Source organism: Lytechinus variegatus, chromosome 4 (assembly GCF_018143015.1).
Source record: "Lytechinus variegatus isolate NC3 chromosome 4, Lvar_3.0, whole genome shotgun sequence".
In the NCBI taxonomy this organism is placed as follows: Eukaryota; Metazoa; Echinodermata; class Echinoidea; order Temnopleuroida; family Toxopneustidae; genus Lytechinus; species Lytechinus variegatus.
In genome coordinates this window covers 50,105,378-50,234,403 of record NC_054743.1, presented here as the reverse complement: position 1 = coordinate 50,234,403, position 129,026 = coordinate 50,105,378, and the positions used below count along the sequence as shown (strand labels likewise).

At 37.1% G+C, this 129,026-nt stretch overlaps 3 protein-coding genes across 3 annotated transcripts; all 3 read left to right on the top strand.

Moving 5' to 3' along the window:
- The first annotated feature begins 8,926 nt into the window (after positions 1–8,926).
- On the top strand, positions 8,927–22,821 carry LOC121413050 (plasminogen-like). Its single transcript, XM_041605811.1, has 5 exons — positions 8,927–9,005; positions 19,700–19,984; positions 20,668–20,982; positions 21,708–22,028; positions 22,514–22,821. Exons 1-5 carry the CDS (start codon positions 8,927–8,929, stop codon positions 22,819–22,821), a joined length of 1,308 nt encoding a protein of 435 aa, XP_041461745.1.
- Positions 22,822–24,298: 1,477 nt separating this feature from the next.
- LOC121414243 (CUB and sushi domain-containing protein 1-like) lies at positions 24,299–73,207 on the top strand. Its single transcript, XM_041607356.1, has 28 exons — positions 24,299–24,990; positions 26,680–27,030; positions 27,297–27,395; positions 28,595–28,945; positions 29,212–29,313; positions 32,337–32,687; positions 32,919–33,008; positions 33,261–33,611; positions 34,927–35,022; positions 35,919–35,969; positions 36,649–37,002; positions 38,204–38,242; positions 40,358–40,459; positions 41,950–42,000; positions 42,693–43,046; positions 44,263–44,301; positions 46,424–46,516; positions 47,414–47,464; positions 48,161–48,514; positions 51,342–51,380; positions 60,527–60,610; positions 61,736–61,786; positions 62,480–62,833; positions 63,956–63,994; positions 66,844–66,894; positions 69,945–70,292; positions 71,678–72,010; positions 72,797–73,207. The coding sequence occupies exons 1-28, from the start codon at positions 24,882–24,884 to the stop codon at positions 73,132–73,134; spliced, it is 5,025 nt and encodes a 1,674-aa protein (XP_041463290.1). The 5' UTR covers positions 24,299–24,881; the 3' UTR covers positions 73,135–73,207.
- Positions 52,206–54,235, top strand: LOC121414244 (putative nuclease HARBI1). The gene is made up of 2 exons (XM_041607357.1): positions 52,206–52,956; positions 53,062–54,235. Exons 1-2 carry the CDS (start codon positions 52,544–52,546, stop codon positions 54,050–54,052), a joined length of 1,404 nt encoding a protein of 467 aa, XP_041463291.1. The 5' UTR covers positions 52,206–52,543; the 3' UTR covers positions 54,053–54,235.
- Positions 73,208–129,026: the final 55,819 nt, after the last annotated feature.

Genomic DNA, 129,026 nt, shown 5'->3' with positions numbered 1-129,026 from the left:
GTAAATAATGCGTGAGATGCACTGAGATACAATTATTTTAGGATTATCTGCCACATTTAACACGATAAAGTTCATTTTCTTGCGATATACATGCCGGCCTTATATTATCAATCAGCGATTTGGCTGTTAAAAGACAAAAACCTATAAAATTTTTCAATCTTTTGAGGCGTGTGAAAGTGTAGCAATATAAAAAGTATTCCCAAAAAGCGCGATTGGGAGTGGTTGAAATTTAGGTTACTTAGTGTTTGGTCGTAACTCTCTCTGTAAATAGCCCTTTTAAGGAAAAAACCCATTATCTTTAATTTCAACATAAGATATTTTCAGTTTTCCGATTTTTTACGGGAGAAAGAGGGAGAAAAGGAGAAAGAAAAAGAAATGTAGTTGGTGAAGAAGAAAAGAAAAATTGTATGTTATATTACATCACGTTATATTATCATGTTATGTCATATTACATAAGAAATATTTTTTCCATAACTTTATAGAACATAATTTGCTAAGGGCATATGTATTCATTACTCCTTGTTCTCGCATTTTTTGTTTAATGAGATAAATATTCTTGATCAAGGAGATTAACTGGTATTAAAACATTCCCTTTTTAATTCAGTATACACCAATATATTTCCTTGCACTTCGAGCTTTTATGTAGTGACATGACTCTTTTTCATGACTATACTTAAAGGACAAGTCCACCCCAACAAAAAGTTGATTTGAATAAAAAGAGAAAAATCCAACAAGCAAAACACTGAAATTTTTTTCAAAATCGGATGCAAAATAAGAAAGTTATGACAATTTAAAGTTTCGCTTATTAATTTCAAAAAACAGTTATCTGCACATCCTGGTTGGTATATGAGGAGACTGATGACATCATCCACTCACTATTTCTTTTGTATTTCATTATATGAAATATTCTAATTTTCTCCTCATTGTCAAGTGAAATTATAATTAATTCCTCCCTGAACATGTGGAATTAGCATTGTTTGATACTATATGGTTCAGTCAAGTTGGTGCATATTGTCAAATCTGTAAAAAATGAAATATTGTATAATTCAAACTGTTAATCAAACAATAAAAAAAAAGAAATAGTGAGTGATGGACATCATCGTCTGTCTCATTTGCATGTCACTCAGTTGTGCATATCACTGTTTTGTGAAAAATAAGTGAAACTTTACAATGCATAACTTTCTTATATTACATCCGATTTTGATGAAATTTTCAGCGTTACGTTAGTTTGATTTTTCTCTGTTTATTCAAAGCAATGTTTTTTTCTGGGGTGGACTTGACCTTTAAAGTGCTTGCCCCCTGTTAAGGTCTGAATATAAACATTTCCAGTCCGTGCTTATGATCACATTCGTGGATTCAATTCAATTCAATTCAAATAAAACATTTATTTTCTTCCATTTCAGTACATTTTTCATAACATAAATTCATACATAAATCAATTTGTTAAAAAAAATCTATATATAAATATGTACATATTAGGTTTAAGGAAAAAGGCGTATACCCTAAAAGCTGAGGCTTGTGGCGGGATACGCCTGTAGACAAAAATACAATACAATACACAATACAAAGAAAAAGGGCAGAGAAAAGAAAAAGAAAAAAAAGAAAAGGAAAGTGAACAAAAGAGGGAGACGTGAGCGGGGAGGCGGGCATGAATTACCTTTTTTTTTATCATGGGACAACTTATTTACATCTTTATTAAGCAAAGTATTATATATATCAATTTTATTATTTGCTCAGAATTTAAAAAAGTCTTTATGTTTTTTTGTTTTTTTAAGTATACAATACCACATTATTATACAGAAAATACATGTGAAAATAATGGATTTCTTTGCATTATGGGTTGTGATAATCTTTGTTTAAAAAATGATCATCATAATGTATATTTCATTTCTTATATTGCGACATGTATTTCACTTTACTTTGTATATTTTATTTATTACTTTTGTATGCATAAATGTGATGTTATCTGAATAAAGGCTAAAAAGCATTAAAAAAAAATTACGAAATTAAATCGAATGCTCAAAAATATCAGTGGGGGCAAAGTATAAATGCCGCAACAACAATTTGTCCATGGTTCATGTTATCATGTTTGAAGTCAAAGGAAACGTAAGAAGGGAAATATTTATATATATATAACGACAGAAGCAATTTTTTCATTTATTATTTAAAGCTGATTGTCGACAAAGATTTTTTTTATGTAATCCGGAATTTCATTCCATATTTTGGGGCCAGTATAACGAATGTTGTTTTGGAAGATTATTTTTCTATGTTTGGGAATGAATATTTGATTATTTGAACGGGTATCAAAATGATGTATGTTGGAAACGTGTGTAAATGAATCACGAATTTTTTTTGGTAAGATACGTCTTTTTGGATTGGTAAGATACGTCTGCTTTTCATGTATTCCTAAAAATGTCACATTTTCTCGGTCGAAATATAAAAAATTTTCAGCTCGCGCTTCACGCTCGCACCAATTGGTTAGTGAAATAGGTATGGTCCTAAGGACTTCCTACAAACAAGCCTTAGTATGCGATTCTTCACGTCTGAAAATAACAAAAGTTAATGTTCAGTTCGCACTTTGCGCTCACAATATTTGATTATTGAGATAAACCTACGTATAACGCTCATGATTATAATGACTACCAGTGGCATACCTAGGATTTTCCACAGGGGGGGGGGGGAGGGGGCAAAACCGTCCGCCCAAAAATTTTGACAAGCATAAAAAAGGTCTTCAATCACAAATAAAGGATATTGTACACTGTTAGAAAATTTATCCTCAAAATAAAAGAAGTTCCTGCAGCAGAGTCTCGAGAACACCTGCAATCTTACCGATTTGCGTAATCTTACAAGAAATTGGTATTTGGAGTATGGAATCTTACAAATTTCCTTGAATAAAACATCCTTTTCCCCTTTTTAAACAGACCTGTTCTGTTAAATTACAGAAAAATTCTTGTTTTATGAATTTACAGAATGATTCTGTTATTGCTTTCTGCAAAATCTTCTGTTTATTTTCTGTAAAATCACGTTTTTTTAACAGTGTACCAGAAAAAAAGTGACAAGCAAAAAAAAAAAAGGTCTTCAATGACAAATAAAAGATATTGTACCAGAAAAAAAAGTGACAAGCCAAAAAAAAAAGGTCTTCAAGCTCGTCAGGGGGGGGGGGGGCAATAAAGGTATTCAAGTTTGTCAGGGGGGCAGGGATACGTCCTTTTTTCCATTTACTTAAATGATATTATTGATTCATTTGGGGATGATTGTCATCCAGTAACACTGAATTCAGGTCAAAAGATATCGTGTCTTCTCTATGCCGATGATCTTGTTATCACTTCCGAAAATGAACTTGGGCTTCAAACAGCATTAAACCATTTAAAGACATATTGTATAAAGTGGAACCTAGAAATAAATACAAAGAAAACCAAAATAATAATTTTTAATAAAGCAGGTAGAACACTTAATAAGAATAAATTTTTCTTTGATAATACCGAGATAGAAATTGCTAACGAATATAAATATTTAGGAATAATCTTTAAACCATCGTGCACATTTACTCATGCTATAAAACACTTGTTCAACAAAGCAAAAAAAGCCCTCTTCAGTTTACGAAACATTTTACCAAAAGACAGAATCTCCCTTATAGCTCACCTTAAGCTTTTTGACTCTTGTATAAAACCAATTGCCCTCTATAATTCAGAAGTTTGGGCTGTTGAATATTTAATAAAAGAAAAAAAGTTAATTGAGACTTGCTATAAAACATTCCCCCTGAAGCCCTACAATCAAAATTTCTAAAAGTGATTTTGGGTACGAACAAGGCGGCAATGAATAGCGCCATGCTAGCAGAAACCGGACGATTCCCTCTTGCCCTCACTTCATTGAAAGATACTATCGGATTCTGGCACCACATGACTAACTCCGCATGTAAAAGCCTAGTAAATAAATCGTACGTTGAGGACAAAAATACAAACATAAATTACTGCAAATATATTGAATCTTTTCTAAGCTCATTGAGCTTCTCCCATGTATGGAAAAACCAAAATACGTTTTCGATTAACAGATTAAAAAAAGCTATACACAGCAAACTACAAGACAGATACATTAAATCATGGAAAGACGCTCTCTGCAATGAACAAAGTACCGAATACTCCACCAAACTGCAAACATATAAAACCTTTAAACTAGAATACAAAATGGAAAATTACCTATCACTAGACATAGAAAAGTCACATGTAACTAAATTCACTAAACTCAGAATAAGTAATAGCAATCTTATGATTGAAGAAGGAAGATATAAGAAACTAAAACCAGAAGAAAGAATATGTCCTCTATGCAAGGCCGGTATAGAGGATGAACCTCACTTCCTTGTCACCTGCTCATGTTTAAAAGAGCCCAGGTTAGAACTATACTCTAAATTGAATGAAATATTACCGGATTTCCAAAGCTTAAACAATAATGATAAATTTAAACTAATGATGTCGAATTCCGAAATAGACTTAAACGCAATAATAGTTAAGGGAATAAGTGCAATGTTTGATAAACGTCTGGAGCTCTTGCAACATAATAAGTAATGTATTCATAATAAAAATAATGACAATAATAATAGTGATAACAATAATAATAGTGATAATAATAATAACAATAATAATAAATAATAATAATAATATAACTTTTTATAGCGCCTAATACTCAAGGTTTTTAAGTGCTTTACATTGTAATTATTTACCCTTACCTATACCCTTTTATTTATTTTTTTCACCTGAATATGGCTAATAGATAAAAGTAGAAAAATTTTGTTATTTTTGATCTGCTTATGTTTTAATATTGTTGTTGTCATTATTATTGTTGTTATTATTGTTACCGTTCTCCTCAAGCTCCCCTAATTCTTCTTTTAAATATCACAATGTACTTATTATAATTTGTATTAATTCATTATGATGTAAATATGTAGTACGTCATGTGACCTAAGACTCCACATACTGTATTATGTTTTTTTATGTATATTATTATGTAAAAAATTGTGCTATATCATATTATGTATCATATTAGGTATATGCCTATTATGTATTTTTATGTATGTTTTATTATAATATTATGTATATCATTTAAATTATTTTGTTTCTGTTTGTGTTTCATTGTATAATTTTGAGAACAATCCAACATGTTTGTGACTATAATCAATAAATTTTGAATTTGAATTGAATTTGAATTTGGGGTGTGACTTGTCAGGGGGGGGGGGGACAGACTGCCCCCCGTAGGTACGCTAGTGATGACTACAAAATGTGCTTTATGTGTTTAAGTGTAATTCTAAAAAAAAAGGAAAATCAGCACGCGCTTGGTACTCGCATTACAAGACTATGGTGAGATGCGCATGCTCTTCACGAACATGATGAATTCCTAGTTCTTAAAATGTGCAAGTTTGGTGTTAATATATACAACAATTTCGACTCGCGCTTCGCGCTCGCATTGTTTGTTTAGTGAGACAGTTCCGTATTATGATTACACAATTTTTTTTATAATTTCTCTTTTTTAGGTCTGAATATCAAGAATGTTTAGCTTGAGCTTCGCACTAGCATTATTGATCAGTGAGATGCATATCATTTTAATGGCAGTCCTTAAAATATCTATGTTATGTCAGTACACTTGGCTATTGAGCGCTCTTTGCGCGCCCACTAAGTGACTCAAAATGTTTGCTGGAAGTGCCCCCCCATGCCGTGGCCCACATTACGCCACTGACAGATGGGGTAGGGGCTTGGGAGCCATGGGTTCCCAAAATTTTCAAAAGACAAGGATAAAAGAGAGGATAATGAAGCGATAATTTAAAACACACAGAGCTTGTAAAGTGACTGTATTTTGGATTGCTGATTTTTCTCGTTCAAATGTGCAAATATAAAAAAGCTCTCCAAATTGCAGTCATTATATACAAGCTCCTTAAGTGCAAATTAGCATTTCCATTTATTAGATTGTATATCTATCATAATATAATTTTCTGAATATTTTGTCAAAATCTATCACAAAAATTAAATCAGTATTAAATGTAAAAAAATGTGTTCTCTCGCTTGACTCTTCCATCGTTTTCTATAATTACCCTTTTTTTGTAATGGATTAAAAAAAATGTTTTTATATTTTATTATTTTTTTTTTGTAATTTTGAAATTTGGTTACAGCGGCCGTGTCTCACCCATCAAAATCTCATTACGCCACTAGCATCAACATCAATCAACTTAAAATGACCCTAACTAAATTGTAATAAGACCAAAGCTATATCAGCAGGTAGTATGAGAAGATATAAATGATCGATATGGTAGCCCTGTGGGTTGACCATAAACTGGGACAACAATGCAGTAACATGATAATTATGTTTTTTAGATTAAAATTGGAATACAAAAACAAGGTCACGATCAAGGGTAAAGTGACCAGGAAGTGGCTCAAGATAACTGTAACATGATTATTTTATTTTCTAAAGGCCTACATAATGAAAGATTTAAAAAGAAATAAAGATCTGTTTTCTTGTCAAGTCGATGAAACTTAAAGGCTCTGTAATTTTTCTATAAACAGCGTTCGAACCATATGATGTTGGTTAAGACTCCAGACCGCGGCTAGCTACATATCAACATCTACACGTGTGCATGCACGCTATGTGGATAAGAAATAAAGTCTCGCCAATTACTTTTCATCTCACCATGTTGGCATACAAATTTTCATAAGTCGGCTTGACGAGTAAACATACCTCGCCATCTCGACAAGTCGATGGTACTTCAGAACTTTTTTTAATTATTATTTTGCCTCATCACTCTTTCACGAGAAATGTCTATTTTGCTTTGTTATGTTTAGCAACATACGTTATATTTTCATTCTTATTTTGGCTTTTCAAATCAACCCACATTTATTTCCCCAAATTGAAAAAAAAATGTATTTCCATCCTGGCAAATCGATCGGGAATTTTTTAGAGAAGGAAATGAATAACTTAAACTCGTTGAAATTACCTTGCACTTCGAAGTTACTTCAAACGACCCCTCCCGCAAAAAAAGGGAAAAAAATGTGTTCTACACCGGAAACGAATTGATAGTTCGCCTTGCATCAGGATGTGGTTAACATTACAAACTTTCACTCAACAAGAGTATTGGTATTTGACTGTTAATAAACACATGCACCATCTGATATGGTATTCAGTGTTACATCCTTGCTGCATTAAGTTACATTATCAGTCTAAAAAGTTCAGGATGACAACGAGTTTTGTTACATGAAATTCAAGGACTAATAAGTTCAAAAGGACAACGGGTTTTTTTTGTTATTACAGTACCTGTAACAAATACAAGATTGGATTAGGCAAAATAACTGCATGTCATCATGGTTTCATTTAATTGTCACGAAACTCATGATTTTGCATTATAGCGAAGCAGTGGTCTAATGCATGTGGAGCGTTGTGGCCCAGTGGATTAGTCTTCGGACTTTGAAACAGAGGGTCGTGGGTTCGAATCCCAGCCATGGCGTAATTTCTTTCAGCAAGAAACTGATCCACAGTGTGCTGCACTCAACCAAGGTGAGGTAAATGGGTACCGATAGGAAGTAATTCCTTAAAAAGCTGTATGCGCTATGAACGCCTAGCTTAGCCGGGTAATATAGAGCGCCTTGAGCATCTAACAAGGTGGATATGTGTCGCAATATAAATATCCTATATTATGTAATGAGCAAGACATTTTCAGGAGGCCAGACATGGCACATTCAGCATTAATCTTTCGAACTTATATTGGGATAGATTTTAACATACCATTAAATAGATACGATAGGCCATTTTATTTCATCCTTTCCCTAACCCCTTTTCTCCTTTTATCTTTTTTTTTTTTTTGGGGGGGGGGGGTGATATAGCTCCCAGGCCACCCCCATCTGTACGTAAAGTTTTCACAACAGGAAACTGGATAAGGGCGTCGAGTTGGGCGCGTAAGTTGCAATTTTGTGATTGTAAACTACTCACAAAACAAGCGTCAAAATTGAGACGTGGACATGAAACCCAATGTTCTTTTAGATGACTCACAAATGTAAAACAAAAATTGAAAAATAAGAATAACAACTGCATTATCGGATAGAAAGTTTAATCTCCCACACCCTGGGTACACTTTAAATTCCAAGGATTTAAAATAAATCCAAAACGGCTGTGTATAGTGACCAGCCGACTATTAGATTTAGTTTTAAACCTTGTAGATTTAAATATAAATCTAAATGAATTTAAATCTTTTGAGATTTGATAGTGAATCCCAAAGATTAAAAATAAATCCAACATTCGGCTGGTCACTATATCCACAGCCGATCTGGATTTATTTCAAATCCTTCGAATTTAGAGTCTATGAAAGGAGAATCAGGAAGAATGGGGAGGGGGGAGGCATAGGTGGCGGAGGCGGGGAGGGGGACGTCCCCCCCAAAAAAATGAGGTGGGGACGAACCCCCCTAAAATTTTTGTTGATAATTTTTTTTTGCTTGTCAATTTTGTTTCCTGCGTCCCTCCCTAAATTCAGGTGGACCCCTCTAAAATTTTGGTTGATAACCTTTTATATAATTTTTTTTTACCTGTGTGTGTCTATCCCAAAATTTTAGGTGGACCCTCCTAAATTTTTTGACTTCCGACGCCAATGGGGGGGGGGCGTGTTTAAGCATTTCCCTTGATAACTGACAACGGATTTTGTTGTTTCCTATCTAATAGATCACCTTAATAAGAGGAAATACTCATATTCGGATGATCTTAGAATACCCCCCCCCGGTTTAAACTCTACTCTCGACAAAAAGTTTACAGTGCTGACCTAATCTACCAGGTCTGTCATTGTCATCTATCTCATATAATAACTCAGAACTTGCAACAATCTGTCATTGTTTGGTTGATGACGAGGAGAGACCAGTCTCTAGCTCGAGCTAAAACTAGACTGACTGTCCTGGCTGCGAGTATGTCTTGTCAGGGATGCGATCTGAAGGCCTTTGTTGCCGCCTTAGCTTTTTGCGTCTTGACGACTGGCCAGACGACTGGTAAGAAAGACTATTTTGAGCCTACCTCCTCGGATTCACTTTTTCTGTTATAGGACCACAGTTATTGAATCAACTAGTCCTATCTATTCAATTATGCTACCTTTCAGTTCATCAACATTAAAGTGCTGACTGAAATCTTATTATTTGTTTTTTTTTCATCTCATTTACGATATAATAGAGTATTATCATTATGAAATTTTCAGTGTTGCGCTTGTTTAATTTTCCTCTTTAAATTCATTTCATTTTTTTGTTCGAGTAGACTTTCCCTTTAATATTTACTTGAAGCACTAGGAGCAGATGAGAATCAAAATGGAGGCCTTTCTGCTATATAAGTTGCCAATTTTAATGTTGGAATTAATTAGTGAATTTACCCATATCAAAGATTTGGCACAGCGAGCATTGGAAAATATGAATTTGAGGGAGAGGAGCGAACTGAAATACGCTGTATTTTTGTCTCTTTTTCATTATTATTATAGACTGTGTGTTGTAAATTGCTAGTCGTAAAATATGTCTTTTGAGATAACTATTAGTAACTTAGAGGATGAATTAGCAGATGATTTTATTTGAACAGAATCTGTTTTTTTAATGGTTACACCGTTTTTCTACTTTGTAACATATTCATTGCGGATATGAATGTATTGAATAGTGAATTAGTGTGTTATTCTTCAAGTGGGGCTATATTACAAGACTACACAGCTGCAAATATTGCATTATGGGTAATGAATCAGGCCCAGTCGCCAGATATAAGTATATAGTTCAGAACTTGAGGGTGGGTCTCCCCTCAAAAAAAAAAAAAAATCAAGACCAAGAAAAATAAAAAAGAGAGAAATATGATATTATTTTCTGAATATTGCACTGTTTGTCTGTTTTTCCAGCTTTTCTTTCGAGGCCTTTAGCAATTTCAAGCTCTGAGCTTTAGACTGAGGTCTCCCACATTTCAAAACGTATTCTGTCGATATGTTTATTTTTTCTGCTATTTGTTTTGATAATAAAAAATATTAATCAGGTATAAATATATTTCCATTACATTGTTAAAATGTATATGTATGCATATTTAATTCATTATGTCATTTGCTTATTGTTATGTTATGCTGACAAAAAAGGATTACACTTGTATATACAAGCCGGGGTAATAATAATAGCAGGGCCCACTGGGAGAACAGTTTAAGGAACTGAATCCCTTGGTAAAAATGCCATCCTTATTATTATTATCATTATTATACTTTTGTTATTGGAATGTGGAAATAAATTAATCAAATATTGTGTCAAAATCTATCAAAAATTTGATTTTTGGAATAAGAATGTCGAAATTTTTGCTCGCTCGCAACGTTTTATAAGTTTTTACGCGATACGCCATATCTACACTCTAAAAAATGAAGTACTAATTCAGCTCTTATAGAGCGTGTATAGTGACTGCACTTCGGAGTGCTGATTTTTCTCGTTCAAATTTGAACTAGACAAATCAGCACTCCGAAGTGCAGTCACTATACACGCTCTTTAAGAGCTGAATTGGCACTTCATTTTTTAGAGTGTAGCCCCCTAAAAACTATTGGCTCATTACGCCACTGTATTGAACATGCATATAAGTGTAGAGTAGCTAAACCTAAGAGTATTTTGCATCTGGGGCCCGTTGCAGAAAGAGTTGCAATCAATCGCAACTCTAAATATCATGCGCAACTTGATTTTCAACCAATCAACAACGCGCATTTGGGACTTGCGATTCATTTTTTGGCTTGTGTTTAAACGCAACTCTTTCAACCTATCAACCACTGATAGTGAACATGGTGAATATCGCCGGGGGGGGGGGGGGGGGACTGTTACACCCACAAATGTAATAATCGCCCACAAATGTAATAACGCCCACAAATGTAATAACACTTTACCCACAAATGTAATAACGCCCACAAATGTAATAACACTTTACCCACAAATGTAATAATTTCACCCACAAATGTAATAATGCACTTTACCCACAAATGTAATAATTTTTGATCGCCCACAAATGTAATAATGACTTTACCCACAAATGTAATAAATTTGAAGGGATTTTTGGCAAATCCGTTCTAAGCTAAAATCGTATAGTAATGCGTTCATTTAGCACAAACGTGCAAAGTCTCATTTCCCGACCCGGTTAATCAACAAATTATAATAAAAATCCAAAGTCTTTATTCCAGACCCGGTTGTTTCAAAAATAATAATATGAGCCCAAAGTCTTTATTCCAGACCCGGTTGTTTCAAAAATTATAATATAAATCCAAAGTCTTTATTCCAGACCCGGTTGTTTCGAAAATAATAATATGAGCCCAAAGTCTTTATTCCAGACCCGGTTGTTTCAAAAATAATAATATAAATCCAAAGTCTTTATTCCAGACCCGGTTGTTTAAAAAATAATAATATAAGTCCAAAGTCTTTATTCCAGACCCGGTTGTTTAAAAAAATAATCATATGAGCCAAAAGTCTTTATTCCAGACCCGATTGTTTAAAAAATGATTATATAAGTCCAAAGTCTTTATTCCAGACCCGGTTGTTTAAAAAATAATAATGCAAGCCCAAAGTCTTTTTCCAGACCCTGTTGTTTCAAAAATCATGATATGAATCCAAAATCTTTTTTCCAGACCCGGGTGTTTAAAAAAAATCATGATATAAATCCAAAGTCTTTTTTCCAGACCCGGTTATTTCAAAAATTATAATTTTAGTCCCAAATGAGATACATTAATGATATTCCAGTGGAATAAAAATGAGAATCGAGCTTAGTTTTTGCTCCAGACCCGGTAACTAAAAGCTGAAACTTTATAGTAATGTGTTTATATGGCACATAAATGTGAAATCTTTTGTCCTGACCCGGTTAATTAAAAAAAAATAATATAAGTCCAAAGTCTTTTTTCCAGACCCATTTATTTCAAAAATTATAATAATTAAAAAAAAAAAAGGCCCACGATCCTATTTATGTTGAATAACATGGAAATGTAGCGTAGTCTTTCTGTCAGACCCAGTTATAAAAGTCATTAAAAACACAACAACAACAACAAAACAAAGACCCTGCAACCATTAAAGGTCAAGTCCACCTCAGAAAAATGTTGATTTGAATCAATAGAGGAAAATCAGACAAGCACAATGCTGAAAATTTCATCAAAATCGGATGTAAAATAAGAAAGTTATGACATTTCAAAGTTTTGTTTATTTTTAACAAAATAGTTATATGAACGAGCCAGCTACATCCAAATGAGAGAGTCGATGATGTCACTCACTCACTCTTTCTTTTGGTTTTCATTGTTTGAATTATACATTATTTCAATTTTTACGAATTTGACGATTAGGACCTCCTTGCCTAAAGCACAAAATGTTAAAATAATAAATTTCCACGTGTTGCAGGGAGGAATGAAACTTCATTTCACATGACAATGACGAGAAAATAAAAATATTTCATATTTCATTTAAGAAAATACAAAAGAAATAGTGAGTGATGTCATCAGTTCCTCATTTGCATACCGACCGAGATGTGCATATAACTGTTTTGCGAAATGAAGCGAAACATTAAAATGCCATAACTTTCTTATTTTACATCCGATTTTGATGAAATTTTCAGTGTTATGCTTGTTGAATTTTTCTCTTTTTATTCATATCAAGTTTTTGTTGGGGTGGACTTGTCCTTTAAAAAAAATAATTTCTTGTATATTCCTTCCTTTTTTCTTTGAAAAAACCTAAATAACAAAACATTAAAATACATATGAAAAAAACTGAGAAATAAGATATCAGTAAACAATAGGGGATTACTTCCCGAAAACGATAAAGTTGTTGATTGACGATCTATGATATATTATATAAAAGAAAAACATTCTAACAAGAGGGGATAACCATTCCATTCCATGTTTTTATTTGGCAATAAGTCATGATTGACTATTTTTGCCACCCACTGTATGAGAAGTAGGGTAACAATTTTATTTAGTATTATTTTTATTACTTCTTTTTGTCTCACCTGCATAGCAGAGTGAGACTATAGGCGCTGCTTTTCCGACGGCGGCGGCGGCGTCAACATCAAATCTTAACCTAAGGTTAAGTTTTTGAAATGACATCATAACTTAGAAAGTATATAGTCCTAGTTCATGAAACTTGGCCATAAGGTTAATCAAGTATTACTTAACATCCTATAAGAGTTTCACGTCACATGACCAAGGTCAAAGGTCATTTAGGGTCAATGAACTTAGACCATGTTGGGGGAATCAACATCAAAATCTTAACCTGAGGTTAAGATTTTGAAATATCATCATAACTTAAGAAATATATAGACCTAGTTCATTAAACTTGGACATAAGGTTAATCATGTATTACCAAACATCCTGCATGAGTTTTACGTGACATGACCAAGGTCAAAGGTCATTTAGGGTCAATGAACTTTGGCCGATTTGGGGGTATCTGATGAATTACAATCAAAACTTAAAAAGGTTTTGGATCTGATTCATGAAACTTGGACATAATAGTAATCAAGTATCACTGAACATCCTGGGCAAGTTTCAGGTGACATGGTCAAGGTCAAAGGTCATTTAGGGTCAATGAACTTTGGCCGATTTTTTTTTGTTGAATTACCATCATAACTTTGAAAGTATGTTGGTCTAGTTCATAAAACTTGGACATAAGAGTAATCAAGTATCACTGAACATCCTGTGTGCATTTTAGGTCACATGACCAAGGTCAAAGGTCAATGAACTTTGGCCATAATGGGGGTATCTGTTGAATTGCCATCATAACTTTGCAAGTTTATTGATCTGACTTTTGAAACTTGGACATAAGAGTAATAAAGTATCACTGAATATCCTGTGCAAGTTTCAGGTCACATGATCAAGGTCAAAGGTCATGTGAGGTCAATGAATTTTGGCCACATTGGGGGTATTTGTTGAATTACCATCCTATCTCTGTAAGTGTATTGGTCTAGTTCATAAAACGTGGAAATAAGAGTAACCAAGTATCACTTAACATCTTGTGCGAGTTATAGTAGTTTTCAAAGTCAGCACTGCTGCTATGTTGAATCGCGTGATGCAGGTGAGACGGTCAGAGGCATTCCACTTGTTTATTATTATTATTTCTTGTATATTCATTCCTTTTTTATGAAAAAAAACCCACAAACCTTTAAATACATATAAAACAAAAAACTGAGGAATAAGATATCAGCACACAATATGGGGATTACTTCTCGTAAACGATAAGGTTGTTGATCGACGATCTATGAGATATTAAAAAGAAAATCATTCGAGCAAGAGGGGATAAAGTTTTAACAAGTTCTTCGGTACTTTAAATTTTCAGTGTACCAAGCACCATTTGTAATATATTCAGCATTTTTTTTTATTAGTTACAATTCCAATAATCTCAGTGGCCTAAGATATATTTTCTGGGGTTATATTGACCCGTTAAGTAAAGAGAGAGAGAGAGAGAGGATTTATGTGATCAAGAAGTGATAAGATAGGAAAAAAACTGATTTGAAATGACTGAAAGAGAGACAGGCAAAGAAAGAAGAGCCCCCTCCCACACCCGTACCAGAGTTACGGAGTTAGGCTGTCCCGTCGGTGGATTCAGGTCCATCAACATCTTGAGGTTTAATCTTTCCAGGGGGCAAACGTGTGTGGGTGTGTGTGTGTGTGTTTGAGTTTTGTCAGACGTGTCTCAATCAGATATGATTATTAACGTCTGGGACCGACCTTTAACGTCACCATCCGAAAGACGTGACAAGGGCTCGAACCTCTGCATCAATTTGTAACTTCCCCACATAGCTTTGATTACAGGCGCACGCCACAACGCCCAGTCTTTAAATATGGTGTAGTCTTTGCTCTAGACCCATGCAGTTATTTCAAAATAGGAAATTATTAGAAACGATAAAAACAGACAAACAATATTAACAAAGACGCCACAATATCATTGATGTATAAACGTTGTTGATGTTGTTATTTTGGGTTTTTAAGGCGCGTACCATTCAGATCTGAATATTTACACCTTTTATTAATTTGACGTTTTTGTGGTATTCAATTCAATTTTATTCATTTCACTTCCATCAAACAAAAACAAGTTGTATACCAACTTACGGTATGCCTTATCAAAGGGTTTTATAGTTTGGGAGATGCTGGTGTCTAAGTTTTTAGATTAATCTTTTGCTTAATTTGTATTTTAAGAGAACTGGATGTGGGGTAAAGACAACTCTCTAAACCCAAGCATTTTAACTGGGTTTAATTTTAAAGATTGGTCTTAGCTTTGATTTTTTCAATATTTGTTTATCTTATAAATAGCTGGGTCTAGACGAAGGTCTAAGCATAATAATAATGTTATTCAACAGGAATAAGAATATGACAAAGTCTTATGTTTTTAAGATTGTTTGAATTAATTTGTAAATGACTGGGTCTGGAATAGAGACAACGCTCTAAACATGTGCTTTTGTACTTGGTCTTAATTTGGAGGATTGTTGGTTCTTAGATTCGTTGTTGGGGTTGGGTTTTATTGTTTTTTTATTCTTGAAATAATTGTGTCTGGAGGAAAGTCTACAATCGATCTCCATGTTATTCCACAGTAGTTAGATTATTGGGTATTTGTTTTAGACAATTTTATTTTTGAATAATAACCAAGTCTGGAAAATGGACGTTTTCTTTGCAAATGCATAACTACAATGTTTTGTAGGGGTCTTAGTATTATTATACAAAAGAATCTGGGTGTGGGGTACAGACATATTTTTTACTGGGTATAAATTTTAAAAATTGGTTTTAGATTTGATTTTGTTTTTTAATTCATTTCTTAGATAACCTGGTCTGGAGGAAAGAGTACGTTTTACAACTCATGTTATTCCAAGAGAATATGATAGGGTCTTATGTTAGAAGATTTTTTTTCGTAATTTTTGTAATGATTAGGTCTGGAATAAAGACAACATTCTAAACCTCTTTTTAAGAACATGTTCTTAGGTTCAAGGATTGCTTGGTATTAGATTTGGAGTTATTTATATTTTTACTCTTAGCCTTATTTTGAAAAACAAATGACTGGGTCTGGCTGAAAGACTACGCTATATGACCATGTTATCCAGCATTAATAAGATTATGGGGTCTTTATACGGTTTTTGTTGTTGTTGTATTGTTATTCACAATTTTTTTAATAATAAGGTGTGGAGAAAAGGCTAAGCTCGATTTTCTTTGTTTTCCACTGGAATATCATTATGGTATCTTAGTTTGGACTTATATTATAATTTTTGAAATAACTGGGTCTGGAAAAAAGACTTTGGACTTACATTATAATTTTTGAAACTACTGCGTCTGGAAAAAGACTGGACTTTTGTGCTATATGAAGGCATTACTATATAGGGTTTTAGTTTTTAGTTTTAAATAACCGGGTCTGGAGAAAAGACTATGCTTGATTCTCAATTTACTCATAGCGCGTATATTCACAATACGTTCAGTATAATTCAAAACAACAACAAAGACTTTGATTCCACCAGTTTTAATTAACTGGGTCTGGAGAGAAGACAAGGCTCGATTCTCATTTTTATTCCACCGGAACATCATTATCGTATCTTAGTTTGGACTTATATCATAATATTTGAAACAATCGGGTCTGGAATAAAGACTTTGGATTTATATTATAATTTTTGAAACAACAGGGTCTGGAAAAAGACTTTGGATTTATATTATAATTTTTGAAACAACCGGGTCTGGTGAAAAGACTTTGGACTTATATTATCATTTTTGAAACAATCGGGTATTGAATAAAGACTTTAGGCTCATATGATTATTTTTTAAACAACCGGGTCTGGAATAAAGACTTTGTACTTATATTATAATTTTTTAAACAACCAGGTCTGGAATAAAGACTTTGGGCTCATAATATTTTTGAAACAACCGGGTCTGGAATAAAGACTTTGGATTTATATTATATTTTTGAAACAACCGGGTCTGGAGAAAAGACTTTGGACTTATATTATCATTTTTGAAACAATCGGGTCTGGAGTAAAGACTTTAGGCTCATATGATTATTTTTTAAACAACCGGGTCTGGAATAAAGACTTTGTACTTATATTATAATTTTTGAAACAACCGGGTCTGGAATAAAGACTTTGGGCTCATATTATTATTTTTTAAACAACCGGGTCTGGAATAAAGACTTTGGATTTATATTATAATTTTTGAAACAACCGGGTCTGGAATAAAGACTTTGGATTTATATTATAATTTTTGAAACAACAGGGTCTGGAAAAAGACTTTGGATTTATATTATAATTTTTTAAACAACCGGGTCTGGAGAAAAGACTTTGGACTTATATTATCATTTTTTAAACAATCGGGTCTGGAATAAAGACTTTAGGCTTTTATGATTATTTTTTAAACAATCGGGTCTGGAATAAAGACTTTGTACTTATATGATTATTTTTTAAACAACCGGGTCTGGAATAAAGACTTTGGATTTATATTATAATTTTTTAAACAACCGGGTCTGGAATAAAGACTTTGGATTTATATTATAATTTGTTAATTAACCGGGTCAGGAAAAGAGACTTTGCACTTTAGTGCTATATGAACGCATTACTATACGATTTTAGTTCAGAACGGATTTGCCAAAAATCCCTTCAAATTTATTACATTTGTGGGTAAAGTCATTATTACATTTGTGGGCGATCAAAAATTATTACATTTGTGGGTAAAGTGCATTATTACATTTGTGGGTGAAATTATTACATTTGTGGGTAAAGTGTTATTACATTTGTGGGCGTTATTACATTTGTGGGTAAAGTGTTATTACATTTGTGGGCGTTATTACATTTGTGGGCGTTATTACATTTGTGGGTGCAACAGGGACTTCCATTGACGAGTGGATACCATGCGCGACCATGGGGTCTCGAAATCACCCTTAACACGTATTTTCCATATTCTGAAAATGCACCCCTTAACAAGTATGGGCGTGTGAAATCCTACCCTGAACAAGTATTCGAAGCAAAACGATACTACATGTATAGGCAAGTATTCCCTGAATCGAACCCCTAAACAAGTACAGCGATATTTCAATTTGTTTGTCACGGACGTCGGTCGTCGGATTTACCTTTACCTAATGGGGTTAAGTGTTGACTCTTGGGGAAAAAAGTACATCCTTTATAAAACATTTTAGTCTTAGTTTTTATACCCTCGCAAATTTGACCCTAAACACGTAGCTTTCCTAGCGAAAATAGATACCCTTTTTTCATTATTTTAGTGTTTTTGACACCCTTATTACGTTACGTACGCAACGCGCCCTATCTTGAAAAAGACATCCCTTTTACGTGTTTTTTTTTTGGTCGCGCATGGTATCTACTCGTCAATGTAAGTGCCCCCCCCGGGGGAATGTCATTCAAATATTGACACGATTGATGCAATACAATTGTACTTGATTGCAATCTCGAGGCAGGTCACACGATCATAGAACTACTAAGTATTCTAAAGGCCCTTTCACATATTGATCCACGATCAGTTTACGACCTCATGCAATAGTTTTTACTTGGTGTAGCATGGTCGATCGCTTGATCGATATTTTTGCGAGCACTCGCAGTCGTTGTAGGCGATCGCACGACCCCGAGACGGCCGTGACTTGTCACATCTGAACTTTGAACACGTTTAAAATGCAAACACGATCGATTCAATCGCATGAGATCGTACGACCAGTATTACCTGTCGCAGCGGTTCATTAAATTATACGAGCGATCGCATTTACTTTTCCTTTTATCCACCTTTATATTTTTAAATGGGGTAACTGATTGCAGGGCCCGGGGGCCACTTACATTGACGAGTGGATACCATGTGCGCGACCCCCAAAACACGTAAAAGGATGTCTTTTTCAAGATAGGGCACGTTACGTACGTAACGTAATAAGGGTGTCAAAACACTAAAATAATGAAAAAAGGGGATATATCTATTTCGCTAGGAAATCTACGTGTTTAGGGTCAAATTTGCAAGGGTATAAAAAATCAAGACCCAAATGTTTTATAAAGGATATACTTTTGCCCCAGGAGTCAACACTACGTGTTTAAAGTACGATTTGCGCAAGTTGGGCTGTACTAAAACCCAATGATGAAGGTAAAGGTAAAACCGACGACAGCCGTCCGTGACATATTCTTTGAAATATCGCTGTACTTGTTTAGGGGTTCAATTCAGGGTATTCTTGCCAAATAGTATCATTTTGTTTCCAATACTTGTTAAGGGAAGGGTTTCACATGCCAATACTTGTTAAGGGGTGCATTATCAGAATATGGAAAATACGTTTTTAGGGTGCTTTTTGAGTTATTATGGTCGCGCATGGTATCCACCCGTGAATGGAAGTGGCCCCCGGGTGCAGGAGCGTTTTGCAATGTCCTATTCTCCTTTTTCTTCACCTTCTCTCAAATACTTGTTAGATGTCCCCATATCTCACCTTTTCCATTCTGTCTACCATGGCGGTATGAATTAGAAAGTTCCCCCTTCCAAATTCTCTTAACAGTGAAGTGAAAGATTTTATTTAGATTTATTCACTTTCTATGCAGCTGGTTAATGAAATATATGATTTTCACTAACAGTTCATAAATGTCCCTTCTTCTTATGTCTATTTTTCATCTTGGTTGATGTCTAGCTTTTGGTCTTTCCAGATCACCAGTTTGTCACTTTAATTCCTGAGTGACAATTCATACATTGGCCCATGCGTTTTTTACTTATTCTGACATTAATCAACAGGAACGCCCTCCTGCAAGCTTGACCCGACTGGAATCAACTACAGGGGGAATGTATCTCAGACCATATCCGGTCACACCTGTCAGCAATGGACTTCACAGTACCCCCATCAACATGGGAGGACTCCTTCTGAGTACCCCAACAGAGGACTTGGAGAGCATAACTACTGCAGGAACCCCGACCATTCCTTCACTGCTTGGTGCTATACTACTGATCCAGAAGTTCGCTGGGGATACTGTCCTTTAGGTGACCTTGATCCCGAGTGTGCCATCATTCCTTTAACTGGAGGTATTCCTAATGTTCATAATCGTTTTATCCCCCATTTGATTAATCAGCAAGCGTTTGCATTTAACCAATACGAGCCCCTTTCAAATGGCAGTTATCATCAATATTATGAAGGTATAGACTTCGTCACTGCTATTGTTCAAAAGAGTAAAGAAGTCTTCTCCTAATATTTGCTCCATTCAGTGTCATATTATCTCACTTGGTTTATGTATTCAATAATGCACATGTGAATATTACCATGCGAGAAGCAAACTAAATTGACCTGAAAATAGTGTTTAAACCGTCAACCATGTATTGGTCGACTATTGGTATTGGGCAATGGTATTGCCTTTCAATGTGGCGTCAGCACAGGTCTAAGAATTATAATTTTAAGACCTGTGCTGACACCACATTGACAGGCAATGTTTTGACTATATTCAATAGACTCATCAGGTACCAAGACCACTCCATTTACCTGTTTGCTAGCCTCTTGTGTTCTTGATAATGGAATTAGGAAAATGTTGGAATGGCTTTTACAATCTTACCCTTGCCCTCGCATTAGCTAGATAACAACCACAGCCTTTAATTCAAAGACAAATGAATGAATTAATTCCCCCTCTTTCTACGGTTTAATCAAACCAGGGGATGTTTGACAAAGAGTTAAGCATGAGTCTAAGTTACACTTAACCCTTTATGAAACACCCTAGGCATCCAAGAGTGTTACACCCTGTCAAACGCATCAGACTACAGAGGAAATGTATCTGTAACAAGGAACGGAAGACCTTGCCAGAGATGGACCAGCCAAACACCCCATGAGCACCGTTACATCCCTTCTGACTATCCCGACGATGGCCTTGGTGACCACAACTACTGTCGCAATCCAGATGGAAGCGGAGACTTTGCATGGTGTTATACCAACACTTCGACACGCTGGGAATACTGCAACATTGGGGTTCAGCAAGAAAGTTGTGTTCCCGAAACATCAGCTGAAGCAACGACATCTACTGCAACTACTGCTGGAGGTAGGCAATGATAACAGATGACCTGAACATGGAACATACATTACCATTTCAGAATTTATCTTATAAAATTTGTAAACAACTCCTCATCATTATTTTTAATAACAATCAAAGGGACCACCTGAGGCTTGTTAATGGGAACTCGCCGAATCAAGGCAGTGTAGAAATTTGCATTTGTAGTAAAGGTGGGGGAACAATCATATATGAACTCGTAAGTAACAAACCCACATGAACGGAACAACAGTGATTTGCATGATGATTAGATTTGATAGGGCTGTGAGATATCAATCATTGGCCCTGGCCCTGGAGACATTTGTCTTGATAATGTAATCTGTGACGGGCCAGAGGGGAGTTTTCTTAGACTGTATAATCATGGTTTCATTGGTGGCCATAATTGTTTTCACAGTGAGGACTTAGGCGTTTTCTTAGGCGTTTTCTGCCAATAAAGCAATGAGCCAACAAGAAGTAGCCGTGCAATGCTCCTTGTATCACAATCCGAAAAAAGAGAGCTTAGAAAACTGTATTTCAGATAAGGAAAATGCCTGCAGCAACCTCATATATTATTGTCTCAAGACAGGCTCATTATGTCCTGTAGAAAATTCCTTATATTAAATCAAGAATGTTGTCACTAATGTCATAGTTAAAAAAATTGCTCTTCTCCAAATCTTAAAACTTTGAGTCAGAAGGTTTTAAAAACTCACTGATGATGATGTTTCTATCTATTCTAGTTGCAAAAGCTACCACACAAACACCAACTACCACCGTTCTTCCACTGTGTATGCAAGACCCCTCTGCGGCCACATACAGAGGAAATGTATCCTACACCGTATCTGGACGCACCTGTCAGCAGTGGACCCTCCAAGCGCCCCACGAGCACAGCAGGACTCCAGAGGAATATCCTTCCAGCGGACTAGGAGACCACAACTACTGCAGAAATGTGGCCGGTTCCGCCTTCACAGCATGGTGCTACACCACTGATCCCGACAAGAGATGGGAATACTGCCCCATTGGCTCCTTGGATTCCAAATGCCTGGCTGATATAGCATTGAGTGAGTGTCACAATTCCTTCCTATTCAAGACCATGTAAGAACCATCATCCAAGTCTCATATATCAAAGACTATAGTCTTAATCAAAATATGTTTGTTCAGGATTCTATGATGAATGGTGGGGAAGGGGAAAGGTTGTTGATAGCACTCTCTGAAACATATTGACCTCGTATTAAGATTTCAGTGATATCGATGCTGTTAAGTTCCGTCACTCATTGCGTCGGGATTTTGACCTGCTATCAAATTGTCCTGTCAAACCCTCACGTGGACATTCGTACATGTACAGCGAGCTGCTGTTATACTTCACAAACGACACATTTATAACAAAAGCAATCAAAGGTTCAATCTTGTCACATACCAAACAAACAAAACATGCGTAAATCCCAATTAGGTGTGTCTAATTGGTAAAATGTACGTTTGATTTATAGAGTTGCGTTTGATATCATCCCTGTCCACTTATCTCCTTTTATCATACCCTCAATATCAGGTCCAAGTGACTGTTACACCAACCCATATGCGACCGACTACCGAGGGACTATCAATACGACGCGGAGCGGTTATACATGCCAGGCTTGGACCTCCCAGTACCCCCATGAGCACCGTAGGACACCTTCAGACTACCCGAACACTGGTATTGGGGAACATAACTACTGTCGCAACCCTGACACCTCAGACATGGCTTGGTGCTATACCACAGATCCGGATATGCGATGGGAGTATTGCAATCTTGGAATCCCACAAGAGGTAAAACCCCACCCCTTCTCTACACATCTAACAGATGTCCTCAGATCTTGACTATGAATTGTATATTTAGAGAGCTTGTGGGTCTTGGGGTCTAGTATAAGCTAAAGAATTTAAAAACACACGGGGCTGGGGGCGGCTCTGTCAACGACGAGTGGATACCAAGCGCGACCATGGGGTCTCAAAAAGCACCCCTTAACAAGGACTGGCGTGTGAAACCCTACCCTTAACAAGTATTGGAAACAAAACGATACCCTTGGCAAGTATTCCCTTAATTAAACCCATAAACAAGTACAGCGATATGTCATAGATACATCATTGGGTTTAGTACAACCTACCTCCCACACCTCGCGCAGATCGGACTCTAATGTTGACTGTTGGGGCAAAAAGTACACCCTTTATAGAACATTTTGGTCTTTTGTATACCCTCGCAAATTAAACACGTAGCTTTCCTAGCGAAATAGATTTTTTCTATTAATTCAGTGTTTTTGACACCCTTATTATCTTGAACAAGACATCCTTTTTACGTGATTTTTTTTTGGTCGAGCATGGTGTCCACTCGTCCTCCAGAGGCAATAACAGGAGTTTTCTTTATATTCGATCTAGACTTGTCTCTATTAGCTAATATCAAACAGATTGCGGTTTAAATTATGCATATTCCAAAGTATGCAAATGGGTTTTATCCGTGAGAATTACTTAATGGCTACTCTTCTAAAACCCCAATCTTATCTATATGGTCTATGAGGGCAAAACTTTATTAGTGAAGGCTATACTGCTAGCAGTCTGGATTTGGTGGCTTACCGTAGTGTAGCGTTTCCCGTTTTCCAGGATAGGGAAGAAAAAACAATTATGTAAGAACACGAGATGTACCAAATTTCACCAAACATTCGATTTACAAAAAAATAAATATATAGGAATTCATGAAAATCACTCAATCCCTTTTTTGCTCTCGAAATATCCAGTATTAAAAAAGTGTGCAAAATTCTGGGGAACGTTTTCTGAAAAGGTTATCCGACAGTCTTTTTTTTATCTGACATCATGAATATTTTTGGAGTGAGATCAGACATGTTGTCAAATGAAAATGTCAATAAAACGCTCAACTGTTTTTGTCAATAGGAATGTGACGGGGTTCAAACACCAAGTCCCACACCCACCGACATGGAAGGTAGTGTTCGCCTGAGAGACGGTCCAAACCCTTGGACGGGTCGCGTTGAGATCTACATTGCAGGTGAATGGGGGACTATCTGCGACGATCTGTGGGGTCTTGCTGAAGCCAGCACTGTGTGCAGAATGCTGGGGTTCGAAGAGGGCGCTGTTCGAGCCAGCCTGAGAGCAGAGTTTGGGCCTGGTCTGCCTTCGGTACCGATCTGGCTGGATAATGTTCAGTGTTACCTGAGTGAAGATAACATCCTTGATTGTGATCACAATGAAATCGGAGTTCACAATTGTCGGCACTATGAGGATGCTGGGGTTGAGTGCAAGCCAAATCAAGGTCTGTGGGTATAGACTACCAGTACAAACTTGAGCTAATTATCATATACATAAGGCTGATGATTGACATTTCTTATTCAAAATTCAGTACATTAGTATCTCCTGAAGATCAAAATGGCCCATTTATTGATGAATTCATTATAGTTGATCAATAGGGATCAGTGGACGAGTATCCTGAATTTAAACCACAAGGTTTGAGATTCAAATACTGAAGCACTTGTGTTGTTTGGCAAGGTTGTTATGTAGGTTTCATCATTTAAATTCTCTCGCATTCATATACTCTATTTTTTATTGCCTTATGTTTCACCACTTGCTTTATAAGTTAACTTTAATTGATTTATGATTTAATTTCAAACAAGCACCACAAACATCCGATTTGAGCAGAAACCACTTCTGCTATAAAGTAGAAAGTGCCTCTTCTGCTTCCGTCATTTCAACTGTTCAATGTTTGCCTGTGTCATTTTTTGTTACCTCTCTCTTTGTCTAAAAACTGACTATGTTTAAAAGGTTCAGTGTAAGTTACCTATATCTAATATATTTGCTTAATAGCTATGTTTGAATACAAATATGGAAGACGGGACTTATGAATCACTTGATTTGCTTAATTTTTATTGTTGCTCTGTATGTATTCTGATACACCAGAAGCTGTGACTCAAACACCAGAACTACCAACAACAACAACAAGCACTACAACTTCAAGCACTGAACAAACTCATCCCGTCAATATCGAGGGTGAAATTTCATCATGCTCCTTTGTTTATTGTTATTTTACTTTCTTTTATTTCTTATTTTCATGCAATTTACACAACACCAACTTCTCTGTTCATGACTTGGTATTTCCATGATTTTCTGCTTCGCCAACTACTACATTGTTTTGAAATATTGTTTTGTACAGTGCGTCCAATCAGAAAAAAAACGAAACCGTAATAAAAGTAATTCAGTGTATTTTTTTGCTTTTTTAATCTCAATATTGCTTTATGAGGTGTGCATTAACGAAAATATGTGCTTCTCTTGTTTTACATTTTGAAGCCCATCTCGCCGTTTAAGTAATGCAAAAATGACTATGTTAGAACGAAGACAAGTTATGCTCCCAAATTTTCATTTGTAATGAGCAAATTATGATTTTGAGATTTTTTGCTGGCTTTTACTGCTATCTATTTGGAAAATAAAGTTCAATACTTAAATGTTTATTCTTGCTTCTTTCATATGAGACCTTATGCGTGAATATGACTAACGTGTGGTCGAGAAGATAACTTGCCTAATTTCTACCCATTCGACGGATCGTAGAAGATTTCGCTTTAACCAACAAAGCAGTAGACAATGGGCTAACGGTGAATGCTGCACGGGCCAGGGAATTGAAGACCCGTATTGTTGCCAATTTGCTATTTTATTATTTTTCATTATTGCTATTAGTTTTGAGTCACCTGTGCCTGGAATTATTTATTACTAATTCATTTGGAATGAGTTATGTCACTTGGTTAATTATGTTGATGCGAGTTGTCTTGATCTGGACCATGACGGAAATTTAATGTTACATGTACAATGGTGATATTCTTAAAATTTATATCTCAACTTATCTCAGTCGTTCCAATCGTCGATACTTTTCTCAGGGACGGCAGAACATGTTTGAAGGGGGTGATGCGAAGCAGAAAAGGGGTGCATAAGAGAAAGTAATGTTTTTTTGCTCAGAAGGTTGTTTTTATAAAGTGGATACCCTCCCCCTCCCATTCGTCGAACATTCAAGTTAGAATGAATCCAAACTTATAATTTAAAGCAACCGCAAGATCACACGCACCGCGCATTCACCGTTAGCAAATTGTTGGGAAAACGAAATAGTTGTTGATCAAGGATCCGTCATAAAGGCAGATATGAAGCATGTTTTCATTCAATATTTTCGAGACCATACGTAATTCATAATTTTAGTATGCCTCATATGAAACTCTGCTTTCCGAATCGATAGCAGTGAAATCCAGTAAACCTCACTCGAATGTGTATTTGTCAAGAAAAATGTAATCCTTTTAAACGCGGATGGTATACCATGGACCTAATTTGCAATAGGTCCATGTGTATACTCACCATTGAAGTATGATTCTAAAGGAGTTGAATGAATTCATTAATATGAAACTTAGAACAAGCTCGTAAAAGTATTGCTATTTTGCCATAGAAATAGAAAGAAATGTTTGGAAACTTGAAAATATATTGAAAAATACAGAAAAAATACCAAAGAGCGTTGGGAAAAATATGCATAAATACTTTTAAGTCAGATATATGACCCTAATACTGCCACATTCAGACCTGGGCGTTAGATCTTTGTTATCGAGCAATTTGCCTATATCCCGTTTTCTTATTTGGTAAAAATGAAAATCCTTTAAATTCCCTTCTTTTAATATTGATCTCATATTAAACTACCTTTGACTCAAGGAGGTACTTTCACTCTTCAAGACGGAGACCATATGCACATCTCTTCGCCAAACTATCCTGCCTCCTATCCATCTCGCACCGACGTAGAATGGGTCGTCAGCATACCTGAGAACTGCTCTTTGATTCTTAACGTCACCAACTTTTCCACCGAGAGCAATTATGACACGCTTAAAATAGGCTGTGCATCGGAAGCGGACAACCCGGGTACTACCCTTGCAACATTCTCAGGTTTCCTGGAGCCATTTATTCGAACTTATGCACCATGTAGATTCATGAAGATCCGCTTCAGTAGTGATAGTTCTGTGCAGTACAGTGGATTCGAGGCAGAACTAAGAGCTTCTTGTCTGACAGGTACTGGTTCTGATGTTAAATTATTTGAGTAAACATATTCAAACATATATTCAGACACATATTGAATACAACGATGCAAATTTCACTGATTTTTTTGTGTCTTACAATATCTTTTACAGACTCTTGATAAGTTATTTGATTTCACAGTTTTTAAGTAATGAAATAAAGATAGATTACGAAAGACAGATATGTTTGTTTGGTTACTTCATTGATTTAAAAGACAAAGTTTTATTCAATATTTATTATCCTCGTGCATTTTGATATAGACGAAGCTGTTACTCGAATCCACGAAATTCCAACATCAACAACATCGGCAACCAACACCTCAGCAATTTCAAACACAGAACATCCAGTCAACAGTCAAGGTATTTTTTATTGAGTTTCCTAGATATCTTTCACTTCATTTCATACTTTTTATTCAGTGCACACTGCTCCAAGGCTTTAAAATGTCTTTGTTGTATAATTTTTGGTTGTATTCTGATAAAAATATCAATATTAGATGGACACTGCTGTTTCATCCATTTACTTTTATTAATTAAAAGAGAAATGAGATTAAATTCTTAAGCAAAAATCTTACGAAAACAAAAGCAAAAGCATTAATATGAATAATCAGAGGCCTATGGAATATTTCACTAAGCGTTTCACAAGACGGAAAGGTAACATGCTAAACATCCACCATGTCCACGGTGATATCAAACAACGAGCATCCACTCAACAGTCAGGGTATTTATCATCCATGTTCTGTTCCCTCGATATCTTTTTCCTCATTTCATACTTTTTATGTAGTGCACACTGCACCATATCCTAATATGCAAACTGCATAATGATCTTACCCCATTTTATTTTGCTTTTTGTGTTAGGTCTATGCCTTATAGCTATTTCTTTAGAACGAAGTTATTTGCCAATAGCTCTTAAAGGACAAGTCCACCAGAACAAAAACTTGATTTGAATAAAAAGAGAAAAATTCAACAAGCATAACACTGAAAATTTCATCAAAATCGGATGTAAAATAAGAAAGTTATGGCATTTTAAAGTTTCGCTTCTTTTCACAAAACAGTTATATGCACATCTCGGTCGGTATGCAAATGAGGAACTGATGACATCACTCACTCACTATATCTTTTGTATTTTATTATATGAAATATGAAATATTTTATTTTCTCGTCATTGTCATGTGAAATGAAGTTTCATTCCTCACTGAACACGTGGAATTCCATTATTTTAACATTTTGTGCTTCGTGCAAGGAGGTCCTAGTCGTCAAATTCGTAAAAATTGAAATATTGTATAATTCAAACAATAAAAAAAAACAAAAGAAATAGTGAGTGGGTGACATCATTGACTCTCTCATTTGGATGTAACTGGCTCTTTCATATAACAATTTTGTTAAAAATAAGCGAAGCTTTGAAATGTCATAACTTTCTTATTTTACATCCGATTTTGATAAAATTTTCAGCATTGTGCTTGTCTGATCTTTCTCTATTGATTTAAATCAACACTTCTCTGAGGTGGACTCGACCTTTAAAGAAAAATCTTTCAATACCTCAATCGCTTTTGATCGCACAGGAGGTAACTTTACTCTTGGAGATGGAGACCATATGCACATCTCTTCGCCAAACTATCCTGCCTTCTATCCATCTCGCTCTGAAGTAGAATGGATCGTCAGCATACCTGAGAACTGCTCTTTGATTCTTAACGTCACCAGCTTCTTCATCGAAAGCAATTTTGACAAGCTTAGAATAGGCTGTGCTTCCGAAGCAGACCGCCCGGCTACTACCCTTGCAACATTTTCAGGTTCCCTGCAGCCATTCATTCGAACTTATGCACCATGTAGATTCATGAAGATCCGATTCAGTAGTGATAGTTCTGTGCAGTACAGTGGATTTGAGGCAGAATTAAGAGCTTCTTGTGGGACAGGTACTGGTTCTGATGTTGTATTATTTTGAATTACTAGTATATTATAAATATATTCGAACACATATTGAATACAACGATGCGTATCTCACTGATTTTTTTTCTTAAATTATGTTTAGCAGAAAATCTAGATAAGTTATTTAATTTCACAGTTCTTAAGTAACGTGAATATATATTTTACGAAAGAAAAATTTATTTATTTGGTCACTTCATTAATTAAAAAAAAGTTTTATTTAATATTTATTGTATTTTCATGCATTTTGATATAGAAGAAGCTGTTACTCAAATCCACGAAGTTCCAACAACATCAACGATATCGGCAACCACCACCACATCAATTTCAAACACAGAACATCCAGTCAACAGTCAAGGTATTTTTCATTTGGTTTCCTAGATATCTTTCACTTTATTTCATACTTTTTTTCAGTGAACACTGCACCAAGTCTTTACACTTTCTTTGTGATATCATTTTTGTTGCATTTTAATGGAAAAAAAATCAATATTAGATGGATACTACTTTTTCACCCTTTTATTTGATTACTTCATAGAGATTAAATTGTTAAAGTAGAAATATATTGAAAATCGTAAAACTGGAGAATCATATATCACAATAAAGGAGAAAATAAGGAGAACACGATGGTGTACATCATTTATCATGGAGACGGATGAAACTCAGTTAATTGATAGTTTAAAGTTCTCTCTCTGAATGCTTCAAACACGCAGAATTACGTCCGCGAAATTGGGGATTTTTTATGACGTCACTGTCTGTACGAGAGGCGTGATTGGCTCTCCCACGTGAAGCTCCACTTGCATGCAAAACCTGTTGCAAGGGTACATTTTCTCCACATTGTCACTGAATACTTCGATCCCGAAATGATCGAAAGAAAACCCAGAATTTTATCTAGATTTGGATTTTCAAATTGATGATTTTGAGATGAAGAGAATGATGATGAAGTGAAACAACACAGTGACGTAGTTGGAGGTAAATTGGGGGAATTACGCCGATGATGATGATGATGAAAATTCAACTTGCAACACAATCACAAGTAAAGTCATGTACATACCGATTCGCTACCAATTCATGCTGCTGGAAGTGCTAGCTACACCGCGCGGGCCAAATTGAATTCATGCTGAACATGAATAACCACATCCAGACAGTCTATCATAAGAAGGAAAATGATATAACTGTACTTACAAACAAGTGAATAATCCGAACCTGAAGGCAAATCAACTCAACGAATAGTACCAGACGATATGGCATATGCACTGACGATAAACTTCATCCGGCTGGATAGATTGTCACTCGTTCTGTTAGATGTAACTTTTATCTCATTAATTTGACAAAATTACGAAACTCGGGGAATTATTATTCTATATAAAAATATAGTAACATCTCATCATTTTTTGAATTACGATAAAACCTGTTTTGAAGGAAAACGTTGAGGTAAATTAGATGTAAAAGATCATCCCATCATGCGTAGCATTATGTGATCGTAAACAAACCATCACAACAACACATGCCGTATTGTTTGCTCGCCTTGGCTGAGACTGAGAGAATAGATCTATGCACGTTTTGCACAGCTCTCAATCAGCAAGGAAGGAATACGTGCATGTTTGCGATGGTTTGTTTGCAATGACATACAAGCTACGCATGTTGGGGGGATTTAAAAGTAATTTTAGTTTATCTCAACGTTTTCCTTCAAAAGAGGTTTTATCGTAATACAACTGAAAAAATAATAAGAGATGTTACTATATTTTTATATATATAAATAATTCCCCGAGTTTCGTAATTTTGTCAAATTAATGAGTTACAAATTACATCTAACAGAACGAGTGACAATCTATCCCAGCCACATGAAGTTTATCGTCGGTGCATATCGTCTGCTGCTATTCGTTGAGTTGATTTGCTTTCAGGTTAATTCGGATTATTCACTTGTATGTAAGTACAGTTATATCATTATTTTCCTTCTTATGATAGACTCTCTGGATGTGGTTATTCATTTTCATGGATTTAATTTGGCCCGCGCGGTGTACGTATATAGCTAACACTTGTAGCAGCAGCTGCATGAGTTGGTAGCGAATCGGCATGTACATGACTTTACTTGTGATCGTCAGGCAAGTTGAATTTTCATCATAATCATCGGCATTGTTCCCCCATTATTTACCTCCAACTACCTCACTGTGTTGTTCACTTCATCATCATTCTCTTCATCTTTAACATCATCAATTTTAAAAATCCAAATCTAGATAAAATTCTGGGTTTTCTTTCATTTCGTGATAGAAGTATTCAGTGACAGTGTGGAGAAAACGTACCCACGCAACAGGTTTTGCATGCAAGTGGAGCTTCACGTGGGAGAGCCAATCACGCCTCTCGTACAGACAGTGACGTCATCAAATTCCAGTCAATTCAAAGACCGATGCGAGGCATATTTCGGAGGGGCATTTTAGCGTTTTTTAATCGGCGATTTTCACCTTTTTGTATTATTTTCGGTATTTTTGAATGACCCACTGATGATCCCCACATCATTACCTTTCCATTGATATATAATAAGACCACATTCATAATCAATATATTTCTCCTTTAAGCAAAATTCTTACGAAAACAAAAACGGTAGCATTCATATGAAAAAAGTAGAGGCCTATGGAATATTACATAAGGCATATCACAAGACAGAAACATGGGAAAGGTTACGGGCTAATTTTCCGGTTACACTTCGTAATTCCGAAGGTTCTTTATTCCGAAACACGTAAATTGCCTATACCTCGATGTTCTTTAATCCGAAAACGAAAAAGGGTTCGTTAATCCGAACATTTGGGGCGTCATTCCGAAAACGAAATAAGGTTCGTTGTTCCGAAGGTTCGATAATCCGAAAACTATATAAGGTTCGTTGTTCCGAAAGTTCGTTAATCCGAAAACGAAATAAGGTTCGTAATTCCGAAGGTTAGTAAGTCCGAAACGAAATAAGGTTCGTTAATCCGAAGGTTCGTATTTCCGAAAATTAAATTAATTCACTTTGGTAACAAGAACGGTGTTGTCCTTGCAAGATAACAGGATATTATGCAACGATGAAATAACGAACGATGATACATGTGTGCGTTGTGGCCAACGCATGTATTGATTTAAGAATAGGATCAAGCATACGGTTAATTTCGATTTTATCTGAGCAATTGCTGCCCAAGCAAATGGTTTAAAGATGCAGGGGATTAAGTGTGTTGGTCGGTTGCAAGAGACTGCAAATGAAAAGTGCGCTTTGTCTTTTAGTAAATATGCCTTATAGTTATTACTAGAACGAGGTTATTTGCCAATAGCCGTTTTTTCTGGTTAGGTGAAAGTGAAATCTCTTACAATTTCCACATGTAATAGTTGATCACTTCAATAATTCAATCATCACAGGAGGTAATTTCACTCTTCAAGACGGAGACCATATGCACATCTCTTCGCCAAACTACCCTGCCTCCTATCCATCTCGCGCTGAAGTAGAATGGATCGTCAGCATACCTGAGAACTGCTCTTTGATTCTTAACGTCACCAACTTTTCCACCGAGAGCAGTTACGACAAGCTTAAAATAGGCTGTGCTTACGAAGCGGACAGCCCGGCTACTACACTTGCAACATTTTCAGGTTCTTTACAGCCATTCATCCGAACTTACGCACCATGTAGATTCATGAAGATGCGATTCAGTAGTGATTGGTCTGTACAGTACCGTGGTTTTGAGGCGGAGTTAAGTGCTTCTTGTGAAACAGGTACCGGTTCTGATGTTGTATTGTTGTAATGTATAGTGAACAAACACAAATCGAATACAAAGATGCAAATATCACTGATTTATTTGTCTAAAACGGAACTTTGATAAGTTATTTAATTTCATCTCCTTTTTAGTAACGTGAAATGTGAAGAGAGACTTGTTTATTGATCACTTCCTTTATTTATAAAGTTTTAATGAATATTTATTGTATATTTATGCATTTTAAAAATAGCAGAAGTCGTGACGCAATTCTCCGAAACACCAACAACATCAACAACCACCACAGCAATTTCAAGCATTGAGCATCTACTCAACAGTCAGGGTAATTATCATTTATTATGGTTACCTCTATACCTTTTTCCTCATTTCATAATTTTTATGTATAGTACACACTGCACCAAATCCTAATATACAAATTAAATAATGATCTTACCCCATTTTGTTTTGCTTTTTGTAAATAGGTCTATGCCTTATACAGTAGTTATTTATTTATAAGAAGTTGTATTTCATGGTAAGGTTGAGGTATTTTTTTTTAGCTGATTACTTCAATAATTCAGTCGTTTTAATCTCACAGGAGGTAATTTCACTCTTGAAGATGGAGACCATATGCACATCTCTTCGCCGAACTACCCTGCTTCCTATCCATCTGGTACTGAAGTAGAATGGATTGCCAGAATACCTGAGAACTGCTCTTTGATTCTTAACGTCACCAATTTTTCCACCGAGGGCAATTATGACAAGCTTGAAATAGGCTGTGCTTCCGAAGCAGACCTCCCGGCTACTACACTTGCAACATTTTCAGGTTCCCTACAGCCATTCATCCGAACTTATGCACCATGTAGATTCATGAAGATCCGATTCAGTAGTGATAGGACTGTGCAGTACCGTGGATTTGAGGCAGTGTTAAGTGCTTCCTGTGGGACAGGTACCGGTTCTGATTTTGTACCTTTGTGATCTACAGTAAACAATACAAATTAATTACAAATATCACTGATTTATTTGTCTCAAAAAGACCTTTGACAGGTGCGGATCCAGCTTTCGCCAATAGGGGGGGGGGGGGGGCCGAAAAATATTTTCATCAAATTTTTTTCTTGATTGGCCGCTATAATCTGATTTTTTGGTGGGTTTTTCAGGGGGTAGTCCTAACTAGAGACTGAAATTTTAAGTATATGTTAGTTTTTTATTGTTATAAACAAGATAAGGTATCTCATGTGGTCGTAATATATAATGCGAGCGCGAAGCGCGAGCTAAAATTCTTTGATATTTTATGTCCTTAGAACTGAAGATTCTGAGCAGTTTTTATAATCATGACAAAGATAAGTACAATGCGAGCACGAAGCGCTAGCCGAAATTTTATTATAGTAACGTGAAAAGGGACTCAATTAGGACTGTTTTTAGTGATTAATGAAGAGGATACAAGTATCACCAATTAAATAATGAGAGTGCGAAGCGCGAGCTCAAAATTTTTGATATTCCGACCTGAAAACTAAACAGTCTAAGCGCGTTTTCATTTAAATAAAGAACAAGCTGTGTGTCTCAAACCATTAAATGCGAGCGCGAAGCACGAGCTTATTTTTTTTGTATACTGACATGATAAAGAGCATTTTGACAAATTTGGGAAAGAATTTCTAAAGAGAATAGGTATCTCACAAGTCAAACAATGCGAGCGCGCAGCGCGAGCTGAAAATTTTGATATCACAATTTGTGTAAATCAAACAAAATAATGAAAGCTTGATGTGCGAGCTAAAATATTGTGTGCAAATTGATTTCAGAACTGGATATATGAAGTGTCATTTAATCCTCTTGCATGGAATTCATTACACAGGCAATGCGAGCGCGAAGTGCGAGCGAAAATTCTTATATAAAGTCTATTTTCCAATATTCTTTCCCCTCACCTTTCTCTAATTGTTACCTTTCAGTGTCGGACCGGCCGTTACGAGGCTGTAAATTACACATCATGGGTATAATGCCTCTTTCTTACTTTTCTTTCTGAAGTTTTTCGTAGTTTCTATCAACATAAAGTACACTTTTTCTGCAGGTTGTCAAAAAATAGGGGGGGCCGGGGCCGGCTCGGCCCCCTCCTGGATCCGCGCCTGTTTGATAAATTATTCATTTTCATCTCTTTTTTTATTAACGTGAAACAATTAAAGGTTGTGAAGAGAGACTTGTTTATTGATCACTTCCTTTATTTATAAGACAAGTTTGAACAAACAATTATATGTTTGTGCATTTTGATAAAGCAGAAGCCGTGACGCAAATCCACGAAGAACCAACAACAACAACAACAACAACAACAGCAACGACGGCAACCAGCACCACATCAGTTCTCAGACAGGGTATTTAAATATTGGGTTTCCCTCCCTCTTTCACTTCATGTCATACTTCTTATGCAATGTACACTGCAACAAATGTATTTTGTTATGCTTAATGAAAACAAAATATTTGGTGGATACTGCAATTTGTTCACCTTATTTAACCGCTTGAGAGATTACATTGTTAAACCTTTTTTTAAGAAAACAAAATCAGTAGCATTGATAAGTAAAACTCCGTTGACGATGTCTAAAATTGGAGCCAAAAGTATTTGACCCGCAGCAAGTATACAGGGACTTTCTACATCCATATGGTGACGCTTATTGAGAAACACCAGATATCTCCTGACATAATTAAGTCTGGAATAGTCGGGTATATGTATGTACACAAGACGGACAACATTTCCTGAGCAACATTTTATCACGGTGAGGGGTGTGTGTGGGGGGGGGGGGTGCTGTGTTCTTATCAAGACAGAGACCATGCCCCGAGAAAATCAACCCAGAAGAAACTCGAAAATGAAAACTATCCTCTCAATATACTTTGATATTTTTAAACCCGTAAATGACTACAAGTAGAGAACTCAAATTGCAAAAATGTTGACATTTTCCAATGAGAACGAAGATGTAGTGAATAGTGGACTTATCAAATCTTCACATCATGCACTCTAATAATAAATCAGTCAAAAATGACCAGTTAATACGGGCAGCTGAGTGCAACTGTTAATCTAGTCACAATTGACTATTTTCTAGTCGTATTTTAATAGAAAAGAGAAATGTGACAATCAAGGATTGCCATATCAGTTGCACCCAGCTGACTACTGGTCTAGTCAATTTGTCTGATTTGTTTTAAGAGTGTGTGATATCTACGTAATATCCTCCCTTCAGTTCGATTGTGTATTTTCTCTTTCAATGTTTACTGACAGATGTGACTACTCCAGTTCCGTGGGCTGTAAGTGGGAATGTGTACTCTACAGGTATGATCATTTTATTGATTTTATTGATCGGAAACCAAATCTATAAAATCAGATTGTCTGCATTAATAAATAATATAGGATTTGTATAGCGCATGTATCTACCTTGCTAGGTGCTCAAGGCGCCCCTATATTACCCCGGCTAAGCTAGTCTACCGATTCTGGTGCGCACAGCTTTTTGAGGAATTACTTCCTGCCGGTACCCATTTACTTCACCTGGGTCGAGTGCAGCACTGTGTGGATAAATTTCTTGGTAAAGAAAAACACGCCATGGCTAGGATTCGAATCCACGACCCTCTGTTTAAAAGGCGAGAGTCAGAACCACTAGACCACGACGCACCCGGCATTGAACATAGTAATAATGATGATGGTAATAATAATAATGATAACATTAATAATGATTGAAGTAGTAATGAAATCATAAATGATTTCATAAGGGTAGGGTTATACCATGGGGCTGGTAACATTATGGTATAACCGTGTGTAAGAGACTAAGTGAGAAGTGAAAAAAGTACACAATGATCTTATCCCATTTTAAAATAGTTTTTTTGTATAGGCCTATGACTTTAGAAATAGGTTATTTTCCAATAGCAGTTTTCTGATATTTTCTGATAAATCTAAGGTAAACTCTTTCACATTTAGTTCATGACTTTAATAATTCAATCGTGTGTTAATCTCACAGGAGGCAATTTCACTCTTGAAGATGGGGACCATCTGCACATATCTACGCCTAACTACCCTGGAGAATACCCACCAAGAGCCAGAATAGAATGGAGTTTAAACATGGCCGAAAACTGCTCCCTGGTTATCAGTTTTATCAGCTTTTACACCGAGGACACTTTTGACAATCTTTACATAGCCTGCAGATCCGAAGCTGACAGCACTGAAACGATACTTGACAGCTTTACGGGTTTTCTGGAGCCTTTCATCCAAACCTATGAACCGTCGAGATTTATGCACATCCACTTTATAAGTGATTCTTTATTTGCGTATCAGGGTTTCGCAGCAGAATTAAGAGCTTCCTGTGGTGAGCCAGGTACTAATTCTGATTTATTTATTTTATTTCATTATCATTATTATTATTATTTTTTTTTTTTTTTGGGGGGGGATTGGGGTCACAACGATTTAAGTATGACTAAGAGTCGTATTTAAATGGTGACGCATATATGATATGAAACGAGCATTGATTACGCAGTTGTGCGCCTCCTCTTGGCATGATCTGACCAATGCCGAAATGCCTTTTACAACGCACGTAACTAGGCATTTAAAAGTTTTACTTCAATCTTTGTCGTGAATGTGAAACACCCTCGTCATAACACAGCAAAAACTGTGGTGTCAACCGTTGTACATAGAGGACCACACCAGTTATTTTACACCAGTGTTAAATTGACAGTGTTAGTTTAACACCTATAGGTATTACTACACCACATTTGGTTCTTACACTCTTTGGTGTTATGTTCAATATCTGGGGTGTAATTTAAACACCTCAGGGTGTGGTCCTCTATTAAACACCAACTGGTGTCGGTTTCAACACCAGAGTTTTTACAGTGTACAATGAAACTTTCAGACCGTACCCTTGGGCAATGTTTTTATATCAGCGTCATTGAATGGAATTAAACAATTAAATCATAGATTGCAAAAAATGTTTTTTTTTCTTCTACAGAAGTACCAAGAAGGAAAAAGTTATGTTGGGTGTTTCTTCAAAAGGAGCCAATAGTTTACATTTATTTGATGTATTCGTGGTTGGTTCTCAAATAGTCGTCTACCACACGGGCTAAACCTACTGTTCTAACACGTTTGTGTAATTGTTAACAGATTAAATCCAATATTGTGCAAGCTATAGTTGAATCGCAAATAAGCGCTTAATAATTGAAAAAAGTATATATACTATATACTAGGTAACTCATTAACGTCTCCTGGGTCGAGTGCAACCACTGTAGATACATTTCTTAAGATCTTGAGTAGATTTCGAATGGCAATGTTACGTTCCTATTAAGAGGTTATAGTCCAAACCACTACATCATGATTCCAGCGACAACAAATTATAAAAGACTATGTGAGAAAGAGTTGTCATAAAATAATTATCTGTAAATGTATTCATTTTATCACTTTTGATTGCATAGAAAGGGGGAAAAATCCCTAGTTTGTTCACGAGTCACTCAAGAACATCTGTTATCAATATACAGTATGTGACCAACCTTTGAAGTTCTGAGTTGCTTTGCTCTGTTTTTTTACAGATGAAACAACTGCAAGGCACACTACGCAGGATTCTAGGGGTAAGTGCTAAAATGATGTTCACTATTGTGGAATTTCCTTCCTTTCCTTAAAAAAGTGTTCACCATGCTTAACAAAGATAAATCACGAATATAGCTTCATTTTTATTGTACTACTGTTTCTACGGTCATTGTACTTGACTGATGTTTCCAAGATGAGTTTTAATTGCGTTCATCACATTTTAACCCTATCAAGGCCGGGGGGCCTCCGAGGCCCCCATTTAACGAGTCGCGCGATATTTTGGGCGTGCAAAATTTTTGACCGCGCAGCTCGGTGACTTTTTACTTTCAAGTCTTGCGCAACTTTTGAGACCAATTCTGCGTCACCCGGGTACGCGGTTCCGAAATTACGCAACGATATGTAAATGCATGTCAGACAAAAAATTGCTCAAAAACGTGATTTCGTGTACAAAGTCAATGTAAATTGTGTTTTCAACCAAAAATCATAAATGTATAATTTTTCGTTTTGCTGGTCTAAATGTATGTTATGCTGTTGACGATCTTAGAAGAGTCCCCAACGAATTTCATTGAAAAAACAATGAAAAACGAAGGGTCCTAAAACAAATAAATACATAAGAAATTGAAAAAAACCCCAATATAATACATAATAAATTGATTTGATATCGCCATTTTTTCATGTACACTTGCTAAGAACACCACAAAGAGTTTCTATGCCAAAAACTAGAATATTTGGAGCTTTATTTATGGGGTTAGAGGAAAAAGTATGATTTCGGATACTAATTACCCATATATTAGCATAGTTACCTAATAACAATTCGCAAGTAAATAAATTACTATACAATTTTGTAGATTACATCCCAGACAACCTGCGTGCCAATTTTCGGCGCGATCGTCGCGCGATCGACGGCCGAGATCTCTCTATGAACTCTCAAAATACCCCGGCCTTTAGATAGGGTTAAACTGAAGTGAATAATTATGAGTAGTCTTATCCAGAACTGATAAAGGCTTCAATTTGTCACGCAAAGTCTAATCCTGGGCAAGTGAGTTTCGAACTAAAGATTGATTATGTGGATTCCAAGATATTATTTAGTTGTTCGTACAAACGCTTTGAATGCTGGATGAAGACATTTACAACGGAGATTCTCTTTCTGGATATCCGGTGGGTGTTTCTTGAAAGTTGTCAGCACTAGTCAGTGCTGACAATGTCAGTGAAATCCTTGGTTTTTATTAGCTGAAAGACACTGTCCTCTGACTGTTACTATGGTAACTGTCGGAGAAAGACAAGTTGTCAGTGCTGACAACTTTCATAAAACGGTTCCCTGATCACTTCAGTGGTAAAAGTGTACTTAAGGCTGTGTGTAATCCTTGGTACAAATGGCGCCTTGTTGATGCTCGCATTAGATCACACATATATTTTTTCCAGACGCTTTATATACAGATCCATATCATTATGCTTATTGAGAAATACCTTCTTGTCCACGCCATTTGACCAATATCATGAATAGGAGAATGTTGTGTTCAAATGATGTGGCTGGGGTTTCAGATTGACGGGAAAATGCTATGGCATTCGGAATCTGGATCATTACATGGGAAGAATTAGTTTATACATATAGACGACGATGATGATGAACCACAGCATGTATATTGCGCCACATTTCGTAGGCGCAGGCTCATCTAAATAACATGATTAAAGCTAACTACTACACATCTGCTGAAATAAGTGAGTTATCAGGGACGACTTGAAAAGTTCAATGTAGCCAATTTCACGAAGTGAAGAAGGGAGGAAGTTCCATGGAATTTCCGTGGAAGAGCCGTGGTGTAGTGGTTCTGACTCTCGCCTTGTAAACAGAGGGTCGTGTGTTCGAATCCCACTACGGTCTAGCGTCCTTCGGCAAGGCGTCAATCTACACTTTGCCACTCTCGACCCAGGTGCTAAATGGGTACTCGGTATGATGCAAAAGGTATTGTATGTTTGATTACAAATATCACTGATTTATTTGTCTGAAACAGACCTTTGATAAGTTATTCAATTTCCATCTCTTTTTTATTAACGTGAAATGATTAAAGGTTGTGAAGAGAGACTTATTTATTGATCACTTCCTTTATTTATAAGACAAGTTTGAACAAACAATTATATGTTTGTGCATTTTGATAAAGCAGAAGCCGTGACGCAAATCCACGAAGAACCAACAACAACAACAACAACAACAACAACAACAGCAACGACGGCAACCAGCACCACATCAGTTCTCAGACAGGGTATTTAAATATTGGGTTTCCCTCCCTCTTTCACTTCATGTCATACTTCTTATGCAATGTACACTGCAACAAATGTATTTTGTTCCCGGGGGGGGGGGCACTTCCATTCACGAGTGGATACCATGCGCGACCATGGGGTCTCGAAAAGCACCCTAAACACGTAATTTCCATATTCTGAAAATGCACCCCTTAACAAGTATTGGCTTGTGAAGCCCTACCCTTAACAAGTATTGGAAACAAAACGATACTCTTGGCAATTATTCCCTGAAATGAACCCTTAAACAAGTACAGGAATGTTTTATTGTTACGGGTCCTTCGGACTTCGGCTTTACAGTAGTTTGGTTTAGTACGATCCCACCTTCAACACCTCGCGCAAATCGGACTCTAAACACGAAGTGTTGGGGCTAAAAGGACATCCTTTATAAAACATTTTAATTTTGTTTCCTCAACCCCGGAAATTCGACACTAAACACGTAATTTTCCTAGCGAAATAGATACCCTTTTTTCATTATTTTTGTGTTTTTGATACCCTTATCACGTTACGTACGTAACGTGCCTTATTGTGAAAAAGACATTCTTTTTACGTGTTTTTTTGGTCGCGCGTGGTATCCACTCGTCGATGTAAGTGGCCCCCCCCGGGATTTTGTTATACTTAATGAAAACAAAATATTTGGTGGATACTGTAATTTGTTCACCTTATTTAACCGCTTGAGAGATTACATTGTTAAACATTTTTTTTACGAAAACAAAATCAGTAGCATTGATATGTAAAACTCCGTTGACGATGTCTAAAATTGGAGCCATAAGTATTTGACCTGCACTTCCTGCAGCAAGTATACAGGGACTTTCTACATCCATATGGTGACGCTCATTGAGAAACACCAGATATCTCCTGACATGATTAAGTCTGGAATAGTCGGGTATATGTATGTACACAAGACCGACAACATTTCCTGAGCAACATTTTATCACGGTGAGGGGGGGGGGGGGGGGGGGTTGGGGGGTGGGGGGGGAGGGGGTGTTGTGTTCTTATCAAGACAGAGACCATGCCCCGAGAAAATCTACCCAGAAGAAACTCGAGAATGAAAACTATTCTCTCAATATACTTTGATATTTTTAAACCCGTAAATGACTACAAGTAGAGAACTCAAATTGCAAAAATGTTGACATTTTCCAATGAGAACAAAGATGTAGTGAATAGTGGACTTATCAAATCTTCACATCATGCACTCTAATAATAAATCAGTCAAAAATGACCAATTAATACGGGCAGCTGAGTGCAACTGTTAATCTAGTCATAATTGACTATTTTCTAGTCGTATTTTAATAGAAAAGAGAAATGTGACAATCAAGGATTGCCATATCAGTTGCACCCAGCTGAATACTGGTCTTGTCAATTTGACTGATTTGTTTTTAGAGTCTGTGATATCTACGTAATATCCTCCCTTCAGTTTTGATTGTGTATTTTCTCTTTCAATGTTTACTGACAGATGTGACTACTCCAGTTCCGTGGGCTGTAAGTGGGAATGTGTACTCTACAGGTATGATCATTTTATTGATTTTATTGATCGGAAACCAAATCTATAAAATCAGATTGTCTGCATTAATAAGTAATATAGGATTTGTATAGCGCATGTATCTACCTTGCTAGGTGCTCAAGGCGCCCCTATATTACCCCGGCTAAGCTAGTCTACCGATTCTGGTGCGCACAGCTTTTTGAGGAATTCCTTCCTGCCGTTACCCATTTACTTCACATGGGTCGAGTGCAGCACTGTGGATAAATTTCTTGGTGAAGAAAAACACGCCGTGGCTAGGATTTGAATCCACGTCCCTCTGTTTAAAAGGCGAGAATCAGAACCACTAGACCACGACGCACCCGGCATTGAACATAGTAATAATGATGATGGTAATAATAATAATGATAACATTAATAATGATTGAAGTAGTAATCATAACCAATAATAATAATCATAAATGATTTCATAGGGTAGGGTTATACCATGGGGCTGGTAACATTATGGTATAACCGTGTGTAAGAGACTAAGTGAGAAGTGAAAAAAGTACACAATGATCTTATCCCATTTTAAAATAGTTTTTTTTTGTATAGGCCTATGACTTTAGAAATAGGTTATTTTCCAATAGCAGTTTTCTGATATTTTCTGATAAATCTAAGGTAAACTCTTTCACATTTAGTTCATGACTTCAATAATTCAATCGTGTGTTAATCTCACAGGAGGCAATTTCACTCTTGAAGATGGGGACCATCTGCACATCTCTTCGCCGAACTACCCTGGAGAATACACACCAAGAGCCAGAGTAGAATGGAGTATAAACATGGCCGAAAACTGCTCCCTGGTTATCAGTTTTATCAGCTTTTACACCGAGGACACTTTTGACAATCTTTACATAGCCTGCAGATCCGAAGCTGACAGCACTGAAACGATACTTGACAGCTTTACGGGTTTTCTGGAGCCTTTCATCCAAACCTATGAACCGTCGAGATTTATGCACATCCACTTTATAAGTGATTCTTTATTTGAGTATCAGGGTTTCGCAGCAGAATTAAGAGCTTCCTGTGGTGAGCCAGGTACTAATTCTGAATTATTTATTTTATTTCATTATCATTATTATCATTATTATTATTATTTTTTTTTTGGGGGGGGGATTGGGGTCAAACCGATTTAAGTATGACTAAGAGTCGTATTTAAATGGTGACGCATATATGATATGAAACGAGCATTGATTACGCAGTTGTGCGCGTCCTCTTGGCATGATCTGACCAATGCCGAAATGCCTTTTACAACGCACGTAACTAGGCATATAAGTGCGATTCAAAGTTTTACTTCAATCTATGTCGTGTATGTGAAACACCCTCGTCATTACACAGCAAAAACTGTGGTGTCAACCGTTGTACATAGAGGACCACACCAGTTATTTTACACCAGTGTTAAATTGACAGTGTTAGTTTAACACCTATAGGTATTACTACACCACATTTGGTTCTTACACTCTTTGGTGTTATGTTCAATATCTGGGGTGTAATTTTAACACCTCAGGGTGTGGTCCTCTATTAAACACCAACTGGTGTCAGTTTCAACACCAGAGTTTTTACAGTGTACAATGAAACTTTCAGACCGTTCCCTTGGGCAATGTTTTTATATCAGCGTCATTGAATGGAAACAATTAAATCATAGATTGCAAAAAATGTTTTTTTTCTTCTACAGAAGTGCAAAGAAGGAAAAAGTTATGTTGGGTGTTTCTTCAAAAGGAGCCAATAGTTTACATTTATTTGATGTATTCGTGGTTGGTTCTCAAATAGTCATCTACCACACGGGCTAAACCTACTGTTCTAACACGTTTGTGTAATTGTTAACAGATTAAATCCAATATTGTGCAAGCTATAGTTGAATCGCCAATAAGCGCTTAATAATTGAAAAAAGTATATATACTATATACTAGGTAACTCATTAACGTCTCCTGGGTCGAGTGCAACCACTGTAGATACATTTCTTAAGATCTTGAGTAGATTTCGAATGGCAATGTTACGTTCCTATTAAGAGGTTATAGTCCAAACCGCTACATCATGATTCCAGCGACAACAAATTATAAAAGACTATGTGAGAAAGAGTTGTCATAAAATAATTATCTGTAAATGTATTCATTTTATCACTTTTGATTGCATAGAAAGGGGGAACGAATCCTAGTTTGTTCACGAGTCACTCAAGAACATCTGTTATCAATATACAGTATGCGACCAACCTTTGAAGTTCTGAGTTGCTTTGCTCTGTTTTTTTTTTTTACAGATGAAACAACTGCAAGGCACACTACGCAGGATTCTAGGGGTAAGTGCTAAAATGATGTTCACTATTGTGGAATTTCCTTCCTTTTCTTAAAAAAAGTGTTCACCATGCTTAACAAAGATAAATCACGAATATAGCTTCACTTTCATTGTACTACTGTTTCTACGGTCATTGTACTTGACTGATGTTTCCAAGATGAGTTTTAATTGCGTTCATCACATTTTAACCCTATCAAGGCCGGGGGGGGGCCTCCGAGGCCCCCATTTAACGAGTCGCGCGATATTTTGGGCGCGCAAAATTTTTGACCGCGCAGCTCGCTGACTTTTTACTTTCAAGTCTTGCGCAACTTTTGAGACCAATTCTGCGTCACCCGGGTACGCGGTTCCGAAATTACGCAACGATATGTAAGTGCATGTCAGACAAAAAATTGCTCAAAAACGTGATTTCGTGTACAAAGTCAATGTAAATTGTGTTTTCAACCAAAAATCATAAATGTATCATAATTTTTCGTTTTGCTGGTCTAAATGTATGTTATGCTGTTTATGATCTTAGAAGAGTCCCCAACGAATTTCATTGAAAAAACAATGAAAAACAAAGGGTCCTAAAACAAATAAATACATAAGAAATTGAAAAAAACCCCATATAATACATAATAAATTGATTTGATATCGCAATTTTTTTCATGTATACACTTGCTAAGAACACCACAGAGAGTTTCTATGCCAAAAATTAGAACATTTGGAGCTTTATTTACGGGTTAGAGGAAAAAGTATGATTTCGCATACTAATTACGCATATATTAGCATAGTTACTTAATAACTATTCGCAAGAAATAAATTACTATACAGTTTTGTAGATTACATCCCAGACAACCTGCGTGCCAATTTTCGGCGCGATCGCGCGGTCGACGGCCGAGATCTCTCTATGAACTCTCAAAATACCCCGGCCTTTAGATAGGGTTTAACTGAAGTGATTAATTATAAGTAGTCTTATCCAGAACTGATAAAGGCTTTAATTTGTCACGCAAAGTCTAAACCTGGGCAAGTGAATTTCGAACTAAAGATTGATTATGTGGATTCCAAGATATTATTTAGTTGTTCGTACAAACGCTCTGAATGCTGGCTGAAGACATTTTCAACGGAGATTCTCTTTCTGGATATGCGGTGGGTGTTTCATGAAAATTGTCAGCAGTAGTCAGTGCTGACAGTGTCAGTGAAATCCTTGGTTTTAGTTGGATGAAAGGCACTGGCTTCTGACTGTTACTATGGTAACTGTCGGAGGAGGACAAGTTGTCAGTGCTGGCAAGTTTCTTGAAACGGATCCCTGATCACTTTAGTGGTAAAAGTGTGCTTAGGGCTGTGCGTAATCATTGGCACAAATGGCGCCTTTTTGATGCTCGCATTAGATCACACAAATATTTTTTCCAGACGCTTTATATACAGATCCATATCATTATGCTTATTGGAAAATACCTTCTTGTCCACGCCATTAGACCAATAATATCATGACCAGGAGAATGTTGTGATCAAATGATGTGGATGAGGTTTCAGATTGACGGGAAAATGCTATGGCATTCGGAATCTGGATCATTACATGGGAAGAATTAGTTTAAACATGTAGACGACGATGATGATGAACCACAGCATGTATATTGCGCCACATTTTGTAGGCGCAGGCTCATCTAAATAACATGATTAAAGCTAACTACTACACATCTGCTGAAATAAGTGAGTTATCAGGGACGACTTGAAAAGTTCAATGTAGCCAATTTCACGAAGTGAAGAAGGGAGGAAGTTCCATGGAATTTCCGTGGAAGAACCGTGGTGTAGTGGTTCTGACTCTCGCCTTGTAATCAGAGGGTCGTGTGTTCGAATCCCACTACGGTCTAGCGTCCTTCGGCAAGGCGTCAATCCACACTTTGCCACTCTCGACCCAGGTGCTAAATGGGTACTCGGTATGATGCGAAAGATATTGTATGTTTGATTTCAAATATCACTGATTTATTTGTCTGAAACAGACCTTTCATAAGTTATTCAATTTCCATCTCTTTTTTATCAACGTGAAATGATTAAAAGTTGTGAAGAGAGACTTGTTTATTGATCACTTCCTTTATTTATAAGACAAGTTTGAACAAACAATTATATGTTTGTGCCTTTTGATAAAGCAGAAGCCGTGACGCAAATCCACGAAGAACCAACAACAACAACAACAACAACAGCAACGACGGCAACAAGCACCACATCAGTTCTCAGACAGGGTATTTAAATATTGGGTTTCCCTCCCTCTTTCACTTCATGTCATACTTCTTATGCAATGTACACTGCAATAAATGTATTTTGTTATACTTAATGGAAACAAAATATTTGGTGGATACTGCAATTTGTTCACCTTATTTAACCGCTTGAGAGATTACATTGTTAAACATTTTTTTTACGAAAACAAAATCAGTAGCATTGATATGTAAAACTCCGTTGACGATGTCTAAAATTGGAGCCATAAGTATTTGACCTGCACTTCCTGCAGCAAGTATACAGGGACTTTCTACATCCATATGGTGACGCTCATTGAGAAACACCAGATATCTCCTGACATGATTAAGTCTGGAATAGTCGGGTATATGTATGTACACAAGACCGACAACATTTCCTGAGCAACATTTTATCACGGTGAGGGGGGGAGGGGGTGTTGTGTTCTTATCAAGACAGAGACCATGCCCCGAGAAAATCTACCCAGAAGAAACTCGAGAATAAAAACTATTCTCTCAATATACTTTGATATTTTTAAACCCGTAAATGACTACAAGTAGAGAACTCAAATTGCAAAAATGTTGACATTTTACAATGAGAACGAAGATGTAGTGAATAGTGGACTTATCAAATCTTCACATCATGCACTCTAATAATAAATCAGTCAAAAATGACCAATTAATACGGGCAGCTGAGTGCAACTGTTAATCTAGACATAATTGACTATTTTCTAGTCGTATTTTAATAGAAAAGAGAAATGTGACAATCAAGGATTGCCATATCAGTTGCACCCAGCTGACTACTGGTCTAGTCAATTTGACTGATTTGTTTTAAGAATGTGTGATATCTACGTAATATCCTCCCTTCAGTTTTGATTGTGTATTTTCTCTTTCAATGTTTACTGACAGATGTGACTACTCCAGTTCCGTGGGCTGTAAGTGGGAATGTGTACTCTACAGGTATGATCATTTTATTGATTTTTATTGATCGGAAACCAAATCTATAAAATCAGATTGTCTGCATTAATAAATGATATAGGATTTGTATAGCGCATGTATCTACCTTGCTAGGTGCACAAGGCGCCCCTATATTACCCCGGCTAAGCTAGTCTACCGATTCTGGTGCGCACAGCTTTTTGAGGAATTACTTCCTGCCGGTACCCATTTACTTCACCTGGGTCGAGTGCAGCACTGTGTGGATAAATTTCTTGGTGAAGAAAAACACGCCGTGGCTATGATTCGAACCTACGACCCTCTGTTTAAAAGGCGATAGTCAGAACCACTAAACCACGACGCACCCGGCATTGAACATAGTAATAATGATAATGGTAATAATAATAATAATAATAATAACATCAATAATGATTGAAGTAGTAATTATAAGCAATAATAATAACCATAAATAGGGTAGGGTTATACCATGGGGCTGGTAACATTATGGTATAACCGTGTGAAAGAGACTGTAAGTGAGAAGTGAAAAAAGTACACAATGATCTTACCCCCATTTTAAAATAGTTTTTTTTTGTATAGGCCTATGACTTTAGAAATAGGTTATTTTCCAAGAGCAGTTTTCTAATATTTTCTGATAAATCTAAGGTAAACTCTTTCACATTTAGTTCATGACTTCAATAATTCAATCGTGTGTTAATCTCACAGGAGGCAATTTCACTCTTGATGATGGGGACCATCTGCACATATCTACGCCTAACTACCCTGGAGAATACCCACCAAGAGCCAGAATAGAATGGAGTATAAACATGGCCGAAAACTGCTCCCTGGTTATCAGTTTTATCAGCTTTTACACCGAGGACACTTTTGACAATCTTTACATAGCCTGCAGATCCGAAGCTGACAGCACCGAAACGATACTTGACAGCTTTACGGGTTTTCTGGAGCCTTTCATCCAAACCTATGAACCGTCGAGATTTATGCACATCCACTTTATAAGTGATTCTTTATTTGCGTATCAGGGTTTCGCAGCAGAATTAAGAGCTTCCTGTGGTGAGCCAGGTACTAATTCTGATTTATTAGGTGATCTGTCAATCGACAGATCAACTATTAATTTCGTACGAATTTTCTTTATTTCTTTATTTATTTTTATTTTTCCGCCCTTTTCTTGTTAGTACTAAATCTCAAAATCTACATTATCAATTATCTTCAAAATATCATCAGATATGGGGACTTATCATGTGATGTGTATAAAGCAAGTTCAAGGTCAAAAGGTCATCATGACGTCATCTAGACGCCATTTTGTAAAATCACATTATCAATCATATCTTCATTATCAATGATCGAAAATTAACAATATTTACATCACATTAACTTCAGGTCAAGGGTCAATCGCCCATGTCATCAAAGGTCATGTAAAGGTCACGACGTGCGCGTACGCGCGCGTCAAAATTTTAAAATGCCCAAAATCACTTTTTGACCAAAACAGAGTACGAATTAGGTCATTTTAAGCATTTCAAAAATTTGCGCGCGCTCACGCTTACGCGCGCGTTCCCGCGCGTAACGGCACTATAAAACATAGGATCGCCATTTTTTTCATATCAATGCACCGATAATATAATTCTGAACAATTTGATACCTTGATCAACCTTCTACGACAAGTAATAAAGGAATTAGCCTCCATCAAAGTTTACAGCACGCGCGCGCGCGCACTAACCATAGACAATATATGTGCAAAAACATGCCTATACAAACTTCATTATATCTCTTAAATATTCATATTCGAATAGAGTATGGATGGGAGATGTGATCTCTTGTCACATTTGACCCGAAATTTTATCATGACGTCATCAAAATGGCGTCAGAACTCAAAATTCCCATTTTGCTACTTATGACGTCATCATAATTATGCAAATTTGACTCTAACTCTGTTAATATCAGTCAATTTTCGTTCAGTTTTCAATATGTTGTAGCTGAGGACATACTCTTTCTAATTTGATGGCTTAATTCACTTTTAAAGGAATGGATCATCCTGAAATATGGCAAGTTATAGAGGCATGTCATTTTCGCTCATTTTGTGTGCAATCTCTATGGGAAATGACTTTTTATCAAAACTGGATTTTACATTCCTCTATTTCGCGAGCCATATCTCCATTTCTATTCGTTGGTTTTCTCTTAGCTTTGAGTATGTTGTAGCTGAGATTGTAAGCTATCGCAAATGTGGTTTTCGTTTTCCGATCAGATGCCAGGATCATGCCCGTATTTCACTTGCAAAATTGGATTTCAGATCCTCTCGTTTTGCTTATGTGTTAAGTCTATGGGAAGTGTGTAGCTCAAGGGGTAGGCATCAGACTTGCGTCCTTAGGGTCCACGGTTCGAACCAAAAAGTGGGCAAATTTTTTTTTTCCAATTTTGTTCTCACCATTTTGTAATCACCATTACAAGGTATACAAGTTCAAATATCGCACAATAAAGTAGATCAAAATCGTTTTTAATAAGCCTATAACATGTACAATGTGTATTGCCTACACCTACATGTATTTCACATATATGCTCATTTCCCTCTTTTTAAGAGTATTACACATGTTTTTTTCGTAATAAAAGTTTCGTTTTCAATATGAGCATAGTATTGATCTTTAATAAACATGGTGATTGTATTCGTGATCATGAAACTCAGAGACAGATCACCTAATTCGTCCTCATGACGAATTAAAGTTCTAGTTTATTTTATTTCATTATCATTATTATTATCATTATTTTTTTTTTTTTTTGGGGGGGGATTGGGGTCACAACGATTTAAGTATGACTAAGAGTCGTATTCAAATGGTGACGCATAAATGGTATGAAACGAGCATTAATTACGCAGTTGTGCGCGTCCTCTTGGCATGATCTGACCAATGCCGACTTGCCTTTTACAACGCACGTAACTAGGCATATAAGTGCGATTCAAAGTTTTACTTCAATTTATTCCGTGTACGTGAAACACCCCTCGTCATTACACAGCAAAAACTGTGGTGTCAACCGTTGTACATAGAGGATCACACCAGTTATTTTACACCAGTGTTTAACACTTATAGGTACTACTACACCACATTTGGTTCTTACACTCTTTGGTGTTATGTTCAATATCTGGGGTGTAATTATAACACCTCAGGGTGTGGTCCTCTATTAAACACCAACTGGTGTCAGTTTCAACACCAGAGTTTTTACAGTGTACAATGAAACTTTCAGACCGTACCCTTGGGCAATGTTTTTATATCAGCGTCATTGAATGGAAACAATTAAATCATAGATTGCAAAAAATGTTTTTTTTTCTTCTACAGAAGTGCCAAGAAGGAAAAAGTTATGTTGGGTGTTTCTTCAAAAGGAGCCAATAGTTTACATTTATTTGATGTATTCGTGGTTGGTTCTCAAATAGTCGTCTACCACACGGGCTAAACCTACTGTTCTAACACGTTTGTGTAATTGTTAACAGATTAAATCCAATATTGTGCAAGCTATAGTTGAATCGCCAATAAGCGCTTAATAATTGAAAAAAGTATATATACTATATACTAGGTAACTCATTAACGTCTCCTGGGTCGAGTGCAACCACTGTAGATACATTTCTTAAGATCTTGAGTAGATTTCGAATGGCAATGTTACGTTCCTATTAAGAGGTTATAGTCCAAACCACTACATCATGATTCCAGCGACAACAAATTATAAAAGACTATGTGAGAAAGAGTTGTCATAAAATAATTATCTGTAAATGTATTCATTTTATCACTTTTGATTGCATAGAAAGGGGGAACAAATCCTAGTTTGTTCACGAGTCACTCAAGAACATCTGTTATCAATATACAGTATGTGACCAACCTTTGAGTTGCTTTGCTCTGTTTTTTTACAGATGAAACAACTGCAAGGCACACTACGCAGGATTCTAGGGGTAAGTGCTAAAATGATGTTCACTATTGTGGAATTTCCTTCCTTTCCTTAAAAAAAGTGTTCACCATGCTTAACAAAGATAAATCACGAATATAGCTTCACTTTCATTGTACTACTGTTTCTACGGTCATTGTACTTGACTGATGTTTCCAAGATGAGTTTTAATTGCGTTCATCACATTTTAACCCTATCAAGGCCGGGGGCCTCCGAGGCCCCCATTTAACGAGTCGCGCGATATTTTGGGCGCGCAAAATTCCGAAATTACGCAACGATATGTAAGTGCATGTCAGACAAAAAATTGCTCAAAAACGTGATTTCGTGTACAAAGTCAATGTAAATTGTGTTTTCAACCAAAAATCATAAATGTATCATAATTTTTCGTTTTGCTGGTCTAAATGTATGTTATGCTGTTTATGATCTTAGAAGAGTCCCCAACGAATTTCATTGAAAAAACAATGAAAAACAAAGGGTCCTAAAACAAATAAATACATAAGAAATTGAAAAAAAAACCCCAATATAATACATAATAAATTGATTTGATATCGCAATTTTTTTCATGTATACACTTGCTAAGAACACCACAGAGAGTTTCTATGCCAAAAATTAGAACATTTGGAGCTTTATTTACGGGTTAGAGGAAAAAGTATGATTTCGCATACTAATTACGCATATATTAGCATAGTTACTTAATAACTATTCGCAAGAAATAAATTACTATACAGTTTTGTAGATTACATCCCAGACAACCTGCGTGCCAATTTTCGGCGCGATCGCGCGGTCGACGGCCGAGATCTCTCTATGAACTCTCAAAATACCCCGGCCTTTATGCCTAGGTCACATAGCCCGGCCGGTGTCCGGCATCGGTGGAGCTCGGTGGATTTTTGAGGTGTCGCCGAGCTCCCCTCATCGGTGGCATAGCTCGGTGACGTGACCGGGCTCCGTCCGGAAATCTACAGGCGACCGACCAAACACCGGCCGATGACCGTCCGGAGTCTGTCTCAAAAGTGGAGATTTTTTTCGGCCGATGTGGCAGCAACTACCGGCCGATGTCCGGCCGATGGTCGGCCGGACATCGGGGGGTATACGGCCGGTACCCGAGCAGGTTAAAGGACACCGTGCGATCACCGGCCGGGTTGTTAACGGGCTTCGAACACTGCCCGGCCGATGTTCGGCCGGTGTACCTCGGACTTGGGGGGCCGATGGTCAGCTATTCCATACCTGTATATATATGTCCACCCTACCTGGAATGGTCAGTTCATCACTATGGCTGCACCGAGAAGACTACGAATGGCGTTGTTAGAACACGAGCTAGCTCAGGCGAGGTTCCAGTACAACTTGGTCCTGGCAGCACTGCTCGAAGAAGCCGAGAGGGAGCGACAGAGGGCCGGCAGAAGAATAAGACGTTGGTGGGTGCGCGAGTGGATCCTACGCAGACCTCGTTTCGGCCAGTATGAGACGCTCATGAGGGAACTCGAGGCCGAGCACGCTGCCGACTTCAAATCCTACCTCCGCATGGAGCCACAGATGTTCTATGAGTTGCTTGACCGAGTTGGCCCCCGCATTGCCAAGACCACAACGTAAGTTTACACTTTATGAACCTACTGTCAAATTGTGCTGAAATGTCTTCCATCCATATTTATTCTAGTTTGATTTTATTCATATTTCACCCTCTTCTGTTGCAGGCATCGAACCCCCTTGGATCCTGGGCTGAAGCTGGCGATCACCTTGAGGTTCTTGGCGACCGGAAGCAGCTATCATGATCTGGCGTTCGCGTTTCGTGTCCCACACAACACCATCTCTCTGTTCGTCCCCGAGGTCTGTCAGGCCATCTACGACGAATACGAGGACGAGATGTGGGCCACTCCCCAGACAGAAGATGAGTGGCGCCCGGTAGCCGAGGGATTCGGAGACAGATGGAATTTTCCCCACTGTTGTGGCGCGATCGATGGGAAACATGTCGCCATCAAGAAGCCCCCCAAGAGCGGCTCACTTTACTACAACTACAAAGGCTTCTTTTCCATCGTCATGCTTGCAGTGGTAAACTCTGACTACAAGTTCATCTGGGCGGATGTGGGGTCACCAGGGTCGTATTCCGACGCCGGCATCTTTAACCGGTCGCGACTGGAGCCAGGTCTGCGTGAGGGAACGATCGGACTACCCCAGCCGGATCCCCTACCAAATGACGACCAGGACACACCCTACTACATGGTCGGAGACGACGCCTTCCCCCTACGGCCATACATGATGAAGCCTTACCCTCATCGGCACCTGAAACGGGACGAGCGGATCTACAACTACCGGTGTTCCAGGGCACGCCGTGTGGTTGAAAACGCGTTTGGTATATTCGCCAATCGCTTCAGATGTCTGCTAACAACCCTGGGATTGAGACCGTCGAAAGTTACCAAGATCGTCAAGGCCTGCATGACCCTTCACAACCTCATGAGGACTCGTTACCCCAACCTTCAGAATGCTGACCTCGACCGGGAAGATGAGCAGGGTCAGATCATCGCGGGTGCATGGCGAGACCAAGCCGTGCTCGAAGATGTGCAAGCAGCAGGGCACGGGCCAAGATTGACCCGACCAGGCAAAGAACTGCGCGCATACCTCAAGAATTACTTTTGCAGTCCTGCCGGGAGTGTGCCATGGCAAGATGTGGCAATAAACCAGCAGTAACTTGTGTCTAATATTGTTACAGTATACCGGATGCAGCCACAGACATTCCATTATTCTTCTCAGGACTTAACGCATTTTTGATGTGTTATACTTTCCATTATTCAGTATGTTGTTTGCAAATAAATCTGTTATTGGGTAATCTTAAAACATTGCCTTTGCTCTTTTTAATTTGAACACTAGTAATAAATGCCAAAAGAAATCAAACCTGTTTGAAAGAATAAATCAATATTAAAATACACCAGTATGAATAAGATGAGATGTGTGTAAATAATACAACAGCAACACATTCATTGTGATTGAATTATTTTTAATCAAAGAATAATCGTCATTGTATCTTTTCTTTCACCTTTAAAAACTAACCTTTCATAAAGAAAAACACTTGTATCAACCAATATGATTAGCTTTGTAATTTTGTAATAGGCTTCAAATGATTGCCCATTAATATGTTTTCACCTTTTAAAAAGTATGTGTTTTTTCATAATGAGGAAGGATCTCCATTGTTTACATATCAGCTAAAGTCTTACGAAATATTAATTTTTACTTGAGTACTGTTTAACTTTTGATCTATGCAACTTTGTTAAAATTAACCAATTTTTATGGTGTGTTCTATAAAACCTTCTAAATGACATTTTCTTTCCTTCTAAATTAACTTTGTTTTACCTTTTGAGTTCTCAGTTTATTGCTCTAAGATGTTAAAAAGATAAAAACAATAAAGACAACGACAGAACTTTAGTTTTCATACCTTGGATGTTACCACATACACAATAAATATGGCAATAAACATAAACTGGCACTGTAGACCGCTGCCATCGAAAGAATATATATCACAAGATAACTATAACCCGACTGGCAATGCTGCCAAAATAACTGTCACTGTGAGTAACCGAGGCTAACTGTCACTGTAAGTATACGAGGCACACTGTCGCTATAAGTATCCGAGGCACACTGTCAGTACGATCACTAAAACTTTGGACTACTTGACTGAGGTGGGTCTCTGTCAGACTGTGAAGAACTCGGCCTGTCCTGCTCCTACTCCTGCTCATACTCTTGCTCCTTCTTCTCCCGCTGCAGCTCTGCTGTGTTGTCCTCGGGACCTTCGTTTGTGACATCACGTTCGTTCGCATCTAGCAACTGCGAAAGGCTGCTATCTCTTGACCTCTGTGCAGGTGACTGCGTGTTGAGGCTGATGTTGGCGGGTGAAGAAATCTGCCACGCAGCTTCTGTGATGTTAGACCCTTTGCTGGCGGGGAGCCTGAGGGGAGACGGCAAGGCCAGCAAGGATGAGAGGTCATATGTCGCAGAGGTGACTGGGGGTGCAGACACTGCCCTGGGAGGCTGAAACATAGCAAAAGCATAAAAATATTATTGCTGTGCAAAAGAAAACTAAAAGTTATGATATGCATACAGAAACTCATTTTTTTTTTAAATATGTACTGTAAAATATCACTATGGAAGAGAAACATGTACCTGGAGCTGTTCATACAGCTGCTGTGGCGGCTGCTGCTGCTGCTGCCGAACTGGAGGCGTAATACAGGTGATAAACTGCTGCGGCTGCTGCTGTGGTTTCAGGGATGCGGGCTGAAGATACATCGGCTGTTGGTTATAAGGATCTGCCAGAGGAACGGCCGGCTGTACGATCTGCGGCGGGGCTTCGGAGGCTGCTGCTGGGGCTGCTGCTGAATCCCCTGCATGAGCGGGACGAATCTCATGAATGTGGTGAAAGTCTCCAGCTGAAACTGTCTGTACCGGTGTGCCGGCACCTGGTTGTTCGCGCTTGTCATCCACTCCGCCCAGGCGTCACGCTCGGCCTGGAACGGATCTGCAGCTGTAGCCTGGGCTACACGCACCTGTGAAGAGAATATGAAAAAAAATCATGTAATTGTAAATACAATTCTTGCATTTTGTATTGGGATGTAAGTAGCAGAAATGACAAAATTTTGCAAGTTTTGTCAAGTATTTACCTTTTCAGCTGCGTCCTGAGTGGCCTTGGCACTAGACTTGAGACACTCGATCAGCGTCCTGGACATGTCGCTGGCGGATGTAGCCTTGCTCTTCTTGCTGACAGCTCCCGCTCCCTGCGACGTGGTCGGCTCAGACTCAGACGGTGCAGCACACTTCGCCTCCGACGCTGAATCCTCGTCCTCACCAGCAAGCTGAAGCATGAGCAAGCAAAACATTGACATTAGAGTCGAAAGGCGGAAGTGGGATAAGAAGGGTGTGCAACAGACAGGCAAAGAAAAAACATTAAGACGTTTCCAAGGCAACTTGACAAAATTCTGCTTGCAGATGCTTACCCTCCCACAAGTCGATTTCTGCGTCCGTAATATGTGATGGGCGTCCAGAAACTCATACGCCTTCAGCTTGAACTTCTGGAGTGACGTAAGGGGGGCTGCCCAGGATCCACTCTTGCCACTCTTGGGTCTGTTCTTGAGCTTGAAATGTTCGGTACGGCAACTTGTGAAGTGCCTCTGTATGGCTTGGACTGCAACATACAGAAAAACAAACCAAAACAATAAACCAGCAAGACATTTAATAAAATGCTTTCTTAAAGATAAAAGTACCAATGAAATCCGACAAATTTGATAACAATTTCGAAAAATTTTAAAAGCTGACAAGGTCTCACCAGAAAGCCCGATCTGTTCGCTAAACTTGTCCAGAGTCCAGTCCTTCAACTTCGTGTTTTTGTGGTTCTCATGCCCAACATCGTAGTACATAGGGTGTCCCTCGTAGAACTCTGCTATCTCTTGCATTTGCTCTGGGGTAATCTCCTCTATGGGCACTCCAACGGCTCGCCGCGACGTGGACGCCGACGAGGAAGAGGACTTGGACGTGGACTTGGACTGGGACGAATGGGAATCGGCATCAGACGCCTCTGACGGCTCCTCCTCCGTGCCACTGGCGCCGCCTTCTCCCTCTGGTGATCTCTTTCGGGAAGAGGTTCTTGTCTTTACTGCCGGCGGCGCCTTCTTCCCCTTCTTCGGGGCCTTCCCCTTTCTGCTACCTGGTGGCGGCCTCTTCTTCCCGTCATCCTCTAGTGGTGGCCTCTCCTCTTCATCCCAATCATTTACCCTCACAACTTTTGGCATCCTTAAATAGACTGTTACTCTAAAGTCTTTAAAAAGCGTGGTATCCTGAGATGTTGCTTGTATGAATACAACCAGCTGAATGTTGAGCACGGATCTCCGAAGCGAGCGGTTTATATACCAGCAACGATATCCGGCCGAGTTCCGGCCGATGTCCGGCCGAGCTTCGGCCGCTGTCCCTTACATCGGTCACCCACCGGTACTATACTTTCCAGGGCTCGGTCCCACATTGGTCGGAGCTCGGCCGAAACTCGGCCGGTGTCCGTTCACAAAAGCTTGTCCTCTGGTGACCTCAGAGGCACGGGACACCGGCCGATACTCGGTCGTACACCGGCCGATGCGTATTCCGATGTGGTAAGGATGGGGCTGCGATGAGGGAGCTCGGTGAGAGCCCGTCGAATTTTTAACTCCGAAGTTAAATTTCGCCGAGCTGCCAACGATGCGGTTTTTAGCCCCAAACGCCGGCCGGTGACCACGGGAGTCCGGCCGGTGTCCGGCTAAAATTGCATCGCTGGCTCATCGGAACCTCATCGGCCGGGCTATGTGACCTAGACAGGGTTTAACTGAAGTGATTAATTATAAGTAGTCTTATCCAGAACTGATAAAGGCTTTAATTTGTCACGCAAAGTCTAAACCTGGGCAAGTGAATTTCGAACTAAAGATTGATTATGTGGATTCCAAGATATTATTTAGTTGTTCGTACAAACGCTCTGAATGCTGGCTGAAGACATTTTCAACGGAGATTCTCTTTCTGGATATGCGGTGGGTGTTTCATGAAAATTGTCAGCAGTAGTCAGTGCTGACAGTGTCAGTGAAAATCCTTGGTTTCAGTTGGATGAAAGGCACTGGCTTCTGACTGTTACTATGGTAACTGTCGGAGAAAGACAAGTTGTCAGTGCTGACAACTTTCATGAAACGGTTCCCTGATCACTTCAGTGGTAAAAGTGTACTTAAGGCTGTGTGTAATCCTTGGTACGCAAATGGCGCCTTGTTGATGCTCGCATTAGATCACACATATATTTTTTCCAGACGCTTTATATACAGATCCATATCATTATGCTTATTGAGAAATACCTTCTTGTCCACGCCATTTGACCAATATCATGAATAGGAGAATGTTGTGATCAAATGATGTGGCTGGGGTTTCAGATTGACGGGAAAATGCAGTGGCGTAGACAGGTCCTTAGACCTGGGGGGATGATCCCTAGCTGGATCATACTTTATATATATATATATATATATATATATATATATATATATATATATATATATATAATATATAAATATAAAGAATGAAGGAGATAACGTACTCGATAAAAACAAAATATCATGGGCCAAAGCAGACGAGTTAAAGATAACAAAATAACACGATCTGCCTCATGGATTATCTCGTGTGTCTTTTAATCACTTTGCTTTCAGCAATAAACAGGGCATCCAGTAATAAACAAACTTCCTTGCACATTTTTCATGGCAGTAATCTTTTGTTTGATTAATGACAATGAGTAAAGATGATCATAAGAGAAATGTCATTTGTCGGATATCTAGTTATCATCTTGGTCATGACAGTCCTGCTAAACATGATCTAGAATAACTAGTATTCCTTATTTTACTAGTATAGTAGTATACTCTTTTAAAAGTAGCGATATTGTTAATGATCAAACGAATGAATCAACAACTAAAGGAATAAACAAATAAACAGCCAAATAACTAAAAAAATTACAATTATAGTAATAGGGGTAAAATAAAAAAAGCTCAACATATTTCTTATCCACGTGCAGATATGCGGACACTAAAATGATAAGCACACTCTGTTTAAAATTACCATGATTACAAAGGCTTGATTGAATTAAGTATGGAAATGAAATAAACCTCACCGGGTTGTCGGAAGTAAACTGTATAGATAGTAACTTGTTATAATTTCGATTCATTTCTTATTATGTACCTTGTTATGATGATTATGATAAAAACATAGGTAAGAAAATGTAACAATTTATAACCTTCAAACCTAGAAGACTGCGCACGTACAGAAATCACTGGTATAAGTACTTCCAAAATACATTGCGCCTCGACTTACTTCTTGAAACTGGAAGACGTTTATTTTCACCCAATATAGTTATGCAAAACAGTCCTTAACAGTAAAGGATTATAATCACTGAGGCCATCCAAAATTTGCACTTTCATTCCAAAATCATTCATTTACTAATTCGCTCCTTAGAGACTGAAAATGTTCACCTTTCCTTTGCAAAGTAGGGGTTGAGGACATGGCCAGCAGGGAAAAGGGTCAGTGTATGTGTAAAGGTAATTTCTTATTAATTCGTTTGAACAGTGTTAATGTGTTATGAAAGCAATTGCTCTGAAAGGGAGTGATTAAGCGAAACTTTCTTAAATCTGTAATGAAATATTTTGAACTTATCTCCTTTGCAAATACATAATTATTATAAGGAAATGTACTTGGTGAAACTCTGAATAACGATCCTTAAATGTATATGACGACGCAAGACAGTTGTTATTACTTAAAACTTGCAAGTTGTAAATGCATATAAGATGATTGACTCTGAATAAAAGTCCAATTTTGATCATGTTTGTCATTGCTGTACGTTATGATTATTACTGCTATTATTATTGATTGATTTTAACTAGCATTCATTGCTTTATTACTGTATAGTTTTGCTTCTTCCCCCACAGAAACCTGGGGGGGGGGGGATGATTGTACACACCATCCCCCCCACCTAAAATTCTGGGGGGATGCATCCCCCCCATCCCCCCGCTATCTACGCCCCTGGGAAAATGCTATGGCATTCGGAATCTGGATCATTACATGGGAACAATTAGTTTATACATATAGACGACGATGATGATGATGAACCACAGCATGTATATTGCGCCACAATTCGTAGGCGCAGGCTCATCTAAATAACATGATTAAAGCTAACTACTACACATCTGCTGAAATAAGTGAGTTATCAGGGACGACTTGAAAAGTTCAATGTAGCCAATTTCACGAAGTGAAGAAGGGAGGAAGTTCCATGGAATTTCCGTGGAAGAGCCGTGGTGTAGTGGTTCTGACTCTCGCCTTGTAATCAGAGGGTAGTGTGTTCGAATCACACTACGGTCTAGCGTCCTTCGGCAAGGCGTCAATCCACACTTTGCCACTCTCGACCAAGGTGCTAAATGGGTACTCGGTATGATGCGAAAGATATTGTATGTTTGATAACAAATATCACTGATTTATTTGTCTGAAACAGACCTTTGATAAGTTATTCAATTTCCATCTCTTTTTATTAAAGTGAAATGATTAAAGGTTGTGAAGAGAGACTTGTTTATTGACCACTTCCTTTATTTATAAGACAAGTTTGAACAAACAATTATATGATTGTGCATTTTGATAAAGCAGAAGCCGTGACGCAAATCCACGAAGAACCAACAACAACAACAACAACAACAACAGCAACGACGGCAACAAGCACCACATCAGGTCTGTTAAAAGTTGTATTTAGTCTTAAGATGTAGTTATTTCATATTATTATGTAATTGAATTGTGAAAATGATGTGTAATTACATTTTTTTAAACATTACAATTGTAAACTTCATGTAATTCAGCCTTTAGGCTGCGATATGTTGTTTTTGCCAATAAATACCATTTTACTACTACTACTACTACTACTACTACTACTACTACTCAGACAGGATATTTAAATATATTTGGTTTCCCTCCCTCTTTCACTTCATGTCATACTTCTTATGCAATGTACACTGCAACAAATGTATTTTGTTATACTTAATGGAAACAAAATATTTGGTGGATACTGCAATTTGTTCACCTTATTTAACCGCTTGAGAGATTACATTGTTAAACACTTTTTTTACGAAAACAAAATCAGTAGCATTGATATGTAAAACTCCGTTGACGATGTCTAAAATTGGAGCCAAAAGTATTTGACTTGCAGCAAGTATACAGGGACTTTCTACATCCATATGGTGACGCTCATTGAGAAACACCAGATATCTCCTGACATGATTAAGTCTGGAATAGTCGGGTATATGTATGTACACAAGACCGACAACATTTCCTGAGCAACATTTTATCACGGTGAGGGGGGGGGGGGGGGTGGGGGGGGGGGGGGGGGGGTGTTGTGTTCTTATCAAGACAGAGACCATGCCCCGAGAAAATCTACCCAGAAGAAACTCGAGAATGAAAACTATTCTCTCAATATACTTTGATATTTTTAAACCCGTAAATGACTACAAGTAGAGAACTCAAATTGCAAAAATGTTGACATTTTCCAATGAGAACAAAGATGTAGTGAATAGTGGACTTATCAAATCTTCACATCATGCACTCTAATAATAAATCAGTCAAAAATGACCAATTAATACGGGCAGCTGAGTGCAACTGTTAATCTAGTCATAATTGACTATTTTCTAGTCGTATTTTAATAGAAAAGAGAAATGTGACAATCAAGGATTGCCATATCAGTTGCACCCAGCTGACTACTGGTCTAGTCAATTTGACTGATTTGTTTTAAGAATGTGTGATATCTACGTAATATCCTCCCTTCAGTTTTGATTGTGTATTTTCTCTTTCAATGTTTACTGACAGATGTGACTACTCCAGTTCCGTGGGCTGTAAGTGGGAATGTGTACTCTACAGGTATGATCATTTTATTGATTTTATTGATCGGAAACCAAATCTATAAAATCAGATTGTCTGCATTAATAAATAATATAGGATTTGTATAGCGCATGTATCTACCTTGCTAGGTGCTCAAGGCGCCCCTATATTACCCCGGCTAAGCTAGTCTACCGATTCTGGTGCGCACAGCTTTTTGAGGAATTCCTTCCTGCCGTTACCCATTTACTTCACATGGGTCGAGTGCAGCACTGTGGATAAATTTCTTGGTGAAGAAAAACACGCCGTGGCTAGGATTTGAATCCACGTCCCTCTGTTTAAAAGGCGAGAATCAGAACCACTAGACCACGACGCACCCGGCATTGAACATAGTAATAATGATGATGGTAATAATAATAATGATAACATTAATAATGATTGAAGTAGTAATTATAACCAATAATAATAATCATAAATGATTTCATAAGGGTAGGGTTATACCATGGGGCTGGTAACATTATGGTATAACCGTGTGTAAGAGACTAAGTGAGAAGTGAAAAAAGTACACAATGATCTTATCCCATTTTAAAATAGTTTTTTTTTGTATAGGCCTATGACTTTAGAAATAGATTATTTTCCAATAGCAGTTTTCTGATATTTTCTGATAAATCTAAGGCAAACTCTTTCACATTTAGTTCATGACTTCAATAATTCAATCGTGTGTTAATCTCACAGGAGGCAATTTCACTCTTGAAGATGGGGACCATCTGCACATCTCTTCGCCGAACTACCCTGGAGAATACACACCAAGAGCCAGAGTAGAATGGAGTATAAACATGGCCGAAAACTGCTCCCTGGTTATCAGTTTTATCAGCTTTTACACCGAGGACACTTTTGACAATCTTTACATAGCCTGCAGATCCGAAGCTGACAGCACCGAAACAATACTTGACAGCTTTACGGGTTTTCTGGAGCCTTTCATCCAAACCTATGAACCGTCGAGATTTATGCACATCCACTTTATAAGTGATTCTTTATTTGCGTATCAGGGTTTCGCAGCAGAATTAAGAGCTTCCTGTGGTGAGCCAGGTACTAATTCTGATTTATTTGTTTTATTTCATTATCATTATTATTATTATTATGTATTTATTCATTCATTTATTTATTTATTTTATTCCTTTTTTTTTGGGGGGGGGATTGGGGTCACAACGATTTAAGTATGACTAAGAGTCGTATTTAAATGGTGACGCATATATGATATGAAACGAGCATTGATTACGCAGTTGTGCGCGTCCTCTTGGCATGATCTGACCAATGCCGAAATGCCTTTTACAACGCACGTAACTAGGCATATAAGTGCGATTCAAAGTTTTACTTCAATCTATGTCGTGTATGTGAAACACCCTCGTCATTACACAGCAAAAACTGTGGTGTCAACCGTTGTACATAGAGGACCACACCAGTTATTTTACACCAGTGTTAAATTGACAGTGTTAGTTTAACACCTATAGGTATTACTACACCACATTTGGTTCTTACACTCTTTGGTGTTATGTTCAATATCTGGGGTGTAATTTAAACACCTCAGGGTGTGGTCCTCTATTAAACACCAACTGGTGTCAGTTTCAACACCAGAGTTTTTACAGTGTACAATGAAACTTTCAGACCGTACCCTTGGGCAATGTTTTTATATCAGCGTCATTGAATGGAATTAAACAATTAAATCATAGATTGCAAAAAATGTTTTTTTTTCTTCTACAGAAGTACCAAGAAGGAAAAAGTTATGTTGGGTGTTTCTTCAAAAGGAGCCAATAGTTTACATTTATTTGATGTATTCGTGGTTGGTTCTCAAATAGTCGTCTACCACACGGGCTAAACCTACTGTTCTAACACGTTTGTGTAATTGTTAACAGATTAAATCCAATATTGTGCAAGCTATAGTTGAATCGCCAATAAGCGCTTAATAATTAAAAAAAAGTAGATATACTATATACTAGGTAACTCATTAACGTCTCCTGGGTCGAGTGCAACCACTGTAGATACATTTCTTAAGATCTTGAGTAGATTTCGAATGGCAATGTTACGTTCCTATTAAGAGGTTATAGTCCCTAGTTTGTTCACGAGTCACTCAAGAACACCTGTTATCAATATACAGTATGCGACCAACCTTTGAAGTTCTGAGTTGCTTTGCTCTGTTTTTTTTTTTTACAGATGAAACAACTGCAAGGCACACTACGCAGGATTCTAGGGGTAAGTGCTAGAATGATGTTCACTATTTGGAATTTCCTTCCTTTTCTTAAAAAAAGTGTTCACCATGATTAACAAAGATATATCACGAATATAGCTTCACTTTTATTGTACTACTGTTTCTACGGTCATTGTACTTGACTGATGTCAAACTGATGTCAAATTTCAAGCTGAAGTGATTAATTATAAGTAGTCTTATTCCGAACCGAAGATGCAAGCTTTGATTTGTCACGCAAAGTCTAAACCTGGGCGAGTGAATTTCGAACTAAAGATTGATTATGTGGATTCCAAGAGATTGTTTAATTGTTCGTAGAAACGCTTTGAATGCTGGCTGAAGACATTTCCAACAGAGATTCTCTTTCTGGATATCCGGTGGGTGTTTCATGAAAGTTGTCAGCACTGACAATTTCAGTTAAATCCTTGGTTTTGATTGGCTGAAAGGCACTGGCGTCTGACTGTTACTATGGTAACTGTCGGAGAAAGACAACTTGTCAGTGCTGACAACTTTCATGAAACGGTCTCCAGATCACTTGAGTGGTATAAGTGCTTAGGGCTGTGTGTTATCTTTGGCAAAAATGGCGCCTTTTTTATGCTTGCATTAGATCACACTTATGATTCCAGTGGCTTTTTATACAGATCCATGTCATTATGCCCATTGAAAAATACTTACTCGTCCTCGCCTTTAGACCAATATCATGACTAGGAGAAAGTTGTAATCAAATGTTGTCGCTGAGGTTTCACATTGACAGGAAATGCCATGGCATTCGGAATCTGGATCATTACATGGGAATATTAGTTTATACAGGGTGTATCGAAAAAAAGGAAACCCAAATTTGATCACTAATAATTTCAAAAATATAACTGTGGCAATAGCGGGGTTTATATCAACAGATAGATCAACTCATTACCTTTCTTATGATAGCACTCTCAGCTCGTCACGCTCATGCGTCACTGAACACCATTGTTCTGAAAAAGTGTTACAAAATTTCAAGTGGTTCACTCTCGCGCATCTTTCATTTTCAAAATTAAACTTTTTTAGGATAAAGACAAAATGATGAAACATATCAACACTTATTCATTTTCAAACTTTGTTTATTTTCTTCACTTCTTGATCATTTCTTCTTTTTAAATGTCTGTAACAAATAAGAATAAGTCTCTTAACTCTTCAAGCTAATGCTGATGAAATGAAAAAGAAAAGATGAGTGTGATGAAACCAGATTTTTTGCTTATGCTCCAAGTCCCTCGATGTGTCCCCCTCCTCTCTCCAAACATAGCTGACACCTGCGCTGGATCCCATTCATGACTTGTCTCACTTGTTCAGGGTTTGCCTTCAATCTGTCCACCTCACATCAAGCCAAATTGTCTTCTTGGTAGGGGGTCCCTATCCATGTATCCGGAAACATTAAATGAAATGCTTCTTGAGACAAGGAGATAACTCCTTGTCTCACGATACTTTTTTTACCAAGAAAGATCTCTGTGCAGTTGTGAGTTGCACCATGTTAGAAATCATGGAGTAGAAGCCTTGTTTAGTTAATGAATAGACATTTCTAATTCATTCACCAAATTCATTTAATTAAAAGTCATTGGAATGCTTAACTGAAATCATTTGAGTTGCTAATCATTTTTGGGTACATTCAAAGAAGCCACTCAATAGGCAATGAAAGTGAACCACCGTGTCTTTTGTATAAATTTTTCAAAAGGATGGTATTCAGTGAAGCGTGGACTCTGTAAGATATGTTAGGTGTCATTGGAAAGGGAAAGGGTTGTAGTTTTAGTGATATGACTATTACAATAAAAAATCCATATTTTTCAAATTATACTCGGTCAAACTTCGGTTTCCTTTTATTTGATACACCCTGTACATGTAGACGACGATGATGATGATCCACAGCATGTATATTGCGCCACATTTCTGTTAAAACATTCATAGGCGCAGGCTCATCTAAATAACATGATTAAAGCTAACTACTACACATCTGCTTAAATAAGTGAGTTATTAGGGACGATTTGTAAAGTTCAGTGCTGCCAATTTCACGAAGTGAAGAAGGGAGGAAGTTACATGGAAGTTCCGTGGAAGAGCCGTGGTGTAGTGGTTCTGACTCTCGCCTTGTAAACAGAGGGTCGTGTGTTCGAATCCCACTGCGGTCTAGCGTCCCTTGGCAAGGCGTCAATCCACACTTTGCCACTCTCGACCCAGGTGCTAAATGGGAACCCAGTAGGACGCGAAGATACTGTATGTTTGATTTTGCCAGCGCCATAATGAGGCTACAATGAATGCAAGGAATGCTCCCCAGGGAGTGGAAATTGTGCACTTTTCGTGCGTGATTGAAATGAATCCAATGACCGGGGTAATAATATGCTGCCAGAATTGCTTTGAGCCATTCTGGGAAAAGCGCTTTATAAAAATTGGCTATTATTATTCCACAGGCGTGGAACAATAGATGAAAAGGCACTGTCTCCATATCTCTTAGGAGTGTGATGGGTACATGAAGAGTGACACCAGTACCACATGAGCGCATGAGCCAAGATGTAGACGATGTTCTTCAATTTGGGAAGTCACTTAACCGAGAGCTAAAACCAAAGACAGTCTCGAAAATCGGGAGAGGGATTTTGAAATCGATCATGTACTTAGTTGGTAGACCAAGTCGTAAGAGATGCTCACCGTTATCAGAAACAGACTACCAGTGGATACTAAACTCAATATGCAAAATTTTGGACATTTTCCAATGAGAACGAAGATGTAGTGAACAGTGGATTCATCCCATCTTTACATCATGTGATATTTACGCCCACTGATTCACATTCCCACCAGATTAGATTACTATATTTTCTCTTTCGATTTTTCTTAACAGATGTGACTTCTCCAGTTCCGTGGGCAGTAGGTGGTAATGTGGACTCTACAGGTATGATAATTCTATTGATTTTATTGAGTATTAGAGATAAATGCTAATCCTATGATTAAGCAAATTACATATCGATCGGAAACTAAATCTATATAGAATAAGATTTTCTGCCTTGATCATAGTAATAATAATGATGATGATGATCACAATAAAAAATAAAAATAATCAACAATAATAGTAATAATGATAATTATCCATTTTCGTATAGCGCTTATCACAAAACATGTCTCTAAGAAAAAAAAGAGGAAGATTGAACGAATTTCAGCCTCAAATTAAGTAACGCATGCATAATTCACAGTGGACAGTACACAGTTGAGACAGTTTTTTAGAACATCTGAAAAGTCTTCATGATTTCCAGTAAAGTTTTACTCTTTATATGAAATGTTACTATATCTTTTGACATTCTCTACATGTTCTAGAGCAGATCGATCGAGCCTTCCAAATGTGTGATCCCGAGCCAATCTGTTCATTGTCCGGGTAATTTAGAGATACCCCATTTGAGTTAAACATGACTGAACAACAAGGGTTTAGGTATTTGATACATGTTAGCCTGTACAGTAGACCAATACTTTGTCTTGATGATGGGTTCTTGTAAAACGCCGGTATCCGCCTCAGCTCGGCGCCCATGACGCTTGCTCAAAAATAGGAAATATCTCACAAATTTCAAAGTCTTCAAACAGTGCTTAGGATCATCATTTACTTCAAGTACTGTCCTATCAATGCTACAATCGAGTTATTCTTGCGAGTGGGGAACAGAAAGGTCTTCAGGTAAGACTCAAAAGTTGATTGGGTCTCTGCTCTCCTGATAAATTGGGGAAGGCTATTCCATGCAGCTTTGGTCCAGACATGTAGAAGGCTCTCTAACCCCAGGTTGTGTGGCTGAGAGATTCTGTCAGCAATGCTTGATCTGCTGATCTTAGACTGCGTAATGATCTATGCTGAGATAAGAGTTCTGATATGTAGGGTGGAAATTTATCGTTAAGAGCTTTAAAGGGATGGTCCGGGCTGAACGTATGTATAACTCAATAAATAGAGTTGAATTCACTGAGCAAAATGCCGAAAATTTCATCAAGATCAGATAACAAATCACAAAGTTATTGAATTTTAAAATTTAGCAATATTTTGTGAAAACAGTCGTCATGAATATTCATTAGGTGGGCTGATGATGTCACATCTCCACTTGTTCTTTTTTATTATACAGTGCGTATCAAAAAAGTTTACACTTAAAGAAAATTATGTAAAATTATACATTTATAATATCCTGAAGATTTTTTCCACATTTCAACTTTGGTACAGATCCATTTAAGCAAATGACTTTTGAAAAGTTAGTAAAAAATTATTTGCGCAGAACTTTGAAATAGTTATGCGAATAAATGTAAACCTTAATCATGAAGAACATGTTGGATTTAGCTAGTAAAACTGATTTGAAGATATCTTTTACCTTTTCAACTTGTTTTCTTTCCCAAAACACTTCGAAGAGTGCATTGCGCCCCACCCCACTCCCCCACACACAAATGCTGGAGATGTCTGATATAAACTTTTGTTCAGACTTAGTTATGTGCTCAGATCCAGCTGGCCCCAAAATGGTAAAGGTTGTGCTTACTAAGTGTTGAAATTTCAATTTGGGTGGCAAAATTGTTGCAAAATGCTTGAATGTATCCATTTATTACAATTGACAAAAAGTGCAATGGGGAAATGTATGAGAAATGTTTCGCAGGGTAAGTTTTATTTCGCCCTTTCCCCTTGACACATCGTGAAAACGAGCATTTCTGCGAGCTTTACAAAAATTGACAGTGGTCACTCAAGTTTATCATTCTGCCAAAACTTTTACTTTCATTGGATAGATGAGACCCAAACCCAAGATCATATGTTAAAAAATCACCAACATCTTGTATATTTTTTAATTCCCATGGTTTTTTCAAAGAGTAAACTTTTTTTTGATACGCCCTGTATAAAATTGGGTTTATTCAAAAAATTTCCTCCAAGAACTAGAAAAATTGGATTGACCACTGATTTAGTGAATTAGATATTTATTGCTGCAACTTATTTCATTATAAGGGAGACATATTATTGACACAAGTATGAAATAATGAATTTTTGAATGATTTTATGTAATAACATAAGAAAACGAAAAGTGGAGATGTGACATCATCAGCCCACCTAATGAATAGTCACGACGACTGTTTTCACAAAGTATTGCTAAATTTTAAACTTTAATAACTTTATTATTTGTTATCCGATTTTGGTGAAATTTTAGGCACTTTGCTCAGTGAATTCTACTCTATGTATTAAGATATAAATATTTTTAGCCCGGACCATCCGTTTAAATACAAGGACCCCAAGTTTATAGGCTATTATCTGGTTGACAGGCAGCCAATGTAGGCCACGCAGAAATGGAGTAATGTGGACTCTCTTTCTTCGAAGGGACAAAAGACATGCGGCCATGTTCTGCAGACGCTGAAAACTGTGCAGTCTGTTTTGACACAACTGAAATTGGTATTTCGATGAGGGTGCAATCATCCTTCCAATTTTAAACCATTATCAGTCTTTAAATTCGCGATTATTTAAAAAAAACGATAAAAAAAACATCGTTCCATCCATCCTTATTTCCATTCATCAATTGATCCTAAACTCTAAATTCGTCTGTTGCATTTCCAAAAAGACAGCTTCTGGAGAAGCATAATCTCTACAACAGTTCGAAACAGGTTGAATGCGTTGTGGGTTGATCGAAATCGCAACATCCAAGTTAACAACATCGTACACTTTTCATATTACAAAGGCCTAAGTTTGGCATTGAGTGAAAAACAAGTTCACAGTATATGTATGTGCATGCTTTTTTTTATCAAGATGTTAATGGATTATTTGAAAAAGAAACACATTCGTATGTGACATGGGTGGGAGCATCATTCTAATGCATTGGCAACTACATGTGACTGACAAAGTTGTCTATTTTACAGGAGGTCCTTGTTTCCTTTCGTCAGAGATGGGAAGCAAAGTGCATAGTAGCCCCCCTCTATCTTGATTGAATTCTTTCTTACCAATCAACACAGGTGGGTCGATCACCCTCAGGGAAGGAGAAGATTATTACATTGGAACTCCTAACTATCCAAGCAACTATCCAGGAGATACGAGCGTGTTATGGCAGGTAAACACCTCTGATGCTTGCTCCATCAACATCACATTCCTGGCTTTCCGCACGGAGCCCTTGTACGACTACCTGGTGCTTGGCTCGCAGGAAGTGAAACCTAAGAACGTGGTGCAGCGTTGGACCGGAGGGGAGGTTCCCGCATCGTTTCATGTGAATTCTAACAAGGCATGGCTGCTCTTCGTGTCTGATGCCGAGATTGAAGAGCAGGGATTCGTGGCCAAGTTACAGACTGTGTGTTCAAACGTACCAGGTGAATATCAGGGCCCTTGGAACGTTTTTTTTTGACTGGGGGTGCCGAATATTGGCGGAAATCTCTCCTCAAAGATGGGGGGGGGGGCACAATTGAGTTTTCCGTTGTTCTTGCACACACACACACTCACCCCCACACACATATAAATTTCCAATAAATATTAGCTCGCGCTTGCAAGCGCTAGCTAAGATTTATTGGAATTTTCATGCATTATGTCCTGAAAATTGAACATATTGAGCTATGTTTCTGATCATAAAAAAGATGCGTATATAGCCTAATAAATAATTACTGCGAGCGCAAAGCGCGAGCATAATTTTCTTATATCCGTTCTAGCATGATAGAAAAGGGACCTGTGAAGGACTGTTTGCAGTTACCCATGAAGAGAATACATATTTCAACAATCCAAAAATGCGAGCGCGAAGCGCGAGCTAAGATTTTGGGAAATGTCATGAATTTTTCCCCTTAAAATTGAACATTTTAATCACTGTTTGTGATCCTGAAGAAGATGCATATCATGTAACAAATGATTACTGTCAGCGCGAAGTGAGAGCAGGAATTTTTAATATCCGTTCTGGCCTGAATGAAAATGGGCATGTTAAGGACTTTTTGCAGCTTTCTATGAAGACGATATATATTTTAACAATTAATCATGCGAGGACGAAGCGCGAGCTGAAAGTGAAATCATGACCTTAAAACTGGACTTTTTGTATTCGAAGCATTTTTGTAAAAAAGATATAATTGGCGAAGAAAAGTGACAAATCAAAATAATGGATTATCCTGTTGGGCTTTGTACAGGCCAATATGGCGCCAAAAAGTACCCCCACGAAGGAAAAGATGGGTCTGAAAATTTGAACCCTATCATTTATGTGTTTAAAGGGACCCTATTGAAGCCAAAACAACTCCCCCGAAAATACAATTTTGGCACGAAAGTACTACGGGAGCTGTGTCAGTGACATACCGTACCACACTATTAAGCCAGAACATGTGTTTCTCTGGGTCTTTTTAGAAACATGTATAGGACAAATGTCATAATTATAATGCATTACTGATTGGACTTTGGGAAGGTTAAATTGTATGTGAATGGTAAATGATTTTTTTTTACCTGATTGCTAAGGAAGCATGAATGCTTGAAAGCAAGCAACCAGATGACTGACTGCTTAAGGCCCTGTCCGAGGGATCTGGAAAGGAGGATGAATGCCTTACCAAATGTCAATAGCGCACCAAGTGGGAACCAAACCTCGGTCACCGGAATCCGAAACCCCCTCTCAACTTACTGAGCGATAATCAAGAACATTTCATTAAAAAGACGATTTGATAATGAGAAAACACGTTCTAGAATCATGATAATGTTGACGCAATTGTTACCTTCTCCCCACTCTATTCAGCTTACTTGGAGGATGTGCGCTTGGTCGGTGGCGTTGGGCCACACGAAGGGAGGGTCGAAGTCCTTCACAATGGCCAATGGGGAACTGTCTGTGAAGACCTCTGGGAGCAGACGGATGCTGACATCGTTTGTAGGATGCTGGGCTATGAAGGGGCCGACGCGCAGTACTCGACCCATGACATGTGGTGGATTTCCGGAGGCTCAGGACCTATCCTGATGGACAATGTGATCTGCCAAGGCAAGGAGACCAGTCTTGATCAATGCAGCCATCTCGGCTTTGGAGTGCACAACTGTGACCACTCCAAAGATGTTGGTGTGAACTGTAGAACAGATGGTGGGTGTCGCCGGTATTTCAATTTCTATTTTGATTTCCATTTCAGATTCAATTCACAAGGAAAATACAACATACACATTGCAGAAGATATTACAATAGCTCAATAGAAGCTAATAGATTACAACATTGTTCTGAATAAAAATGGCTTGTGGGTTGTAAGGGTCACATGGAAAGGATGAACATTTTTAGCAACATCTATAGGCTGATTGATAGGGACTAAGATCTAATAAATGCATCTATCAACTCCAATACGAAAAGATTCCTTAGCCATCCGTCATCTGTCCGTCCCGTTTTCCCTTTTCGCGATGAATAAAGACCCGTTTGACAACCCCAAAAATTGGTCAAAGAAATGTGCCTTATGTAAAAGTGGTTTTATCCTAACAATATTTTGCAATCTAAGGCCTGCTCTACACAATGTTGGAGTGTACCTTCACAGTGTTTATGCGAAAAAAACCCTTGATATATATGTTAATGATCTAGTCTGTGAAATATATTGTACAACTCTCTATTATCATTTTAAGTGGGGGTGCTGAAGTGAAATTAACAACCCCCCCCCAAAAATAAGAGGAAATCAAAAAAAGGGGTTTCACTGCAGAATGAAGGTGCTTTCGGTCCTGAAAAAATGACAAGCAAAAGGGGAGGGAGTGATTTCAATCCAAAATGGAAAGTGGTTTCGGTCCAGAGAAATGTGCCAAGCCCCCCGCGCCCCCACCAAAAAAAGTTTCAGGAAACAGTCCTCGTACACTTTATTTTGTGTTTTATAACTCATCTTTATTTTGTGTTTAGCTCATCCATCCAGCGAGGATCCATCCATGATCCGCCTCGTCAACGGCAGCCGACCAAACGAGGGTCGGGTTGAAGTCTTCGACGGCAAAAGCTGGAGCACGGTCTGCGACGACTACTGGGGGATAGACGATGCACACGTGGCTTGTCGGATGCTGGGATACGACCGGGCCGAGGTGGCTTACGGAGAGGCCAAGTTCGGCCAGGGAACCGGTAGCATTTTCCTGGATGATCTTTCTTGCATCGGGACAGAGACCAGCCTACTTGCGTGCGATCGCGGCCATGGTTCCGATTGTTCTCATGCAGAAGACGCAGGTGTTCGGTGCTTCGTAACAGCATAAACTTGAGACAACTTTGATTATAGCCCAAGGGCGGAAATCTCTCCTCAAAGGTAGGGGGACCAGGGGCTTGGAATTTGACAAGCAAAAAAAAGAAAAGATTATCACCCCCAAAATAAGGCAATCTCGTCCAAAATACACATTTTATTTCGATTTTAAATGGTGTATTTCTTTCCACCATAAAACATAAAAAATAGGGGGACATTTTATATTGTGCCCCCCCCTCCTACTAGTACTATTTTAGGCAAGGGGGGTCGCTTCGTCCCTCTGGGATTTCCGCCCATGTTATAGCCTTATTACCTCATGGCAAATGAGTAGGCCTAAGAATTATATCGAATGACATATATTTCTGTTTCTGTTTGTGGTAACTCCCGTAGGAACTCGGCAGGACAGCATTTTGCTGGTAAACGCCAAGCTGGTATATAATTAATTACCTATGAAACGTTTTACGTCTAGGTTAATCAGTCATAGTGGCTGACGTTGTATTTGGAATAGTGGTTGGCGTTTAAGTGGTGGTTCAAGGAGGTATGCCTCTCATTAAATCCCGTCTGAAACTTTGGTAGAGGGGTCAGTCAAATGTGAATTCAAATAAAACAACGGTAAAACTATCGCTACATTTTTTTATCCGTTAGAATTATAATGTGTCACTTTTTAACCCTGAGATGTCAAACTTGGCAACTAGCGCCATCTCTCGGCAATGTTTTTCCATTAAAAATATCAATTTGAGCACATGCTTAGGTTATTGGATATATACGAGTAGGCTGCAGCAAGAGATTACACGATTGTGTAATTTTTATGCAATTCGTTTCATAACCTGTAAACATGTGAATATTGTTGGTAAATCATATGATATATCCTAAAATGTTCAGTTCATTCAATGCTTTCTACAAAAGACAAAAGTGCGCAGATTGTTTTTTTTTAGAACGGGCACCTGATTAAAGTAACATTCCGATGTAAAATCGGAAAATTTATCTGATAAAACGTATTTTTTTTTATTTTCTCAAGATCAGACCTGTTTGAGGGCATACCCATTCATATGATCAAGTATTCGATCGGAGTTGTGGCATGTACATGTACTTTGGGGGATTTGAAGGCTGTTACTTCTTGTTTGGTCTTGAGAGAATATACGCTGTAAAAATATTGGGTAAAATAACCAACACGAGGGGTTTTTATGTGTCCAACCAATTTAGGGCAGTATTTTACAGAAATCGGGAAGCGAAATTGTCTCGGGGGGGCCACTTCCATTCACAAGTGGATACCATGCGCGACCATGGGGTCTCGAAAAGCACCCTATACACGTAATTTCCATATTCTGAAAATGCACCCCTTAACAAGTATTGGTGTGTGAAACCCTACCCTTAACAAGTATTAGAAACAAAACGATACTCTTGGCATATACTCCCTGAAATGAACCCCTAAACAAGTAAAGGAATGTTTTATTGTTACGGGTCATTCGGTCGTCGGCTTTACTTTATTTGGTCTAGTACGACCCCACCCACACCTCGCGCAAATCGGACCCTAAACAAAAAGGACATCCTTTATAAAACATTTTAATTTTGTTTTATCATCCCCGAAAATTCGACCCTAAACACGTAATTTTCCTAGCGAAATAGATACCCTTTTTTCATAATTTTTGTGTTTTTGACACCCTTATCACGTTACGTACGTAACGTGCCCTATCGTGAAAAAGACATCCTTTTTACGTGTTTTTTTGGTCGCGCATGGTATCCACTCGTCAATGTAAGTGGCCCCCCCGGGGAAATTGTCCAGTAAGGTAAAAAAGAAATAGCAGCAGTTACTTTAGAAAAGGCAAAATTTTCATCGCACTGGATAAATAAAAATGCCCAAAAGAAATGCCCAATGTTGGTTGGACACATAGTTACCCTCAGGGAGCATTTTTACCAAATATGCTTACCACTATAACTATACTATAACTATAATAACTGTACTTTGTAAACTTTGATTACGTATTTTAGGGATGCCAGCACTCACTTTGTAACTTACTGGGCTTTTTAGTTATTTCTTGTTCTTCATTGCAGCCAGATAATTTATTTTAATATGGCATTATCCACGTATAACATAGGCAGTACGGCTTATCATTGGCTCTGGACTCTTTAATCTGCATAAATATACATATATATCTAGTTTTTATCTGGTTTGTTGGTCCCTTTTGCTGAAGCTTTAAAAAATGATTTATTTGGGGAAAAATATTGTTAGAAACACCGAATATCATGAATGTATTAAAGATGTGTTTTAAGGAACCCGGAAATCGCTAAAACACCGTAGTGACTTGAATTATACTATGACTAAAATTTATGATTTTTCGATACTAAAATCAAGTTTAAAATATGAACTTTCTAATAGTTGTTGTGCATTATGTAGTGCAAATGGGGAATATTTATCTGCAAGTAAACATTATATACATCTGGTTTTACTATTTCATTTTTATTTTTCAATTATGTGAGTGACATCATAGAAAACGACGTTTATGTCTTGTGCACAAACAAGCGAGACAAAACTTAAAATATTTCTGTCAAACATCGAAAGAAGCTCATTATTAGAGTCTTTGTGAGTGACATCTGTAGTTCTCATTTTCACCTTGGAAACCACATCATGCGATTTAGCTCCAATTAAGAATATTTTATTTTAAAATGCCATTATATTTGTGTTACATCAATGTAGATGGAAGTCTGAATTGTTTGACTTGTTTAGTTTTCTCTGTTATCATAATCACGTTTATGTTAAGGTTTGTACTTGACATTCAGTTGCCAAATTGTACTTTTACATTCCAATTTTATACATAAATATAGGAAAATAGAATAGCGTTCCGTTTGCATGTTTGAATGAATTGTTTTTATATCTATATAAATATCGTATTAAAACAATTTGTTATTATTACAATCATTATTACCATTGTTTTAATAGTATTATTATTATTATTACCTGAATTGAAGCTGTTTTTACCTTGGTCATTTACATGTACATAATCAATCATGTTAAATAGTGAGATGACTGTTACATGATAATATCCTAGTAGACGTGAATAATCATGCTGATGTATGCCTTTGAGTAAAGTTCCCAGATTTCTGCAAACGGGGAATCTATTAATGCCGTAGAATTTGTAATACAATAGACAAATGATGTATCATTGGAAAGCTTAGACATTTTGGCCAGTTTACTCGGGCCATAGTCTAACTCTGTGCAGAATTATGAGGAGCCGAAAATGTCAAAATTACACAGTGTCACGTGGGAAGTGACTTTTTTTTAAAATTATTTATCTACTGCTGCTTGACACCAAATAAGGAATACGTAAAAACTGAGGATTACAGTTATGAAAGATTTAATCAAACCTTTTCAATATTTCTTTTGGTTTCTTTGACAATGATTGTACACGAAATATACATAATGTGGGTTATAGATAACAAAATGTAACTTAACTTAAAACGGTAATCGTTAATGTGAGCCCCCATCATCCTATCTGGTCTGACATGCCCCACTCGGCCCTGGTGGTCGGTCCAGTTCCTGGCCTCCGCAGGTTGCGATGTCTCTTCCACTCGGCCTCGGCCTCCGCAGACTGTGTTACCCCTCGATGAGTAGCCCCCAGATAAGAGAGATGTGGCTTCAACGAATTAGTGGACGAGATCGAGCCCCCAATGATGACATGATTTTTGACCAGTCATGTCGGTGGAGAACCGGCGGCAGCTGGGGTCGTTTTCTCGTCACCGACGTAGTCCCTCAGTTTTAACTTAAAACTGCCTACACGAACATGACGAACATCTGTAGTCTATTCTGGCTTAGGTGGTTCTCCTCGAATTACTAAAATTAACCTCGTAATATACCCTACCGTTACTAGGACCAACTGTGATATTTCTATTAAGTAATTCAAAGAATTTCAATGACAGATGAATACATAAAGCAACACATTTTTAATAACAAGGGACTTCCTGTGCATTTGTATACCTATATTCATCCATGCTAAAGCACAGTATTAACTATTTACGACACCTGTATGAAGATGCTTAGCAGTACGAAATATTTTTAACACTTGAACAAAGTATGGCATCCACCTGATTTTGTACTATAAGGGGGGGGGGGGGGAGGTATCAAACGTTTCCAATGCTTGCCTTTGAAACATCCAAAACATATGTACATTGAAACATCAATTGAAACATAAACAATAAATGCTAAGCACATGTTTGAACTCAATTGAAACATTACAATTGTATTAAATTTCTTTCCTGACACCCAGTTATATTATAATGCTTTTTATCCTTACTGTGATCATTCCTAATGATTCATCAATGGTGAAGACAATTTTCTTATTTATCCTTCGCAGGTTATTAAGAATGATTTGTGAGTGACATGAGTTGGTACATGGAACCTCTACTGTTAGAGGTTTATGATACTTGGCTATCCATAGTTAAACCACAACTTTAGACCGGAATTGAACCTGACTTCAGAATACAGGTCTTAACATCTCCTTCTTCATGTTCTTGATGTGATGTAACTGAAATGCTTCATCATTCATTTGCTTGGTGAGAAGCAAAACAAACAGAGACCAAAAAAGAGAAAAAAATTCTCAATGTGCACAAAATTTTTCAAAATGAAGTATGGTGATTTCCAATCAATTCGTAAACGCAATGGCCCGTATTCTGAAGTCGGGCTTAACTTAAACTTGTTAAAGTTGTGGTGTAAGTATAGACATCCAATTGTTACATAATCACTAACAGTAGATCGACCATAATTGTGTAGGAAGTATAAATAGATGATTGTCTTCACCATTGATGAATCAGAAAAGAGCACCGAAAACATAAGAAACATACAACTTAATAAACATTTTGCTACTTTTGGCTTACCATACTTAAACCACCACTTTAAACCCGAGTTTAAGTTAAACCCGACTTCAGAATACGGGCTATTGTGTTTACGAATCGTTTGGAAATCGACAAACTTCATTATGAAACATTTTGTGCACATTGAGAATTTTTTTCTCTTTTTTGTCTCTGAATACGGGCCAATGAAATTATTATAAAAATTGACTGCAGCAACAAACAAGCCCAAACCTAAAAAAACAATATTTTTATTCCTTAATATCCTATGGTTTCTAGTGTTTGCCCCTCCGTTTGAAAAAAAGAAACACACACCCTCATCCTCCAACACACACACACATCCTCACACCCACACACATTTTTTTTAATTTGCATTTGAACCGACAAAGTACCTTAAGTACCAGAGGTGGTGCTAATCTTTTAAGAATAAACAGCCTAATCTGGCCCAAATAATATTTAGGGTGTATTGAGGGGGGGGGGGGGCACTTCCATCGACGAGTGGATACCATGCGCGACCACTGGGTCTTGAAAAGCACCCTACACACGTATTTTCCATATTCTGAAAATGCACCCCTTAACAAGTATTGGCGTATGAAACCCTAACCTAAACAAATATTGGAAACAAATACTATTGGCAAGTATTCCCAGAATTGAGCCCCTAAGCAAGTACAGCGATGTAGTTTCCATATTCTGAAAATGCACCCCTTAACAAGTATTGGAAACTAAACGATACTCTTGGCATTCCCTGAAATGAACCCCTAAACAAGTACAGCGATATTTTATTGTTATGTCACGGGTCCGTCGGTCGTCGGTTTTACCTTTACACACCATTATTTTGGTTTAGTACGGCCCCACCTTCCACACCTCGGGCAAGTCGGACTCTAAACACGTAGTGTTGGGGCAAAAATGACATCCTTTATAAAACATTTTGATTTTGTTTTATCATCCCTGCATATTTGACCGTAAGCACGTATATTTTTTTGAGCGAACTAGATAGATTTTTTCAATATCTTTGTGATTTCGACACCCTTATCACGTTACGTACGTAACGTGCCCTATCTTGAAAAAGACATCCATTTTACGTGTTTTATGGTCGCGCATGGTATCCACTAGTCAATAATAATAATAATAATAATAGGCATTTATATAGCGCCATCTATCTAGAAATATTCTATTCCGAGGCGCGTTGTTATTATTATTACCCCAATGTAAGTGCCCCCCCCCCGTGGTGTATTAGAACAGTGAAGTATTTATCATCTTCGTAAAAAAACATTTAAGCAAGTAAGTCTAAAATTTCAATAAAACGATAACTACTCTGATTCGCAAGTCAGATATTACCAACGTGTCATATACGGGTCAACAACCAAATCAAAATAAAACAAAACAAAATGCAGTTATTGATCCACTGCAGATGAGGCGATTAAGTTCGAAGCTGATAATGGTTATACTCCATAAATTTTTCTCCTTAATAATATAATGTCGAACAATTTTTTTCTTAATAATTCTGGTCGATAGATGGAGTCATTTCCATAAACCTTGAATAGACGATGAGTTTCAATCCGTCAGTTGTACTCGAAGTTGATCCCACTACAAAATGCACCTATTCTTGCTGAGTGTTAAATGTTGATAGCAACATAACGATGTTCGGCAAGTCCAGAGAAACATACTTTATTTGAATGTAATACTTTATCAAATGACTTCGCAGTTAAACATGGCAGAACGTGAACAGTATAAATGTGTTCATTTTCTGGTGGGGCTGACTAACATTAGGGGAAGAAAAATAAGAAAACTGCGATAAACTAAATTGAAATCAAGATAAAACTGTTTTTTTTTGTCAGTGTCTGGTGCTTTGAAATTGCTTGACAAAGAAGTGGAAAGGGAAAACCTGTAAAATGGGACACTAATATTACATTCATACTGGATTTGAGAAATCTTCTTTGCTATGGATCTTGTTTAGTCTATTAAAAAGAAAAAAAAAAACTTCAAACATAACCATAGAGGAGGGACATGTCATCTATATCGTTTGAAATGAATGGTTGCTAGCATAATACAATCATAAGATTTCTTAGTAGTTTTCTATAACAATCTGTTGAAAATCGAATTCGAATCTGAATCAAGTAAAGTTTTTAGTTCCCAATAAGGTATTAATCACCCTTACGTTAAGTTCATCTCAATAAAAGGCAAATCATTCTCTGCCTATTCCCTGATATCTGAAATCCAATAGTATGAGGGGAGCAGCACATGTGGGTTGCTCATGTTACATTATCAACTAGAGACAAATTTGTATTTTGACCTTTTAATTATTGTTAAATGTATATGATCATCTCAATTATGTGTACATGTAAGTATTGTAATTCAAAATAGTGTTTTCTTTATAAAACAAAAACACAATTTTATTGAAAATCAATCTTAGAAAGATATTGATGAAACCTTGATGTAAACACTGCGAGAAAAAAAACGTTGTGACATTATATAGTTTTAATTCGTGACGTCATGCGGGCATCAGCTTTTGGTCATATATCATAAATTCCATAAATTGAAATCTTTTATTAAAGGATTGATGATGGGCAAAAAAAGTTTGCTTAGTGGATTAAGGGTGTATGAAATGTTATATCTGATGATTTATTAAGAGCGTAAAGTAAATGAAATAAATCAATTATTTCTAAACGAAATGGTATGAGAAGGTGCTCTTATGAGATGGATTTATAACAAACCTACACCAATATTGTCTTTATTTTGTATCTACTTTTATTTAAACCAACCTATCACCAGCGTGAATCTCCCCAAAAAAGTGACATAACGATAGTTTGTAAATGTTGACTAGTTTATGGTAAAAATATTGAGGGTGTTTTCTCCCTTGAAGCATTGAAAAATATGATGTCATGATCATCTGATTCCAAAGATCATCAGTAAACTGTTACGCCTACAAAACACATGTATCTAACTCATTAACTCCTTGAATATATCCCATATGATTGACAATAATGTAAAATGCCGTGCAATTAGTCTCGAGATCTTACCTGAATACGTGGAAATGTATATCAACAATGAAGTTAGAATTCAAAGGAAAATTACAAGAGCAGCTTTTGAGGTCAAAGCTGTTTAATTTGCGGCGACGCCCTGAAATATTGTGTACTCGTATCTACCAACACAATGCCGAGTATACTACAACGGTACCTTAATTAATATTCGAGTGCCTCTGAATAGAGTAAGTGCCAATGCAAATGTACAAATATACAGAGATTGTTATGGAATTATTTTATAGTTTCAGTTATTACCATGGCCGAACGACTCGTGAAAAGACTTAGCGCAATTAAGTTTAGTCATCAAAGATGCCGTATATGAGGTATTCAAGGAGCAGGAAATAGAGAGTACGAGATAGAGGCAGGGAGGGAGAGAGAAAGAAAGGGAGAGGGAAATAAAAAAATAGTGAAAATAAAGAAAATACAGAAGAGAGACTGAAATGGCGAGATAAAGTCGAGTGTGGTGGGGGAGATAAAATAGTGGAAAGAAAAATAAAATGGAAGAGAGGCTGAAAGGGGGGGATAAGAGAGTCGAAAGAAAAAAAATCAAGAGAGATTAGAATGCAGAGATGGAGAGGGGGGGGGGGTTAAGTGAGTCGAAAGAAAAAAAGGGAGATTGAAATGAAGAGAGAGAGAGAGATAAGAGACGATGAGAGGAAGAAGGGGGAAAAAGGCGCGTCTTATAATCATATCACCAATTGAGTGACTAATTGGGCAGAAGAAAGAGGGCAAGAAAATCAATTTCTCACACTATAGTATGTGTTCAATCTGTTTACCACCAAGTAGTTTGCCAACCTCTATCTCCCCATCTCTCTCTCTCCTTCTCTCTCTCTCACACTCTCTACCATTCTCTTTTCACCCAGTTAAAATGATTTCAGTTATTTCTTTTGAAAGGCGAGTGCTTCACCATAATGTTGGCCTAAAAGGCTGCAAGTGATTTGTGTAAAGTTGAATTGCTCAGCGTGGATTGCAAGAACATTCAAAACTAAGATGTAAACATTATGTTGTTGTTTTCGCTTATACGGCGCATATCATTTAATACCCCTTTCATACTGCGGAAGCGGCTCTGGGCCGGCCCTGGGCCGCTCTAAATTAGACCGGCCTAGTCCGTTCATACTGCGAATTTTCTACCCTTCGCGACCATCCAAGCCGGAATAATGAGGAGGAATTTCTCTTCTGGAAAAGCCCAATTTTTCCCGCGGTCGCGATCATTGGCCATTTTACTTGGAAGTTGAAGTTGTATTGTAAATAGCAATTATGCGTACCAATGCAAATAATTCACTATGCATGCATGACACGCAACACAGTGTCAGGGCCTGTGTATATAACGTACAACGTGTATACTTACGTACAAGGCAAGCAAATCCCGACCGTACCGCGCGCAACATAACACACGCGACTCAACCCGGAAACGGTAGGTACTGTTTCCGGCTTCCGGGCGACGTAAGTTAGGCCGGCCTAACCGTTCATACTGCAGCAAGAGCGGCCCTGGGCCGGCCCTGAACCACCTCCGAAAGGGGGTTTAGTTTAGGCCGCCCTAAAAATTTACGCCGGTCTCGTTTCCGTTCATACTGGAGTTAGAGCGGCCCAGGGCCGGCCCTGGGCCGCCCTAAATCCTCAGCATGAATGGGGTATTGGAGTGAATATCGTACAGCGCATTTAAAATACTTTTTTTGGTTCAATTTCCAGTTATTTCCATGGTGGCTATTAGAATGTAAAATGATGAGTGTGTATTATTTCAATGAAGATGGACAAAGATCATACACGGCCGACAAAAGAAAAGAAGGATACAGGAGGATAAAGCGGATGATTCTAAAGGAACAGACCAATCGCTCGTGGGTGTTGCTTTTCATGGGGAATTTCATCCTGACAAAAATTTGTTAAAATAGCAGAAAAATAATGATGAAGGTTTGAGGACAATTAACCAGAGGTTATCAGAATTTTTTTTCTTATTTGTGATGTCACGTGCGAGCAGCTTCACATGTATCGTGAATTAAAAAAAAGCCCAAACCAATGAATCGCCATTTACTCAAAATATTGAAGGTTTTATTGCACCTTCGGTTTAGTACAGCATATCAATTGACAAATTACTTCATACCCGCCCCTGAAAGACAAAAAAATTAGTCATCGTAAACTATAAAAAAATAGATTTTATGCATTATATATTACATAACATATAGGGCAGCTGTTCGTATCTGACGTTACAAATCAAAAATTTAAAATTCTAATAACTTTCTTAATCTTCAGTTGATTTTCCTAAAACCCTCACTGATATTTCTATCATTTTTTTCTGCAATAAAATTTCGTCAGGACGGACTTTCCCTTTAAGTAACTGGAGGTAAATGAACTCCATATCCAGGTGGGTGTTTCATAAAGCTGTTCGTAAGTTAAGAGCGACTTTAAGAACGACTGGTGATGCTTTCTTGTGGTAAATGACATACAACCAAAATGTTCATTGGCGATGGTTTACGCGTAAGAAAGGATCACCAGTCGTTCGTAAAGTCGCTCTTAACTTAAGAACAGCTTTATGAAACACCCACCAGGACTGTGTTTTGAGGGGATGAAAGGTGTATTTTGTGGACACTTGCAAGTTTTGGCGCCCGATTTGTCTGCAGTCGCACATTGGCTGTGAATTGGGACACGCACATATCCCGGTCACGTGACCGAGACACCCCGCAAAAACAGAAAGAACAAGCGCAGTGCAATAAATGTGCATGCCCATATTGACGCCCAGCCTGGACATTACATGAAATGAAAGGAAAAACAGTAAATTTAACAGCCTACAAACGTTGTGTTACTCTCAAGCCTGACCTCAATTTGATCAAAGGAATGATCAAAATTGAATGCATGAAGCACAACTTGAAGATGCTTTAGGCACAACTAACAATTTTGTTTCCGCTCTAAAAAGTTTAGATGTTACCGTTACCCTAAACTGCTAAAGCAAAATAAACGGAAAAATTACCAGGACATACTACTTGGAACCGTTTCTAACTTTTGGCGAAATATTTTGATTCAGCAGAAATCTGAATTGCCATAAGTTAAAATAGTTTTGAAACAATACAAATTTCAGTTATTGCGTATTATGCCCGTCCAAGAAAAGCATTTTGACATGGAGATGTTTAAAATATAACCAGTGCTTGTTATCAGAAAGAAGGCATTAGAAGCTTAATATTTAATTGCAAGAAGGTAATAGTCTTTTTGGAAATAATTTCCAGAATTTGTTATATTGTTTTAGAATTAGAAATCAGAATATATTTGGAAATTTTATTGATTTTTTGTTGATAATGAAATTCAGGAAATTAATATTTATCAATTTCTTTAATTGCTATGCACAATTTTTATCAGACAAAGACTACTTAAGGTTTGGTTAAAAAAGAAATAACAAACACCTACCATTAATCAGGGTTTTTCCAAGGATTTTAATTATATTTGAAATACAATGAAAATATTTAGTTTATTGACAAAATATCGAAACACGTTATGTCGATTTTACATAATTTCAAAGATTTTAATTTACTACACGTTATATGGGTACGTTGCACATGTTGAAGTGAGCAAATTCTGTACTGCTCCCTTTTACGTCAAAGGAATAAAGACTTATATTCACGAACATTTAATTCCTCTCGAGCTATTTGAAATGAAGAAGAGGACATATTTGTCATATAACGACGCAACCGTTTTATTCCTTCATTCAGCTTTGTCAATCAAATCATACGAGAATCTACCCACCGGATGAGTAGGCTGGTTTTGCGACAAATTTCACGAGCGAGATCGGAAATCAACGGTTGTTCTTTTTCTGATCTACGTCTTGCACGCCTTGGCTTCAAAAGGGAGCTAGTTTCATTCAGATCATTTTGGGAAAAAATAATCATAATATTTTTCCATTTAGTTTCCTCGGTGATTCACAAGCAGCACTTGCTAATTCCATAGAGTCCTCTTACTAGAGACTAGAGACAACTAACTAAAATGGATTAAGAGTAAAATATTAAAATTTATTCTTAAAAATAAGAATTAAGCAATCTTTATTTTACATAATAACTATAAGCCTTTTATGGTATACTGATGCAAACCTGGTGTTGAAAAATATGATAATTTTAGTGAATAATTGTCTGCATGACGCTCAATTCCGTATCTTTACACTCTAAATACACTGAGTTGAATATTAGCTAATATGGGAAAAAGAGAATATGCATGTTTTAATAAAAGAAAAATATTTTCTTTTACCCCATATTGGGCTATTCCAACGCAGCATTTCGTACAATTTACATATATTTGGTATCTTATTTTAAGTCCCATTTATCTGGGAATAATTGACATTGTAATATTTTTGTGTTCTTATACTTTCTCTTCATCTTGTTCTTTCTTCTTCTTTTGCTCGTTCCTGGTTGTCCTTTTATTATTACTTCTTTCTCTTCCTCATCCTCTTTTTTTCGCCTTCTTCCTCTTTTTCCTCGTTTCTTCTTCTTCTCCTTCTTCTTTTTCTACTTCTTCTTTTTTTCTCTATTTTTTCTCCCTCTTCTTTTTCTTTTTCTTTATTAGTACGTTTCAGAATAAACGTGACGTCTGAATCACTTTTAACAAAATTATCGCAAAGTTATTCCAAGAAGAAGCCAAATGTGCACAAACTGTAATCATTTCAATTTGAGGTACGCTAAAAAGAAGATGTGAACTTGCAAGACCACGATATTTTAAATGCTTACAGCTTCATAAATTTTCAGATGTTTGTATCTAAAATTTAGTACAAAATCGTGTATCAAAGGCGGGAAATTATCAATATCTAGACTTTTATGCTAGCAGTGTCTTTGTGTCGGGGAAAGTGATGTGAAAGTCACAAAAGTTGGAAATGGTTATTTTTGGAAAAATGTATTATATTTCAATCTTCACTTGCAAATAGGCCGGAAACAAGGCAAATGTATAGGAATCGATTAACTGATGAGGCAAAATAAATCTCCGATGCACAATCGATGAAATAAGAATCTAGGAAGTATTCATCGCACTTTATGGAATAGCATTGGATGGTGCACTACACTTGCAATAAAAATGTTTTTTCCCAATATTGGGTAAAATGGGAACGTGCATGTTGGTTGGGTATTATGTGTGTAAGCAGGAAAAGAGAATACAAATATAATGGGGGAAGGAAGACAATTTGCGAAGCACAAAATAGGGGGGAAGGCAACATCGATAAGTAGCCTGAGATTTATTTTTCTGAAAGCCTTCTAGATTTCACCCTTTACATTCTCGTTTCTAAATTGCATTTTCAATAGGCGTTGCTGATGAGATTGCATTCATCATAATACCCTATCTGATTTGTATATCTCACCAACATGGAGAGCTACTTTACGTAGGTAGTATAGACATAGAACAGAGACTTGGAGATTACGTGAGAGAAAATAGAATAGGGTGAGAGTTGATAAGGAAGATAGAAGGCAGATTGGTTGTGCGCGAGGGTGATTGCTCAAGAGGGTGTGTATATTCAAGTTTCAGGTTTATTCCATTGTTTCAATCGAAGAAAAAATATCCAATTGATCAAATAAAAATATTCTTTTTTCACCAATGAACGAAATAGAAATTTGAACGAAACGAAACAGAAAAAAAAGAAAAAAAAATTGCAATATGTTGCCAAAAAAAAAATAAATGTGAAATTTTGTGTTACTTTTGTCTCCGTAATCCTACTGGGTATGATTAATGTTAACAACCTCAAAGTATTAATCGCTAGAGGGTATTCATTTGTCTCGCAATCTACTATGGTCAACAAGGAAATTCGTGATCACTCTCGCAAAAAGTGTTTACTGGCTTTCTAGGAAATTCGTGATCACTCTCGCAAAAAGTGTTCACTAGCTTACAAGTTCACGAGCTTTCGAATGCCGCTGCAACTCTTTATCAAGTGACAAAGATTGTCCGATATCGTACTATATTTATACTAATCTCCAAGACCGTACGCACAAACGCGAGACCTCAAAGTATGTTTATACGCTGACAATCCATTTTTTATCTTGCTATTTATTTTTTTATCATTTGTTATGTAACTACCATGTATGAATGTTTTTGTGAAAGGAAGAAATAAATGACCTATGAACTATGAACAAAAACCTCTGACCATCGATGAAGTGTCATTTTACTCAGGTAAACTTTATATAAAGCGTATTTGATCTGTATCAACACAATCAAGTTCATATACAATGTGTAATGATTGGTAATTGGTAACAACTTGTATCGCAATTCATACATTTTAGTTATTCCAGTAAGGCATTTTTTTCTTATATCCAATCCTTTTAGCGCCAACGTGGGGGTGAGAATGGCAGACCTTGTTCTCATTATACGCTTTCTAAAAAAAGAGTTTGTTTGCAACAGGGGTTAGATCCATTGTAGAAAATTCCGAGAAAATCAAGCGTTTTTTTCTCCCATATTGCAATAATCTTATGCAAAACTAAATTGTCATGATATACTACCCTGCCACGTGAAGATAAAATTGTGTATGAAAAAATCTACCCGTTTTCATATCTTGTCAATATTTCTAAAAATTACCATCGTGGATCTAATCCCTTTTGCTAACAAACTGAGCATGCTGAACGTGATGAAACGCTTTCTTAAGGAGAAATATTTTTCTTTGCCATTTTTATTCGTTTTGTATGGGAATTTTAAATTTTCTTTGGTATCGTCAGAGAAACTAAAAATGTATACATTGAGACGAAAAGAAAAATGGATCTTACCCCTTTTGCAAATGTGCTCTTTGGAAGAGTTTGTTTACAAAAGGGGTTAAATCCACTATAGACGATTCTTGAAAAAAAAACATTATTCTCTAATATTGCAGTATTCTCATGCGAAACTAAATTTTCCTGACACCCTACCATGTAAATATAAAGTATGTTAAAAACAAAATTTGCCTGTCTTCAGATAAAAAAAAATCATTTCCAAAAAATACCTTTGTGGATCTAACCCCTTTTGAACAAAAGTGAGTTTTCCTTGCCATTTTTAGGTTACTTTTTAATTGGAATTTCAACTTTTATTTGGTATCATCTTATAGAACTACTCAAAATCCATACATTGGGAGAAACTAAATCAAATTTGATGAAAAATGGATCTAACCCCTTTTGCAAATGAGCTCTTCATATAAGAGAAAGAGGGAAATTCTTGAATGAGATGTCGACATCGATATCATGAATATTGTGGAGTCAAATGAATTTAAATTATCTCATTTAAAGTAATACCTCGCTCGGGAAAAAAGAAAAATCAATCAAAACGACTGTACTGTTTTAAAGTAGGAAGGGATAACCTCCACGTGTGAATTATTGCTAGCGAAATCAATTATGAAGTAGCAAAATATTAGTCTAAATGATATCGTACGTCCAATAGGCCACTGCAGGATATATTCAATTGTAACTGCAAAACGTTAACCAGTACTTATGTCAAAATGATGGTAACGATGATGATGACGATGACTAGGATGATGATGATGATGATAATGATAATAAAAATGATAATAATAACGTAAATAGTAATAATTAACATAGCAGGATAGTAGAACAATAAAATATTACTATTGCTAATATACATATAGTAATTATAATAAATTATTCTATTTACGCGAATGTGCAGAAGGACTGATATGAGCGCTATGCAACAAAAGAAAGAAAACAAAATATCATGTTTTTATTTATAAATCGAAATGTATTAGGAATTAAACCCTTGGGACGTCGACAGACGCTTGCAGAGCCATTCAGAAATTAATATAAATTGGAAAAGAGGGTTTCTTGTAGTATCGTGTAATGTACTGGCAGATCAAATGGTTAATTAATGCTGGGGCGTCATGGTCTAGTGGTAACGACTCTTATCTTTCAATCTGAGGCGAAAATAAGGCTAATGAGGAATTTTTAGCACGTGTGAAACCAAAATAAAATCACCAACGCTAATAACAATCACGAATTCAAATTCGACTCCGAAAGTGAATTCCAGTGAAGTTTCACTGAAATTGCGGTACGAATTTTCCGTGTGAAAGGTCCGATGATTCTAAAGACGAATTGCAATCATCATTAAAGTGATGATTGAAGATTCACGTGTGAAAAGGCCCTTAGAATTAAAGAGACTTTCAAATGACGAGTTAGAACTATAAGAGCATGTCTGCTCATTAAAACCATCATGCTTTAACCGCCCGAACCTACAGTAGCTGTAAACATGTGTGTACCTATCCGTATATATTCTTTATCATTAGAAACGGATATATATCCATCTCTATATTTTCTATTTCTCCTGCATGAAAGAATTATATAGCCCCAGACATCTAATTAACAATGCATGAGTTTAGTGATTAAAGCATTTTATAGCAATTACGCGTAAGCCATAACAAATTCTATAGACACACATAACATAAAACACGAAGGAGCTCTAAGTTTGTCGAAGGGAGGATGGCATTGTAATGAAAATAAAAAATCAGGAAATTAAAATGCAAATTGATTTGATTGTAACTTTAGTTCAACAAATTCCGGGAAAGAGCTGAGAGGCGATCCGAGGCGGTACTTTCATGCTTTCATCACTTAGATTATACAAGAGTTTCAAATGATAATAATAAGGAAATATCGTGTCACTGTTTATAGGATCTCACATTTTGAGGAAATTTATGTAATCGGTGTGGGAATTGCAAAAGGTATGGAATGATGGGATGCGAAGAATATTTTTAGCATATACTGCTATAAACCCCTGAAATCCACGACAGATGGTTTGAGCGGTTTTCGGCATTCTCATTAAAGTTAACGAACAAAGTGGAATATAACTCATAAGATATGTACTTTAAAGTGATAAATTTTGATATAAGACGTGAATCGATAATTGGCAACCGAATGGCCAAAGTGAGAAAATTAGCCGTTGCGACATTGGGAAGTTATGAATAATGATTAAGAGATCAGTGATACATATAAGCACACACCAATCCCCATTAACCATTCAACAAACACACTGTAAAACGTACCTCTACACACACACACACACACCCTCACATAGCCACTCACACCCTCACACACACCCCAAAAAATTTCACCCTCACACGCACCTGATACACTCACTCAACCTCTTCCACTCACACACAGAAATACACCCACCCACCCAAACACACACACACACTCACCATAAATCTTAGCACGATTCCATTATGCATGGGCAAGTACTACAACGAGCAATGGATAAAATAGCCAATGCAAATTGGTCTGGCATTTATTTTTACCATCCTGTCGAATGTCATGAATCAAGAAGCTTTAACTCTTTAACTCTATCCAGTTTGAAAATGAAAATCCGTATTTCATTGTTCAAAATAGACATGAAAATGAAATACTCCGAAAACTGGCTTTGCCGAAAGGTCGGGTTACGCGATTGCCGGACTGGACACGATGAACCGATGTAATGACGCAAGCCCCAAATGTATATTCTGGATTCTGTTTTACCACCGTGAGAATGGTGCGCAAAGTTGTGCAAAATGAATAAAATGTGCCGTTTTGTAGCCGTTTCATGCACTCTAAAAATGTTGGGCAAAATACTGTCCACACATCAATTGGTTAAAACTATATCCAATTCAGGGTGATAACTACACAGCATTGGTTAAAAAGTACCAAAAGTTGGATAATTTCTTTTAACCAATTGTTGTGTGGAGAGTAAGTTGCCCAACATGTTAAGAGTGTGTACTAGGCCCTGTGGACAACACTAAATGGTCGCCGTTTTCTTGCCTATCTTTTAAAAGTGATACAAAATGACTAGAAAAATGCCGTAAAAGGGAGATAAAATGGCTACATAACAAGCATGACAAATGGTAAGTTTATCGCTTCGTTGGCCAATGCTATGTTTCCCAAATGATTTACACACTTGAAATATATATATATATATATATATATATTTACACATTTATTCTATTATCCGGTTGAGCAAACCTGTAACCAAATTATTAGTTTTTATTACCCAATTTGGAAATATTTAACCAATAGTTGTTTGGACAGAATGTTACCAGGGTTCGTTAAAAGTTGGACATTGCTTGCCCTATTGTTTTAAGAGTGCATTGTTTCAGAATATGCCAAGATTATAATACCACAATACCAACTACTAAAAGGTCATTGTGAATAATTGAATTTGATATAAGTTTTATGCTAAACGATTTATGAAATACCTACTACTCAAAGGCAAATTATAAATGATTGTATTTCGTTAAATTTCTCAAAATGATTACCCCATTAATGTGAGTGTTTTTTTTCTTCATTTTTTCAATTCAATTCAATTCTTGTTTTATTGTGAAAATGGTCCGTGACAAAAGTCCGAAGACTCATATTATCATATTTACAAAGTAAAAATGTACATGTATATTATTAAAAGATTACAATATATCACAATTCTAGTGCTAGACAAATAATCAACAAATAAAGCCAGAAAAATAATTTTGGACAATCTCAAAAAAAGATTAAAATTGATTGAAATTATAACATTGTAAAACTATTATCGTCAAAGTGAAATAAGCACTGTTGCGAGTATTAAAACATATATAAATTAACATTTATACTTTTAAAATATCATCATACATGTATTTAAAACTATGAAATATGTATATAAAAAATTGTAAATAGCAAGACAAATAATAATATATAAATCATATAAAAATATAAACAAGATCAATGTTGTGAATAATTGCATAATTTTTCTTAGTATTTATATTTTCATGAAAGAGTAACCATACATTTTTAAAAATATAATATTGAGTCATTAATCATTTTTCTAATAATAACAATATATTAATTGTCATTCATTCAATAATCAGCCGTGAATGAAATTGAAGGAAGGGGTGAAAGGAAAAAAAAAAAAGCCCAAGGCTGCAGTTCTATGAGGGAATTAATCAGGTAATTCTAAATAAAGGTTGCGTAGAACCTGGTCATGGCTAAGATGATGGCTAAAATGTTGTATTCCTATGAGTCTTGCCTATGAATGAAGCGTCAGACATCTTAGGGCCGATTTGCGCAAATTGAATCGTGAATATTTTACAAGCCACGGTGAAAAAAAGCCCCGCCAGGATTCATTCCTGTTGGCTATAATGAGTGGCCATTCCGGCAATGGCACGTGCTTGGCTCCTCGATAAAATTCTGATTTGGAACCAAAAAAGGCAACGCAAGAAGAAAACACGATTTTTTCCTTTTCATTTCTTATTTCATGTGCGTGCGTGATTCTTTTGATATTTCATAAGGTTGCAGCTATTATTCTCCTATGTCAGTCATATTTGCCCCTTTTATACAGCGGTCCAACCTTTTGAACAAATAGAATAGAAAACTAGCATGACGAAATCTCTGTCGAGCCAATAAAGCGATCTCTTTAGTGGATTTGTCGGCAGTAAATGTGGGACATCGAGAAATCGCACGGGTTGGCGTATTCAATATATCCCCCATCATTTTATAAATAAATTTTTCCAAATGTCTGGGTGATTTGAGATAGCAGAACACGCGATACGACCAGCAACGGATTAGGTTTCAATTCTCTTGAGAGTATTTTTCTCGGAGATTTTCGGTGTATCTTCCACAGCGGACTTATAAAAAGTTTTTACAGATATAGCTAAATTTATGATTAGGGTCGAGGGCAGCGCTATGCATATAATATTGATGACAGCCCAAGAGTATTGAATAATCAAATCCACGTAAACACGGGTAGATTCCCTGCTTGTCCCCGTAAGCCGTGTAATGCAACTATCGGCATTTAATAGTAAAATGTATCAAAATCTAACAAACTGCGACGAATGAGGATCACCTGGTACTTGAAGGTCATCACAATGACATCGTGTTATAGAATCAACTTCACAGACGCTTTCTGTGACGTTTAGAATCTATTGAAAATGTCCGACAAATCCCAATGGACAGATCATTAGAGGTCATTGTCGAAAGTTGGGTGGACAGGGACAGAAAGTGATATCTGTCGTCTATAACGTCAGCCACTATGACTGATTAACCTAGACGTTAAATGTTTCATAAGTAATTGGTTATATACCAGCTTGGCGTTTACCAGCAAAATGCTGTTCTGTCGAGTTCCTACGGGAGTTACCACAAACAGAAACAGATTCATGGACAACACATCGTCTCAAGACTTGGACCTGACAAATAATCGCAAGAATTTCTTTTATCAAGAGTCAAGGACGACACCGCTGTTTTGATTCACTGATTTTCGACAATGACTGCTTTGTCATAAATGGCTTTTGACAAAACCTTATCTGCGTTACAGAATTTTTTTGCGCAGCAATCGCTTGCATGCCCTGTTGATAATACACATACACACACACACACACACCCACTCACATACACACACACACACAAAGTTGTCTTGAGAAAGTGTAGAGGCTATATATTTGCATGTTTTTCCTTGCTTTTTCTCAAGACAAGTTCCATATACCCATTATTGCTTACCTTAAAAGAAATATTTGAAGAGCTCACTTGCAAAAGGGGTTAGGTCCATTTTCATCAAATTTGATTTTTTTTCTGTCTAAACACCTTTAAGTTTTTAAGTTGCTCTGATGATACCAAAGAAAATTTGAAATTCACATGAAAACGTGACTAAAAGTAGCAAAGAAAACTCTCTTTTTAATCAAAATAGATTGAATTCATTTCAGATCGCTTGCAAAAGGGGTTATTTCCACAATGATAATTTAAAAAAAATATATATAGAAAAAATTGAAGACAGGCCAATTTCTTTTATACCCAATGTTCACATGATTGCATCATGATAATTAAGTTTCTTATAAGAATATTGCAATAGGTGAAAATAAAAAACACGTTTTTTTTCTCAGAATGGTCCAAAGTGTACCGAACCCCAAACAAACTTTTAATTTAACGTTTAATGGAAATCACATATTTTTTCTTACATTTTTTCTCATTTCACAATGCCTCTTACCAAGCCCTATAAATGTGCTTTGCGATGATATGAAAGGTGAAAGCAAAATAATTGATATGGTAATGGGGGATAAATGTCCATCCCAACTGAAAATGAACACTATATTTCAATAATAACCCCTTCGCGTCATACTGTTTATACTCAGGGGTATCTTTCATCAATTAAACATCGCATAAAAGACATAGCATTGCTAATCAACCGTCCTATTGAATTTTGTTGTATAATACTGTATGTTTAAACAAATAGTTCGACGATCAAATTTATCTTGAATTCTTGCCTGCCTTATTGATTTATTTCATACATATGATACAATAAGTAGATTTAGAGACGACCAGGGGCAGAATTCCCAGGGGAGGGGGGGGGGGGGGGGAACAGGGGGACGTGTCCCCCTTCTCAAATAGTAGGGGGGGGGGGGGCACAATATCAAATGTCCCCCTACTATCTCTGGTCTTTTATGATGGTAAGAAATTCATCATTCAAAATCGAACATGTATTTTATATTCTAGGAAGAGATTACCTTACCTTTGGGATGATAATTTTTTTTTTGCCTGTCAAATTTTACACCCTTTCCCCCCTACCTTTTGGGAGAAATTTCCGCCCCTGGAAATTACTCTTAAATCAATAGGGCCTATGCACAACTGAAATTTATAAATTGAAATTATTAATGGATTAAAAAAGTGAATCATTGTGTCTCTACAGTGCGTATCAAAAAAGTTTACACTTAGAAAAATCCTGTAAAATTATACCTTTGTAATATCCAGAAGATTTTTCCTTACATCTTTACATTGGTACAGATCCATTCCAGCAAATGACGATATAACTGTCGAAAAATATTTCCGCTTGAGTGAGCACCACTTTCTTTTGAAAATTTAGTGAAAAATAATTTGCGCAGAACTTTGAAATAATTATGCGAATAAAAGTAGATCTTAATCACGAAGAACACGTGGAATTTAGCTAGTATAATTGATTTGAAGATATATTTTACCTTTTTTAACTAAGTTGAAAGTCTTGATTCCTTGCCCAAAACACTTCGAAGGGTGCATTGCGCCCCACCCCACTCCTCTACACACCGAGGTCATCGTGACGATATTTGATTTACACTGAGCTGTGATTTACATGAAATGGCTTAGGCTTGATTTTCACTTTTCTAATCATTGTCAAGTTTGGACAAAAAGTGTGGATAAACAGGTATTAAGTGAAAAATTAAATGTGAACCCACTTTAAAAGATAAAAACTTAGTGAAAAAATGCTGGAGATGTCTGATGTAAACTTTTGTTCAGATTCAGTTATGTCCTAAGACCCAGCTGGCACAAAAAGGGTAAAGGTTGTGCTTACTATGTGTTAAAATTTCAATTTTGGTGGCAAAATTATTACAAAATGCTTGAATGTATCCCTCTTATTTCAATAGACTAAAAGTGCATAAGAAATGTGTCAGAAATGTTTCGCATGGTAAATTTGATTTCTCCCTTTTCCCTTGGCACAGCGTGAAAACGAGTATTTCTGCGCAAACAAATTTCTGCGAGCTTAATAAAAATGGACAGTACATACTCAAGTGTAACATTCTGTAAAAAGTATTACTTTCATTGGATAGATGAGACCCAAACCCAAGATTACAATTTAAAGAAAATATCCACATGTTGTATATTTTTTAATTCCCGGGGCTTTTTCAAAGTGTACACTTTTTTTGATACGCACTGTATACTAATGATTTTTATTGTTGATATGCATCTATTCATCTTCATCCTTCTTTCTTCTCTTTTAAATCTTCTTCTTATTACCTTCACTTTCTACTTCTTTTTGTTATTCTTTTTTTTTCTTCTCATCGCGCTACTCGTTATTGCACCTGGGGCCGTTTCATCAATATTTTCGTCCGACAAGTTGTCAGATCTAAAACATCTTTCCTGGATTCTGATTGGTTGAGAAGCACTGTTACTATAGCAACTGTCGGATAAAACAGGACTTGTCGGATAAAACGTCTGACAAGTCCTTTGATGAAACGCTCCCCTGTTCTTCTTTTCCCCCTAATGTGCCCATGGAAAAACGTTCAACCTAGTTGGGAAAATTAGTTTTGGTAACATCTGAACACAAAAAATATGAACAACTATAATTCAAAATTATTCTAAATTCAACAGTAGGTAAGTTCATTCTTTCCAATCAATAAGAGACCATACATGTGTATTCATTTATAATTATATCACATTATATATATATATGTATATATATATATATATATATATATAGGAGCCGTGGTGTAGTGGTTCTGACTCTCGCCTTGTAAACAGAGGGTCGTGTGTTCGAATCCCACCGCGGTCTGGCGTCCTTTGGCAAGGCGTTAATCCACACTTTGCCACTCTCGACCCAGGTGCTAAATGGGTACCCGGTAGGATGTGAAAGTCATTGTAGCTTGTCCAGTATTGTGTGCGCCTCACAGGCGACTGACTGGAATACTCCCCAGGGAGTGGAGGATGTGCACACATTGTGTGCGGGAATGACTGATTGAATCCGATGACCGGGGTAATAATATATCTGTAAAGCGCTTAGAAACGTCGTTCCGATGGATTAAGCGCTATATAAAAGCGGATTATTATTATTATTATTATATATATATATATATATATATATATACATGTATATATATATATATATATATCAATACGACATTCTAGAAATAATCACCCACTTTCATTTTATCTTCTGATTAAAAACCCTGAAATTCCTTCCCTCTGTATGGATTGGTGAGATCGATGTATTTTTAATTCATTTTGAACCTTTTTTTAGTTCTCCCTTTCCATTTTAAAATCTCCTATATCGATCCGACTTTCGCTTTCTATGTAGATTTTCTTGAAAATCTATTTTAGACCATGAATATTTGGGTTACAAACTAATTTTCCGCTGACATTGGGATGTTTGCCTCTTAAACTGCATTACTAGTAGTTTTAAGCACCGAAAGATCAGAAATAGCAATTCACACAATGTATTTGATATGAACGAGGGAAAATAAAGGGTGTATCATGTATACTATGCGAGAATGTGGTTAGTGAAGTTTATTTAAATATTCATAACTCAATACATAGTTTGATGGTGTGTGTGCGTGTGTGATTGTGATATCATACTGTATATATGTTATTTGTGCATGTCTTTGAGAGACAGAGAAAGTGAGAATGCCGGTTGCATTGCTTGTGGAAATGTGGTTGTGTTTGTGCGTATACATTACCTAAAATTGCAACCGAGGACTGCCCTGTCACACTGCAAACGGAGGGCGTCCTGAGTTCGGGACAAAATGTTTTGCATATAGAAGAACGATGCAGACGTAGATCTAAGGATGCCATTAATGCTGGTACAGGATTGCATGTTTGTTTCTTATATTGTTATTTCCATGTACAGTTATAATTATGTTTATTTCCTACATCTATTGTCTCACCTGCATAGCAGAGTGAGAATATAGGCGCCGCTTTTCCGACGGCGGCGTCAACACCAAATCTTAACCGAAGGTTAAGTTTTTGAAATGACAGCATAACTTAGAAAGTATATGGACCTAGTTCATGAAACTTGGCCATAAAGTTAACCAAGTCTTACTAAACATCTTGCCTTAGTTTCATGTCACATGACCAAGTTCAAAGATCATTTAGGGTCAATGACCTGCTGTATTGAATCGCGTGATGCAGGTGAGACCGCCAGAGGCATTCCACTTATTTTACATTTATTCTATGAATGATTTGAACATCGAAAATTAAAAATAAAAATATAAACACGAATAAACTAACATACTGAGAAAGTCCTTCCGTGCAGTAATTTGTGAAATTTCATCAATTACAATTATAAACGTCTATTGTCCTATGTATGACAGGGTGGGTGTGTGTGTGTGTTTATGAGTGGATGAGAGGGTGTGTAGGAGAACAACACACACCACTCCAACCAATAGACACAAATGATAAATGTGTTTTGTTTGTTCTGAATCGTCTTCTTTTATCACAGCGAGCAGCGGGTTGTAATATTCCTAGCCGGCAACCCCCCTGATGTAGCGGCCCAGGCAATGATGAGATTCCGCCGACGGTAGTGACTAAACAAAATCCGTCTAGGATGTGGATGCGGATCAAGCGCTATGACAAATTACCGACATTTCTCGGTAAGAATTAAGGAAGTTTAATACAAACTTTAAATGAAATCCATGCCATAATCACTAATTTTATCATACTATACAAGCGCTGTTTAAAAGTCTACGCCCGTTTTTTAAGTTGATACAATTACTGTTTCAATTCTTTTTTTAAAGAAGTTGCTTAAATATTGTAAGAATTTACAAAATAAAACAACAACTTGTTGTTAGAGTGACACGCTTAAACATTGTGTTTTTTTACTGTGCATAGAGTTACTTTGGAAGGCCTATATCACTAAAATGTACAAAATTGATTAAGTCCATTTGCTTATTTTTTCCCCCTTGAAGACCATCGAGTTCGCTAAATTGAGATTCGGGGAAAAGGGGCAGAAGTGGTCATATTAATGAAGAACTGACATTATTATTATAGGACTTAACAAAATGTTTAATTTTTCTCGAATTAATTGCAAATGACATATCATGGACATGGGCCTATCATTCATGAAGAATATTCTTACGAACAATTTGATGGTAAGAACAATTTTAAACTTTCCAACAACATACAATTTGATACTTCATTTTCTATTTTTGTTTATTTTATTTTATTTCATTTTATTTATTTATTCATCTATTTATTTATTTATTAATCAATTAATTTATTTTTTATCATTATTATTACTATTATTATTATTATTATCATTTTTTTTTTTTGGGGGGGGGGAGATGTGACTCCATGATGCTATTAAAGAACGAATGAATTAATAAGCAATTTTAAATTTTGAGTGGGTAGGATAATACATCGACAGGGCAATGAAGAATCACTTTAATCATTTGATCGAGAACTATCATGATGCAACCATAGATTCATGCAACGATATATTGGTCGGTGGACTAGGTAAAATTCGGATTATCTTTCAGATGTGAATAGGAACACCCACGAGGTGAACAATTGAGGCGCCTTGGCGGTGATCTAATGCTAACCAATCGCATATTAATAACCATTTGTTTGGGAGGGCGTTCGCTGCACATCTGTCCCCTGCTATCACGTTACGAATGCCTTCCCCAGTGATCATTTTAAATAAATATTCATTGGCAGCTGATTCGATCAACAGAGATTTATTAGCGCTTTGGCGGGCGTTAAAGGATGATAATGGTGGGGTCGATTGTGGCGTGGTGACATTTAAATATAATCTGGTCGTAAATGAGTGAAATTATAACATTGCAAATAATTCAATGGTATTAATTCCTTTCGCACATACCACTTTGCGATATTAGACAAGAAAGGGGGAAGTAGTCCTACAACATTCATTTCATCACGAAATAAAAGCCTTTAAATTCACCTGTCAAAATGCATTACTCGATATTTATTGAATTATAGAGTAAAACGGGAGATATTGTTTTCTTTATTACTAAACGAAATTGAACAATTCATTTCATCGGTCTATGATGTATACCAATGCATAGAAAATTATCCTCTACTGGCCAATAAAGCAAAAATTACCATGAATTATAGGAGATTTCTAACAACTAAAAGAGATATAAAAGGAGAACGAACTGAAGGAATGATCAAAACTTCTTTCGAAATTGAAGTAACAAACAACCTATAAGATATTTATATACCAATAATGATCGCATTGAGATATTTGATTTCATTTCTTATTAACAAAAATAATGTCCAATATAAAAAAAAGTTTTGATACATTTCCTTATACAACAATAAATACAAATAATAATACATTGGCAAAAATGTATATAGGTACTATTAGTTTGCAATGTTATATGTTGTACGTTGTTGAGTAAACAAAAAAAAATGCTGGAGACCGCTTCCATAAGCAGTGCTTGACTAGGGTAGCGGCCTCAAACCTCAAAACCAAAGTTCTGAAATTTCTTTTAAAATGACCACAAATAGGGGTAAAGGGGGGCGGGGGGAATAATGCCCCCGTAACCATCTCCGTGGCTCCTTCTCATTCTTGGTCTAATATACGAATAATAAGCACGACAAGTGAAAAGTCATAATCCCATAACGACAGTTTATTTATTTTATTCGAATTTGATGAAATTATCAGTCATATTAACAAAAACCAACAAAATATAATGTGACTGAGGATTCTATCAAATCGAATAAAAAGAATATACTGTAGTTTTGGCATGATGCCTTTTCACTTGTCGTGCTTATTATTCGTACTATTAGACCATTACGGGACCATTATTCCCCTCCGCCCCCCCCCCTTTACCCCTTTTGTGGTCATTTAAAATGAAAATTCAGTACTGGGGTATACTTCGGCTTAATTTCTTAATGCCACCATTATAGGTAAGTGTCCTATGGGTTGGTATTTTTATTTATATTTCGAAACAAGTTTTTATCATTCCTTCTCTGACTTGTTTGATATTTGTTTTATTTTTCCTCGCAATTTGCCGTTGGGTTGAACAACCAAGTTAAGAGCATTTGAATATTGAGATCAATGTCTGGACATTATCCCAATCGGCAATGCGATAGAAATGCGTGATGTAACAGGCAACACCCATATTTCTTTTGCATATCATAATATTTTCACTTGTTTGTCGATCTATAGATCAGTATGTTCTTTTCATCGGAGGATAGAGACAATGGGCATACAATGGATAAAGACTTTGTGATATCATGAGAATTAGCAAAGGTGGAAGTTGTGAAAATGTAGCATCACATATCCTGATTACACAACGGATGGAAGAGTCTTCCGCAGCATTAGTTATCCCGATATTATCATATTATATTATTGGGAAACTTCAATAGATCTTGTTTTTTAAAATCTTAACTTCACACAAGGGTAACATGTTCCAAGTGTTTTATTCTTTCTATAATAATGTATCTCCTGTATCGCCTTAGGATGCAGAAAGTGGTTGCATTACAGCGTCGAAACAAAATTAATTGCCTTAATAATACCATCGACGCACTCACGCAAACAAACAGAAAAAATACGTAAACAAATTTGAAAATCATTCTGAAAAATAAAAGGCTTGCCACTCAGCCGTTAAAAAAGTGTCCAACTATTTTGGCATTAAAATTAACTTGATTTTTTTTCATCTAGCAAAGTCGATCTTCAAAGCAACATCATGCCGTTGCCAAGGGCTGCATCGGGATGTATAAGTGTACCGGCGGCAAATTGATGTCAAATAACGAAGAAGCGAGAAAGGAAAGGATCATCAAAAAACGATTAAAATGTTTTATTATGCTTCACCATCGCAACGTCAACGCTGTTGCGAAATAAAACGCTCATATGACAAGATAAGCATTCCTGTAAGGACAGGAAAGAATCAAACCTTCAAATGACAATCCAGAGACCTGATTCCGCAGAGCCTGTAGTCACCGACGCTGAGAAATAGTGATCCGACTTGGAATAAAAGGGCAAAAAATACTGTTTTTATTAAATTGCTCATCAAACTTGTCACAATAGTGCCATAAGTCTTCGGTGTAAATCCCCTGAAAGACCAAAATCGTATCTTTTATGAGAGGGGAGATTCCGGTTCCAAGTTTGCCCCATGAACCACTGACTGATGTAACTATCCCGTCATCAGACAAGCTAAAAAGAAGAAATAGAATTCAAGTTGATAAATATTGTATTTATCTTCTGAGGGAAGCTCGCAGAATACCACATGCATGTCTGGGTTATGATCTAATTACCTTGTCAAATCTTATCCGACATTTCGGCAGAAAGTTCTCGATTTTTTTTCTTCCGTTCGCGGTATGGTTTATTTTGAAGTAAATAACCTTTAAATGTCATAGCAATTTTACGGAGATTATCCTTTTGCCATGTTGATTGGGTTAATTTCCCCCTTACTCAATATTTACATTCTTGTGATTTTATTTTTATAATTATAATTGTATAGGTGTGAGGAGCGGGGATGGGGCGCCAAGTAAAACATGCAATCATCTATAGTGATTATATACTATTGAAATACCTATATCAGGCGGGCATCAATAGAACATTATTCAAATTAACCACAATATTATTATAAAATTCTGAAAAAGTCGCTACTTCCTTTTGAAGTATGGCAGATTTTTCTGAATTTCGTATCAAAATAATGAATAATAAAGTTAACAAAAATACACAACAAAACATTCGCATTATACACAGATTAAGATCACATAATTCTTTGTATCGTGAGCAAAGCTTAAAAACTATTATAATGAGGATGATGATGATGATAATAATAATAGTAATAATAATAATTATTATTATTATCATTATAACAGCAAATAAGTAAATTACACAAGTAAAGCTATTGGTTCGTTGAAAAGAACGCGGGTTATATTGCATATTTCCCGGAAACAAAATGACAAACTTTGCTCATGTTTTAGGAATGAAATAAACTTTTAGAAAACAATATTGTACGGTGTAACATGCTTACAGCAGGTATATAGAGACAAAAAGTGCAATGACATTTTTGATGGGAATTATACAAAAACATGTATAGAGTTGCAGAACTACACCTTGGTCCCACAACTGCATTTTCGTAGGAGTTGGCACCGAGTAAGGGTGATCTAGTTTCACGATGCATTAGACATAATAAAGGTCCAAGAAGAAAGTGTGAAATATCAGAAAGCGTGCAGTGATCATGGTGATTTCGATATCTTTCAAAGAAGAAAGAGGCTCGCATCCGTGGGGGTATATTTGGCATAATGCCCAGAGAATGCTCAAGGATTTATGACAGATTCCCTTAAAAAATACATGAAAGGAAGACAGTGGTTTGTGCAGAGTATCATCGATTTTCCTTGGGGGTTAATGGTCATATATAGGTGGAACAATATGCGCCACTAACATAATTGACAACGCATGGGACTACCCGAAAAATACATGTCCCTGTCTAGTGCTATGTAGGAAAGACTTATGATTAAAAAAAAATCGCGATAGGTAAAACAGACACTTACATCAAGTGACATATCGATAAAAAATGATTTAATTGTAGCAGATCTGAGCAAGGACATCTGTCTGTCGTTCCATTCTTTTATTTTTGTTTTAACGTGAACGTGAAAATTTAGTTTATCCGTATATTATTACGCTCTTAGGACGAAAGAGGTAGATGACAATTTTCTAGGCCTAATATTTTCAAGACCGAATCGTATAACCTCATTATTTGATTTCCATAATCACGTATGTCCATTTGCCTTGTAAGAAATTGATTTGAAAATTCGAATCTTGAAGCTTAACTTCTGAATATCGTATTTCCCTTTAGTTTCTACTGTATTTTTATTGCCAGAAATTATTTCAATCACAAAAAGGCGGAATGTGACCTTGAACGTTATCCAAACGGACTCACAAATAGTGTTTAAGCATTATACCAACAAAGAATATTTAACTTCTCCCAAAATTGTCCAAATTTGCTGATATGAAATTCGCCGTTGACCGCGGAGCAAGTCGGGTGGAAAGCGAACTGGTCTGATTGTTCATCCGTAAATATAATTATAGGCCTATTGTATTAATCAAATTTTGATACATAATGAGCTTCATTTAAACTTTCAAATTTACTTGAATGTAGCCTACAATACGATTAGTAAACTGCCCATTTTTCTACCCAAAAAGGTGTACATTAGTAAAGTGTCGTCGTGGTCTAGTGGTTACGACTCTCGTCTTTCAATCAGAGGGACGTGGGTTCGAATCCTAGCCGTAGCGTGTATTCCCTCGGCAAGAAATTCACCAACATTGTGCTTCACTCAACCCAGGTGAGGTGAATGAGAACACGGCAGCATTAATTCCTTGAATGCACCAAGCACCCTTAGCAGCGGGAGCTAAAACCGGTGAAATATATAGTACGCCATTGATAGGCAACTAGAAAAATCGGTGCGTCATAAATGCTATATATGATCATTATTATTATAATTTAAGTGCATTGTATGTATTAAAAATGGAGACATTCAAATAGAAATAACCCCCCAAAATCAAGCAACTCATTTGTAAAAAGTGTTGAGTCATATAGAATGTCATTATCAAACCTTAATCAAATTGATATAAAAGTAGAGAACATTTTTGGATTTTTTTTACAGTAGTTTGCGTTGGAAGTAAAAAGTTGCAGTCAATTCGTCATATTGTGTTGTATCTAAAGGTTTCCAGTCAAGTTGTCAATTGTTGTATCTAAAGGTTGTCTAAAAAAAAATGCTAATCCATAAAGGATGTGTGTAGGCACGAGGCGGATACATTGGTTTAATCGTTGATAATATCAACAGCCATTTTCAAGGCAAAGTCACATTCATCATAAAACCATTCAACAACGGGCAAGCATGATGAATTACGTCATAAATCATCGTTCTTTCATTCACCTTTCTCATCTGCCATTGGAATGCGGCATGCTTTTGAGAAACCGTCACACAGAATTCAAAGAGAGCCGAAAATCGTCCTACCGATATCTATCGGGGGTGATCTGCAGTATTCGTTTGGGAGTTGTTGTCATTATCGGGATACTCGGTCCGTTTTGGGTGTGACTGAGATCGGGGCGTGACGTTAACTGATCTGTTACCTGACTCCGTTTTGTTTGTATAGTCGCATCACCATAATACAGCAGATAAACAATTATTTTTGATGCATTTTTTGGATAATTTATCAACTATGTCTCCGGGCAAGCTGCTGATGTGACATAGTGACGATGATTATGCTCATCATTCAAATGTCTAAACTATTCTCTATGTACATCCTAAACAAGAAAAAGTTCATTTATGCTGAATATGCCAAAGGTGACCTTGTCCAAAGTGCCTTAGAATCATTTTTGCAACAACTCCGTGAAATCGTATGATTAAATTATTCATCGTTTGAATTCTAACAGGTAATTTACGTTTGAAATCAATCCGCAAGAAAAAAAACCGTACTCAATTTTAAACATTACCGTCATTACAATGTACAATATTTCTGGGAAACATAATCCTTTCACCAATCTATTGAATTTCCTTGATAGACATGTAGGCCTAACTGTGGAGGTGTTGACCATATATTCCATTGAATCGTAAAACTAAAAACTAAAATCCATCTGATTAAAAAACTATAAGGTATGACAGACTCCCATTGAGTTAAAAAGAAAACCAGAAAACCCCCCAGTATGATTACAGACATACACATCAAAAGTAGCTATTAATCAAGTACGTTGCATTATCTTTACTTTGAGATATTAACCTGGTTGAAAAAATTAAAAATAAACATTCAAACGAGTTGCAAGTATGTACGGGCTGTTTAAATTTGGAAATTGCTTTTGCTGTGCCTCATAGCCAAGGACGGCGTAGAGGACATTTCTGTGGCGTTGTCCTTGTCCCTGGCCTTGGCTTCGGAGATGTGAAGCCCGTTGGATTCATTGTGTACTTAAGTCTCTGGAGTTGGTAGACATAAAGGCCGTCAGTGTCAGGATCTTCGAGCCCAGCCTTTACCAATAGGCAGGGGCGTCGATCCATTTTTCAGATTGGGGGGGGGGGGGCAAAATCATGAATCAATTTTCCAAAGGCGCTCGATCACACCCACACACATATGCCTATATATATGTGTACATATATGTGTATATATACACACACACACGCACACATACACACAGACATATATATATATATATATATATATTGTTACGATACTGCAACAAATAACAAGTGTTTAATTTCTTCTTTGTGTTTAATTTCCTCTTTTTTTTATTACAGGAAATAATTATACATAAATAAAACAAATAATGATCTTACATAAATCTCTTGAAGTGTCCGATGTAAAATCCCGAAGTGATGATGCTATATCCAAAGTAATAATCCAAATGATAAAAATCCCAGTTGACTGGCGAAAATTCACAATGATGGCGATGATGAAACTGATGTTGAAGTCCGATGAATAATAAGAGTCACTGCAACGAGTTGAAATGTCCGTGAAGACGATGTTGATGATGATTAACAGTCAATTTCAGCAATCCATGGGTTGAAGCGTGTTCATTGAACAGGTTGATGATGTTGATGATCTCGATGAGAACTGATAATTTCTCTCTCAAAATAACTGCAAACAGTTCATTGATGCATAAACTGCTCTGATCTGATCTGGTGAAGTGATCTCATATGATGTGATGTGATCTCCTGCTCTAATATGATGTGATGGTGTGATCTAATATGATGTGATGATAATCTTGAAGAATCCGCCAGCTTTATATAGTTTGCAGCTATTCTTCTAGAACTCACTATTAAGGAAGGTTCTAGCATTTTCTTTAAAAAAACCTTCTCCTTTCAGGAGCAGTCAAAATCCAGAACACTCTTGAATGACCTCATTGAAATCAAGAGTGTCAATAGCATAGCTAAGCCTATTGTTCCTAATCTCTATTCAGAAATAACAATACAACTCCTTGGCCTTTTAAATAGGCAAGGCCTGCATAATAAAAAGACATTCTTGAATGTTCTTTACAATTCTTGGCTAACCTTAAAGGGAAATAACTAATAGATAAATGTAATTGCTTTTAAAATTCTTCTACAATTATTCTTATATGTAACAATATATATATATATATATATATATATATATATATATATATATATATATATACTGTATATATCTCACCAGCAGATTAATGCGAGCGCGAAGCGCGAGCTGAAAATTTTTATATTTCGATCTGAAAAAAAAAATTGAGTTTAATGGACGTTTTTAATAAAGAACAAGATATATATCCAACAAAAGATTATTGCAAATCGAAGTGGGAGTTCTTTTGAGATTTAGAACTGAAAACGGGACCACATCCCCCTATTTAGTCATGGAAAGTATGGGTTTTTGTTACAAAAATGATGCGAGCGCGAAGCGCGAGCTGAAATTTTTTGATATTCCAATCTGAAAAGTGGACATTTTGAGCACGATTTTAGACGAAGAACGAGTTGTGTATCTCAATCTCGCTTGCTGATTTCTGTGTAACATTCCAATCTTATTTTATTTTTAGCACATGCGGAATTATTGGGGGGGCAAAATGATATGTTTGCCCCCCCAATATTTTCATTGGTGGGGCGATCGCCCCCCCTGCCCCCCATAATCGACGCCTCTGCCAATAGGCCTTCTGAACCTTCTGAAGTTTGCACCGGCAGGGCATAGACTGCAAAGCGCTAGCATGCTGCTCACGTGTGGGTTAGAGTGTTGCTCTAAAACTTTCTACTGATGTTTTGTTTTTATACATGTATGAGGACTTAAGTCATTCCAAGCTCTGATTGTTCTTGGAAAGAATGAATTTTTGTAAGTTTATGTCCGGGCAAATAATACTTCTATGCGAGTACCACTATTCTACCTCGTCTCCCTCGTCGAAATCAGGTTAATGTATTCCTATTTGTTTATATCAACATTATTATTCTGGATTTTTGTACATCATTGCCAGTCTGCTCTTTTCCCTTCTACTTTCCAGTGTATCGACTTGGGGATCTTTTAAGATTCCACTGACTCCACTTTCACGGCTACAATCGCCACATTAAAAACGGGCTGCCTTGCGTTGACCCCCTGCAAGAGTTCTTATTTGATCAACCTTATAAGGATCCCATGCACAAGTGGCGTACTCTAATACTGGTCTGACTAATGATTTATAGGCTATTACTTTGACATCCCTTGGACAAAACCATAAATTCCTTCGTAGAAAGCCAAGGGTTTTGTGGGCTTTGTTAGCTGTTTTATCCACTTGTTCCCTCCATGATAATTTATTGTCCAGCTGAACCCCCAGATATGGATGGGACGTTATCTTTTCTAACACGTGTTTACAAAAAGTATAATTCCTGAGAGGAGGCGATTTCTTCTTAGATACTGGCAAAACGGGTGCACTTTGAAGGATTGAAGCTCATTTTCCATGTACTTTACCATTTTTCCAGCGACCAGAGATCATCTTGCAAGTTGCACATGTCTTCCTCTTTTGAAACTGGGGTATACGACAATCTAGCCTGACATTTTAAATGGTCAGGGATGTCGTTGATATATGTCAGGAACATCAGTGGTCCGAGAACTGTTCCTTGCGGAACGCCTGATACGACATCTTTGGAGGATAACGTACTCTCTTCACATATTACCCTCTGTGTCCTTTCCAGTCAAGAAACGCAGACTGGGGGATATTTATCTGAACTTTGCCCTGTCCCTGGCCTCTGACATCTTGTCATACGCCTTGGTCGTGGCCTAGGAGGTCTGAAGTCCTCGAACTTTGGCTTTTGGCCTTTGCCTCAAGATGGCCTTCACCCTTGGCCTTGGGCAGCATCGTTCTGTCATTCTGCCCTTGCGAACACCAATGGCTGACAATAATTTTCTCCTATAATTCTAGCATTTATATTTGATGTATGAAACGGAACATGAGCTCTTCCTCTCTCAGAAAAAAAATAGTTGATACGATATTCTGGAAAGAGCATATACAATGTCTTAAAACTTACTTGATAAACCAATTTTAAGTAGGTGAAGAGTCTTTAGGCTAGACACAGCTCTAAAAGACTGGCTGGTATGGGGATGAATGAGACGAAAAAGAAACAAGAAGAAGAAGGGTCAAAGAAGAGAAAAATAAAAAGAAGTAAAAAAAGAAAGAAAGAAGAAAAAATAATAACAAGAAGAAGAAGAAAGAGAGTGGAAAATAAGAGGAATGGGAGGAGGAAAAGAAGAAAGAAAGGGACAAGATCGAACGGATGAAACCCAATATGCATTTTGTCTGGAGATTAAAATAACCCTTATGCCCTATCAAATGTCAACTGATGATCATATGGCTTTGATATAAATATATTCTGGGGTTAATTCTGCCCAGTAAGAGCATTTTTGAGTCACCTTCACTGAATGAAAATAGCAATTTGACGTTTGGTGTAGCGGATAATAAGAAGGAAAAGAAAATTTGCCTGCAGACAATTTGTTTTGAAGCAGTAATACCTGTTATGACAATACTTTCATCACCACTGTCGTCCACTGTGACCTTTTATTCAAGAGTCCTACGTACATCAATGTTGAATGTCAATGTATTATTTAACTATTGACCAGGAGATATAAAGAACTATCTCCCGTAGGCGAGTAGGAAAGTCACATACGTACCAAAAATCGGGAAAAAGTCGTCGATAAAATATAGTATGATGGAAAGTTACGGATCTTTTATACACGCCATCATTTTATGAATTGCCCTTTTGTGATGTATAACGCTTAAAAGGTTTATTGTAAAAGCAAGTATATGGAGGGAAAGATTTGACATTTTAGATATATATTTTTTCTTTAGATAAAATGTAAAATGCCGACAGAGACTTATGGATTGGGAAGATTAAGGTTAATAATTAATGAAATGTCAATTGGCCTACTTATCAGAGTATCTGAAATAACGATCAATCCATGGTGTGACAACAGTAGTTGATCTAGTAAAAGGGTCTCAATATAACCCCAGTCATGGAAACGAACAGAATAATAATTCTGACCAAATTGGCCTAAATAACCATCGAGTTTCTTAACGTTTACATATATATTACACTGCACAAAGGTTGCTATTGAATATGCACTTCTAAGTAGATGTTAATTAAGTTAACGTGTTGCAATAACATTCACAGTGTCGCCTCCATATAATTATATGTTTTAATTTACTTCAACAAATACATTTTCTTTTGTTAATCTTGCTAATATGTGAAGAAAGTGAAAACAAATTATCATCACACTAACCCACAGGGTGTGTATTCCAAGTACAACGTGTCCTGTTTTAAAATTGCAAAAACTCCAAAACAAGATGGTTAATTGTAATATGTAATGCTAATACCAGCCGATGTTGTCTTTTGTTGACACTAGCTAATGCAACATTTTAATATTTCATTATCATTATCAATGTAAAAAAAAAAACAAGTTCTATATGTACACTGTTAGAAAATTTATCCTTGAATTAAAAGAAGTTCCTGCCGCAGAGTCTCGAGAACACCTGTAATCTTACCAGATTGCGTAATCTTACAGGAAATCGGTATTTAGGGTATGGAACCTTACAAATTTCCTTAAATAAAACACCCTTTCCCCCTTTTTAAACAGACCTGTTCTGTTAAATTGCAGAAAAATGTATGTTTTATGAATTTACAGAATGATTCTGTTATTGCTTTCTGCAAAATCTTCCTTTTTCTGTAAAATCGGTTTTTTTAAACAGTGTACTCACCTAAATAAAATCTTGCCTTTAAGTGATATTACCATCATAATTATCATCATTACTTATTTTTTGTTATTATCATCATCACTCCAAAAAAAATACTTAAAGACCGTTTGTGTTGTAGTATGAAGGCGAGAAAGGAATAGAAAGGTACAACAGAGAACAAGGGAGGAGCCGATTCCTTCTACAAATGGAGTAATCAAACAACCGTTCTAAGCATCTGTACGCCATACCTTCAAACTGCTACGTACGTTAAACTGAGCTTCGCTATAAAAGCCGCGAAAATCGGCGCAATCCATCCAGAATTACGCCGAAACCGACTGTGTGATGCCAATCCACTACATCGACAAATTCATCGCTCACTTAAACCCCAAAGCCGCGAGCAATTAATGAGTTCAATACTCGACTCGACTTATAACGACCCCGCAACTACCCTCTTCACGAGTTTCCAAGTGTCAATTTCATATTTTGGCAAAGGAGGAGGACGAAGGTGTTTCTTTGTATGTACATTACTTTAATTCTTGATAACGATCTGTGGCTTTAGGAGTTCAGCACCTATCACGAACATCCCCGAGGAACATTCAACCTGCTGTAATTCAATTACCAACTCATCTAACAAATACTGAGGTAAGATTCCTTCCTGAATGTCTGTCAGTAAAATGTTCACATCAAACGTAGGGAATCATTTCTTGGCCAATTAACATAATATATATATATATATATATCTTTTCTGCCTTGAACAGTTGAATCCAGTCAAATGTGTCGTTGACGCGCCTCCTCGATTCCCTCCTGACCTTACTGAAATCTGTTTAGATGAAAAAAGAAATACTGTACCTTAAAAAAATACAAACTAATAACAATAAAAGATAAAGGATAAATAATAGACTCACCCTCTTCAATCTGGAGCCTGGCATACCACGGTTCATTCTATTTCATTCTCTTTCTTAAGGCCACCGCACACCTTACGACTGTTCGCGATGCGATTTTGGAACAAACTGCATTTTGCTCATTTTCTAAAAATGTGAATGGAACATATCAATTTATTTGAGGTTAAAATTAATTGAAAGAATACTTACATAACCATTTTGAAAGATGGTAAGCCTTTATTTTATAGTAAAGGCCAAATTAGTTTCAAATCGTAGCCAATCTTAGTACTGCTATGACGTCATTACGACTAGATACTAAAGTTGCTTTTATTTTAAGAAGGATGATATCATAGTCACATATTTGAACATAGGTATTCATACGATGGTTTCGAACATTACTCAGTAAGATATTCCAAGTCTCAATATTAGCATCAAATTCTACTGCATTTTATTCCAAATTTTAGTCGCATGCAGACCAATCGTAAGGTGTGCGGTCGCCTTTATTTACAACGATATAATATTTAATGTTTCATTTACTTATTTCTCTTCAACTTGCAAAATATTTGGAAGTTTGTTTTTAAATGATTTTCTTTGCATGCTCTGTCTCCATAAGACGGTAAACACCTCGATATCCCGAAGATAGTCCAAAGGGCTAGTTATATTCAGAGAAGTAATTCGAAACTGTAGATTGTCTGACAAGTTCTGTGGGTGTTAACACACAAACACTCGAGGTGCATTCTCAATTTTACACTGCCGAGCTCTTTCCCCTCATAATCGGAGCTATTGACACCTTGCTGCTAATACTTCGAGAAATGGAATAAAGTTTAATAGAACGACCCTTCAGCTGATTACTCGCCATCCTTTTATCGGGTTTCGAAGAAGGATTTGAAGACAATAGCTTCACCCAAAGCATTGACAACAAATCAAATAAGTTGCCTAAGAACCTCCAATGAAATAAGCGCCAGAGAATTTCTTGAAAAAACAGAGAAATCAAGGTTTGCGAAACCTTCTTTAAGATCAGATCTTGTCCTTAAAAATAAGATCTTGATTTTCATTTCTTGGACATATTTCCCCCGTGGGATTATGGTGCTCATGGTCAACTAAATAAAGGTTGAGTTACACTTTCAACAGAGTAAGGTTTAGAATAATATCTATAATGCATATTTAGTTTTAATATCTAAAACCTTTTGCGAAAAACTTAACCAACTCATGGGGCCCTAATGGCCCCACAAGACGCAAACAAAGAAACACAAACAAAATTATAAGACTATTTTCGATTGGTCATTGAAAAGTATAAAAAAAAGGGGGATACTTTCCGCACCAAACAAAATGAGAAAAGGCACCTGAAGCATGTGAAGGGAAAGAGAAGTGAATTTTGTTACTTTAAAATAATCATGTGCATATCCCCTACCCCTGCCACCTACAACAAAATTAAAAGTTGTTGTTGAATACCTAAAGAACAGATCGACCTAATAATTAATTAAAATGTGTTTGCATCTAAGTAAAAAAACCCTCTTTAATCACTCAAATATTAAGATTTGTATAAAGGTAGTATATCTATGCCACTTAATTCGTAAAATGTTGTTATAAGACCACGTGTGGCCGGTTTCACTACTACAATTTCTAGATGCTGAAAGAAAAAGGTACAGCTTTGTGTGATTAAGGGTGCCAAAACAGAAAACACCTAATATGATGTGAGCTTTGCACCTTTTTGAAAAGAGGCAATTAAATAATGAAAATAATAATATACAAACTACATACACTCGGTATGTAGTTTCATATAGTTTGCAGAATGAGATGAACATGTTATAAAATGATGTATTCTTTTTAGATGACATTGATGTAACAGAACAAATATGACGTTCAGTGATAACCCTGAGTGAGACATGTACATGATAACCATGATAACAGAGAAAAGACCCCTACGGAAACTACCAACATGCCAACGATGCAAAAGGAGCAGATTGCGCATTTTCCATGTTCTTCGAAGCATTGAAACCGTTGTGCGCGTTAACTTTTCTTTATCTGCCGCTGTACTCTGGAATTCTCTACCATTAAATATAAGAACTGCACCATCCTTTCCCATCTTAAAACACACCTATTTTTAAACTAGTCTTTTCTAATGTTAAATATATTATGTTGATAAATATTGTAAGTTTTCCTTTCATTAGTGATGTTACTTTATGTATTGATTTAATTTGTTCTAATTTGTATAAGTATTTTAAGGATTACGGTTTAGGTTTATTGTATAATTTAGATAAGATTTAATGTATTAGTTATCAAATACAATTTTTAAATCGCATAGAGAGTCTTTTGACTATTATGCGCTATATAAATTTCAATTATTATTATCATTTTTATTTTTATCGTGCATAATGTGTGTTACAGAAATTGAAACAATTTTGTTTTGGCCTATACAGTATATCAACGATCGACCAAGCAAGAAAAAATTTAGCCACCAATTATTTTGTCGCACTCGTGATAAAATAAGCGGCTCACAGCTTTCACTAATCGTCATTAGGTTGGTTTGTTTGTCCTTTTCGTTATTCTCTTAGTTTGTCAGATTTATTTTCTCCGCATATGAATGTCTTTAGTGCTCACCATGCGTCGTAGCCGGCGTTCATGCTTTCCAAAAGAAAGCTACACATGAAGATTCCCATTTTTACATTGCATGTTCGAAGACTGATAAATTTGGATATCCTTTGGACATCCTGAAGTTAAGTGTAATGTCTGACACTACACTTTACATACACCTACCAAACCCTTCCCATCCTCCTTTCAAGCCCTGAGGAAGAACAGTTTTCACTGGTCAAAAGCTTGACACCTAACCATGGCCTATAAAAGGACTTGGACAAAATATTAGTATTGCTACGTCCCGCAGCCTCTTCCTTTCAAAGCCACACACATATGACGTTATGACGCTGCATCTTACTCCTAAAAGGCCAAGCAAAATCTCTTTTTTTTATTATTTTTTTTATATATGTACATATAAATATAATATTTATAACTATAATAATATTTTAAGTATTGAGATTTCACATAATGAAAGTATATACTTGTATATATATAATATATATATATATATCATATCATATCTTATTGCACTATAATGAAACATTAACATGTCTGTCGATTTATATTTTGAATAGAAAATTATAATTTATAACCATGAATTCATTCTACGACACTTCTTTATTGCTTATTCATTGATCCTATTACACTGAGCGAAATTGAAGCGAATAGAAAATAATAAGTCTTATGGTAAGTTGAGCAATCTTGTCAAAAATGTAACTTTATACCTATTAAATAGAGATAGGATGTGCATGACTTGTCATGCAAGTTATTTTCATTTATGGAATATGAACGAGTAATTTAAGGTCAGATAGGCTCTATTTGGGGTAATATAATCATGTAACATTCAACCATGCTTCATATATCCTTTAACCGGATTCTAGGGGGAAAATAAGGCAAATAATTGGAGTACCGTCCACATCGTCATCTGCCCGTATTCAAAAGTCCAGTTTAATTTAGACTCTGTTCTAAAATTCTAAAATTATGGGAAAACAAAAATGTCGCATATTTGTTGATACTATGCCTTGGGTTTAATATTTTTTCCTCGTGTTTAAATGGTAAAGAAGTCTATCTTCATTTAATGTTCTCTGAATTTTTCGAGTGTCAAATTAGTTGATACATGTCTTGTTATCGGCCCTTTTTCCACATTTGACTACCAATACCTAAACCACATGTTTAGAACAGAGTGTAAATAAAAGCCTGGGTTTAAAATACGGGCCATTAACAGCAGAATATCACGTTAGCCATTGTTGATTATTGTTATCTTTTATAATGACAGTGTCATTCAAACTATGAAAAATGATGGTATGGAGTTCTTTACGACAAAGTTGATCAATAATTTCATAGGATGGTGGATGCCATCGTGATGTCATGACAGACACCGTTTTTTGTTTCAAACACGCTAAAAAATATCGGGAAAAAGTGCTCAATGAGGGTAATTTTGTGTCCATCCAACATAGGGCATTTTGGGAGGTATGTTTATTTATCCAGTGTAATGAAATTTTGCCCATTATAAAGAAATTGCTGCTTATTTTTAACCTTACCTGCTTAGTGTGCAATATGCTGCCCGCATTGGGTAAAATACTGCTCAAAATTGGTCTGAAACATACTTACCCTCGTGGTGGTAAAAAAATTTCACCCACAATATTCTACAGTGAACCGTGTTGAGACGGGAGTCAGAACCAATACATCTTGATGTCTCCATAACCTAAAAAAAGAACATAAAATAATCTTTAAGAACACAATTTTATGGAAAGCTGGATTTTATCTTAATCTTCCATTTCATAATAAAGATATGGGTATCAATCAATTCATCAAGATTCTTGTTATTTTTGTGATATCTTGTTCTTCTGATTTCACGCCTCCATTATATAGATAGTCGACAATTTCTCTCAGCAGAATTTTAATAGTTTAACTTGGTGAATGAGCTGACAGAATGAACTCGGTAAAAGTGTGGTGTTAACCCAGCGTTAACAAAATCCATGGGTATCGGAATACCATACAAAGTGGTTAAATCTAGAAATCGATGCCAAATCTTTTTCATTCGTTGTTTGCCTTTTTGGTTGTCGCTTCGTGTACATCGAGTGACTTTACACAGGTGTTCCTACATTTTACGGTCCTTTAAGAATACGAGTTTAGGCATTGCTCGTGTTTAACTCACCGCCATCCCACTGGGGTCCCAGTCCTCCATTATCTTAAAAAGTCAAATGAGGCCATGTACTGGTCCCCTTCTGTAAACCTAAAACATTACTTTTGTACTTTCAAAAATTGATATCGGGGAATTTTATTCCTCTTCCCCCATTTTGTCTTAAACGATTAGGCCTATATGGCTCGATGGGCTGTGGTTATTGCGAATAAACCAAGGAATGGCATTCTAGACGCCCCCCGGGGGGGGGGGCGACCCCTATGACTTTTTTTCTTAATTTTAGTTATCGTCTATTCTACATGGTGTTTAATTTTGATTCTTTGGCCCAGGCGGGTGTTTCATAAAGCTTTTCATGAGATACGAGCGACTCTACGAACGACTGGTGATGTTTTTTTTGCGCTAAATCAACACTAATGAAAATTTGGGCCGCAACATTACTACACATGAAAGGAACACCAGTCGTTCTTAACTTACCAGCTTTATGAAATACCAACTACCATTTCATTTGTTTTTTTAATGTATACTATATACAGAACAGGACATATTTTTAACCGCAATTTGTCAGATAGTCCAGAAAATTTTCTACCGCATTGGACAAACATCCTGACAAAAGATACGATATGACCCATCCTCCCCCAGAAAATAAAAGCCGCCGCTTCCCAATCCCTTGGCCCGTGGAGCCTTGTCATGATGGCCAAATGCATGGGTACAGAAATGGTAATAATTTGGAAGACCTGTAAAATATTCGAATGGATTACTGCCACTGACGTGATCATAAAGGAAGGCCACTTTCATTGACAAGTGGATACCATGCGTGACGCCCCCCCCCAAAAAAAAAACACAGGTGGAAAGGATCTCGTTTTCTTGATAGGCTTGTTACGTACGTAGCGTAATAAGGGTGTCAGAAACACGCAGATAGTGAAAAAAGGGTATTATTATATTTCGCTATGAAAACTACGTGTTTACGGTCCAATTTGCGACGGTATAAAAGACTAAAATACTTTATGAAGGATGTACTTTCTGCCCCAACACTATGTTTTTAGGGTCCGATTTGAGCGAGGTGTGTGGGGGTGGTACTTCACGTAATGAAAGTAAATAAAGCCGACGTCAGTGACATAACAAAGAAGATTTTGTTAAACTTGTTTAGGGGGTCAATTTAGGGAATACTTGTCAAGGGTACCGTTTGTTTCCAAAACTTGTTGAGAGTAGGGTTTCACACGCCAATACTTGTTAAGGGGTGCATTTTCACAACATGGGAAATACTTGTTTAGGGTGCTTTTCAAAACCCTATGGTCATGCATGGTATCCACTCGTCAATGGAAGTGCCCCCTCCTGGATATTGGGAAGTTGGGGGATGCCAGGGGGGATAATTTTTAAATGGAGACGCTTCTAAGTAGCGAATGATTAACAAATTAGCTTTCATCATTTGACAAGCTTTCAGTCAATGATGAAGATCCAATTTCCGTCTCAGGTTTATCACCGAGGTAATGATACAACGCCATATTATGTAAGAATGATCACCTTTGCGTTTCCACCTCCTTGAAGTCAAATGGACGCAATCAAAGTGATTTAGTAAGGTTCATTAAGACTGTTAAGAAGAAATTGCGATCTCCACGACACTAGTAGGCATACCGAATATGGCTTCTATCTGTCTTTGGTTGATGATGTTTCAATTTATCGTATTAACTTTTATGCTTCATATAATTTATATCTTGAAATATAAAATTTATAATCTACATAGCAATCAATATGCCACGAAATGTACAGGGCAAGATCTTAATACGGTATATGTGGGCGGAGCTAAACTTATATGTCAGATCACGTGACGGAGTGAGAGTTAAGTTCCCGATCCTACAATTCGGACCTCAAGACCCGGAGCTCACCAATGATTGCGAAATACCTCTGAGAGGGGACCAACTGATTGCGCCTTCATATCAAATTTTGTAGTATGATGGGTGTGCAGCCGTTGTCATGCATGTAAGTCATCACAGATACAAATTACTGGAAATGTTAAATAGTGACAATGTGAAAGCGCTTACTACCCCTGATTCAGGGATGAGCATTTGCGCCAGGCTGAGGGATGAGTGTGCGCGTGTGTGCGTAAAACACGAGGGTAATAAATTTGAGAGTATATCTATTATGGGTATGGGTTTTAATAACTTTTAAAGGTATTGTTTAACTTTGTGAGCAGCCGATTTAAAAAATTCTCAAACCAAGATGAAACATGTGTACAAGTGCATGTAATAGAACTGATAAACCCTGAAAACATTCATTATTGAGAATGAAATACTAAAACTACAAGGCAAACCCCGATTTTGTAAATAGGCGTCTTATAGACGCCTAAATAGTACACATAAGTGTATGGGATGAAATTAAGATGGGACTTCCGGTCACTTTATATTTCAATTTTTGAAGCACTAAATAATTATTTTCGAACGCAATTTTTTCTGGGCTTCATTTTTGCAACATATCACAGACACAGGTGACAAGTGTGACCTTCTAGCTCAGATTTTTTAAAAGTCAAGCCAATCACTTTAAGCGTTGAAAGGTTAGAGAGGGTGGGTGGGTGTTTATCGTGTACTTATGTTGGCTCATGACTTAAGTAACTGAACAGTTTCCATTATCATGAAATAATAGTGAGCTTTACAGTTGCCTTTTTAAATATGAAAACTGATGAAATACATAGAAAGAATTAAATCCCTCATTTTCAATACGACTGAATAAAATAAAATGAAGAGAGGCTGAATGAGTGGGTGTGACAATCAGACTGAGTCCTAATGAGTACTTATCTTTTATTTAGATAAGCAGGAAATTCGCGATGATATTTCTTTCTGGAACCCCAAACCGGTTAAATGTTATGCCTTTCAATAATTGCTGCCGCAAGTGAAAAGGCACTTGGGAAGGAAGAACAAATTAAATACTTTTAACGGGAAATGTGTTGCCTTTTTTTTTGCTAATCCAATGACGAAATTGCTTTTTTTCAGATTTGTACAATTGAGTAGCTTTGCCTTTCTACAATTTTAATTTATTACGCCCTTATTTTCCCCGATCTAGTTCTACTTCATGCCGTTTTGTCTTCGTTTCCAGCTTTCCAAATATCTAATTGCTGTTAGAAATACGTTGTACATTTATATTCTGTGTGAACAATTGCTCATAGAAATATGAAGGACCATGAACAGTTTAACCAAATTGATAATCCATTTACTCATTTGTGATTAAAAGAGACAATGCGGAAGTAAGTTTACACAATCGAACAGCTCGACTGTTCTCATGGTTCCATGTAAAATCGTGTAAATTTTGTCTTTCTAAGACCAATCCTTTGCAATGGACAATAATCCAAAATATACCGATTCTGAATATGATGGACAGGAACTGATAGCTTAAAGGGGAATCTAGCCCAAATAAAAACTTTAGAGGAAAAAGGAAAATCAGGCAAGTTGATAGGTGAAGTTTGAACAATATCGGACAAACAATAAGAAAGTTATGAATTTTTAAAAGTTGTGAATATTGGTAATCACTATTCCTATGGAGATTTCAAATTGGCAACAAATGTAATGTCATAGTGATGTAAGGCAAGGACTACTCTTCCATGTAATCCAATGCATAAATTGACTAAAATTACATTTTTCAAATGTGTTACTTTAAATCATATTTTATTTCATGAGGACATAAAACAATACACTACCTAAAGGCTATATTTAGATTACAGCCCAATGGGAATGGGTACTTGGGAGTAAACCACAAATCACTTAGACTAAAGTACATGGCCTATGGGTTAGTTGTCCTTGCCCCTTGTCTTAATTTACTTACTCAGTTGCAAATTTGAAATCTACATAGTCTCAGAAATCTCGATTTTAAAACAGCCATAAGTTTCTTATTCTTAACCCACAAGTGAAATCTAGACATTAAAAGGGTGGGTCTTTACCAAGGCCTTAAATTGATCAAAGAAGTTGGCATAATGAATATAACACGGTAATTTATTCCACTAGATTAGAGCAAAACAGATAAGGCTCGATCACCATAATTGGTATTCGTACGTGGTCCTAAAGTTAGCTGAAAGGTTGTTGAAGAACGAAGTGGTCTGAGTAAACTCGAAGAGCGGAGAGAGATGAGGTTGGACAGATATTCAGGAGCAAGGCCATTGATGATTTTATACGTCAGTTTCAGTTTACGGTAACTCCCGTAGGAAATCGGCAGGACAGCATTTTGCTGGTAAACACCAAGCTGATATAGAACCAATTACTTAGAAAACATTTTACGTCTATGTTAATCAGTCGTAGTGGCTGACCTTATAGACGATGGATATTACTCTCGGGCCTTTTTATAAAAGTGGAGATATGGCAGAGTGGGGACTCGAACTCACAACCTTGCGATTATGAGTGCAATGTTCTAACCACTGGACCACGTGTGTCGTAAGAAGAACTTTGAAAATAATGCGCTTGCGCATTGGAAGTGATTTAAGAATAGGTATAACATGTTCAGATCTACTTGAAAGAGTAACAAGACTTGCAGCAGTATTTTGAATTCATTGGAATGGGCACAAATGTGAGAGTGGGATACCAGAAAGAGCAGAATTGCTGTAATCAAGGTGGGAAGATACAAAAACATTAGTGAGTTTAGCAGTTGTGGATTGATCGAGTAACTCTCTCATTTTTCCAATCTTAAAAATACAAAAGGATGCAGACTTCCAGATATTCTTAACATGCTGTAGGAATGTAGGGATCTTTTCAATTGTCACCCCAAGATCCCTACAGATCAAAAAAACTATTGTTAGTGCTACTTGATGTTGAGAGAATTGGGTGTACTCTGTGTTTCGAAATTTGGAGATGGGGATCGTGTCAGAATTGTATTTATTGATACAGAGTTTGTATCATGTGACAGGCGCTCATGTCCTCTGACCAGCTATTGAGCTTCTGCACAACTGTATCTTTGCCAGTGGGTTCAAAAGTGATGTAAATCTGTGTATCATCAGCACACATTACATGTCGAATGTCCTGGTGAGAGTCAATGAATCTTGACAAAGGGCGTGTATACAAGATGAAGCGGAGTGAGCCGACCACTGAACCCTGAGGAACGCCACAGACCAAGGGGAATCTTGCCGATAGGGTGCCGTTGATGGTAACCTGTAGATTACGATTGTGGAGGTAAGAACGAAGCCAATCAAGAACAGTCCAAGTAATGCCAAAGTCAATTTTGCAGGCGATACAGCAGCAGTTTGTGGTCGATGGTGTCGAACGCAGAGGTTTAATAAAGCAGAATGAGCACTACCTCATCGCCCCTATCTACAGCCAGGAGAAGGATATTGAAAACTTCCACCAGGGCAGTCTCTGTAGAATGGTGACATACGGTAAGCTGACTGATTGGCTGAAATCATGCCATATCCTTCAAGGTGATCCTTTAGATGCGAAGTCACGACCCTCTCCAGGACCTTATTAATGAGGGGTAGATTCGCGATTGGACTAAAGTTGCAGAGACTATTTGGATCAAGGCTCGACTCTTTTGAGGGGAGGAAGTAGGAGTGATGTTTTCAGAGCTTCAGGAACAATGCCGGATGACAAAAAGAGATCAGTAAACTTTGCGATGACAGGGATAAGTTCCTTAAGAGAGTTCTTCAGAGGCCATGTAGGAATCAGATCTAGATTGCAGTGTTTACATGATATTGATTTGATGAGCTTCTCAATATCGAGTTCACCGATAAGACGGAATTAGGACAAGTTGTATTCTGCAGAAGTTGTAGTTGTTGGAGCCGGGGTAGCAGGATTGAAGGTGAGACCTTCTCCCTGAACATGCTGAAGATCTCGGCAAACCGGTTGGAGAGGTTCTCTGTAGATGAATGATCTGGAAGAACTGAAGAATGATCTGCTGATGAAAGTGATCTGACAATATTGAATAATTGCTTCGTGTCCGACTCAGAAATAAGATTTCGGAAGTTTGTAGACTTAGCATTGAAAATGCATTCGTAGTAGGACTCACATTCCCGGCGACACGTCCAGACATTATCATACGGCGTTCTGCCCACCGCCTTCGTCTCTTAGCTTCTATGATGGCATCAGGGAACCAAGGAAACTTTGGTCTGACAGTGAGAGCTTTTACATACAGAGGGGCATGCCTGTCAATCAGAGAGCTCGGGCAGGTATCGTAATCATCCAAAGCCTCAGATGGACATGTCAGTTCGGAAGGTAAACATGGTAAATGTAGCTCCGACGCCATTCCAGAAAGTGTCCATGTCGAAATTTTCGGAAGGAAACTCTCTTCTTTGGATTCTGCAGGGAAGGATGCTTCATTGTGGCATTAAAGCCCCTTTTACACCTTCAAGGAAGCAACACGGATCATCCCGGATTGTCAATCCGGGGTCATCCGTGTACAGTCCGGGACTACCGTGTACACTCCGGCTACTCATCCGGCGCCATCCTTGATGTACCGGCATGTCCGGGAGAAAAATTGAACATGTTCAATTTTTCATCCCGGAGTACACGGACTGATAATCACCCGTGTTCATCCTTGTAGCCTCCTTGTACATCCGTGTAGCTACCGAATGCATCCGGGAGGCTCCTTGTAAGAACCGGGTGATCCTTGTTGATACCGGCTTTATCCGGGGTCAAATGTTTGTATTGTTTGCGTACATGAACAATAGTCCGTATAACCAAGCACGAGCATGCTCCAGATGCTGCAAAAAGGGACGAAACTTCATTCTAGCCAGTACAGAATGTGAGCAACCGTGAAGGTCCGTGTAAAGACCCAGTAACATCCGTGATCATCCGGGTATTCCGTGTTGGCTCCGGGAGCATATCAAACAGGATCCCTATTGCTACCTTGCCCATCCTTGTAGACTCCGTACTTTTCCGTACATATCCGTGTTAATAACCAGTTAACTCCGTACTCACTCCGGGAATGCTAGGAAAATACAAATTTGGCACCCCGGATCATCACGGACTGAGATCCGTGATGATCCGTGTTGCATCCGTGAAGGTGTAAATGGGGCTTAAAGGCAGAATATTCAGATGGGAGTGAAGACAAAGCATTTGTATTGACTATGTCGCATGACATAATGATGTATAAAATAACACTTTCAATGGTCTGATAGCCTCCATTGAGACAATTGAATTCCTAAGAGGGTAACACAAAAGATACATGTGTTCATAGTCCCGATTAGTAATACAGAGGGCTAGCTAATACCACGGTCACATTTGATCTACGGCGAGTCGAAAACAGCCGTTTTATTCATTTTTATTCAAGCCACCTGTGTCATGTATGTATAGCTAGTACAAAAAATGGTTAAAACGGCAGTTTTCAACTCGCCGTACGGCCGCCGTAGAGTAAATGTGACCAAGGTATAAGAGATCAGTGGAGTAATACATATCATTCAATAGTCCGGGGGCTGGGAGTGTTTATTCAGCTGATCGGGTACAAAAGGTTTGATGGTCTCATCATGTTGGCATGAAGGTAGTCATCAAGGGAAAGTGTTGCTGCCGGGCCATATCCTGTACGAAAGGCCCAGACAGTAGGCCCAAAGGGCCCCCCGAAAATGGGTTTATTCAGCTGAAAAGGTAGATGGCTAATTCTTTTCGCAATGGACTGAGTATACATTGGGATTCCCAAAACACCCATACCAGCAACTTTATCCTGTACGGGGGCCCAGACAGTAGCCCCAAAGTGCCCATATATCCTGTATATGTCCCACAACTAATTTATTAAGCTAAAAATGTACATGGATAATTCCTTTTGCAATGAAGGCAGTATACATTGGCATGGGTATTCTTGAAAATCCCAATGTATACTGCCTCCATTGCAAAAGGAATTATCCATATACATTTTTAGCTTAATAAATTAGTTGTGGGACATATACAGGATATATGGGCACTTTGGGCCTACTGTCTGGGCCCCGTATAATATTAAGTTGCTGTCATGGGTATTTTTGAAAATCCCATTGCATACTACCTCAATTACAAAAAGAATTATCCAAGTACATTTTCAGCTGAATAAACCCATTTTTTTTTTGGGGGGGGGTGCCTTTGGGCCTACTGTCTGGGCCCCCGTACAGAATAAAGTTGCTGGCATTGGTATTTTTAAAAATCTCAATGTATACTCGGTCCATTGCAAAAAGAATTAGCCATGTACCTTCTCAGCTGAATAAACCAATTTTTGGGCCCCTATTTGGGGCCATCAGGGCCTTCCTTTCAGGATATGGCCCGGCAGCAACACTTTTCCTATTATTACTGCCTTCATGCCAACATGATGGGACCATCAAACCTTTTGTACCCGATCAGCTGAATAAACTCTCCCAGCCCCCGGACTACAAGTTCCGATTCTTCGAAATATGTGATTTTCTATCTGAAAATTAAATACAGCCGCCAAATGACTTTTTCGCTCACTCATGCGTGATTGAGAAATTATCTAAGTCATTTCAGAGGAAAGAGGATTAAGTTTTACAATGACAGATTAGTTGTCTATTGTATTTGTGATTAATCGATAAATCTCGGTTTTTTTTTTTTTGGGGGGGGGAACGCTCTGTATTAGTAATCGACGCGGATTAGAACACTTTTTCGATATTAGTCAGCATTCTTTGTAAAACATCCTAACTAAAACTTAATACCTAGCTATTTCTTTACTGTGAACCAGGCGACAACCATACAAGTAAATTGTTCAATGCTGTGAATAAAAAAATGCATATAATACCTTAATACCACCCCTTCCCCCAACTTCACGTATTTCAAACGGAAAGGAAATCTTAATTTAATAATCTTTATTCAACATTTAACCTCCCCCAATTACTTTGCGTATGGCTAGCACATACAAGCTTTGGATATATAACCTTTTTAGGACTGATTGCCCTGTTTATGGATCAAACATATACTTTTAGCTATTATGCCAGTTTTGTTCTCTGTAGGGGGGGGGGGGGGGTGATACAGCGCGACGTAATTATCATTCACCCGTTAGAAATATGAGATATAGTAATGCAACAGGGAATGGGTGGTAATTATACCAAAGTATTGAACATGTTGAACTAGAATGATTTATGCAAGAAAGGATGCACTTAATTAATCTAAAGGGATCAACCTCAGCCGAAGATGGAGTACTAGCTGGCCAAGGTCATTGTAGCCGTGTTGAACAAAACAGTGGCGAATTACATGAAAGCGTCATGACTCCAGCTTGACGCCATCTCGAGGGACCGCGGAACGGTTTTCAAAGTGTGTGTGTGGGGGGGGGGCTGAGCCAAAAGTGGGTGGGCTGACCATACTAAAAACCACAATCGTATGGTCATTTTTGCGTTTTTGTACACTGTTTTGGAAAAAAAGTGTGTGTGTGTGGGGGGGGGGGGCTTCAGCCCCCCCCTCAGGTTTGTATGGAAAGCTAAGCTGGACAGTTTTCGTCCGTGAGCAGATATATGATTTCCACGTGCAAATTCCACGCGTCTTTATTTTCTCCAATGGACCTGCTGTTCAGCTTGGCTATCCATAGAAATGCTGCCGAGCTGGATTAATTTATTTTGAGTCCATGAAACGGGTCAGCGGGTTTTATGAGAGCGCAGTTGGCTCAGTCGGTAAAGTATCTGCCTGTCGAACCAAAGGTCGTGGGTTCGAGTCCACCCCGGGTGGATAACTGAAACTTGTGTTGTGTGTAAACGTCTCTCCCCTGATCCATAGATGCAGGCTATGTTACAGTGGAAAAGTGGACGCGCCGTGTAGAGTCACATTTTTGCACGTCAAGAACCCACTGCACTAGAATAGGGGGAAACCCAGGCGAAGTGGTCCACCTGCACTCCCCCCCCCCCAATCAGATATGTCGGGAGGAAATACCTTCGGGTCATAGTGATTCGGTCCGCTTATCGCCTCCCAGGCACATGTGGGGCCAAACAAATAATGTTAATAAAAATAATAATAATCATAATGGCACTAGAGGAAAAGTATCCCGTAACCCCCTTTCCCAACAATTCAAGAGTTGTATTCCACTTCTCTACGAAAAGGAACTTTGATCGACCATTCAAAATTGTCCAAAACCAATGCAAAATTTTACTGTAAAAGTGGCTTAAATATCAGGGGTCCGTTGCACATGGAGTAGCAATCAAACTCAACTTCATTTCCAACCAATCGAAAGCGCGCATAATAGACTTGCACTTGATTTGTTGGTTAAGTTCGAACGCAACTCTTTGTGAAACAAGGCCCTGGTCAGTTAATGTCGCGTGACTGTTTGAAGTGGAGAGTAGGTTTGTCATGTTTATAGGGTTAAAATGTCGATCGTGAACGCGGCCATCAAGAGCCCAATTACTCTTTTGTGGCATATATCTTGCTTTAAGTGGCGTGGAGTAATAGAGGGAGTCCATTATCGTTATAAGAACCGCAAATAAAGGGGAAATCTCGCCGTTGTGGAAAAAATATATCTGTAGAATCAGCGAGTGGGTGTTGAAATAAATGATGCCGTGTTTGATTTTGTAAAATGTTTGGACTTGGCCCATTGCAGAAAATAAAAATCAAGCTCATGTCCCGAATGTGAGCTTTTCATTGGTTGAAAAACCAAGTTACGTATGATATATCATAGTTGAATACAATTCATATATGATTAGAAAACTCAATATACTCACCATTCAATACAATCATACCAGACTAGAAATGTTACCAAGAAGCAAAACAAGTACTTATCTACATTTTGCAGGAGTTTCTGCATTTTATTCATAAATCAACAAATGAAAATAGAATGATACAATAACAATGACATAAATGAGTACATTTTTGTGTGACAATCGAAGATATGAATAACGAATAAGGTTGAAAAATACATAAATGAAGCACGTAAAATAGTAAAGTGGGTAAAAAATACAGGGGCAGCTATAATAAGCAGGTAACTGCTTGAAACAATATCTCTCAGAATCATTCTAGTTTCTTCAAGTGAATTAAATTGTAGGGCAATACATTATCAGTATCATTTATGGATATTTGAAAATGCAACATTTTTAAAAACTAAATATTTATAACACACAGTCAAGAGAGACCATAGAAAGTAGAAGTTTGCCCCCCTTTAAACATGGGTGTTACTGCCTTCATAAGGCTGAACTGTGAAAGCAACGGAGGGAGAAAACGAGGAAGAACTTTAGGGGCGCCGGAACCGGGAGGGAGGGGGTGCAAGTGCCCTTCAAAAAAGAATATACAGCGCGTCCCACAAAAAACGAAACCGAGATTTATCAATGATTTATCATCATTATTATTATTATTTCTCATTTACGCATGAGTGAGCGAAAACAATTTGAAGAGGTGATACCAAAAAGTCATTTGGCGGGCTGTATCTGGGTTTCCAAAAGAAAACCACATTTTAAAAATGTTCAATATCTGCTCTTTAATTTGATATCTCAATTACAGAAAATGGTCCAGAAATAACAAAGTTCTGGTTGTTTGAAATACGGCTTGAATTTCAATCATTTCATAAAATGAAGATGTTTCAAAAACTAGCGTTCAAACTCACTCGACGTCCCGTTTTGTTGACGATCAGCCATGCATTTAGTCTTTTGTTAACCATGCGATAGCTTCTGTGGGGAAACCGGTGGAAACACGATTATTTAATGACATTATGGAAATACAAGCATTGTTTCGAGGGAACATAACTTTTCTACTTCTCAACCACTTTTTTATGATTAAGGTATCAAATAAAAGAACAGATATTGAAATTTTTAGGCATGTGATTGTCTTTTTAAAATTCAGATACCCCCGCCAAATGAGTTTTTGGTATTCTTCTTTCAAATTGATTTTGCTCACTCATGCGTGATCAGGAATAATCTCAGTGATATCAGATGACAGAGGAGATCCTAAGCTTTACATTGGTAGGCCATTCGTCTATTGCATTTGCGATTAAGTTATGATAAATCATCGCTTAATCGTTTTTTTCTGGGACGCAATGTATATCGTAGTAAAAAATGTAAATTGCCCTCTTTTTACAATGAAATGTGCCCTCGCATCAATTATTGTTTTGTAAGGTAATCAATTTGTTCTTGGTTACAAAAAGTGCTTAGAATAATCAGTTTTCAAGTTGGAATATCTGAAATGTTCGCACTCGTATCATTTGATTGGTGAGATATGTATCTTATCAATCAGTCAGCGTGGAGCGTTGTGGCCCAGTGGATTAGTCATCTGATTTGAAACAAAGGGTCGCAGGTTCGAATCCCAGCCATGGCGTAATTTCCTTCAGCAAGAAATTCATCCACGTTGTGCCGAAAGCAACCCAGGTGAGGTGAATAGTCATCCGGTAGGAAGAAGTTCCTTGAATGCTTGAGCGCCTTTTTTGGCTTTGCACCCCCAACGAAAATTCGTTCCGCCTCCCCTGAAAAGAAAATATTTTATTTGTAGTGTGCAGATGAAACATCCTTGCTTGACTTGATGAGAAGAAGAGCGCTCATCGAAAAGATCCCGCGTTTATTATCATCATCGGAGGTTGATTTTAAGCGTTACTTTTAACAAAACGTAACTATTTCCAAAAATAATTGTTAAGAGGGATATAAAGCTCTTGACACGGAATAGACAGTATACAGACGAAACAGACTAGAAACCAGAAATTGAAGGTATAAAAGATGACTACGATTAGTTATTTAAATAACATAATCATCTCGGATATTCAAGGATATTTATATGATATATTTCTTATTACCCTTAAATAGGACTATGAATATTTCATACGGGATAACCCCTTTTCTTAATTAATTCTCCCCAAATCACCGGAGGGAAATCTATAACGGTGATAATACTCCCACCATAGATCCGTTACTTCCGAACAAATTTCTTGACACTCTGATAGGAAGAAACTCCCATGGAGTTATATATCCAGTGGACAATGTTTGAAGCAAGTTGTGTGTGTCTGGGTGGGGATGGCTCGAGCCCCTTGGCGCCCCATTCGGGGCTGGGGAGAAAATGAAACTTAAAGGATGAAAAACCCCTTATTTCTGAGGGGGGGGGGGGTGGGCAGAAAGTTGAACAAACCTACAGACGCCAACAAGGGAAATAGGTGCGGTTTCGCCACATGTTCTCAAATGCTTCAAATGTTGGAAGGGGTGCCAGTACACCGGATGTCTTTGCCAAATTTTCTAGATAAACCAATGAATACGGGAATTTGAAAGAATTCATTTCTTGAGACGTACAGCACGCAAAGGCTTCATGTATGGCACATTTTGATACATTTTCTTTTTAGGTAAATTTCCAGAATGTGCCCTAATAGGAAAGCAGTAAGCCAATATCTCGATAATTCTGTTGATTGGCGTATCAATCAATAGTTGTACAAACCAATTCTAGGATGGTGTCATCAATGACGCTAACATCGATAATTACGTTTCTAAAGTTTTAAAAAGAAATATAAGAAAAGGAATATTTAGGTCAACAAGAACCCTCTTCGTAAAACGACTTGATCAATCATCTTGTG

Excerpts from the sequence above, each read along its gene's own strand:
- LOC121413050 (XM_041605811.1), top strand. The coding sequence starts at position 8,927 with ATGTCTTGTCAGGGATGCGATCTGAAGGCCTTTGTTGCCGCCTTAGCT. Across the intron at positions 19,985-20,667 it reads CATCATTCCTTTAACTGGAG|GCATCCAAGAGTGTTACACC; the intron begins GTATTCCTAATG and ends GAAACACCCTAG. Across the intron at positions 20,983-21,707 it reads TACTGCAACTACTGCTGGAG|TTGCAAAAGCTACCACACAA; the intron begins GTAGGCAATGAT and ends TATCTATTCTAG.
- LOC121414243 (XM_041607356.1), top strand. The coding sequence starts at position 24,882 with ATGTATTCTGATACACCAGAAGCTGTGACTCAAACACCAGAACTACCA. Across the intron at positions 51,381-60,526 it reads CACTACGCAGGATTCTAGGG|CAGAAGCCGTGACGCAAATC; the intron begins GTAAGTGCTAAA and ends ATTTTGATAAAG. Across the intron at positions 62,834-63,955 it reads AGCTTCCTGTGGTGAGCCAG|ATGAAACAACTGCAAGGCAC; the intron begins GTACTAATTCTG and ends TTTTTTTTACAG.
- LOC121414244 (XM_041607357.1), top strand. The coding sequence starts at position 52,544 with ATGTTCGGCCGGTGTACCTCGGACTTGGGGGGCCGATGGTCAGCTATT. Across the intron at positions 52,957-53,061 it reads CGCATTGCCAAGACCACAAC|GCATCGAACCCCCTTGGATC; the intron begins GTAAGTTTACAC and ends CTTCTGTTGCAG.